The sequence below is a fragment of the Melozone crissalis genome, unplaced genomic scaffold (assembly GCF_028551555.1).
Source record: "Melozone crissalis strain CALT ecotype California unplaced genomic scaffold, PUWL_Pcris_2 ptg000205l_1, whole genome shotgun sequence".
In the NCBI taxonomy this organism is placed as follows: Eukaryota; Metazoa; Chordata; class Aves; order Passeriformes; family Passerellidae; genus Melozone; species Melozone crissalis.
In genome coordinates, this window is record NW_026535969.1 from 1696 (window position 1) to 145874 (window position 144179).

Sequence of the window (144179 nt, forward strand, 5' to 3'; positions counted from 1 at the left end):
TATACTGGTTTGTACCGGGAGGGACTGGGAATGGGGCTCATTTGCACTGGTTCATACTGGTTTGGACTGGGAGGGACTGGGTTATACTGGTTCGGACTGGAAATGCGGCTGGGGGGGACTGGGAGGGACTGGAGTACCTGTGAGTGATACTGGTTTGTACTGGTTATACTGGGAATGGGGCTGGGTTATACTGGTGTGGACTGGTTTGAACTGCGAGGGACGGGTCCATACTGGTTCCATACTGGTCTATACTGGTTTGTATGGATTTTTACAGGGTTTTTTGGATCCATACTGGTCCATACTGGTTTATACTGGTCCATACAGGTTTCTATGGATTTTAATGGATTTTATGGGGTTTTTTTGGTCCATACTGGTCCATACTGGTCCGTACTAGTCCGTACTGGTCCGTACTGGTTTATACTGGTCCATACTGCTTTCTATGGATTTTAATGGATCTTATGGTGTTTTTTGGTCCACACTGGTCGATAATGGTTTATACTGGACCACACTGGTCCCTACTGGTCCGTACTGGTCCCTACTGGTCCGTACTGGTCTGTACTGGTCCACACTGGTCCCTACTGGTCCACACTGGTCCGTACTGGTCCCTACTGGTCCGTACTGGTCCCTACTGGTCCTCACTCGTCCAAACTGGTCCGTACTGGTCTGTACTGGTCCCTACTGGTCCCTACTGGTCCGTACTGGTCCACACTGGTCCACAGTGGTCCACACTGGTCCGTACTGGTCCGTACTGGTCCCTACTGGTCCCCACTCGTCCAAACTGGTCCGTACTGGTCCGTACTGGTCCCTACTGGTCCGTACTGGTCCGTACTGGTCCGTACTGGTCTGTACTGGTCTGTACTGGTCCGTACTGGTCCGTACTGGTTCCAGGTTCATCGAGGATTCCCAGCTCGGTTTCGTCTCCCCGGGGTCTCTCCGGGGACTCCGGGGGCTCCAATTCCTGTGAGTGTCCCCACATGTCCCCAACGCTCTCACTGTCCCTAAATCCCCTCAATGTCCCCAAATGTCCCCTCACTGTCCCCAATGTCCCCTCACTGTCCCCAATGTCCCCAAATGTCCCCTCACTGTCCCCAATGTCCCCTCACTGTCCCCACTGTCCCCGTTTGTGTCCCCGCAAGAGTTTGGCCAACAACAACCTGGAGACTCTGCCCAGAGAGCTCCTGAGGGACATTGGGACACTGAGACACCTGTGGGTGACACCTGTGGGTGACACCTGTGGGTGACACCTGTGGGTGACACTGGGGACACTGAGACACCTGTGCGTGACACTGGGGACACTGGGGACACTGAGACACCTGTGGGTGACACCTGTGGGTGACACCTGTGGGTGACACCTGTGGGTGACACTGGGGACACTGAGACACCTGTGCGTGACACCTGTGGGTGACACCTGTGGGTGACACTGGGGACACTGAGACACCTGTGGGTGACACTGGGGACACTGGGGACACTGAGACACCTGTGGGTGACACCTGTGGGTGACATTGGGGACATTGGGGACATTGGGAGGATTTGGGGACACTTTGGGGACACTGGGGGGGGTTGTGGACACCTTGGGGACACTGGGGTGGATGGAGGGTCCGTGCCAGTGTTTTGTCCCTTTTTTGTCCCCTCGGTGCCACCTGGTGCCACTTTCCGTTCCTCGGGTGCCACCCCGGTGTCCCCAAGCGCCGCTCGATGGCCCCGGTGGCGCTCAGGCGCCATTTTGTGTCACTCGGTGCCACCTCGGTGCCACTTTGGGGCCTCTCGGTGTCACCTCTGGTGCCATTTTTGTCACTTTGGTGCCACTTTGGTGCCATTTAATGCCACTTTTTGCTAATTAAATGCCACTTTGGTGCCATTTGATGCCAGTTTTGTCACTTTAGTGCCACCTGGTGCCACTTAGTGCCACTTGGGTGCCACCTGGTGCTATTTAGTGCCTATTTTTGTCACTTTAGTGCCAGTGCAGTACCATTTTTGCCACTTCGGTGCCACTTTTGTCACTTTGGTGCCACTTTGGTGCCACTCGATGTCCCTTTGGTGCCACCTGGTGCCATTTTTTGCCACTTTTTGCCACTTTGGTGCCACTTAGCGCCACCTGGCACCGCCTGGTGACACTTTGGTGCCATCTGGTGCCACTTTTTACCACTTTAATGCCATTTAGTGCCACTCTGGTGCCATCTAGTACCACTTAGTGCCATGTAGTGCCACCTGGTGCCACTTGATGTCCCTTTAGTGCCACTTCGGTGCCATTTGGTGCCACCTGGTGCCACTTGGTGTCCCTTTAGTGCCATTTGATGTCACTCTGGAGCCATTTAGTGCCACTTTTTGCTAATTTAATGCCATTTAGTGCCACTTTGGTGCCACTCTAATGCCATGTAGTGCCACCTGGTGCCACCTGGCGCTGCTTAGTGCCACTTTGGTGCCACTTTTTACCCCTTTAATGCCATTTTTTGCCACTTTGGTGCCATTTAGTGCCACTCTGATGCCATGCAGTGACACCTGGCACCCCTGGCACCCCCTGGCACCCTTTGGTGCCACTTTGGTGCCATTTGATGCCACTTTTTACCACTCTAATGCCACTTAGTGCCACTCTGGAACCATCTGATGCCCCTTGGTGCCACTTGATGTCCCCGTAGTGCCAATTCAATGCCAATTAGTGCCAATGTAGTGCCACCGGATGCCACTTTTTGTCACTTTGGTGCCATCTGATGCCACCGGGTGCCACTCTAGTGCCATTTAGTGCCACTTAGTGCCACTCTAGTGCCATTTAGTGACACCTGGCACCCCTGGCACCGCCTGGCACACTTTGGTGGCACTTTGGTGCTATTTAGTGTCCCTTTGATGCCATTTTTTTAATTTAATGCCAGTTTTGCCACTTTGGTGCCACTTGGTGCCACTCTAATGCCATGTAGTGACACCTGGCACCCCCTGGTGACACTTTGGTGCCACCTGGTGCCACTCTAGTGCCACTGGATGCCATCTAGTGCCACCTGGTGCCATTGGATGTCCCTTCAGTGCCACTCTGGTGCCACTTAGCGCCACCTGGCACCCCCTGGTGCCACCTGGTGCCATTGTTTGTCACTTTGGTGCCATTTGGTGCCACTTAGGGCCCTTTAGTGCCACCTGGTGCCATTTTGTGTCACTTTAGTGCCCCTTTGGTGCCATTTAGTGCCACTTTTTGTCACTTTGGTGCCATTTGATGCCACTTAGTGCCACTCTAGTGCCATTTAGGGCCACCTGGTGCCACCTGGGTGACATTTGGTGCCATTTGGTGCCACTTTGGTGCCATTTTTTGTCACTTTGGTGCCACTTAGTGCCACTCTGGTGCCATTTGGTGCCACCTGCTGCCACCTGGGTGCCATTTGATGTCCCTTTAGTGCCATTTAGTGCCACTTTTTGTCACTTTGGTGCCATTTGGTGCCACTTAGGGCCACTCTGATGCCACTCTGATGCCACTGGTGACACTTGGATGCCACTTGATGTCCCTTTAGTGCCACTTTTTGCCGCTTTGCTGCCACTTAGTGCCGCCTGGCACCCCCTGGTGACACTTTGGTGCCCTTTGGTGCCACTTGATGTCCCTTTAGTGCCACTCTGGTGCCATTTAGTGCCACCTGGTGTCATTTGATGCCACTTTCTGTCACTCTAGTGCCACTTCGGGCCACTTTAATGCCACTTAGCGCCATCTTTTGCCCTTTAGTGCCACTCTAATGCCATGTGGTGCCACTTTGGTGCCACCTATTTGCATTTGGTGCCCTTTGGTGCCCCTTTGGTGCCACTTGGTGCCATTTTTTGTCACTTTGGTGCCACTTAGTGCCACTCTGGTGCCATTTAGTGCCACCTGGTGCCACCTGGGGGCCATTTGATGCCACTTTGGTGCCACTTTTTGCCATTTAGTGCCACTCTGATGCCATGCAGTGACACCTGGCACCCCTGGCACCCCCTGGCACCCTTTGGTGCCACTTTGGTGCCATTTGATGCCACTTTTTACCACTCTAATGCCACTTAGTGCCACTCTGGAACCATCTGATGCCCCTTGGTGCCACTTGATGTCCCCGTAGTGCCAATTCAATGCCAATTAGTGCCAATGTAGTGCCACCGGATGCCACTTTTTGTCACTTTGGTGCCATCTGATGCCACCGGGTGCCACTCTAGTGCCATTTAGTGCCACCTGGAGCCATTTTTTATCCCTTTAGTGCCACCGGGTGCCATTTGGTGCCACTTTTTGTCATTTTAGTGCCACTTGGTGCCACTTGATGTCCCTTTAGTGCCACTCTAGTGCCATTCGGTGCCACCTGGTGCCGCTTCGATGCCATTCAGTGCCATTTTTTGTCACTTTGGTGTCATTTGGTGCCCCCGGGTGCCATTTAATGCCACCTGGTGCCACTTTGGTGCCCTTTAGTGCCACTCTAATACCATGTGGTGACACCTGGGGCCACTTTGATGCCACCTGGCACCACCTGGTGACACTTAGTGCCACGTTAATGCCATTTTTTGCCACTTTGGTGACACCTGGTGCCACTCTAGTGCCACCTTTTGTCACTTTGATGCCATTTGATGCCATTTGGTGCCGCTTTTTGCCAATTCAATGTCACTTTGGTGCCACTTTGGTGCCATTTGGTGCCACTTTAACACCACTCAGTGCCACCTGGCACCCCCTGGCACCCTTTGGTGCCACTTTGGTGCCACTTTTTGCCACTTTAGTGCCACTCTAGTGTCATTTTTGCCACTTTAATGCCATTTAGAGCCACCTGGTGCCACTCAATGTCCCTTTAGTGCCATTTTTTGTCTCTGTGATGCCACTTTGGTGCCATTTAGTGCCACTTGGTGCCACTTTAATCCACTTTGGTGCCACCTGGCACCACCTGGCACCACCTGGCACCCCTTGGCACCCCTTTGATGCCACTTTAGTGCCACTTTTTACCACTTTAATGCCATTTAGTGCCACTTTGGTGCCACTTAGTGCCCCTCTGATGCCATTTAGTGACACCTGGCACACCTGGCGCCCCCTGGCGACACTTTGGTGCCACTTTGGTGACATTTGGTGCCTTTTAGTGCCACCTTTTGTCACTTTGATGCCACCTGGTGCAACTTCATGTCCCTCTAGTGCCACCTGGTGCCACTCAGGGCCACCTTTTGTCACTTTGGTGCCACCTGGCACCACCTGGTGACATTTTGGTGCCATTTAGGGTCACTTTGAGGCCAATTTTTGTCACTTAGTGCCACTCTGGTGCCATTTAGTGCCACTTTCGTGCCATTTTTTGTCACTTTTTTGCCACTTTGGTGCCATTTGGTGCCTCCTGGTGCCACTTAGGGCCCCTTTAGTGCCATTTTTTGCCACTTTAGTGTCACTTAGTGCCACCTGGCACCCCCTGGCACCCCTTGGCGACACTTTGGTGCCCTTTGGGGTCATTTGGTGCCATTTTTTGCCACTTAAATGCCATTTAGTGCCACTTTGGTGCCACTTAGTGCCACTCTAATGCCACGTAGTGCCACCTGGCACCCTTTGGTGACATTTAATGACACTTTGGTGCCACTTTGGTGCCATTTGATGCCACTTAGGGCCCCTTTAGTGCCGTTTTTTGCCACTTTGGTGCCACCTAGCGACACCTGGCACCCCTGGCACCCCTTTGGTGCCACTTTGGTGCCATTTGGTGCCATTTCTGTCGCAGTGACCTCCGGGGGAACGCCCTGCGCTGGCTCCTGGCCTGGGGCCGCGCCCGCCCCTCCCCCCCAGGGGGCCGCTGCCGAGCGCCCCTCCCCCACCTGGGCGTGGCCCTGGCGCAGCTCCGCCCCCAGCAGCTCCAGTGCCAGAGGCACGGTAACTGGGATGGACTGGGAGGGACTGGGGGGGAAAATCCGGGGGTTTTAGGGTTAAAAATGGGGATTTTAGGGGGGAAAATGGGGATTTAAGGGTTAAAAATGGGGATTTTTAGGGAGAAAATGGGACTGGGTTATACTGGGATGAACTGGGACAAACTGGGAGGGACTGAGAGGGACTGGGGGATGAAAATTTGGTGGTTTTAGGTAAAAATTTGGGGATTTAAGGGTTAAAAATTGGAATTTTAGGGGTGGAAATGGGACTGGGAGGGGACTGGGTTATACTGGGATGGACTGGGATGTACTGGGAGGGACTGGGAGGGACTAAAGGGAAAAAATCCGGGGATTTCTGGAAAAAAATGGGGATTTAAGGGTTAAAATGGGACTGGGTTATACTGGGATGGACTGGGAAGGAACTGGAAGGGACTGGGGGGAGAAAATCTGGAGGTTTTAGGTAAAAATTTGGGGATTTAGGGGTTAATAATGGGGATTTAAGGATTAAAAATCGGGGGTTTTAGAGGGGAAAATGGGACTGGGTTATACTGGGACGGACTGGGACGGACTGGGGGGGACTGAAGGGAAAATATCCGGGGGTTTTAGGGTTAAAAATGGGGATTTTAGGGGGGAAAATGGGGATTTAAGGGTTAAAAATGGGGATTTAGGGGTTAAAAATGGGACTGGGACAAACTGGGAGGGACTGGGAGGTGAAAATTTGGTGGTTTTAGGTCAAAAAGGGATTTAAGGGTTAAAAATGGGGACTTAAGGGTTAAAATGGGGGGATATGAGGGGTGGAAATGGGACTGGTTGCACTGGTTTGTACTGGGTTATACTGGGAGGGAACTGGGACAAACTGGGAGGGACTGGGAGGGAAAAAATCCGGGGACTTAAGGGTTGAAAATGGGAATTTCAGGGTTAAAAATGGGGATTTAGGGGTTAAAATGGGACTGGTTGGTACTGGGAGGGGCTGGGACAAACTGGGAGGCAACTGGGATGTACTGGTTTGTACTGGGGGGAGAAAATTTGGTGGTTTTAGGTCAAAAAAAGGGGATTTGAGGGGTGGAAATGGGGATTGAAGGGTTAAAAATGGGACTGGGTTGTGCTGGGAGTGTCCCCAAGCTGTCCCCGTGTCCCCAATGTCCCCAGCAATGTCCCCAGCCTGTCCCCAATGTCCCTGGGGCTCTCCCTGGGGCTGTCCCCGTGTCCCCGGCGATGTCCCCAAGCTGTCCCTGGCTGTGTCCCCAATGTCCCCAAGCTGTCCCCAATGTCCCCAGCAATGTCCCCAGCCTGTCCCCAGTGTCCCTGGGGCTCTCCCTGGGGCTGTCCCCGTGTCCCCGGCGATGTCCCCAAGCTGTCTCTGTGTCCCCGGGCTGTCCCTGGCTGTGTCCCCGTGTCCCTGGGGTGTCCCTGGCTGTGTCCCCAATGTCCCCAAGCTCTCCCTGGGTCTGTCCCCGTGTCTCTGGGACTGTCCCTGCATGTGTCCCCAATGTCCCCAAGGTGTCCCCAATGTCCCCAAGCTGTCCCTGGCTGTGTCCCCAATGTCCCCAAGCTGTCCCCAATGTCCCCAGCAATGTCCCCAGCCTGTCCCCAATGTCCCTGGGGCTCTCCCTGGGGCTGTCCCCGTGTCCCCGGCGATGTCCCCAAGCTGTCCCTGGCTGTGTCCCCGGGCTGTCCCTGGCTGTGTCCCCGTGTCCCTGGGGTGTCCCTGGCTGTGTCCCCAATGTCCCCAAGCTCTCCCTGGGTCTGTCCCCGTGTCTCTGGGACTGTCCCTGCATGTGTCCCCAATGTCCCCAAGGTGTCCCCAATGTCCCCAAGCTGTCCCTGGCTGTGTCCTCAATGTCCCCAAGCTGTCTCTGACTGTGTCCTTCTGTCCCTTGGGTGTCCCTGGATGTGTCCTCGTGTCCCTGGGTGTGTCCCCAACGTCCCCAAGGCTGTCCCCAATGTCCCCAAGGTGTCCCTGGGTCTGTCCCTACAACTGTCCCCAGTGTCCCTGGGGGTGTCCCTGTGTCTCTGGCAATGTCCCCAAGCTGTCCCTGGCTGTGCCCCCAATGTCTCTGGGGCTGTCCCCAAGCTGTCCCCGTGTCCCCAGTGATGTCCCCAAGCTGTCCCCAAGTTGTCCCTGGCTTTGTCCCCGTGTCCCTGGTGGTGTCGCTAAGCTGTCCCCAATGTCCCCAATGTCCCCAAGCTGTCCCTGTGTCCTTGGGTCCATCCCCCTGTCCCCAGTGTCCCCAAGCTGTCTCTGGCTGTGTCCCCGTGTCCCTGGGAGTGTCCCTGGCTGTGTCCCCAATGTCCCCAAGCTGTTCCTGGGTCTGTCCCTAGAACTGTCCCCAATGTCCCCAAGCTGTCCCTGGGTCTGTCCCCAGTGTGTCCCTGCATGTGTCCCCAATGTCCCCAAGGTGTCCTCAGTGTCCCCAAGCTGTCCCTGGGCTGTCCCCAAGCTGTCCCCAATGTCCCTGTGTCCATTCCCCTGTCCCCAGCAATGTCCCCAAGCTGTCCCTGTGTCTCTGGCTGTGTCCCCAGTGTCCCCAAGCTGTCCCTGGCTGTGTCCCCAATGTCCCCAAGGTGTCCCTGGGTCTGTCCCTAGAACTGTGCCCAGTGTCCCTGAGGGTGTCCCTGTGTCCCTGGCAATGTCTCCAATGTCCCCAATGTCCCTGTGTCCCTGGGGCTGTCCCTGGCAATGTCCCCAATGTCCCCAAACTGTCCCCATGTCCCCGGGTTGTCCCCAGCAATGTCCCCAAGCTGTCCCTGGCTGTGTCCTTGTGTCCCTGGGGCTGTCCCCAAGCTGTCCCCAATGTCCCCAAGCTGCACCTGTGTCCCTGTGTCCCTGGGGCTGTCCCCAATGTCCCCAAACTGTCCCTGTGTCCCTGGGGCTGTCCCCAAGCTGTCCCTGGCTGTGTCCCCTTGTCCCTGCGAGTGTCCCTAGGCTGTCCCCAATGTCCCCAGTGATGTCCCCGGTGTCCCCAAGCTGTCCCTGTGTCCCTGGCTGTGTCCCCAATGTCCCCAAGGTGTCCCCAATGTCCCCATTTTGTGTCCCCAGAGCTGCGGCCGTTCCAGTCTCTCAAGAATCCCAAATTTCCCCAGATTTCCCCATTTTTACCCAAATTTTGTGGTTTTTCCCCCAGAACTGCGTCCATTCCAGACTTTGCCGTTCTCGTCCCTCGGCGCTGCCTCCGTGTCCCCAATGTCCCCAATGTCCCCATTTTGTGTCCCCAGAGCTGCGACTGTTCCAGTCTCTCAAGAATCCCAAATTTCCCCAAATTTCCCCATTTTTACCCAAACTTTCCCATTTTTGACCAAATTTCCCGTTTTTTCCCCATTTTAAACCAAATTTTCTGATTTTTGTCCCCATTTTGTGTCCCCAGAGCAGCGACCGTTCCAGCCTCTCAAGAATCCCAAATTTCCCCAAATTTTCCCATTTTTAACCAGATTTTCCCATTTTTCTCCCCATTTTCTGTCCCCAGAGCTGTGACTGTTCCAGCTTCTCAAAAATCCAAAATTTCCCCAAATTTCCCCAAATTTTCCCATTTTTTTCCCCCATGTTGTGTCCCCAGAACTGCGGCCGTTCCAGTCTCTAAGGAATCCAAAATTTCCCCAAATTTTCCCATTTTTAACCATTTTTTGGTGTGAAAAACTCCAAATTTTCCAATTTTTGTTTCCCACTTTCTGTCCCCATTTTGTGTCCCCAGAGCTGCGGCCGTTCCAGCCTCTCAGGAATCCCAAATTTTCCCCTTTTTAACCAGATTTTGGTGTGAAAAACTCCAAATTTCCCCATTTTTAACCAAATTTCCCCATTTTTGTCCCCATTTTCTGCCCCCAGGGCTGCGGCCGTTCCGGTCTCCCAAGAATCCCAAATTTCCCCAAATTTCCCCATTTTTAACCAAATTTCCCCATTTTTGTCCCCATTTTCTGCCCCCAGGGCTGCGGCCGTTCCGGTCTCCCAAGAATCCCAAATTTCCCCAAATTTTCCCATTTTTACCCAAATTTCCCGTTTTTTCCCCCAGAGCTGCGTCCGTTCCAGACGCTGCCGTTCTCGTCCCTGGGCGCCGCCCCCGCGTCCCTCGGGGGCCACCCCTGGGTGTTCGTGGCGCAGCCGGAGCTCGGCGCCAGCTCGGGGGCAGTTCCGGGCACAGAGCGTCGTCAACGGTGAGAGAAATGGGGGGAAAAACCGGGAAATTGGGAAAAATGGGGAAAACGGGGAATTTGGGGAAAAAACGGGGAAAAAATCAACAAAAAAATGGGGAAAAAATGGAGAAATAATGGGGAGAACAAAGGAAAAATGAGGGGGAGGTTCCGGGCTCAGAGCGTGGTCAATGGTGGGAGAAATTGGGGAAAAAAATGGGGAAATTGGGAAAAACAGTTAAAAAATGAAAATTGGGGAAAAAATGGGGACAAAATGAGAAAAAATGGGAGGAAAACGGGGGAAAGCAAAGGGAAAATGAGGGAGAAATGAGGGGGAGGTTCTGGTCACAGAGCGTGGTGAACGGTGAGAGAAATTAGGGGGAAAAACGGGGAAATTGGGAAAAATGGGAAAAATGGTGAAGAAATGGCAAAAATTGGGAAAAAAACGGGGAAAAAATGGGGGGAAATCAGGGAGAATAGGGGGAAAATGAGGGGCAGGTTCCAGGCTCAGAGCGTCATCAATGGTGAGAGAAATTGGGGGGAAAAACGGGGAAATTGGGAAAAAATGGAAAAAATGGTGAAGAAATGGCAAAAATTGGGAAAAAAACGGGGAAAAAATGGGGTAAAGCAAAGGAAAAAATTGGGAAAAAATGGGGAAAAAATGGGAAAAAATGGGGTAAAATGGGGAAAAATAAAGAGAAAATGAAGGGGAAGTTCCGGGCACAGAGCGTGGTCAACGGTGAGAGAAATCGGGGAAAAAAATGGGGAAATTGGGAAAAAATGAAAAAAATTTAAAACTGGGGGAAAATGGGGAAAAAACCAGAGAAAAATTGGGAAAAACAAAGAAAAATGGGGGAGAATGAGGGAAAAATGAGGGGGAGGTTCTGGGTGCTCATCATTATAACAGTGAGAGAAATGGGGGAAAATGGGGAAAATGGGAAAAAATTGGGGGAAAAATGGGGAAAACCAGGGGGAAAATGGGAGAGAAATGGAAAAGAAAGGGGGAAATGGGAAAAAGACCAAAGGAAAATTGAAAAAATGGGGGGAAAGGGAGAGGAATGGAGAAAAATAATTTAAAAATGGGGGGAAATGGGGAAAAGTGCTGGGAAATGGGGAAAAGCAGCAGGGAAGGAATGGTGGGAACCGGGCTGAGGGACAGCAAGGGCCCCGAGGTCACCGGTGTCCCCAACATCTCCAATGTCCCCAGTGTCCCATCACCCCAACATCTCCAGGGTCCCCAACATCTCCAATGTCCCCAGTGTCCCATCACCCCAACATCTCCAGGGTCCCCAACATCTCCAATGTCCCCAAGGTCCCCATCACCCCAACATCTCCAATGTCCCCAAGGTCCCCATCACCCCAACATCTCCAGGGTCCCCAAGGTCCCCATCACCCCAACATCTCCAATGTCCAAACATCTCCAATGTCCCCAAGGTCCCCATCACCCCAACATCTCCAATGTCCCCAAGGTCCCCATCACCCCAACATCTCCAATGTCCAAACATCTCCAATGTCCAAACATCTCCAATGTCCCCAAGGTCGCCATCACCCCAACATCTCCAATGTCCCCAAGGTCCCCATCACCCCAACATCTCCAATGTCCCCAGTGTCCCATCACCCCAACATCTCCAATGTCCCCAAGGTCCCCATCACCCCAACATCTCCAATGTCCCCAGTGTCCCATCACCCCAACATCTCCGATCTCCCCAAGGTCCCCATCACCCCAACATCTCCAATGTCCCCAGTGTCCCATCACCCCAACATCTCCAATGTCCCCAAGGTCGCCATCACCCCAACATCTCCAATGTCCAAACATCTCCAATGTCCCCAAGGTCCCCATCACCCCAACATCTCCAGGGTCCCCAAGGTCCCCATCACCCCAACATCTCCAATGTCCAAACATCTCCAATGTCCCCAAGGTCGCCATCACCCCAACATCTCCGATGTCCCCAAGGTCGCCATCACCCCAACATCTCCAATGTCCCCAATGTGCCCAACAACCTCCATATTCCCAAAGTCCCCAAGGTCCCCAATGTCCCAAGGTCTCCAATGTCCCCAGTGTCCCCAAGGTCCTCAGTGCCCCCAATGTCCCCAAGGTCTCAAAGGTCCTCAACCTCTCCAGTGCCTCCAAGGTCCCCAAGTCCCCAAGGTCCCCAATGTCCCCAAGCTCTCCAAGGTCCCTACTGTCCCCAAGGTCCCCAAGGCCCCATCACCCCAACATCTCCAATGTCCCCAAGGTCCCAAAGGTCCCCAACGTCTCCAATGTCCCCAAGCTCCCCAATATCCCCAGTGCCCCCAGTGTCTCCAGGGTTCCAAAGGTCCCCAACGTCTCCAATGTCTCCAAGGTCCCAAGATCTCCAACATCTCCAATGTCCCCAATGTCCCCATCACCCCAACATGTCCAATATCCCCAAGGTCTCTAAGGTCCCCAACATCTCCAAGGTCCCCAAACTTCACAAGGTCCGCATCAGCCCAACATCTCCAATGTGCCCAACATCTCCAATGTCCCCAGGGTTCCAAGGTCTGCAACATCTCCAACATCTCCAACGTCCCCGCTGTCCCCTCCGGGCTCGTCCCCGGCGTCCTGCCACCCCGTGGTGGTGGCCGACACGCCGCTCCTGGTGGTGGCCCAGCCGCGCGGCGGCTCCTGGGTGCGGCGCCGCTCGGGCTCCTCCTTCGTGCGCCGCCAGTCCCTGGGCCAGGGCCGCCTGCGCCGTCCCCACGCCGTCACCTCCGCCCGCCTGGGCGGCTGCCTCTACCTGGGCGTGGCCGACGGCTCCAAGGGCGGCGTCTCCGCCGTGTTCCGCCGGGCTTCCGGAGCCTTCTACCCGGCGCAGGCGCCGCGGCCGTGGCGGCGCGACACGCGCCTGGAGTTCCTGGAGCTGGGCGGCCGCGCGGCGCGGGTGGCCCGCGGCGCCGCCAGGAGGCCCCGGGCGTTCCTGCGGGGCGCCGGCGGCTTCGCGCCGCACACGGACGTCCCGCACGCGCCCGACGTCTACGCGGCCGAGCGCTTCGGCGTGGAGGGCGGCGTGTTCCCGTGTCTCGCCCGGTTCCTGGGGGACGCCGAGGTGAGGAACGGGGTGGGTGGTGGAGGTGGTGGTTTGGGGGTTCATTGAGGTTGTGGGGGTCCATCAGGGTTATGGGGTTCCATCAGGGTCATGGGGTTATGGGGGTCCATCATGGTTATGGGGTTATGGAGTTCCATCAGGGTCATGGCGGTCCATCACGGTTATGAGGATATGGGGGTCCATCAAGGTCATGGAGTGATGTGGTTATGGGGGCTGATCAAGGTCATGGGGTTATGGGGGTCCATCAGGCTCATGGGGGTCCATCAGAGTCATGGGGGTCCATCAAGGTCATGGTGGGTCAGCAGGATCATGGGGTTATGGAGGTCCATCATGGTCATGTGGTTATGGGGGTCCATCAGGGTCATGGAGTGATGTGGTTATGGGGGCTGATCAAGGTCATGGGGTTATGGGGTTCCATCAGGGTCATGGGGTTATGTGGTGGTGGAGGTCGATCAAGGTAATGGAGTCATGGGGTTATGGGGTTCCATCAAGGCCATGGAGTTATGGGGTCCATCATGGTCATGTGGTTATGGGGCTCCATCAGGGTCGTGGGGATCCATCAAGGTCCTTGGGGTCCATCAAGGTCATGCTGTTATGGAGGTCCATCAAGGTCATGTTAGGTCAGCAGGGTCATGGAGTTATGGGGGTCCATCATCGTTATGGGGTTATGAGGGTCCATCATGGTTATGTGGTTATGGGGTTCCATCAGGGTCATGGGGTTATGGGGGTCCATCAGGGTCATGAGGTTATGGGCGTCCATCAGGGTCATGGGGTGATGTGGTTATGGAGGTCGATCAAGGTCATGGAGTCATGAGGGTATGGTATTCCATCAAGTTCATGAGGTCATGAGGTTATGGGGTTCCATCAGGGTTATGGGGTTATGGGGTTCCATCAAGGTTATGGGATTATGGGGTCCATCAGGATCATGGGATCATGGAGTTCCGTCACGGTCATGAGGCCATGTGGTTATGGAGGTCCATCAAGACCATGGGGGGTAACCACGGTCATGGGGTTATGGGTTCCATCAAGGCCATGTGGTTATGGGGGTCCATCAAGGTCATGGGGTTATGGGGGTCCATCAAGGCTATGGGGTTATGGGGTTCCATCAGGGTCATGGGGGTCCATCAAGGTCCTTGGGGTCCATCAAGGTCATGCTGTTATGGAGATCCATCAGGGTCATGGGGTTATGGAGGTCCATCAAGGTCATGTTGGGTCAGCAGGGTCATGGAGTTATGGAGTTCCATGAGGGTCATGGGGTTATGGAGGTCCATCATGGTTATGGTTATGGGGTTATGGGGGTCCATCAGGGTCATGGGGTCATGTGGTTATGGGGTCCATTATGGTCATGAGGTCATGTGGTTATGGGGTTCTATCAAGGTCATGGGTCCATGGAGATCCATCAAGGTCATGTGGTCATGGGGGGTAACCAGGGTCATGGAGTTACGGGGTCCATCAGGGTCATGTGGTTATGGGGGTCCATCAAGGTTATGGGATCATGGGGTTATGGAGGTCCATCACGGTCATGGGTTCGTGGGGTTCCATCAGGGTTATGGGGCCATGTGGTTATGGGGGTCCATCAGGGTCATGGAGGTCCATCAAGGTCATGTTAGGTCATCAGGGTCATGGGGTTATGGAGTTCCATCATGGTCATGGAGTTATGGGGTTCCATCAGGGTCATGGGGTTATGGAGTTCCATCATGGTCATGGAGTTATGGGGTTCCATCAGGGTCATGGGGTTATGGAGTTCCATCATGGTCATGGAGTTATGGGGTTCCATCAGGGTCATGGGGTTATGGAGTTCCATCATGGTCATGTGGTTATGGGGTTCCATCAGGGTCATGGGGGTCCATCAGAGTCATGGGGGTCCATCAGAGTCATGGGGGTCCATCAAGGTCATGGTGGGTCAGCAGGATCATGGGGTTATGGAGGTCCATCATGGTCATGTGGTTATGGGGGTCCATCAGGGTCATGGAGTGATGTGGTTATGGGGGCTGATCAAGGTCATGGGGTTATGGGGTTCCATCAGGGTCATGGGGTTATGTGGTGGTGGAGGTCGATCAAGGTAATGGAGTCATGGGGTTATGGGGTTCCATCAAGGCCATGGAGTTATGGGGTCCATCATGGTCATGTGGTTATGGGGCTCCATCAGGGTCGTGGGGATCCATCAAGGTCCTTGGGGTCCATCAAGGTCATGCTGTTATGGAGGTCCATCAAGGTCATGTTAGGTCAGCAGGGTCATGGAGTTATGGGGGTCCATCATCGTTATGGGGTTATGAGGGTCCATCATGGTTATGTGGTTATGGGGTTCCATCAGGGTCATGGGGTTATGGGGGTCCATCAGGGTCATGAGGTTATGGGCGTCCATCAGGGTCATGGGGTGATGTGGTTATGGAGGTCGATCAAGGTCATGGAGTCATGAGGGTATGGTATTCCATCAAGTTCATGAGGTCATGAGGTTATGGGGTTCCATCAGGGTCATGGGGTTATGGAGTTCCATCATGGTCATGTGGTTATGGGGTTCCATCAGGGTCATGGGGGTCCATCAGAGTCATGGGGGTCCATCAAGGTCATGGTGGGTCAGCAGGATCATGGGGTTATGGAGGTCCATCATGGTCATGTGGTTATGGGGGTCCATCAGGGTCATGGAGTGATGTGGTTATGGGGGCTGATCAAGGTCATGGGGTTATGGGGTTCCATCAGGGTCATGGGGTTATGTGGTGGTGGAGGTCGATCAAGGTAATGGAGTCATGGGGTTATGGGGTTCCATCAAGGCCATGGAGTTATGGGGTCCATCATGGTCATGTGGTTATGGGGCTCCATCAGGGTCGTGGGGATCCATCAAGGTCCTTGGGGTCCATCAAGGTCATGCTGTTATGGAGGTCCATCAAGGTCATGTTAGGTCAGCAGGGTCATGGAGTTATGGGGGTCCATCATCGTTATGGGGTTATGAGGGTCCATCATGGTTATGTGGTTATGGGGTTCCATCAGGGTCATGGGGTTATGGGGGTCCATCAGGGTCATGAGGTTATGGGCGTCCATCAGGGTCATGGGGTGATGTGGTTATGGAGGTCGATCAAGGTCATGGAGTCATGAGGGTATGGTATTCCATCAAGTTCATGAGGTCATGAGGTTATGGGGTTCCATCATGGTTATGGGGTTATGGGGTTCCATCAAGGTTATGGGATTATGGGGTCCATCAGGATCATGGGATCATGGAGTTCCGTCACGGTCATGAGGCCATGTGGTTATGGAGGTCCATCAAGACCATGGGGGGTAACCACGGTCATGGGGTTATGGGTTCCATCAAGGCCATGTGGTTATGGGGGTCCATCAAGGTCATGGGGTTATGGGGGTCCATCAAGGCTATGGGGTTATGGGGTTCCATCAGGGTCATGGGGGTCCATCAAGGTCCTTGGGGTCCATCAAGGTCATGCTGTTATGGAGATCCATCAGGGTCATGGGGTTATGGAGGTCCATCAAGGTCATGTTGGGTCAGCAGGGTCATGGAGTTATGGAGTTCCATGAGGGTCATGGGGTTATGGAGGTCCATCATGGTTATGGTTATGGGGTTATGGGGGTCCATCAGGGTCATGGGGTCATGTGGTTATGGGGTCCATTATGGTCATGAGGTCATGTGGTTATGGGGTTCTATCAAGGTCATGGGTCCATGGAGATCCATCAAGGTCATGTGGTCATGGGGGGTAACCAGGGTCATGGAGTTACGGGGTCCATCAGGGTCATGTGGTTATGGGGATCCATCAAGGTTATGGGATCATGGGGTTATGGAGGTCCATCACGGTCATGGGTTCGTGGGGTTCCATCAGGGTTATGGGGCCATGTGGTTATGGGGGTCCATCAGGGTCATGGAGGTCCATCAAGGTCATGTTAGGTCATCAGGGTCATGGGGTTATGGAGTTCCATCATGGTCATGGAGTTATGGGGTTCCATCAGGGTCATGGGGTTATGGAGTTCCATCATGGTCATGGAGTTATGGGGTTCCATCAGGGTCATGGGGTTATGGAGTTCCATCATGGTCATGGAGTTATGGGGTTCCATCAGGGTCATGGGGTTATGGAGTTCCATCATGGTCATGGAGTTATGGGGTTCCATCAGGGTCATGGGGTTATGGAGTTCCATCATGGTCATGTGGTTATGGGGTTCCATCAGGGTCATGGGGGTCCATCAGAGTCATGGGGGTCCATCAAGGTCATGGTGGGTCAGCAGGATCATGGGGTTATGGAGGTCCATCATGGTCATGTGGTTATGGGGGTCCATCAGGGTCATGGAGTGATGTGGTTATGGGGGCTGATCAAGGTCATGGAGTTATGGGGTTCCATCAGGGTCATGGGGTTATGGAGTTCCATCATGGTCATGGAGTTATGGGGTTCCATCAGGGTCATGGGGTTATGGAGTTCCATCATGGTCATGTGGTTATGGGGTTCCATCAGGGTCATGGGGGTCCATCAGAGTCATGGGGGTCCATCAAGGTCATGGTGGGTCAGCAGGATCATGGGGTTATGGAGGTCCATCATGGTCATGTGGTTATGGGGGTCCATCAGGGTCATGGAGTTATGTGGTTATGGGGGCTGATCAAGGTCATGGGGTTATGGGGTTCCATCAGGGTCATGGGGTTATGTGGTGGTGGAGGTCGATCAAGGTAATGGAGTCATGGGGTTATGGGGTTCCATCAAGGCCATGGAGTTATGGGGTCCATCATGGTCATGTGGTTATGGGGCTCCATCAGGGTCGTGGGGATCCATCAAGGTCCTTGGGGTCCATCAAGGTCATGCTGTTATGGAGGTCCATCAAGGTCATGTTAGGTCAGCAGGGTCATGGAGTTATGGGGGTCCATCATCGTTATGGGGTTATGAGGGTCCATCATGGTTATGTGGTTATGGGGTTCCATCAGGGTCATGGGGTTATGGGGGTCCATCAGGGTCATGAGGTTATGGGCGTCCATCAGGGTCATGGGGTGATGTGGTTATGGAGGTCGATCAAGGTCATGGAGTCATGAGGGTATGGTATTCCATCAAGTTCATGAGGTCATGAGGTTATGGGGTTCCATCATGGTTATGGGGTTATGGGGTTCCATCAAGGTTATGGGATTATGGGGTCCATCAGGATCATGGGATCATGGAGTTCCGTCACGGTCATGAGGCCATGTGGTTATGGAGGTCCATCAAGACCATGGGGGGTAACCACGGTCATGGGGTTATGGGTTCCATCAAGGCCATGTGGTTATGGGGGTCCATCAAGGTCATGGGGTTATGGGGGTCCATCAAGGCTATGGGGTTATGGGGTTCCATCAGGGTCATGGGGGTCCATCAAGGTCCTTGGGGTCCATCAAGGTCATGCTGTTATGGAGATCCATCAGGGTCATGGGGTTATGGAGGTCCATCAAGGTCATGTTGGGTCAGCAGGGTCATGGAGTTATGGAGTTCCATGAGGGTCATGGGGTTATGGAGGTCCATCATGGTTATGGTTATGGGGTTATGGGGGTCCATCAGGGTCATGGGGTCATGTGGTTATGGGGTCCATTATGGTCATGAGGTCATGTGGTTATGGGGTTCTATCAAGGTCATGGGTCCATGGAGATCCATCAAGGTCATGTGGTCATGGGGGGTAACCAGGGTCATGGAGTTACGGGGTCCATCAGGGACATGTGGTTATGGGGGTCCATCAAGGTTATGGGATCATGGGGTTATGGAGGTCCATCACGGTCATGGGTTCGTGGGGTTCCATCAGGGTTATGGGGCCATGTGGTTATGGGGGTCCATCAGGGTCATGGAGGTCCATCAAGGTCATGTTAGGTCATCAGGGTCATGGGGTTATGGAGTTCCATCATGGTCATGGAGTTATGGGGTTCCATCAGGGTCATGGGGTTATGGAGTTCCATCATGGTCATGGAGTTATGGGGTTCCATCAGGGTCATGGGGTTATGGAGTTCCATCATGGTCATGGAGTTATGGGGTTCCATCAGGGTCATGGGGTTATGGAGTTCCATCATGGTCATGGAGTTATGGGGTTCCATCAGGGTCATGGGGTTATGGAGTTCCATCATGGTCATGTGGTTATGGGGTTCCATCAGGGTCATGGGGGTCCATCAGAGTCATGGGGGTCCATCAAGGTCATGGTGGGTCAGCAGGATCATGGGGTTATGGAGGTCCATCATGGTCATGTGGTTATGGGGGTCCATCAGGGTCATGGAGTGATGTGGTTATGGGGGCTGATCAAGGTCATGGAGTTATGGGGTTCCATCAGGGTCATGGGGTTATGGAGTTCCATCATGGTCATGGAGTTATGGGGTTCCATCAGGGTCATGGGGTTATGGAGTTCCATCATGGTCATGTGGTTATGGGGTTCCATCAGGGTCATGGGGGTCCATCAGAGTCATGGGGGTCCATCAAGGTCATGGTGGGTCAGCAGGATCATGGGGTTATGGAGGTCCATCATGGTCATGTGGTTATGGGGGTCCATCAGGGTCATGGAGTGATGTGGTTATGGGGGCTGATCAAGGTCATGGGGTTATGGGGTTCCATCAGGGTCATGGGGTTATGTGGTGGTGGAGGTCGATCAAGGTAATGGAGTCATGGGGTTATGGGGTTCCATCAAGGCCATGGAGTTATGGGGTCCATCATGGTCATGTGGTTATGGGGCTCCATCAGGGTCGTGGGGATCCATCAAGGTCCTTGGGGTCCATCAAGGTCATGCTGTTATGGAGGTCCATCAAGGTCATGTTAGGTCAGCAGGGTCATGGAGTTATGGGGGTCCATCATCGTTATGGGGTTATGAGGGTCCATCATGGTTATGTGGTTATGGGGTTCCATCAGGGTCATGGGGTTATGGGGGTCCATCAGGGTCATGAGGTTATGGGCGTCCATCAGGGTCATGGGGTGATGTGGTTATGGAGGTCGATCAAGGTCATGGAGTCATGAGGGTATGGTATTCCATCAAGTTCATGAGGTCATGAGGTTATGGGGTTCCATCATGGTTATGGGGTTATGGGGTTCCATCAAGGTTATGGGATTATGGGGTCCATCAGGATCATGGGATCATGGAGTTCCGTCACGGTCATGAGGCCATGTGGTTATGGAGGTCCATCAAGACCATGGGGGGTAACCACGGTCATGGGGTTATGGGTTCCATCAAGGCCATGTGGTTATGGGGGTCCATCAAGGTCATGGGGTTATGGGGGTCCATCAAGGCTATGGGGTTATGGGGTTCCATCAGGGTCATGGGGGTCCATCAAGGTCCTTGGGGTCCATCAAGGTCATGCTGTTATGGAGATCCATCAGGGTCATGGGGTTATGGAGGTCCATCAAGGTCATGTTGGGTCAGCAGGGTCATGGAGTTATGGAGTTCCATGAGGGTCATGGGGTTATGGAGGTCCATCATGGTTATGGTTATGGGGTTATGGGGGTCCATCAGGGTCATGGGGTCATGTGGTTATGGGGTCCATTATGGTCATGAGGTCATGTGGTTATGGGGTTCTATCAAGGTCATGGGTCCATGGAGATCCATCAAGGTCATGTGGTCATGGGGGGTAACCAGGGTCATGGAGTTACGGGGTCCATCAGGGTCATGTGGTTATGGGGGTCCATCAAGGTTATGGGATCATGGGGTTATGGAGGTCCATCACGGTCATGGGTTCGTGGGGTTCCATCAGGGTTATGGGGCCATGTGGTTATGGGGGTCCATCAGGGTCATGGAGGTCCATCAAGGTCATGTTAGGTCATCAGGGTCATGGGGTTATGGAGTTCCATCATGGTCATGGAGTTATGGGGTTCCATCAGGGTCATGGGGTTATGGAGTTCCATCATGGTCATGGAGTTATGGGGTTCCATCAGGGTCATGGGGTTATGGAGTTCCATCATGGTCATGGAGTTATGGGGTTCCATCAGGGTCATGGGGTTATGGAGTTCCATCATGGTCATGTGGTTATGGGGTTCCATCAGGGTCATGGGGGTCCATCAGAGTCATGGGGGTCCATCAGAGTCATGGGGGTCCATCAAGGTCATGGTGGGTCAGCAGGATCATGGGGTTATGGAGGTCCATCATGGTCATGTGGTTATGGGGGTCCATCAGGGTCATGGAGTGATGTGGTTATGGGGGCTGATCAAGGTCATGGGGTTATGGGGTTCCATCAGGGTCATGGGGTTATGTGGTGGTGGAGGTCGATCAAGGTAATGGAGTCATGGGGTTATGGGGTTCCATCAAGGCCATGGAGTTATGGGGTCCATCATGGTCATGTGGTTATGGGGCTCCATCAGGGTCGTGGGGATCCATCAAGGTCCTTGGGGTCCATCAAGGTCATGCTGTTATGGAGGTCCATCAAGGTCATGTTAGGTCAGCAGGGTCATGGAGTTATGGGGGTCCATCATCGTTATGGGGTTATGAGGGTCCATCATGGTTATGTGGTTATGGGGTTCCATCAGGGTCATGGGGTTATGGGGGTCCATCAGGGTCATGAGGTTATGGGCGTCCATCAGGGTCATGGGGTGATGTGGTTATGGAGGTCGATCAAGGTCATGGAGTCATGAGGGTATGGTATTCCATCAAGTTCATGAGGTCATGAGGTTATGGGGTTCCATCATGGTTATGGGGTTATGGGGTTCCATCAAGGTTATGGGATTATGGGGTCCATCAGGATCATGGGATCATGGAGTTCCGTCACGGTCATGAGGCCATGTGGTTATGGAGGTCCATCAAGACCATGGGGGGTAACCACGGTCATGGGGTTATGGGTTCCATCAAGGCCATGTGGTTATGGGGGTCCATCAAGGTCATGGGGTTATGGGGGTCCATCAAGGCTATGGGGTTATGGGGTTCCATCAGGGTCATGGGGGTCCATCAAGGTCCTTGGGGTCCATCAAGGTCATGCTGTTATGGAGATCCATCAGGGTCATGGGGTTATGGAGGTCCATCAAGGTCATGTTGGGTCAGCAGGGTCATGGAGTTATGGAGTTCCATGAGGGTCATGGGGTTATGGAGGTCCATCATGGTTATGGTTATGGGGTTATGGGGGTCCATCAGGGTCATGGGGTCATGTGGTTATGGGGTCCATTATGGTCATGAGGTCATGTGGTTATGGGGTTCTATCAAGGTCATGGGTCCATGGAGATCCATCAAGGTCATGTGGTCATGGGGGGTAACCAGGGTCATGGAGTTACGGGGTCCATCAGGGTCATGTGGTTATGGGGATCCATCAAGGTTATGGGATCATGGGGTTATGGAGGTCCATCACGGTCATGGGTTCGTGGGGTTCCATCAGGGTTATGGGGCCATGTGGTTATGGGGGTCCATCAGGGTCATGGAGGTCCATCAAGGTCATGTTAGGTCATCAGGGTCATGGGGTTATGGAGTTCCATCATGGTTATGTGGTTATGGGGTTCCATCAGGGTCATGGGGTTATGGGGGTCCATCAGGGTCATGAGGTTATGGGCGTCCATCAGGGTCATGGGGTGATGTGGTTATGGAGGTCGATCAAGGTCATGGAGTCATGAGGGTATGGTATTCCATCAAGTTCATGAGGTCATGAGGTTATGGGGTTCCATCATGGTTATGGGGTTATGGGGTTCCATCAAGGTTATGGGATTATGGGGTCCATCAGGATCATGGGATCATGGAGTTCCGTCACGGTCATGAGGCCATGTGGTTATGGAGGTCCATCAAGACCATGGGGGGTAACCACGGTCATGGGGTTATGGGTTCCATCAAGGCCATGTGGTTATGGGGGTCCATCAAGGTCATGGGGTTATGGGGGTCCATCAAGGCTATGGGGTTATGGGGTTCCATCAGGGTCATGGGGGTCCATCAAGGTCCTTGGGGTCCATCAAGGTCATGCTGTTATGGAGATCCATCAGGGTCATGGGGTTATGGAGGTCCATCAAGGTCATGTTGGGTCAGCAGGGTCATGGAGTTATGGAGTTCCATGAGGGTCATGGGGTTATGGAGGTCCATCATGGTTATGGTTATGGGGTTATGGGGGTCCATCAGGGTCATGGGGTCATGTGGTTATGGGGTCCATTATGGTCATGAGGTCATGTGGTTATGGGGTTCTATCAAGGTCATGGGTCCATGGAGATCCATCAAGGTCATGTGGTCATGGGGGGTAACCAGGGTCATGGAGTTACGGGGTCCATCAGGGTCATGTGGTTATGGGGGTCCATCAAGGTTATGGGATCATGGGGTTATGGAGGTCCATCACGGTCATGGGTTCGTGGGGTTCCATCAGGGTTATGGGGCCATGTGGTTATGGGGGTCCATCAGGGTCATGGAGGTCCATCAAGGTCATGTTAGGTCATCAGGGTCATGGGGTTATGGAGTTCCATCATGGTCATGGAGTTATGGGGTTCCATCAGGGTCATGGGGTTATGGAGTTCCATCATGGTCATGGAGTTATGGGGTTCCATCAGGGTCATGGGGTTATGGAGTTCCATCATGGTCATGGAGTTATGGGGTTCCATCAGGGTCATGGGGTTATGGAGTTCCATCATGGTCATGTGGTTATGGGGTTCCATCAGGGTCATGGGGGTCCATCAGAGTCATGGGGGTCCATCAGAGTCATGGGGGTCCATCAAGGTCATGGTGGGTCAGCAGGATCATGGGGTTATGGAGGTCCATCATGGTCATGTGGTTATGGGGGTCCATCAGGGTCATGGAGTGATGTGGTTATGGGGGCTGATCAAGGTCATGGGGTTATGGGGTTCCATCAGGGTCATGGGGTTATGTGGTGGTGGAGGTCGATCAAGGTAATGGAGTCATGGGGTTATGGGGTTCCATCAAGGCCATGGAGTTATGGGGTCCATCATGGTCATGTGGTTATGGGGCTCCATCAGGGTCGTGGGGATCCATCAAGGTCCTTGGGGTCCATCAAGGTCATGCTGTTATGGAGGTCCATCAAGGTCATGTTAGGTCAGCAGGGTCATGGAGTTATGGGGGTCCATCATCGTTATGGGGTTATGAGGGTCCATCATGGTTATGTGGTTATGGGGTTCCATCAGGGTCATGGGGTTATGGGGGTCCATCAGGGTCATGAGGTTATGGGCGTCCATCAGGGTCATGGGGTGATGTGGTTATGGAGGTCGATCAAGGTCATGGAGTCATGAGGGTATGGTATTCCATCAAGTTCATGAGGTCATGAGGTTATGGGGTTCCATCATGGTTATGGGGTTATGGGGTTCCATCAAGGTTATGGGATTATGGGGTCCATCAGGATCATGGGATCATGGAGTTCCGTCACGGTCATGAGGCCATGTGGTTATGGAGGTCCATCAAGACCATGGGGGGTAACCACGGTCATGGGGTTATGGGTTCCATCAAGGCCATGTGGTTATGGGGGTCCATCAAGGTCATGGGGTTATGGGGGTCCATCAAGGCTATGGGGTTATGGGGTTCCATCAGGGTCATGGGGGTCCATCAAGGTCCTTGGGGTCCATCAAGGTCATGCTGTTATGGAGATCCATCAGGGTCATGGGGTTATGGAGGTCCATCAAGGTCATGTTGGGTCAGCAGGGTCATGGAGTTATGGAGTTCCATGAGGGTCATGGGGTTATGGAGGTCCATCATGGTTATGGTTATGGGGTTATGGGGGTCCATCAGGGTCATGGGGTCATGTGGTTATGGGGTCCATTATGGTCATGAGGTCATGTGGTTATGGGGTTCTATCAAGGTCATGGGTCCATGGAGATCCATCAAGGTCATGTGGTCATGGGGGGTAACCAGGGTCATGGAGTTACGGGGTCCATCAGGGTCATGTGGTTATGGGGGTCCATCAAGGTTATGGGATCATGGGGTTATGGAGGTCCATCACGGTCATGGGTTCGTGGGGTTCCATCAGGGTTATGGGGCCATGTGGTTATGGGGGTCCATCAGGGTCATGGAGGTCCATCAAGGTCATGTTAGGTCATCAGGGTCATGGGGTTATGGAGTTCCATCATGGTCATGGAGTTATGGGGTTCCATCAGGGTCATGGGGTTATGGAGTTCCATCATGGTCATGGAGTTATGGGGTTCCATCAGGGTCATGGGGTTATGGAGTTCCATCATGGTCATGGAGTTATGGGGTTCCATCAGGGTCATGGGGTTATGGAGTTCCATCATGGTCATGGAGTTATGGGGTTCCATCAGGGTCATGGGGTTATGGAGTTCCATCATGGTCATGGAGTTATGGGGTTCCATCAGGGTCATGGGGTTATGGAGTTCCATCATGGTCATGGAGTTATGGGGTTCCATCAGGGTCATGGGGTTATGGAGTTCCATCATGGTCATGTGGTTATGGGGTTCCATCAGGGTCATGGGGGTCCATCAGAGTCATGGGGGTCCATCAGAGTCATGGGGGTCCATCAAGATCATGGTGGGTCAGCAGGATCATGGGGTTATGGAGGTCCATCATGGTCATGTGGTTATGGGGGTCCATCAGGGTCATGGAGTGATGTGGTTATGGGGGCTGATCAAGGTCATGGGGTTATGGGGTTCCATCAGGGTCATGGGGTTATGTGGTGGTGGAGGTCGATCAAGGTAATGGAGTCATGGGGTTATGGGGTTCCATCAAGGCCATGGAGTTATGGGGTCCATCATGGTCATGTGGTTATGGGGCTCCATCAGGGTCGTGGGGATCCATCAAGGTCCTTGGGGTCCATCAAGGTCATGCTGTTATGGAGGTCCATCAAGGTCATGTTAGGTCAGCAGGGTCATGGAGTTATGGGGGTCCATCATCGTTATGGGGTTATGAGGGTCCATCATGGTTATGTGGTTATGGGGTTCCATCAGGGTCATGGGGTTATGGGGGTCCATCAGGGTCATGAGGTTATGGGCGTCCATCAGGGTCATGGGGTGATGTGGTTATGGAGGTCGATCAAGGTCATGGAGTCATGAGGGTATGGTATTCCATCAAGTTCATGAGGTCATGAGGTTATGGGGTTCCATCATGGTTATGGGGTTATGGGGTTCCATCAAGGTTATGGGATTATGGGGTCCATCAGGATCATGGGATCATGGAGTTCCGTCACGGTCATGAGGCCATGTGGTTATGGAGGTCCATCAAGACCATGGGGGGTAACCACGGTCATGGGGTTATGGGTTCCATCAAGGCCATGTGGTTATGGGGGTCCATCAAGGTCATGGGGTTATGGGGGTCCATCAAGGCTATGGGGTTATGGGGTTCCATCAGGGTCATGGGGGTCCATCAAGGTCCTTGGGGTCCATCAAGGTCATGCTGTTATGGAGATCCATCAGGGTCATGGGGTTATGGAGGTCCATCAAGGTCATGTTGGGTCAGCAGGGTCATGGAGTTATGGAGTTCCATGAGGGTCATGGGGTTATGGAGGTCCATCATGGTTATGGTTATGGGGTTATGGGGGTCCATCAGGGTCATGGGGTCATGTGGTTATGGGGTCCATTATGGTCATGAGGTCATGTGGTTATGGGGTTCTATCAAGGTCATGGGTCCATGGAGATCCATCAAGGTCATGTGGTCATGGGGGGTAACCAGGGTCATGGAGTTACGGGGTCCATCAGGGTCATGTGGTTATGGGGGTCCATCAAGGTTATGGGATCATGGGGTTATGGAGGTCCATCACGGTCATGGGTTCGTGGGGTTCCATCAGGGTTATGGGGCCATGTGGTTATGGGGGTCCATCAGGGTCATGGAGGTCCATCAAGGTCATGTTAGGTCATCAGGGTCATGGGGTTATGGAGTTCCATCATGGTCATGGAGTTATGGGGTTCCATCAGGGTCATGGGGTTATGGAGTTCCATCATGGTCATGGAGTTATGGGGTTCCATCAGGGTCATGGGGTTATGGAGTTCCATCATGGTCATGGAGTTATGGGGTTCCATCAGGGTCATGGGGTTATGGAGTTCCATCATGGTCATGTGGTTATGGGGTTCCATCAGGGTCATGGGGGTCCATCAGAGTCATGGGGGTCCATCAGAGTCATGGGGGTCCATCAAGGTCATGGTGGGTCAGCAGGATCATGGGGTTATGGAGGTCCATCATGGTCATGTGGTTATGGGGGTCCATCAGGGTCATGGAGTGATGTGGTTATGGGGGCTGATCAAGGTCATGGGGTTATGGGGTTCCATCAGGGTCATGGGGTTATGTGGTGGTGGAGGTCGATCAAGGTAATGGAGTCATGGGGTTATGGGGTTCCATCAAGGCCATGGAGTTATGGGGTCCATCATGGTCATGTGGTTATGGGGCTCCATCAGGGTCGTGGGGATCCATCAAGGTCCTTGGGGTCCATCAAGGTCATGCTGTTATGGAGGTCCATCAAGGTCATGTTAGGTCAGCAGGGTCATGGAGTTATGGGGGTCCATCATCGTTATGGGGTTATGAGGGTCCATCATGGTTATGTGGTTATGGGGTTCCATCAGGGTCATGGGGTTATGGGGGTCCATCAGGGTCATGAGGTTATGGGCGTCCATCAGGGTCATGGGGTGATGTGGTTATGGAGGTCGATCAAGGTCATGGAGTCATGAGGGTATGGTATTCCATCAAGTTCATGAGGTCATGAGGTTATGGGGTTCCATCATGGTTATGGGGTTATGGGGTTCCATCAAGGTTATGGGATTATGGGGTCCATCAGGATCATGGGATCATGGAGTTCCGTCACGGTCATGAGGCCATGTGGTTATGGAGGTCCATCAAGACCATGGGGGGTAACCACGGTCATGGGGTTATGGGTTCCATCAAGGCCATGTGGTTATGGGGGTCCATCAAGGTCATGGGGTTATGGGGGTCCATCAAGGCTATGGGGTTATGGGGTTCCATCAGGGTCATGGGGGTCCATCAAGGTCCTTGGGGTCCATCAAGGTCATGCTGTTATGGAGATCCATCAGGGTCATGGGGTTATGGAGGTCCATCAAGGTCATGTTGGGTCAGCAGGGTCATGGAGTTATGGAGTTCCATGAGGGTCATGGGGTTATGGAGGTCCATCATGGTTATGGTTATGGGGTTATGGGGGTCCATCAGGGTCATGGGGTCATGTGGTTATGGGGTCCATTATGGTCATGAGGTCATGTGGTTATGGGGTTCTATCAAGGTCATGGGTCCATGGAGATCCATCAAGGTCATGTGGTCATGGGGGGTAACCAGGGTCATGGAGTTACGGGGTCCATCAGGGTCATGTGGTTATGGGGGTCCATCAAGGTTATGGGATCATGGGGTTATGGAGGTCCATCACGGTCATGGGTTCGTGGGGTTCCATCAGGGTTATGGGGCCATGTGGTTATGGGGGTCCATCAGGGTCATGGAGGTCCATCAAGGTCATGTTAGGTCATCAGGGTCATGGGGTTATGGAGTTCCATCATGGTCATGGAGTTATGGGGTTCCATCAGGGTCATGGGGTTATGGAGTTCCATCATGGTCATGGAGTTATGGGGTTCCATCAGGGTCATGGGGTTATGGAGTTCCATCATGGTCATGGAGTTATGGGGTTCCATCAGGGTCATGGGGTTATGGAGTTCCATCATGGTCATGTGGTTATGGGGTTCCATCAGGGTCATGGGGGTCCATCAGAGTCATGGGGGTCCATCAGAGTCATGGGGGTCCATCAAGGTCATGGTGGGTCAGCAGGATCATGGGGTTATGGAGGTCCATCATGGTCATGTGGTTATGGGGGTCCATCAGGGTCATGGAGTGATGTGGTTATGGGGGCTGATCAAGGTCATGGGGTTATGGGGTTCCATCAGGGTCATGGGGTTATGTGGTGGTGGAGGTCGATCAAGGTAATGGAGTCATGGGGTTATGGGGTTCCATCAAGGCCATGGAGTTATGGGGTCCATCATGGTCATGTGGTTATGGGGCTCCATCAGGGTCGTGGGGATCCATCAAGGTCCTTGGGGTCCATCAAGGTCATGCTGTTATGGAGGTCCATCAAGGTCATGTTAGGTCAGCAGGGTCATGGAGTTATGGGGGTCCATCATCGTTATGGGGTTATGAGGGTCCATCATGGTTATGTGGTTATGGGGTTCCATCAGGGTCATGGGGTTATGGGGGTCCATCAGGGTCATGAGGTTATGGGCGTCCATCAGGGTCATGGGGTGATGTGGTTATGGAGGTCGATCAAGGTCATGGAGTCATGAGGGTATGGTATTCCATCAAGTTCATGAGGTCATGAGGTTATGGGGTTCCATCATGGTTATGGGGTTATGGGGTTCCATCAAGGTTATGGGATTATGGGGTCCATCAGGATCATGGGATCATGGAGTTCCGTCACGGTCATGAGGCCATGTGGTTATGGAGGTCCATCAAGACCATGGGGGGTAACCACGGTCATGGGGTTATGGGTTCCATCAAGGCCATGTGGTTATGGGGGTCCATCAAGGTCATGGGGTTATGGGGGTCCATCAAGGCTATGGGGTTATGGGGTTCCATCAGGGTCATGGGGGTCCATCAAGGTCCTTGGGGTCCATCAAGGTCATGCTGTTATGGAGATCCATCAGGGTCATGGGGTTATGGAGGTCCATCAAGGTCATGTTGGGTCAGCAGGGTCATGGAGTTATGGAGTTCCATGAGGGTCATGGGGTTATGGAGGTCCATCATGGTTATGGTTATGGGGTTATGGGGGTCCATCAGGGTCATGGGGTCATGTGGTTATGGGGTCCATTATGGTCATGAGGTCATGTGGTTATGGGGTTCTATCAAGGTCATGGGTCCATGGAGATCCATCAAGGTCATGTGGTCATGGGGGGTAACCAGGGTCATGGAGTTACGGGGTCCATCAGGGTCATGTGGTTATGGGGGTCCATCAAGGTTATGGGATCATGGGGTTATGGAGGTCCATCACGGTCATGGGTTCGTGGGGTTCCATCAGGGTTATGGGGCCATGTGGTTATGGGGGTCCATCAGGGTCATGGAGGTCCATCAAGGTCATGTTAGGTCATCAGGGTCATGGGGTTATGGAGTTCCATCATGGTCATGGAGTTATGGGGTTCCATCAGGGTCATGGGGTTATGGAGTTCCATCATGGTCATGGAGTTATGGGGTTCCATCAGGGTCATGGGGTTATGGAGTTCCATCATGGTCATGGAGTTATGGGGTTCCATCAGGGTCATGGGGTTATGGAGTTCCATCATGGTCATGTGGTTATGGGGTTCCATCAGGGTCATGGGGGTCCATCAGAGTCATGGGGGTCCATCAGAGTCATGGGGGTCCATCAAGGTCATGGTGGGTCAGCAGGATCATGGGGTTATGGAGGTCCATCATGGTCATGTGGTTATGGGGGTCCATCAGGGTCATGGAGTGATGTGGTTATGGGGGCTGATCAAGGTCATGGGGTTATGGGGTTCCATCAGGGTCATGGGGTTATGTGGTGGTGGAGGTCGATCAAGGTAATGGAGTCATGGGGTTATGGGGTTCCATCAAGGCCATGGAGTTATGGGGTCCATCATGGTCATGTGGTTATGGGGCTCCATCAGGGTCGTGGGGATCCATCAAGGTCCTTGGGGTCCATCAAGGTCATGCTGTTATGGAGGTCCATCAAGGTCATGTTAGGTCAGCAGGGTCATGGAGTTATGGGGGTCCATCATCGTTATGGGGTTATGAGGGTCCATCATGGTTATGTGGTTATGGGGTTCCATCAGGGTCATGGGGTTATGGGGGTCCATCAGGGTCATGAGGTTATGGGCGTCCATCAGGGTCATGGGGTGATGTGGTTATGGAGGTCGATCAAGGTCATGGAGTCATGAGGGTATGGTATTCCATCAAGTTCATGAGGTCATGAGGTTATGGGGTTCCATCATGGTTATGGGGTTATGGGGTTCCATCAAGGTTATGGGATTATGGGGTCCATCAGGATCATGGGATCATGGAGTTCCGTCACGGTCATGAGGCCATGTGGTTATGGAGGTCCATCAAGACCATGGGGGGTAACCACGGTCATGGGGTTATGGGTTCCATCAAGGCCATGTGGTTATGGGGGTCCATCAAGGTCATGGGGTTATGGGGGTCCATCAAGGCTATGGGGTTATGGGGTTCCATCAGGGTCATGGGGGTCCATCAAGGTCCTTGGGGTCCATCAAGGTCATGCTGTTATGGAGATCCATCAGGGTCATGGGGTTATGGAGGTCCATCAAGGTCATGTTGGGTCAGCAGGGTCATGGAGTTATGGAGTTCCATGAGGGTCATGGGGTTATGGAGGTCCATCATGGTTATGGTTATGGGGTTATGGGGGTCCATCAGGGTCATGGGGTCATGTGGTTATGGGGTCCATTATGGTCATGAGGTCATGTGGTTATGGGGTTCTATCAAGGTCATGGGTCCATGGAGATCCATCAAGGTCATGTGGTCATGGGGGGTAACCAGGGTCATGGAGTTACGGGGTCCATCAGGGTCATGTGGTTATGGGGGTCCATCAAGGTTATGGGATCATGGGGTTATGGAGGTCCATCACGGTCATGGGTTCGTGGGGTTCCATCAGGGTTATGGGGCCATGTGGTTATGGGGGTCCATCAGGGTCATGGAGGTCCATCAAGGTCATGTTAGGTCATCAGGGTCATGGGGTTATGGAGTTCCATCATGGTCATGGAGTTATGGGGTTCCATCAGGGTCATGGGGTTATGGAGTTCCATCATGGTCATGGAGTTATGGGGTTCCATCAGGGTCATGGGGTTATGGAGTTCCATCATGGTCATGGAGTTATGGGGTTCCATCAGGGTCATGGGGTTATGGAGTTCCATCATGGTCATGGAGTTATGGGGTTCCATCAGGGTCATGGGGTTATGGAGTTCCATCATGGTCATGGAGTTATGGGGTTCCATCAGGGTCATGGGGTTATGGAGTTCCATCATGGTCATGGAGTTATGGGGTTCCATCAGGGTCATGGGGTTATGGAGTTCCATCATGGTCATGGAGTTATGGGGTTCCATCAGGGTCATGGGGTTATGGAGTTCCATCATGGTCATGTGGTTATGGGGTTCCATCAGGGTCATGGGGGTCCATCAGAGTCATGGGGGTCCATCAGAGTCATGGGGGTCCATCAAGGTCATGGTGGGTCAGCAGGATCATGGGGTTATGGAGGTCCATCATGGTCATGTGGTTATGGGGGTCCATCAGGGTCATGGAGTGATGTGGTTATGGGGGCTGATCAAGGTCATGGGGTTATGGGGTTCCATCAGGGTCATGGGGTTATGTGGTGGTGGAGGTCGATCAAGGTAATGGAGTCATGGGGTTATGGGGTTCCATCAAGGCCATGGAGTTATGGGGTCCATCATGGTCATGTGGTTATGGGGCTCCATCAGGGTCGTGGGGATCCATCAAGGTCCTTGGGGTCCATCAAGGTCATGCTGTTATGGAGGTCCATCAAGGTCATGTTAGGTCAGCAGGGTCATGGAGTTATGGGGGTCCATCATCGTTATGGGGTTATGAGGGTCCATCATGGTTATGTGGTTATGGGGTTCCATCAGGGTCATGGGGTTATGGGGGTCCATCAGGGTCATGAGGTTATGGGCGTCCATCAGGGTCATGGGGTGATGTGGTTATGGAGGTCGATCAAGGTCATGGAGTCATGAGGGTATGGTATTCCATCAAGTTCATGAGGTCATGAGGTTATGGGGTTCCATCATGGTTATGGGGTTATGGGGTTCCATCAAGGTTATGGGATTATGGGGTCCATCAGGATCATGGGATCATGGAGTTCCGTCACGGTCATGAGGCCATGTGGTTATGGAGGTCCATCAAGACCATGGGGGGTAACCACGGTCATGGGGTTATGGGTTCCATCAAGGCCATGTGGTTATGGGGGTCCATCAAGGTCATGGGGTTATGGGGGTCCATCAAGGCTATGGGGTTATGGGGTTCCATCAGGGTCATGGGGGTCCATCAAGGTCCTTGGGGTCCATCAAGGTCATGCTGTTATGGAGATCCATCAGGGTCATGGGGTTATGGAGGTCCATCAAGGTCATGTTGGGTCAGCAGGGTCATGGAGTTATGGAGTTCCATGAGGGTCATGGGGTTATGGAGGTCCATCATGGTTATGGTTATGGGGTTATGGGGGTCCATCAGGGTCATGGGGTCATGTGGTTATGGGGTCCATTATGGTCATGAGGTCATGTGGTTATGGGGTTCTATCAAGGTCATGGGTCCATGGAGATCCATCAAGGTCATGTGGTCATGGGGGGTAACCAGGGTCATGGAGTTACGGGGTCCATCAGGGTCATGTGGTTATGGGGGTCCATCAAGGTTATGGGATCATGGGGTTATGGAGGTCCATCACGGTCATGGGTTCGTGGGGTTCCATCAGGGTTATGGGGCCATGTGGTTATGGGGGTCCATCAGGGTCATGGAGGTCCATCAAGGTCATGTTAGGTCATCAGGGTCATGGGGTTATGGAGTTCCATCATGGTCATGGAGTTATGGGGTTCCATCAGGGTCATGGGGTTATGGAGTTCCATCATGGTCATGGAGTTATGGGGTTCCATCAGGGTCATGGGGTTATGGAGTTCCATCATGGTCATGGAGTTATGGGGTTCCATCAGGGTCATGGGGTTATGGAGTTCCATCATGGTCATGTGGTTATGGGGTTCCATCAGGGTCATGGGGGTCCATCAGAGTCATGGGGGTCCATCAGAGTCATGGGGGTCCATCAAGGTCATGGTGGGTCAGCAGGATCATGGGGTTATGGAGGTCCATCATGGTCATGTGGTTATGGGGGTCCATCAGGGTCATGGAGTGATGTGGTTATGGGGGCTGATCAAGGTCATGGGGTTATGGGGTTCCATCAGGGTCATGGGGTTATGTGGTGGTGGAGGTCGATCAAGGTAATGGAGTCATGGGGTTATGGGGTTCCATCAAGGCCATGGAGTTATGGGGTCCATCATGGTCATGTGGTTATGGGGCTCCATCAGGGTCGTGGGGATCCATCAAGGTCCTTGGGGTCCATCAAGGTCATGCTGTTATGGAGGTCCATCAAGGTCATGTTAGGTCAGCAGGGTCATGGAGTTATGGGGGTCCATCATCGTTATGGGGTTATGAGGGTCCATCATGGTTATGTGGTTATGGGGTTCCATCAGGGTCATGGGGTTATGGGGGTCCATCAGGGTCATGAGGTTATGGGCGTCCATCAGGGTCATGGGGTGATGTGGTTATGGAGGTCGATCAAGGTCATGGAGTCATGAGGGTATGGTATTCCATCAAGTTCATGAGGTCATGAGGTTATGGGGTTCCATCATGGTTATGGGGTTATGGGGTTCCATCAAGGTTATGGGATTATGGGGTCCATCAGGATCATGGGATCATGGAGTTCCGTCACGGTCATGAGGCCATGTGGTTATGGAGGTCCATCAAGACCATGGGGGGTAACCACGGTCATGGGGTTATGGGTTCCATCAAGGCCATGTGGTTATGGGGGTCCATCAAGGTCATGGGGTTATGGGGGTCCATCAAGGCTATGGGGTTATGGGGTTCCATCAGGGTCATGGGGGTCCATCAAGGTCCTTGGGGTCCATCAAGGTCATGCTGTTATGGAGATCCATCAGGGTCATGGGGTTATGGAGGTCCATCAAGGTCATGTTGGGTCAGCAGGGTCATGGAGTTATGGAGTTCCATGAGGGTCATGGGGTTATGGAGGTCCATCATGGTTATGGTTATGGGGTTATGGGGGTCCATCAGGGTCATGGGGTCATGTGGTTATGGGGTCCATTATGGTCATGAGGTCATGTGGTTATGGGGTTCTATCAAGGTCATGGGTCCATGGAGATCCATCAAGGTCATGTGGTCATGGGGGGTAACCAGGGTCATGGAGTTACGGGGTCCATCAGGGTCATGTGGTTATGGGGGTCCATCAAGGTTATGGGATCATGGGGTTATGGAGGTCCATCACGGTCATGGGTTCGTGGGGTTCCATCAGGGTTATGGGGCCATGTGGTTATGGGGGTCCATCAGGGTCATGGAGGTCCATCAAGGTCATGTTAGGTCATCAGGGTCATGGGGTTATGGAGTTCCATCATGGTCATGGAGTTATGGGGGTCCATCAGGGTCATGGGGTTATGGAGTTCCATCATGGTCATGGAGTTATGGGGTTCCATCAGGGTCATGGGGTTATGGAGTTCCATCATGGTCATGGAGTTATGGGGTTCCATCAGGGTCATGGGGTTATGGAGTTCCATCATGGTCATGTGGTTATGGGGTTCCATCAGGGTCATGGGGGTCCATCAGAGTCATGGGGGTCCATCAGAGTCATGGGGGTCCATCAAGGTCATGGTGGGTCAGCAGGATCATGGGGTTATGGAGGTCCATCATGGTCATGTGGTTATGGGGGTCCATCAGGGTCATGGAGTGATGTGGTTATGGGGGCTGATCAAGGTCATGGGGTTATGGGGTTCCATCAGGGTCATGGGGTTATGTGGTGGTGGAGGTCGATCAAGGTAATGGAGTCATGGGGTTATGGGGTTCCATCAAGGCCATGGAGTTATGGGGTCCATCATGGTCATGTGGTTATGGGGCTCCATCAGGGTCGTGGGGATCCATCAAGGTCCTTGGGGTCCATCAAGGTCATGCTGTTATGGAGGTCCATCAAGGTCATGTTAGGTCAGCAGGGTCATGGAGTTATGGGGGTCCATCATCGTTATGGGGTTATGAGGGTCCATCATGGTTATGTGGTTATGGGGTTCCATCAGGGTCATGGGGTTATGGGGGTCCATCAGGGTCATGAGGTTATGGGCGTCCATCAGGGTCATGGGGTGATGTGGTTATGGAGGTCGATCAAGGTCATGGAGTCATGAGGGTATGGTATTCCATCAAGTTCATGAGGTCATGAGGTTATGGGGTTCCATCATGGTTATGGGGTTATGGGGTTCCATCAAGGTTATGGGATTATGGGGTCCATCAGGATCATGGGATCATGGAGTTCCGTCACGGTCATGAGGCCATGTGGTTATGGAGGTCCATCAAGACCATGGGGGGTAACCACGGTCATGGGGTTATGGGTTCCATCAAGGCCATGTGGTTATGGGGGTCCATCAAGGTCATGGGGTTATGGGGGTCCATCAAGGCTATGGGGTTATGGGGTTCCATCAGGGTCATGGGGGTCCATCAAGGTCCTTGGGGTCCATCAAGGTCATGCTGTTATGGAGATCCATCAGGGTCATGGGGTTATGGAGGTCCATCAAGGTCATGTTGGGTCAGCAGGGTCATGGAGTTATGGAGTTCCATGAGGGTCATGGGGTTATGGAGGTCCATCATGGTTATGGTTATGGGGTTATGGGGGTCCATCAGGGTCATGGGGTCATGTGGTTATGGGGTCCATTATGGTCATGAGGTCATGTGGTTATGGGGTTCTATCAAGGTCATGGGTCCATGGAGATCCATCAAGGTCATGTGGTCATGGGGGGTAACCAGGGTCATGGAGTTACGGGGTCCATCAGGGTCATGTGGTTATGGGGGTCCATCAAGGTTATGGGATCATGGGGTTATGGAGGTCCATCACGGCCATGGGTTCGTGGGGTTCCATCAGGGTTATGGGGCCATGTGGTTATGGGGGTCCATCAGGGTCATGGAGGTCCATCAAGGTCATGTTAGGTCATCAGGGTCATGGGGTTATGGAGTTCCATCATGGTCATGGAGTTATGGGGTTCCATCAGGGTCATGGGGTTATGGAGTTCCATCATGGTCATGGAGTTATGGGGTTCCATCAGGGTCATGGGGTTATGGAGTTCCATCATGGTCATGGAGTTATGGGGTTCCATCAGGGTCATGGGGTTATGGAGTTCCATCATGGTCATGGAGTTATGGGGTTCCATCAGGGTCATGGGGTTATGGAGTTCCATCATGGTCATGTGGTTATGGGGTTCCATCAGGGTCATGGGGGTCCATCAGAGTCATGGGGGTCCATCAAGGTCATGGTGGGTCAGCAGGATCATGGGGTTATGGAGGTCCATCATGGTCATGTGGTTATGGGGGTCCATCAGGGTCATGGAGTGATGTGGTTATGGGGGCTGATCAAGGTCATGGAGTTATGGGGTTCCATCAGGGTCATGGGGTTATGGAGTTCCATCATGGTCATGGAGTTATGGGGTTCCATCAGGGTCATGGGGTTATGGAGTTCCATCATGGTCATGTGGTTATGGGGTTCCATCAGGGTCATGGGGGTCCATCAGAGTCATGGGGGTCCATCAAGGTCATGGTGGGTCAGCAGGATCATGGGGTTATGGAGGTCCATCATGGTCATGTGGTTATGGGGGTCCATCAGGGTCATGGAGTGATGTGGTTATGGGGGCTGATCAAGGTCATGGGGTTATGGGGTTCCATCAGGGTCATGGGGTTATGTGGTGGTGGAGGTCGATCAAGGTAATGGAGTCATGGGGTTATGGGGTTCCATCAAGGCCATGGAGTTATGGGGTCCATCATGGTCATGTGGTTATGGGGCTCCATCAGGGTCGTGGGGATCCATCAAGGTCCTTGGGGTCCATCAAGGTCATGCTGTTATGGAGGTCCATCAAGGTCATGTTAGGTCAGCAGGGTCATGGAGTTATGGGGGTCCATCATCGTTATGGGGTTATGAGGGTCCATCATGGTTATGTGGTTATGGGGTTCCATCAGGGTCATGGGGTTATGGGGGTCCATCAGGGTCATGAGGTTATGGGCGTCCATCAGGGTCATGGGGTGATGTGGTTATGGAGGTCGATCAAGGTCATGGAGTCATGAGGGTATGGTATTCCATCAAGTTCATGAGGTCATGAGGTTATGGGGTTCCATCATGGTTATGGGGTTATGGGGTTCCATCAAGGTTATGGGATTATGGGGTCCATCAGGATCATGGGATCATGGAGTTCCGTCACGGTCATGAGGCCATGTGGTTATGGAGGTCCATCAAGACCATGGGGGGTAACCACGGTCATGGGGTTATGGGTTCCATCAAGGCCATGTGGTTATGGGGGTCCATCAAGGTCATGGGGTTATGGGGGTCCATCAAGGCTATGGGGTTATGGGGTTCCATCAGGGTCATGGGGGTCCATCAAGGTCCTTGGGGTCCATCAAGGTCATGCTGTTATGGAGATCCATCAGGGTCATGGGGTTATGGAGGTCCATCAAGGTCATGTTGGGTCAGCAGGGTCATGGAGTTATGGAGTTCCATGAGGGTCATGGGGTTATGGAGGTCCATCATGGTTATGGTTATGGGGTTATGGGGGTCCATCAGGGTCATGGGGTCATGTGGTTATGGGGTCCATTATGGTCATGAGGTCATGTGGTTATGGGGTTCTATCAAGGTCATGGGTCCATGGAGATCCATCAAGGTCATGTGGTCATGGGGGGTAACCAGGGTCATGGAGTTACGGGGTCCATCAGGGTCATGTGGTTATGGGGGTCCATCAAGGTTATGGGATCATGGGGTTATGGAGGACCATCACGGTCATGGGTTCGTGGGGTTCCATCAGGGTTATGGGGCCATGTGGTTATGGGGGTCCATCAGGGTCATGGAGGTCCATCAAGGTCATGTTAGGTCATCAGGGTCATGGGGTTATGGAGTTCCATCATGGTCATGGAGTTATGGGGTTCCATCAGGGTCATGGGGTTATGGAGTTCCATCATGGTCATGGAGTTATGGGGTTCCATCAGGGTCATGGGGTTATGGAGTTCCATCATGGTCATGGAGTTATGGGGTTCCATCAGGGTCATGGGGTTATGGAGTTCCATCATGGTCATGTGGTTATGGGGTTCCATCAGGGTCATGGGGGTCCATCAGAGTCATGGGGGTCCATCAGAGTCATGGGGGTCCATCAAGGTCATGGTGGGTCAGCAGGATCATGGGGTTATGGAGGTCCATCATGGTCATGTGGTTATGGGGGTCCATCAGGGTCATGGAGTGATGTGGTTATGGGGGCTGATCAAGGTCATGGGGTTATGGGGTTCCATCAGGGTCATGGGGTTATGTGGTGGTGGAGGTCGATCAAGGTAATGGAGTCATGGGGTTATGGGGTTCCATCAAGGCCATGGAGTTATGGGGTCCATCATGGTCATGTGGTTATGGGGCTCCATCAGGGTCGTGGGGATCCATCAAGGTCCTTGGGGTCCATCAAGGTCATGCTGTTATGGAGGTCCATCAAGGTCATGTTAGGTCAGCAGGGTCATGGAGTTATGGGGGTCCATCATCGTTATGGGGTTATGAGGGTCCATCATGGTTATGTGGTTATGGGGTTCCATCAGGGTCATGGGGTTATGGGGGTCCATCAGGGTCATGAGGTTATGGGCGTCCATCAGGGTCATGGGGTGATGTGGTTATGGAGGTCGATCAAGGTCATGGAGTCATGAGGGTATGGTATTCCATCAAGTTCATGAGGTCATGAGGTTATGGGGTTCCATCATGGTTATGGGGTTATGGGGTTCCATCAAGGTTATGGGATTATGGGGTCCATCAGGATCATGGGATCATGGAGTTCCGTCACGGTCATGAGGCCATGTGGTTATGGAGGTCCATCAAGACCATGGGGGGTAACCACGGTCATGGGGTTATGGGTTCCATCAAGGCCATGTGGTTATGGGGGTCCATCAAGGTCATGGGGTTATGGGGGTCCATCAAGGCTATGGGGTTATGGGGTTCCATCAGGGTCATGGGGGTCCATCAAGGTCCTTGGGGTCCATCAAGGTCATGCTGTTATGGAGATCCATCAGGGTCATGGGGTTATGGAGGTCCATCAAGGTCATGTTGGGTCAGCAGGGTCATGGAGTTATGGAGTTCCATGAGGGTCATGGGGTTATGGAGGTCCATCATGGTTATGGTTATGGGGTTATGGGGGTCCATCAGGGTCATGGGGTCATGTGGTTATGGGGTCCATTATGGTCATGAGGTCATGTGGTTATGGGGTTCTATCAAGGTCATGGGTCCATGGAGATCCATCAAGGTCATGTGGTCATGGGGGGTAACCAGGGTCATGGAGTTACGGGGTCCATCAGGGTCATGTGGTTATGGGGGTCCATCAAGGTTATGGGATCATGGGGTTATGGAGGTCCATCACGGTCATGGGTTCGTGGGGTTCCATCAGGGTTATGGGGCCATGTGGTTATGGGGGTCCATCAGGGTCATGGAGGTCCATCAAGGTCATGTTAGGTCATCAGGGTCATGGGGTTATGGAGTTCCATCATGGTCATGGAGTTATGGGGTTCCATCAGGGTCATGGGGTTATGGAGTTCCATCATGGTCATGGAGTTATGGGGTTCCATCAGGGTCATGGGGTTATGGAGTTCCATCATGGTCATGGAGTTATGGGGTTCCATCAGGGTCATGGGGTTATGGAGTTCCATCATGGTCATGGAGTTATGGGGTTCCATCAGGGTCATGGGGTTATGGAGTTCCATCATGGTCATGTGGTTATGGGGTTCCATCAGGGTCATGGGGGTCCATCAGAGTTATGGGGGTCCATCAAGGTCATGGTGGGTCAGCAGGATCATGGGGTTATGGAGGTCCATCATGGTCATGTGGTTATGGGGGTCCATCAGGGTCATGGAGTGATGTGGTTATGGGGGCTGATCAAGGTCATGGAGTTATGGGGTTCCATCAGGGTCATGGGGTTATGGAGTTCCATCATGGTCATGGAGTTATGGGGTTCCATCAGGGTCATGGGGTTATGGAGTTCCATCATGGTCATGTGGTTATGGGTTCCATCAGGGTCATGGGGGTCCATCAGAGTCATGGGGGTCCATCAAGGTCATGGTGGGTCAGCAGGATCATGGGGTTATGGAGGTCCATCATGGTCATGTGGTTATGGGGGTCCATCAGGGTCATGGAGTGATGTGGTTATGGGGGCTGATCAAGGTCATGGGGTTATGGGGTTCCATCAGGGTCATGGGGTTATGTGGTGGTGGAGGTCGATCAAGGTAATGGAGTCATGGGGTTATGGGGTTCCATCAAGGCCATGGAGTTATGGGGTCCATCATGGTCATGTGGTTATGGGGCTCCATCAGGGTCGTGGGGATCCATCAAGGTCCTTGGGGTCCATCAAGGTCATGCTGTTATGGAGGTCCATCAAGGTCATGTTAGGTCAGCAGGGTCATGGAGTTATGGGGGTCCATCATCGTTATGGGGTTATGAGGGTCCATCATGGTTATGTGGTTATGGGGTTCCATCAGGGTCATGGGGTTATGGGGGTCCATCAGGGTCATGAGGTTATGGGCGTCCATCAGGGTCATGGGGTGATGTGGTTATGGAGGTCGATCAAGGTCATGGAGTCATGAGGGTATGGTATTCCATCAAGTTCATGAGGTCATGAGGTTATGGGGTTCCATCATGGTTATGGGGTTATGGGGTTCCATCAAGGTTATGGGATTATGGGGTCCATCAGGATCATGGGATCATGGAGTTCCGTCACGGTCATGAGGCCATGTGGTTATGGAGGTCCATCAAGACCATGGGGGGTAACCACGGTCATGGGGTTATGGGTTCCATCAAGGCCATGTGGTTATGGGGGTCCATCAAGGTCATGGGGTTATGGGGGTCCATCAAGGCTATGGGGTTATGGGGTTCCATCAGGGTCATGGGGGTCCATCAAGGTCCTTGGGGTCCATCAAGGTCATGCTGTTATGGAGATCCATCAGGGTCATGGGGTTATGGAGGTCCATCAAGGTCATGTTGGGTCAGCAGGGTCATGGAGTTATGGAGTTCCATGAGGGTCATGGGGTTATGGAGGTCCATCATGGTTATGGTTATGGGGTTATGGGGGTCCATCAGGGTCATGGGGTCATGTGGTTATGGGGTCCATTATGGTCATGAGGTCATGTGGTTATGGGGTTCTATCAAGGTCATGGGTCCATGGAGATCCATCAAGGTCATGTGGTCATGGGGGGTAACCAGGGTCATGGAGTTACGGGGTCCATCAGGGTCATGTGGTTATGGGGGTCCATCAAGGTTATGGGATCATGGGGTTATGGAGGTCCATCACGGCCATGGGTTCGTGGGGTTCCATCAGGGTTATGGGGCCATGTGGTTATGGGGGTCCATCAGGGTCATGGAGGTCCATCAAGGTCATGTTAGGTCATCAGGGTCATGGGGTTATGGAGTTCCATCATGGTCATGGAGTTATGGGGTTCCATCAGGGTCATGGGGTTATGGAGTTCCATCATGGTCATGGAGTTATGGGGTTCCATCAGGGTCATGGGGTTATGGAGTTCCATCATGGTCATGGAGTTATGGGGTTCCATCAGGGTCATGGGGTTATGGAGTTCCATCATGGTCATGGAGTTATGGGGTTCCATCAGGGTCATGGGGTTATGGAGTTCCATCATGGTCATGTGGTTATGGGGTTCCATCAGGGTCATGGGGGTCCATCAGAGTCATGGGGGTCCATCAAGGTCATGGTGGGTCAGCAGGATCATGGGGTTATGGAGGTCCATCATGGTCATGTGGTTATGGGGGTCCATCAGGGTCATGGAGTGATGTGGTTATGGGGGCTGATCAAGGTCATGGAGTTATGGGGTTCCATCAGGGTCATGGGGTTATGGAGTTCCATCATGGTCATGGAGTTATGGGGTTCCATCAGGGTCATGGGGTTATGGAGTTCCATCATGGTCATGTGGTTATGGGGTTCCATCAGGGTCATGGGGGTCCATCAGAGTCATGGGGGTCCATCAAGGTCATGGTGGGTCAGCAGGATCATGGGGTTATGGAGGTCCATCATGGTCATGTGGTTATGGGGGTCCATCAGGGTCATGGAGTGATGTGGTTATGGGGGCTGATCAAGGTCATGGGGTTATGGGGTTCCATCAGGGTCATGGGGTTATGTGGTGGTGGAGGTCGATCAAGGTAATGGAGTCATGGGGTTATGGGGTTCCATCAAGGCCATGGAGTTATGGGGTCCATCATGGTCATGTGGTTATGGGGCTCCATCAGGGTCGTGGGGATCCATCAAGGTCCTTGGGGTCCATCAAGGTCATGCTGTTATGGAGGTCCATCAAGGTCATGTTAGGTCAGCAGGGTCATGGAGTTATGGGGGTCCATCATCGTTATGGGGTTATGAGGGTCCATCATGGTTATGTGGTTATGGGGTTCCATCAGGGTCATGGGGTTATGGGGGTCCATCAGGGTCATGAGGTTATGGGCGTCCATCAGGGTCATGGGGTGATGTGGTTATGGAGGTCGATCAAGGTCATGGAGTCATGAGGGTATGGTATTCCATCAAGTTCATGAGGTCATGAGGTTATGGGGTTCCATCATGGTTATGGGGTTATGGGGTTCCATCAAGGTTATGGGATTATGGGGTCCATCAGGATCATGGGATCATGGAGTTCCGTCACGGTCATGAGGCCATGTGGTTATGGAGGTCCATCAAGACCATGGGGGGTAACCACGGTCATGGGGTTATGGGTTCCATCAAGGCCATGTGGTTATGGGGGTCCATCAAGGTCATGGGGTTATGGGGGTCCATCAAGGCTATGGGGTTATGGGGTTCCATCAGGGTCATGGGGGTCCATCAAGGTCCTTGGGGTCCATCAAGGTCATGCTGTTATGGAGATCCATCAGGGTCATGGGGTTATGGAGGTCCATCAAGGTCATGTTGGGTCAGCAGGGTCATGGAGTTATGGAGTTCCATGAGGGTCATGGGGTTATGGAGGTCCATCATGGTTATGGTTATGGGGTTATGGGGGTCCATCAGGGTCATGGGGTCATGTGGTTATGGGGTCCATTATGGTCATGAGGTCATGTGGTTATGGGGTTCTATCAAGGTCATGGGTCCATGGAGATCCATCAAGGTCATGTGGTCATGGGGGGTAACCAGGGTCATGGAGTTACGGGGTCCATCAGGGTCATGTGGTTATGGGGGTCCATCAAGGTTATGGGATCATGGGGTTATGGAGGTCCATCACGGTCATGGGTTCGTGGGGTTCCATCAGGGTTATGGGGCCATGTGGTTATGGGGGTCCATCAGGGTCATGGAGGTCCATCAAGGTCATGTTAGGTCATCAGGGTCATGGGGTTATGGAGTTCCATCATGGTCATGGAGTTATGGGGTTCCATCAGGGTCATGGGGTTATGGAGATCCATCATGGTCATGGAGTTATGGGGTTCCATCAGGGTCATGGGGTTATGGAGTTCCATCATGGTCATGGAGTTATGGGGTTCCATCAGGGTCATGGGGTTATGGAGTTCCATCATGGTCATGTGGTTATGGGGTTCCATCAGGGTCATGGGGGTCCATCAGAGTCATGGGGGTCCATCAAGGTCATGGTGGGTCAGCAGGATCATGGGGTTATGGAGGTCCATCATGGTCATGTGGTTATGGGGGTCCATCAGGGTCATGGAGTGATGTGGTTATGGGGGCTGATCAAGGTCATGGGGTTATGGGGTTCCATCAGGGTCATGGGGTTATGTGGTGGTGGAGGTCGATCAAGGTAATGGAGTCATGGGGTTATGGGGTTCCATCAAGGCCATGGAGTTATGGGGTCCATCATGGTCATGTGGTTATGGGGCTCCATCAGGGTCGTGGGGATCCATCAAGGTCCTTGGGGTCCATCAAGGTCATGCTGTTATGGAGGTCCATCAAGGTCATGTTAGGTCAGCAGGGTCATGGAGTTATGGGGGTCCATCATCGTTATGGGGTTATGAGGGTCCATCATGGTTATGTGGTTATGGGGTTCCATCAGGGTCATGGGGTTATGGGGGTCCATCAGGGTCATGAGGTTATGGGCGTCCATCAGGGTCATGGGGTGATGTGGTTATGGAGGTCGATCAAGGTCATGGAGTCATGAGGGTATGGTATTCCATCAAGTTCATGAGGTCATGAGGTTATGGGGTTCCATCATGGTTATGGGGTTATGGGGTTCCATCAAGGTTATGGGATTATGGGGTCCATCAGGATCATGGGATCATGGAGTTCCGTCACGGTCATGAGGCCATGTGGTTATGGAGGTCCATCAAGACCATGGGGGGTAACCACGGTCATGGGGTTATGGGTTCCATCAAGGCCATGTGGTTATGGGGGTCCATCAAGGTCATGGGGTTATGGGGGTCCATCAAGGCTATGGGGTTATGGGGTTCCATCAGGGTCATGGGGGTCCATCAAGGTCCTTGGGGTCCATCAAGGTCATGCTGTTATGGAGATCCATCAGGGTCATGGGGTTATGGAGGTCCATCAAGGTCATGTTGGGTCAGCAGGGTCATGGAGTTATGGAGTTCCATGAGGGTCATGGGGTTATGGAGGTCCATCATGGTTATGGTTATGGGGTTATGGGGGTCCATCAGGGTCATGGGGTCATGTGGTTATGGGGTCCATTATGGTCATGAGGTCATGTGGTTATGGGGTTCTATCAAGGTCATGGGTCCATGGAGATCCATCAAGGTCATGTGGTCATGGGGGGTAACCAGGGTCATGGAGTTACGGGGTCCATCAGGGTCATGTGGTTATGGGGGTCCATCAAGGTTATGGGATCATGGGGTTATGGAGGTCCATCACGGTCATGGGTTCGTGGGGTTCCATCAGGGTTATGGGGCCATGTGGTTATGGGGGTCCATCAGGGTCATGGAGGTCCATCAAGGTCATGTTAGGTCATCAGGGTCATGGGGTTATGGAGTTCCATCATGGTCATGGAGTTATGGGGTTCCATCAGGGTCATGGGGTTATGGAGTTCCATCATGGTCATGGAGTTATGGGGTTCCATCAGGGTCATGGGGTTATGGAGTTCCATCATGGTCATGGAGTTATGGGGTTCCATCAGGGTCATGGGGTTATGGAGTTCCATCATGGTCATGGAGTTATGGGGTTCCATCAGGGTCATGGGGTTATGGAGTTCCATCATGGTCATGTGGTTATGGGGTTCCATCAGGGTCATGGGGGTCCATCAGAGTCATGGGGGTCCATCAAGGTCATGGTGGGTCAGCAGGATCATGGGGTTATGGAGGTCCATCATGGTCATGTGGTTATGGGGGTCCATCAGGGTCATGGAGTGATGTGGTTATGGGGGCTGATCAAGGTCATGGGGTTATGGGGTTCCATCAGGGTCATGGGGTTATGTGGTGGTGGAGGTCGATCAAGGTAATGGAGTCATGGGGTTATGGGGTTCCATCAAGGCCATGGAGTTATGGGGTCCATCATGGTCATGTGGTTATGGGGCTCCATCAGGGTCGTGGGGATCCATCAAGGTCCTTGGGGTCCATCAAGGTCATGCTGTTATGGAGGTCCATCAAGGTCATGTTAGGTCAGCAGGGTCATGGAGTTATGGGGGTCCATCATCGTTATGGGGTTATGAGGGTCCATCATGGTTATGTGGTTATGGGGTTCCATCAGGGTCATGGGGTTATGGGGGTCCATCAGGGTCATGAGGTTATGGGCGTCCATCAGGGTCATGGGGTGATGTGGTTATGGAGGTCGATCAAGGTCATGGAGTCATGAAGGTATGGTATTCCATCAAGTTCATGAGGTCATGAGGTTATGGGGTTCCATCATGGTTATGGGGTTATGGGGTTCCATCAAGGTTATGGGATTATGGGGTCCATCAGGATCATGGGATCATGGAGTTCCGTCACGGTCATGAGGCCATGTGGTTATGGAGGTCCATCAAGACCATGGGGGGTAACCACGGTCATGGGGTTATGGGTTCCATCAAGGCCATGTGGTTATGGGGGTCCATCAAGGTCATGGGGTTATGGGGGTCCATCAAGGCTATGGGGTTATGGGGTTCCATCAGGGTCATGGGGGTCCATCAAGGTCCTTGGGGTCCATCAAGGTCATGCTGTTATGGAGATCCATCAGGGTCATGGGGTTATGGAGGTCCATCAAGGTCATGTTGGGTCAGCAGGGTCATGGAGTTATGGAGTTCCATGAGGGTCATGGGGTTATGGAGGTCCATCATGGTTATGGTTATGGGGTTATGGGGGTCCATCAGGGTCATGGGGTCATGTGGTTATGGGGTCCATTATGGTCATGAGGTCATGTGGTTATGGGGTTCTATCAAGGTCATGGGTCCATGGAGATCCATCAAGGTCATGTGGTCATGGGGGGTAACCAGGGTCATGGAGTTACGGGGTCCATCAGGGTCATGTGGTTATGGGGGTCCATCAAGGTTATGGGATCATGGGGTTATGGAGGTCCATCACGGCCATGGGTTCGTGGGGTTCCATCAGGGTTATGGGGCCATGTGGTTATGGGGGTCCATCAGGGTCATGGAGGTCCATCAAGGTCATGTTAGGTCATCAGGGTCATGGGGTTATGGAGTTCCATCATGGTCATGGAGTTATGGGGTTCCATCAGGGTCATGGGGTTATGGAGTTCCATCATGGTCATGGAGTTATGGGGTTCCATCAGGGTCATGGGGTTATGGAGTTCCATCATGGTCATGTGGTTATGGGGTTCCATCAGGGTCATGGGGGTCCATCAGAGTCATGGGGGTCCATCAAGGTCATGGTGGGTCAGCAGGATCATGGGGTTATGGAGGTCCATCATGGTCATGTGGTTATGGGGGTCCATCAGGGTCATGGAGTGATGTGGTTATGGGGGCTGATCAAGGTCATGGGGTTATGGGGTTCCATCAGGGTCATGGGGTTATGTGGTGGTGGAGGTCGATCAAGGTAATGGAGTCATGGGGTTATGGGGTTCCATCAAGGCCATGGAGTTATGGGGTCCATCATGGTCATGTGGTTATGGGGCTCCATCAGGGTCGTGGGGATCCATCAAGGTCCTTGGGGTCCATCAAGGTCATGCTGTTATGGAGGTCCATCAAGGTCATGTTAGGTCAGCAGGGTCATGGAGTTATGGGGGTCCATCATCGTTATGGGGTTATGAGGGTCCATCATGGTTATGTGGTTATGGGGTTCCATCAGGGTCATGGGGTTATGGGGGTCCATCAGGGTCATGAGGTTATGGGCGTCCATCAGGGTCATGGGGTGATGTGGTTATGGAGGTCGATCAAGGTCATGGAGTCATGAGGGTATGGTATTCCATCAAGTTCATGAGGTCATGAGGTTATGGGGTTCCATCATGGTTATGGGGTTATGGGGTTCCATCAAGGTTATGGGATTATGGGGTCCATCAGGATCATGGGATCATGGAGTTCCGTCACGGTCATGAGGCCATGTGGTTATGGAGGTCCATCAAGACCATGGGGGGTAACCACGGTCATGGGGTTATGGGTTCCATCAAGGCCATGTGGTTATGGGGGTCCATCAAGGTCATGGGGTTATGGGGGTCCATCAAGGCTATGGGGTTATGGGGTTCCATCAGGGTCATGGGGGTCCATCAAGGTCCTTGGGGTCCATCAAGGTCATGCTGTTATGGAGATCCATCAGGGTCATGGGGTTATGGAGGTCCATCAAGGTCATGTTGGGTCAGCAGGGTCATGGAGTTATGGAGTTCCATGAGGGTCATGGGGTTATGGAGGTCCATCATGGTTATGGTTATGGGGTTATGGGGGTCCATCAGGGTCATGGGGTCATGTGGTTATGGGGTCCATTATGGTCATGAGGTCATGTGGTTATGGGGTTCTATCAAGGTCATGGGTCCATGGAGATCCATCAAGGTCATGTGGTCATGGGGGGTAACCAGGGTCATGGAGTTACGGGGTCCATCAGGGTCATGTGGTTATGGGGGTCCATCAAGGTTATGGGATCATGGGGTTATGGAGGTCCATCAGGGTCATGGAGGTCCATCAAGGTCATGTTAGGTCATCAGGGTCATGGGGTTATGGAGTTCCATCATGGTCATGGAGTTATGGGGTTCCATCAGGGTCATGGGGTTATGGAGTTCCATCATGGTCATGGAGTTATGGGGTTCCATCAGGGTCATGGGGTTATGGAGTTCCATCATGGTCATGGAGTTATGGGGTTCCATCAGGGTCATGGAGTTATGGGGTCCATCATGGTCTTGTGGTTATGGGGCTCCATCAGGGTCGTGGGGATCCATCAAGGTCCTTGGGGTCCATCAAGGTCATGCTGTTATGGAGGTCCATCAAGGTCATGTTAGGTCAGCAGGGTCATGGAGTTATGGGGGTCCATCATCGTTATGGGGTTATGAGGGTCCATCATGGTTATGTGGTTATGGGGTTCCATCAGGGTCATGGGGTTATGGGGGTCCATCAGGGTCATGGGGGTCCATCAGAGTCATGGGGGTCCATCAAGGTCATGGTGGGTCAGCAGGATCATGGGGTTATGGAGGTCCATCATGGTCATGTGGTTATGGGGGTCCATCAGGGTCATGGAGTGATGTGGTTATGGGGGCTGATCAAGGTCATGGGGTTATGGGGTTCCATCAGGGTCATGGGGTTATGTGGTGGTGGAGGTCGATCAAGGTAATGGAGTCATGGGGTTATGGGGTTCCATCAAGGCCATGGAGTTATGGGGTCCATCATGGTCATGTGGTTATGGGGCTCCATCAGGGTCGTGGGGATCCATCAAGGTCCTTGGGGTCCATCAAGGTCATGCTGTTATGGAGGTCCATCAAGGTCATGTTAGGTCAGCAGGGTCATGGAGTTATGGGGGTCCATCATCGTTATGGGGTTATGAGGGTCCATCATGGTTATGTGGTTATGGGGTTCCATCAGGGTCATGGGGTTATGGGGGTCCATCAGGGTCATGAGGTTATGGGCGTCCATCAGGGTCATGGGGTGATGTGGTTATGGAGGTCGATCAAGGTCATGGAGTCATGAGGGTATGGTATTCCATCAAGTTCATGAGGTCATGAGGTTATGGGGTTCCATCATGGTTATGGGGTTATGGGGTTCCATCAAGGTTATGGGATTATGGGGTCCATCAGGATCATGGGATCATGGAGTTCCGTCACGGTCATGAGGCCATGTGGTTATGGAGGTCCATCAAGACCATGGGGGGTAACCACGGTCATGGGGTTATGGGTTCCATCAAGGCCATGTGGTTATGGGGGTCCATCAAGGTCATGGGGTTATGGGGGTCCATCAAGGCTATGGGGTTATGGGGTTCCATCAGGGTCATGGGGGTCCATCAAGGTCCTTGGGGTCCATCAAGGTCATGCTGTTATGGAGATCCATCAGGGTCATGGGGTTATGGAGGTCCATCAAGGTCATGTTGGGTCAGCAGGGTCATGGAGTTATGGAGTTCCATGAGGGTCATGGGGTTATGGAGGTCCATCATGGTTATGGTTATGGGGTTATGGGGGTCCATCAGGGTCATGGGGTCATGTGGTTATGGGGTCCATTATGGTCATGAGGTCATGTGGTTATGGGGTTCTATCAAGGTCATGGGTCCATGGAGATCCATCAAGGTCATGTGGTCATGGGGGGTAACCAGGGTCATGGAGTTACGGGGTCCATCAGGGTCATGTGGTTATGGGGGTCCATCAAGGTTATGGGATCATGGGGTTATGGGGGTCCATCAGGGTCATGGAGGTCCATCAAGGTCATGTTAGGTCATCAGGGTCATGGGGTTATGGAGTTCCATCATGGTCATGGAGTTATGGGGTTCCATCAGGGTCATGGGGTTATGGAGTTCCATCATGGTCATGGAGTTATGGGGTTCCATCAGGGTCATGGGGTTATGGAGTTCCATCATGGTCATGGAGTTATGGGGTTCCATCAGGGTCATGGGGTTATGGAGTTCCATCATGGTCATGTGGTTATGGGGTTCCATCAGGGTCATGGGGGTCCATCAGAGTCATGGGGGTCCATCAGAGTCATGGGGGTCCATCAAGGTCATGGTGGGTCAGCAGGATCATGGGGTTATGGAGGTCCATCATGGTCATGTGGTTATGGGGGTCCATCAGGGTCATGGAGTGATGTGGTTATGGGGGCTGATCAAGGTCATGGGGTTATGGGGTTCCATCAGGGTCATGGGGTTATGTGGTGGTGGAGGTCGATCAAGGTAATGGAGTCATGGGGTTATGGGGTTCCATCAAGGCCATGGAGTTATGGGGTCCATCATGGTCATGTGGTTATGGGGCTCCATCAGGGTCGTGGGGATCCATCAAGGTCCTTGGGGTCCATCAAGGTCATGCTGTTATGGAGGTCCATCAAGGTCATGTTAGGTCAGCAGGGTCATGGAGTTATGGGGGTCCATCATCGTTATGGGGTTATGAGGGTCCATCATGGTTATGTGGTTATGGGGTTCCATCAGGGTCATGGGGTTATGGGGGTCCATCAGGGTCATGAGGTTATGGGCGTCCATCAGGGTCATGGGGTGATGTGGTTATGGAGGTCGATCAAGGTCATGGAGTCATGAGGGTATGGTATTCCATCAAGTTCATGAGGTCATGAGGTTATGGGGTTCCATCATGGTTATGGGGTTATGGGGTTCCATCAAGGTTATGGGATTATGGGGTCCATCAGGATCATGGGATCATGGAGTTCCGTCACGGTCATGAGGCCATGTGGTTATGGAGGTCCATCAAGACCATGGGGGGTAACCACGGTCATGGGGTTATGGGTTCCATCAAGGCCATGTGGTTATGGGGGTCCATCAAGGTCATGGGGTTATGGGGGTCCATCAAGGCTATGGGGTTATGGGGTTCCATCAGGGTCATGGGGGTCCATCAAGGTCCTTGGGGTCCATCAAGGTCATGCTGTTATGGAGATCCATCAGGGTCATGGGGTTATGGAGGTCCATCAAGGTCATGTTGGGTCAGCAGGGTCATGGAGTTATGGAGTTCCATGAGGGTCATGGGGTTATGGAGGTCCATCATGGTTATGGTTATGGGGTTATGGGGGTCCATCAGGGTCATGGGGTCATGTGGTTATGGGGTCCATTATGGTCATGAGGTCATGTGGTTATGGGGTTCTATCAAGGTCATGGGTCCATGGAGATCCATCAAGGTCATGTGGTCATGGGGGGTAACCAGGGTCATGGAGTTACGGGGTCCATCAGGGTCATGTGGTTATGGGGGTCCATCAAGGTTATGGGATCATGGGGTTATGGGGGTCCATCAGGGTCATGGAGGTCCATCAAGGTCATGTTAGGTCATCAGGGTCATGGGGTTATGGAGTTCCATCATGGTCATGGAGTTATGGGGTTCCATCAGGGTCATGGGGTTATGGAGTTCCATCATGGTCATGGAGTTATGGGGTTCCATCAGGGTCATGGGGTTATGGAGTTCCATCATGGTCATGTGGTTATGGGGTTCTATCAGGGTCATGGGGGTCCATCAGAGTCATGGGGGTCCATCAGAGTCATGGGGGTCCATCAAGGTCATGGTGGGTCAGCAGGATCATGGGGTTATGGAGGTCCATCATGGTCATGTGGTTATGGGGGTCCATCAGGGTCATGGAGTGATGTGGTTATGGGGGCTGATCAAGGTCATGGGGTTATGGGGTTCCATCAGGGTCATGGGGTTATGTGGTGGTGGAGGTCGATCAAGGTAATGGAGTCATGGGGTTATGGGGTTCCATCAAGGCCATGGAGTTATGGGGTCCATCATGGTCATGTGGTTATGGGGCTCCATCAGGGTCGTGGGGATCCATCAAGGTCCTTGGGGTCCATCAAGGTCATGCTGTTATGGAGGTCCATCAAGGTCATGTTAGGTCAGCAGGGTCATGGAGTTATGGGGGTCCATCATCGTTATGGGGTTATGAGGGTCCATCATGGTTATGTGGTTATGGGGTTCCATCAGGGTCATGGGGTTATGGGGGTCCATCAGGGTCATGAGGTTATGGGCGTCCATCAGGGTCATGGGGTGATGTGGTTATGGAGGTCGATCAAGGTCATGGAGTCATGAGGGTATGGTATTCCATCAAGTTCATGAGGTCATGAGGTTATGGGGTTCCATCATGGTTATGGGGTTATGGGGTTCCATCAAGGTTATGGGATTATGGGGTCCATCAGGATCATGGGATCATGGAGTTCCGTCACGGTCATGAGGCCATGTGGTTATGGAGGTCCATCAAGACCATGGGGGGTAACCACGGTCATGGGGTTATGGGTTCCATCAAGGCCATGTGGTTATGGGGGTCCATCAAGGTCATGGGGTTATGGGGGTCCATCAAGGCTATGGGGTTATGGGGTTCCATCAGGGTCATGGGGGTCCATCAAGGTCCTTGGGGTCCATCAAGGTCATGCTGTTATGGAGATCCATCAGGGTCATGGGGTTATGGAGGTCCATCAAGGTCATGTTGGGTCAGCAGGGTCATGGAGTTATGGAGTTCCATGAGGGTCATGGGGTTATGGAGGTCCATCATGGTTATGGTTATGGGGTTATGGGGGTCCATCAGGGTCATGGGGTCATGTGGTTATGGGGTCCATTATGGTCATGAGGTCATGTGGTTATGGGGTTCTATCAAGGTCATGGGTCCATGGAGATCCATCAAGGTCATGTGGTCATGGGGGGTAACCAGGGTCATGGAGTTACGGGGTCCATCAGGGTCATGTGGTTATGGGGGTCCATCAAGGTTATGGGATCATGGGGTTATGGGGGTCCATCAGGGTCATGGAGGTCCATCAAGGTCATGTTAGTTCATCAGGGTCATGGGGTTATGGAGTTCCATCATGGTCATGGAGTTATGGGGTTCCATCAGGGTCATGGGGTTATGGAGTTCCATCATGGTCATGGAGTTATGGGGTTCCATCAGGGTCATGGGGTTATGGAGTTCCATCATGGTCATGGAGTTATGGGGTTCCATCAGGGTCATGGGGTTATGGAGTTCCATCATGGTCATGTGGTTATGGGGTTCCATCAGGGTCATGGGGGTCCATCAGAGTCATGGGGGTCCATCAGAGTCATGGGGGTCCATCAAGGTCATGGTGGGTCAGCAGGATCATGGGGTTATGGAGGTCCATCATGGTCATGTGGTTATGGGGGTCCATCAGGGTCATGGAGTGATGTGGTTATGGGGGCTGATCAAGGTCATGGGGTTATGGGGTTCCATCAGGGTCATGGGGTTATGTGGTGGTGGAGGTCGATCAAGGTAATGGAGTCATGGGGTTATGGGGTTCCATCAAGGCCATGGAGTTATGGGGTCCATCATGGTCATGTGGTTATGGGGCTCCATCAGGGTCGTGGGGATCCATCAAGGTCCTTGGGGTCCATCAAGGTCATGCTGTTATGGAGGTCCATCAAGGTCATGTTAGGTCAGCAGGGTCATGGAGTTATGGGGGTCCATCATCGTTATGGGGTTATGAGGGTCCATCATGGTTATGTGGTTATGGGGTTCCATCAGGGTCATGGGGTTATGGGGGTCCATCAGGGTCATGAGGTTATGGGCGTCCATCAGGGTCATGGGGTGATGTGGTTATGGAGGTCGATCAAGGTCATGGAGTCATGAGGGTATGGTATTCCATCAAGTTCATGAGGTCATGAGGTTATGGGGTTCCATCATGGTTATGGGGTTATGGGGTTCCATCAAGGTTATGGGATTATGGGGTCCATCAGGATCATGGGATCATGGAGTTCCGTCACGGTCATGAGGCCATGTGGTTATGGAGGTCCATCAAGACCATGGGGGGTAACCACGGTCATGGGGTTATGGGTTCCATCAAGGCCATGTGGTTATGGGGGTCCATCAAGGTCATGGGGTTATGGGGGTCCATCAAGGCTATGGGGTTATGGGGTTCCATCAGGGTCATGGGGGTCCATCAAGGTCCTTGGGGTCCATCAAGGTCATGCTGTTATGGAGATCCATCAGGGTCATGGGGTTATGGAGGTCCATCAAGGTCATGTTGGGTCAGCAGGGTCATGGAGTTATGGAGTTCCATGAGGGTCATGGGGTTATGGAGGTCCATCATGGTTATGGTTATGGGGTTATGGGGGTCCATCAGGGTCATGGGGTCATGTGGTTATGGGGTCCATTATGGTCATGAGGTCATGTGGTTATGGGGTTCTATCAAGGTCATGGGTCCATGGAGATCCATCAAGGTCATGTGGTCATGGGGGGTAACCAGGGTCATGGAGTTACGGGGTCCATCAGGGTCATGTGGTTATGGGGGTCCATCAAGGTTATGGGATCATGGGGTTATGGAGGTCCATCACGGTCATGGGTTCGTGGGGTTCCATCAGGGTTATGGGGCCATGGAGTTATGGGGGTCCATCAGGGTCATGGAGGTCCATCAAGGTCATGTTAGGTCATCAGCGTCATGGGGTTATGGAGTTCCATCATGGTCATGGAGTTATGGGGTTCCATCAGGGTCATGGGGTTATGGAGTTCCATCATGGTCATGGAGTTATGGGGTTCCATCAGGGTCATGGGGTTATGGAGTTCCATCATGGTCATGTGGTTATGGGGTTCCATCAGGGTCATGGGGGTCCATCAGAGTCATGGGGGTCCATCAGAGTCATGGGGTTCCATCAAGGTCATGGTGGGTCAGCAGGATCATGGGGTTATGGAGGTCCATCATGGTCATGTGGTTATGGGGGTCCATCAGGGTCATGGAGTGATGTGGTTATGGGGGCTGATCAAGGTCATGGAGTTATGGGGTTCCATCAGGGTCATGGGGTTATGGAGTTCCATCATGGTCATGGAGTTATGGGGTTCCATCAGGGTCATGGGGTTATGGAGTTCCATCATGGTCATGTGGTTATGGGGTTCCATCAGGGTCATGGGGGTCCATCAGAGTCATGGGGGTCCATCAAGGTCATGGTGGGTCAGCAGGATCATGGGGTTATGGAGGTCCATCATGGTCATGTGGTTATGGGGGTCCATCAGGGTCATGGAGTGATGTGGTTATGGGGGCTGATCAAGGTCATGGGGTTATGGGGTTCCATCAGGGTCATGGGGTTATGTGGTGGTGGAGGTCGATCAAGGTAATGGAGTCATGGGGTTATGGGGTTCCATCAAGGCCATGGAGTTATGGGGTCCATCATGGTCATGTGGTTATGGGGCTCCATCAGGGTCGTGGGGATCCATCAAGGTCCTTGGGGTCCATCAAGGTCATGCTGTTATGGAGGTCCATCAAGGTCATGTTAGGTCAGCAGGGTCATGGAGTTATGGGGGTCCATCATCGTTATGGGGTTATGAGGGTCCATCATGGTTATGTGGTTATGGGGTTCCATCAGGGTCATGGGGTTATGGGGGTCCATCAGGGTCATGAGGTTATGGGCGTCCATCAGGGTCATGGGGTGATGTGGTTATGGAGGTCGATCAAGGTCATGGAGTCATGAGGGTATGGTATTCCATCAAGTTCATGAGGTCATGAGGTTATGGGGTTCCATCATGGTTATGGGGTTATGGGGTTCCATCAAGGTTATGGGATTATGGGGTCCATCAGGATCATGGGATCATGGAGTTCCGTCACGGTCATGAGGCCATGTGGTTATGGAGGTCCATCAAGACCATGGGGGGTAACCACGGTCATGGGGTTATGGGTTCCATCAAGGCCATGTGGTTATGGGGGTCCATCAAGGTCATGGGGTTATGGGGGTCCATCAAGGCTATGGGGTTATGGGGTTCCATCAGGGTCATGGGGGTCCATCAAGGTCCTTGGGGTCCATCAAGGTCATGCTGTTATGGAGATCCATCAGGGTCATGGGGTTATGGAGGTCCATCAAGGTCATGTTGGGTCAGCAGGGTCATGGAGTTATGGAGTTCCATGAGGGTCATGGGGTTATGGAGGTCCATCATGGTTATGGTTATGGGGTTATGGGGGTCCATCAGGGTCATGGGGTCATGTGGTTATGGGGTCCATTATGGTCATGAGGTCATGTGGTTATGGGGTTCTATCAAGGTCATGGGTCCATGGAGATCCATCAAGGTCATGTGGTCATGGGGGGTAACCAGGGTCATGGAGTTACGGGGTCCATCAGGGTCATGTGGTTATGGGGGTCCATCAAGGTTATGGGATCATGGGGTTATGGAGGTCCATCACGGTCATGGGTTCGTGGGGTTCCATCAGGGTTATGGGGCCATGTGGTTATGGGGGTCCATCAGGGTCATGGAGGTCCATCAAGGTCATGTTAGGTCATCAGGGTCATGGGGTTATGGAGTTCCATCATGGTCATGGAGTTATGGGGTTCCATCAGGGTCATGGGGTTATGGAGTTCCATCATGGTCATGGAGTTATGGGGTTCCATCAGGGTCATGGGGTTATGGAGTTCCATCATGGTCATGGAGTTATGGGGTTCCATCAGGGTCATGGGGGTCCATCAGAGTCATGGGGGTCCATCAGAGTCATGGGGGTCCATCAAGGTCATGGTGGGTCAGCAGGATCATGGGGTTATGGAGGTCCATCATGGTCATGTGGTTATGGGGGTCCATCAGGGTCATGGAGTGATGTGGTTATGGGGGCTGATCAAGGTCATGGAGTTATGGGGTTCCATCAGGGTCATGGGGTTATGGAGTTCCATCATGGTCATGGAGTTATGGGGTTCCATCAGGGTCATGGGGTTATGGAGTTCCATCATGGTCATGTGGTTATGGGGTTCCATCAGGGTCATGGGGGTCCATCAGAGTCATGGGGGTCCATCAAGGTCATGGTGGGTCAGCAGGATCATGGGGTTATGGAGGTCCATCATGGTCATGTGGTTATGAGGGTCCATCAGGGTCATGGAGTGATGTGGTTATGGGGGCTGATCAAGGTCATGGGGTTATGGGGTTCCATCAGGGTCATGGGGTTATGTGGTGGTGGAGGTCGATCAAGGTAATTGAGTCATGGGGTTATGGGGTTCCATCAAGGCCATGGAGTTATGGGGTCCATCATGGTCATGTGGTTATGGGGCTCCATCAGGGTCGTGGGGATCCATCAAGGTCCTTGGGGTCCATCAAGGTCATGCTGTTATGGAGGTCCATCAAGGTCATGTTAGGTCAGCAGGGTCATGGAGTTATGGGGGTCCATCATCGTTATGGGGTTATGAGGGTCCATCATGGTTATGTGGTTATGGGGTTCCATCAGGGTCATGGGGTTATGGGGGTCCATCAGGGTCATGAGGTTATGGGCGTCCATCAGGGTCATGGGGTGATGTGGTTATGGAGGTCGATCAAGGTCATGGAGTCATGAGGGTATGGTATTCCATCAAGTTCATGAGGTCATGAGGTTATGGGGTTCCATCATGGTTATGGGGTTATGGGGTTCCATCAAGGTTATGGGATTATGGGGTCCATCAGGATCATGGGATCATGGAGTTCCGTCACGGTCATGAGGCCATGTGGTTATGGAGGTCCATCAAGACCATGGGGGGTAACCACGGTCATGGGGTTATGGGTTCCATCAAGGCCATGTGGTTATGGGGGTCCATCAAGGTCATGGGGTTATGGGGGTCCATCAAGGCTATGGGGTTATGGGGTTCCATCAGGGTCATGGGGGTCCATCAAGGTCCTTGGGGTCCATCAAGGTCATGCTGTTATGGAGATCCATCAGGGTCATGGGGTTATGGAGGTCCATCAAGGTCATGTTGGGTCAGCAGGGTCATGGAGTTATGGAGTTCCATGAGGGTCATGGGGTTATGGAGGTCCATCATGGTTATGGTTATGGGGTTATGGGGGTCCATCAGGGTCATGGGGTCATGTGGTTATGGGGTCCATTATGGTCATGAGGTCATGTGGTTATGGGGTTCTATCAAGGTCATGGGTCCATGGAGATCCATCAAGGTCATGTGGTCATGGGGGGTAACCAGGGTCATGGAGTTACGGGGTCCATCAGGGTCATGTGGTTATGGGGGTCCATCAAGGTTATGGGATCATGGGGTTATGGAGGTCCATCACGGTCATGGGTTCGTGGGGTTCCATCAGGGTTATGGGGCCATGTGGTTATGGGGGTCCATCAGGGTCATGGAGGTCCATCAAGGTCATGTTAGGTCATCAGGGTCATGGGGTTATGGAGTTCCATCATGGTCATGGAGTTATGGGGTTCCATCAGGGTCATGGGGTTATGGAGTTCCATCATGGTCATGGAGTTATGGGGTTCCATCAGGGTCATGGGGTTATGGAGTTCCATCATGGTCATGGAGTTATGGGGTTCCATCAGGGTCATGGGGTTATGGAGTTCCATCATGGTCATGTGGTTATGGGGTTCCATCAGGGTCATGGGGGTCCATCAGAGTCATGGGGGTCCATCAGAGTCATGGGGGTCCATCAAGGTCATGGTGGGTCAGCAGGATCATGGGGTTATGGAGGTCCATCATGGTCATGTGGTTATGGGGGTCCATCAGGGTCATGGAGTGATGTGGTTATGGGGGCTGATCAAGGTCATGGGGTTATGGGGTTCCATCAGGGTCATGGGGTTATGTGGTGGTGGAGGTCGATCAAGGTAATGGAGTCATGGGGTTATGGGGTTCCATCAAGGCCATGGAGTTATGGGGTCCATCATGGTCATGTGGTTATGGGGCTCCATCAGGGTCGTGGGGATCCATCAAGGTCCTTGGGGTCCATCAAGGTCATGCTGTTATGGAGGTCCATCAAGGTCATGTTAGGTCAGCAGGGTCATGGAGTTATGGGGGTCCATCATCGTTATGGGGTTATGAGGGTCCATCATGGTTATGTGGTTATGGGGTTCCATCAGGGTCATGGGGTTATGGGGGTCCATCGGGGTCATGAGGTTATGGGCGTCCATCAGGGTCATGGGGTGATGTGGTTATGGAGGTCGATCAAGGTCATGGAGTCATGAGGGTATGGTATTCCATCAAGTTCATGAGGTCATGAGGTTATGGGGTTCCATCATGGTTATGGGGTTATGGGGTTCCATCAAGGTTATGGGATTATGGGGTCCATCAGGATCATGGGATCATGGAGTTCCGTCACGGTCATGAGGCCATGTGGTTATGGAGGTCCATCAAGACCATGGGGGGTAACCACGGTCATGGGGTTATGGGTTCCATCAAGGCCATGTGGTTATGGGGGTCCATCAAGGTCATGGGGTTATGGGGGTCCATCAAGGCTATGGGGTTATGGGGTTCCATCAGGGTCATGGGGGTCCATCAAGGTCCTTGGGGTCCATCAAGGTCATGCTGTTATGGAGATCCATCAGGGTCATGGGGTTATGGAGGTCCATCAAGGTCATGTTGGGTCAGCAGGGTCATGGAGTTATGGAGTTCCATGAGGGTCATGGGGTTATGGAGGTCCATCATGGTTATGGTTATGGGGTTATGGGGGTCCATCAGGGTCATGGGGTCATGTGGTTATGGGGTCCATTATGGTCATGAGGTCATGTGGTTATGGGGTTCTATCAAGGTCATGGGTCCATGGAGATCCATCAAGGTCATGTGGTCATGGGGGGTAACCAGGGTCATGGAGTTACGGGGTCCATCAGGGTCATGTGGTTATGGGGGTCCATCAAGGTTATGGGATCATGGGGTTATGGAGGTCCATCACGGTCATGGGTTCGTGGGGTTCCATCAGGGTTATGGGGCCATGTGGTTATGGGGGTCCATCAGGGTCATGGAGGTCCATCAAGGTCATGTTAGGTCATCAGGGTCATGGGGTTATGGAGTTCCATCATGGTCATGGAGTTATGGGGTTCCATCAGGGTCATGGGGTTATGGAGTTCCATCATGGTCATGGAGTTATGGGGTTCCATCAGGGTCATGGGGTTATGGAGTTCCATCATGGTCATGGAGTTATGGGGTTCCATCAGGGTCATGGGGTTATGGAGTTCCATCATGGTCATGTGGTTATGGGGTTCCATCAGGGTCATGGGGGTCCATCAGAGTCATGGGGTTCCATCAAGGTCATGGTGGGTCAGCAGGATCATGGGGTTATGGAGGTCCATCATGGTCATGTGGTTATGGGGGTCCATCAGGGTCATGGAGTGATGTGGTTATGGGGGCTGATCAAGGTCATGGAGTTATGGGGTTCCATCAGGGTCATGGGGTTATGGAGTTCCATCATGGTCATGGAGTTATGGGGTTCCATCAGGGTCATGGGGTTATGGAGTTCCATCATGGTCATGTGGTTATGGGGTTCCATCAGGGTCATGGGGGTCCATCAGAGTCATGGGGGTCCATCAAGGTCATGGTGGGTCAGCAGGATCATGGGGTTATGGAGGTCCATCATGGTCATGTGGTTATGGGGGTCAATCAGGGTCATGGAGTGATGTGGTTATGGGGGCTGATCAAGGTCATGGGGTTATGGGGTTCCATCAGGGTCATGGGGTTATGGGGGTCCATCGGGGTCATGAGGTTATGGGCGTCCATCAGGGTCATGGGGTGATGTGGTTATGGAGGTCGATCAAGGTCATGGAGTCATGAGGGTATGGTATTCCATCAAGTTCATGAGGTCATGAGGTTATGGGGTTCCATCATGGTTATGGGGTTATGGGGTTCCATCAAGGTTATGGGATTATGGGGTCCATCAGGATCATGGGATCATGGAGTTCCGTCACGGTCATGAGGCCATGTGGTTATGGAGGTCCATCAAGACCATGGGGGGTAACCACGGTCATGGGGTTATGGGTTCCATCAAGGCCATGTGGTTATGGGGGTCCATCAAGGTCATGGGGTTATGGGGGTCCATCAAGGCTATGGGGTTATGGGGTTCCATCAGGGTCATGGGGGTCCATCAAGGTCCTTGGGGTCCATCAAGGTCATGCTGTTATGGAGATCCATCAGGGTCATGGGGTTATGGAGGTCCATCAAGGTCATGTTGGGTCAGCAGGGTCATGGAGTTATGGAGTTCCATGAGGGTCATGGGGTTATGGAGGTCCATCATGGTTATGGTTATGGGGTTATGGGGGTCCATCAGGGTCATGGGGTCATGTGGTTATGGGGTCCATTATGGTCATGAGGTCATGTGGTTATGGGGTTCTATCAAGGTCATGGGTCCATGGAGATCCATCAAGGTCATGTGGTCATGGGGGGTAACCAGGGTCATGGAGTTACGGGGTCCATCAGGGTCATGTGGTTATGGGGGTCCATCAAGGTTATGGGATCATGGGGTTATGGAGGTCCATCACGGTCATGGGTTCGTGGGGTTCCATCAGGGTTATGGGGCCATGTGGTTATGGGGGTCCATCAGGGTCATGGAGGTCCATCAAGGTCATGTTAGGTCATCAGGGTCATGGGGTTATGGAGTTCCATCATGGTCATGGAGTTATGGGGTTCCATCAGGGTCATGGGGTTATGGAGTTCCATCATGGTCATGGAGTTATGGGGTTCCATCAGGGTCATGGGGTTATGGAGTTCCATCATGGTCATGGAGTTATGGGGTTCCATCAGGGTCATGGGGTTATGGAGTTCCATCATGGTCATGTGGTTATGGGGTTCCATCAGGGTCATGGGGGTCCATCAGAGTCATGGGGGTCCATCAGAGTCATGGGGGTCCATCAAGGTCATGGTGGGTCAGCAGGATCATGGGGTTATGGAGGTCCATCATGGTCATGTGGTTATGGGGGTCCATCAGGGTCATGGAGTGATGTGGTTATGGGGGCTGATCAAGGTCATGGGGTTATGGGGTTCCATCAGGGTCATGGGGTTATGTGGTGGTGGAGGTCGATCAAGGTAATGGAGTCATGGGGTTATGGGGTTCCATCAAGGCCATGGAGTTATGGGGTCCATCATGGTCATGTGGTTATGGGGCTCCATCAGGGTCGTGGGGATCCATCAAGGTCCTTGGGGTCCATCAAGGTCATGCTGTTATGGAGGTCCATCAAGGTCATGTTAGGTCAGCAGGGTCATGGAGTTATGGGGGTCCATCATCGTTATGGGGTTATGAGGGTCCATCATGGTTATGTGGTTATGGGGTTCCATCAGGGTCATGGGGTTATGGGGGTCCATCGGGGTCATGAGGTTATGGGCGTCCATCAGGGTCATGGGGTGATGTGGTTATGGAGGTCGATCAAGGTCATGGAGTCATGAGGGTATGGTATTCCATCAAGTTCATGAGGTCATGAGGTTATGGGGTTCCATCATGGTTATGGGGTTATGGGGTTCCATCAAGGTTATGGGATTATGGGGTCCATCAGGATCATGGGATCATGGAGTTCCGTCACGGTCATGAGGCCATGTGGTTATGGAGGTCCATCAAGACCATGGGGGGTAACCACGGTCATGGGGTTATGGGTTCCATCAAGGCCATGTGGTTATGGGGGTCCATCAAGGTCATGGGGTTATGGGGGTCCATCAAGGCTATGGGGTTATGGGGTTCCATCAGGGTCATGGGGGTCCATCAAGGTCCTTGGGGTCCATCAAGGTCATGCTGTTATGGAGATCCATCAGGGTCATGGGGTTATGGAGGTCCATCAAGGTCATGTTGGGTCAGCAGGGTCATGGAGTTATGGAGTTCCATGAGGGTCATGGGGTTATGGAGGTCCATCATGGTTATGGTTATGGGGTTATGGGGGTCCATCAGGGTCATGGGGTCATGTGGTTATGGGGTCCATTATGGTCATGAGGTCATGTGGTTATGGGGTTCTATCAAGGTCATGGGTCCATGGAGATCCATCAAGGTCATGTGGTCATGGGGGGTAACCAGGGTCATGGAGTTACGGGGTCCATCAGGGTCATGTGGTTATGGGGGTCCATCAAGGTTATGGGATCATGGGGTTATGGAGGTCCATCACGGTCATGGGTTCGTGGGGTTCCATCAGGGTTATGGGGCCATGTGGTTATGGGGGTCCATCAGGGTCATGGAGGTCCATCAAGGTCATGTTAGGTCATCAGGGTCATGGGGTTATGGAGTTCCATCATGGTCATGGAGTTATGGGGTTCCATCAGGGTCATGGGGTTATGGAGTTCCATCATGGTCATGGAGTTATGGGGTTCCATCAGGGTCATGGGGTTATGGAGTTCCATCATGGTCATGGAGTTATGGGGTTCCATCAGGGTCATGGGGTTATGGAGTTCCATCATGGTCATGTGGTTATGGGGTTCCATCAGGGTCATGGGGGTCCATCAGAGTCATGGGGTTCCATCAAGGTCATGGTGGGTCAGCAGGATCATGGGGTTATGGAGGTCCATCATGGTCATGTGGTTATGGGGGTCCATCAGGGTCATGGAGTGATGTGGTTATGGGGGCTGATCAAGGTCATGGAGTTATGGGGTTCCATCAGGGTCATGGGGTTATGGAGTTCCATCATGGTCATGGAGTTATGGGGTTCCATCAGGGTCATGGGGTTATGGAGTTCCATCATGGTCATGTGGTTATGGGGTTCCATCAGGGTCATGGGGGTCCATCAGAGTCATGGGGGTCCATCAAGGTCATGGTGGGTCAGCAGGATCATGGGGTTATGGAGGTCCATCATGGTCATGTGGTTATGGGGGTCAATCAGGGTCATGGAGTGATGTGGTTATGGGGGCTGATCAAGGTCATGGGGTTATGGGGTTCCATCAGGGTCATGGGGTTATGGGGGTCCATCGGGGTCATGAGGTTATGGGCGTCCATCAGGGTCATGGGGTGATGTGGTTATGGAGGTCGATCAAGGTCATGGAGTCATGAGGGTATGGTATTCCATCAAGTTCATGAGGTCATGAGGTTATGGGGTTCCATCATGGTTATGGGGTTATGGGGTTCCATCAAGGTTATGGGATTATGGGGTCCATCAGGATCATGGGATCATGGAGTTCCGTCACGGTCATGAGGCCATGTGGTTATGGAGGTCCATCAAGACCATGGGGGGTAACCACGGTCATGGGGTTATGGGTTCCATCAAGGCCATGTGGTTATGGGGGTCCATCAAGGTCATGGGGTTATGGGGGTCCATCAAGGCTATGGGGTTATGGGGTTCCATCAGGGTCATGGGGGTCCATCAAGGTCCTTGGGGTCCATCAAGGTCATGCTGTTATGGAGATCCATCAGGGTCATGGGGTTATGGAGGTCCATCAAGGTCATGTTGGGTCAGCAGGGTCATGGAGTTATGGAGTTCCATGAGGGTCATGGGGTTATGGAGGTCCATCATGGTTATGGTTATGGGGTTAGGGGGGTTCATCAGGGTCATGGGGTCATGTGGTTATGGGGTCCATTATGGTCATGAGGTCATGTGGTTATGGGGTTCTATCAAGGTCATGGGTCCATGGAGATCCATCAAGGTCATGTGGTCATGGGGGGTAACCAGGGTCATGGAGTTACGGGGTCCATCAGGGTCATGTGGTTATGGGGGTCCATCAAGGTTATGGGATCATGGGGTTATGGAGGTCCATCACGGTCATGGGTTCGTGGGGTTCCATCAGGGTTATGGGGCCATGTGGTTATGGGGGTCCATCAGGGTCATGGAGGTCCATCAAGGTCATGTTAGGTCATCAGGGTCATGGGGTTATGGAGTTCCATCATGGTCATGGAGTTATGGGGTTCCATCAGGGTCATGGGGTTATGGAGTTCCATCATGGTCATGGAGTTATGGGGTTCCATCAGGGTCATGGGGTTATGGAGTTCCATCATGGTCATGGAGTTATGGGGTTCCATCAGGGTCATGGGGTTATGGAGTTCCATCATGGTCATGTGGTTATGGGGTTCCATCAGGGTCATGGGGGTCCATCAGAGTCATGGGGTTCCATCAAGGTCATGGTGGGCCAGCAGGATCATGGGGTTATGGAGGTCCATCATGGTCATGTGGTTATGGGGGTCCATCAGGGTCATGGAGTGATGTGGTTATGGGGGCTGATCAAGGTCATGGAGTTATGGGGTTCCATCAGGGTCATGGGGTTATGGAGTTCCATCATGGTCATGGAGTTATGGGGTTCCATCAGGGTCATGGGGTTATGGAGTTCCATCATGGTCATGTGGTTATGGGGTTCCATCAGGGTCATGGGGGTCCATCAGAGTCATGGGGGTCCATCAAGGTCATGGTGGGTCAGCAGGATCATGGGGTTATGGAGGTCCATCATGGTCATGTGGTTATGGGGGTCCATCAGGGTCATGGAGTGATGTGGTTATGGGGGCTGATCAAGGTCATGGGGTCATGGGGTTATGTGGTGGTGGAGGTCGATCAAGGTAATGGAGTCATGGGGTTATGGGGTTCCATCAAGGCCATGGAGTTATGGGGTCCATCATGGTCATGTGGTTATGGGGCTCCATCAGGGTCGTGGGGATCCATCAAGGTCCTTGGGGTCCATCAAGGTCATGCTGTTATGGAGGTCCATCAAGGTCATGTTAGGTCAGCAGGGTCATGGAGTTATGGGGGTCCATCATCGTTATGGGGTTATGAGGGTCCATCATGGTTATGTGGTTATGGGGTTCCATCAGGGTCATGGGGTTATGGGGGTCCATCAGGGTCATGAGGTTATGGGCGTCCATCAGGGTCATGGGGTGATGTGGTTATGGAGGTCGATCAAGGTCATGGAGTCATGAGGGTATGGTATTCCATCAAGTTCATGAGGTCATGAGGTTATGGGGTTCCATCATGGTTATGGGGTTATGGGGTTCCATCAAGGTTATGGGATTATGGGGTCCATCAGGATCATGGGATCATGGAGTTCCGTCACGGTCATGAGGCCATGTGGTTATGGAGGTCCATCAAGACCATGGGGGGTAACCACGGTCATGGGGTTATGGGTTCCATCAAGGCCATGTGGTTATGGGGGTCCATCAAGGTCATGGGGTTATGGGGGTCCATCAAGGCTATGGGGTTATGGGGTTCCATCAGGGTCATGGGGGTCCATCAAGGTCCTTGGGTCCATCAAGGTCATGCTGTTATGGAGATCCATCAGGGTCATGGGGTTATGGAGGTCCATCAAGGTCATGTTGGGTCAGCAGGGTCATGGAGTTATGGAGTTCCATGAGGGTCATGGGGTTATGGAGGTCCATCATGGTTATGGTTATGGGGTTATGGGGGTCCATCAGGGTCATGGGGTCATGTGGTTATGGGGTCCATTATGGTCATGAGGTCATGTGGTTATGGGGTTCTATCAAGGTCATGGGTCCATGGAGATCCATCAAGGTCATGTGGTCATGGGGGGTAACCAGGGTCATGGAGTTACGGGGTCCATCAGGGTCATGTGGTTATGGGGGTCCATCAAGGTTATGGGATCATGGGGTTATGGAGGTCCATCACGGTCATGGGTTCGTGGGGTTCCATCAGGGTTATGGGGCCATGTGGTTATGGGGGTCCATCAGGGTCATGGAGGTCCATCAAGGTCATGTTAGGTCATCAGGGTCATGGGGTTATGGAGTTCCATCATGGTCATGGAGTTATGGGGGTCCATCAGGGTCATGGGGTTATGGAGTTCCATCATGGTCATGGAGTTATGGGGTTCCATCAGGGTCATGGGGTTATGGAGTTCCATCATGGTCATGGAGTTATGGGGTTCCATCAGGGTCATGGGGTTATGGAGTTCCATCATGGTCATGTGGTTATGGGGTTCCATCAGGGTCATGGGGGTCCATCAGAGTCATGGGGGTCCATCAGAGTCATGGGGGTCCATCAAGGTCATGGTGGGTCAGCAGGATCATGGGGTTATGGAGGTCCATCATGGTCATGTGGTTATGGGGGTCCATCAGGGTCATGGAGTGATGTGGTTATGGGGGCTGATCAAGGTCATGGGGTTATGGGGTTCCATCAGGGTCATGGGGTTATGTGGTGGTGGAGGTCGATCAAGGTAATGGAGTCATGGGGTTATGGGGTTCCATCAAGGCCATGGAGTTATGGGGTCCATCATGGTCATGTGGTTATGGGGCTCCATCAGGGTCGTGGGGATCCATCAAGGTCCTTGGGGTCCATCAAGGTCATGCTGTTATGGAGGTCCATCAAGGTCATGTTAGGTCAGCAGGGTCATGGAGTTATGGGGGTCCATCATTGTTATGGGGTTATGAGGGTCCATCATGGTTATGTGGTTATGGGGTTCCATCAGGGTCATGGGGTTATGGGGGTCCATCAGGGTCATGAGGTTATGGGCGTCCATCAGGGTCATGGGGTGATGTGGTTATGGAGGTCGATCAAGGTCATGGAGTCATGAGGGTATGGTATTCCATCAAGTTCATGAGGTCATGAGGTTATGGGGTTCCATCATGGTTATGGGGTTATGGGGTTCCATCAAGGTTATGGGATTATGGGGTCCATCAGGATCATGGGATCATGGAGTTCCGTCACGGTCATGAGGCCATGTGGTTATGGAGGTCCATCAAGACCATGGGGGGTAACCACGGTCATGGGGTTATGGGTTCCATCAAGGCCATGTGGTTATGCGGGTCCATCAAGGTCATGGGGTTATGGGGGTCCATCAAGGCTATGGGGTTATGGGGTTCCATCAGGGTCATGGGGGTCCATCAAGGTCCTTGGGGTCCATCAGGGTCATGCTGTTATGGAGATCCATCAGGGTCATGGGGTTATGGAGGTCCATCAAGGTCATGTTGGGTCAGCAGGGTCATGGAGTTATGGAGTTCCATGAGGGTCATGGGGTTATGGAGGTCCATCATGGTTATGGTTATGGGGTTATGGGGGTCCATCAGGGTCATGGGGTCATGTGGTTATGGGGTCCATTATGGTCATGAGGTCATGTGGTTATGGGGTTCTATCAAGGTCATGGGTCCATGGAGATCCATCAAGGTCATGTGGTCATGGGGGGTAACCAGGGTCATGGAGTTACGGGGTCCATCAGGGTCATGTGGTTATGGGGGTCCATCAAGGTTATGGGATCATGGGGTTATGGAGGTCCATCACGGTCATGGGTTCGTGGGGTTCCATCAGGGTTATGGGGCCATGTGGTTATGGGGGTCCATCAGGGTCATGGAGGTCCATCAAGGTCATGTTAGGTCATCAGGGTCATGGGGTTATGGAGTTCCATCATGGTCATGGAGTTATGGGGTTCCATCAGGGTCATGGGGTTATGGAGTTCCATCATGGTCATGGAGTTATGGGGTTCCATCAGGGTCATGGGGTTATGGAGTTCCATCATGGTCATGGAGTTATGGGGTTCCATCAGGGTCATGGGGTTATGGAGTTCCATCATGGTCATGGAGTTATGGGGTTCCATCAGGGTCATGGGGTTATGGAGTTCCATCATGGTCATGGAGTTATGGGGTTCCATCAGGGTCATGGGGTTATGCGGTTCCATCATGGTTATGTGGTTATGGGGGTCCATCAGGCTCAAGGGGTTATGGGATTCTATCAAAGTCATGGGGTCATGGGGTTCCATCAGGGTCATGGGGTTATGGGGGTCCATCATGGTCATGGGGTTATGGAGGTCTAACAGGGTCATGTGGTTATGGGGGTCCATCAGGGTTATGGGGTTATGGAGGTACAGCAAGGTTATGAGGTTATGGGGTTCCATCAAGGTCATGGAGTCATGAGGTTATGGGGTTCCATAAAGGCCATGTGGTTATGGGGTTCCATCAGGGTTATGGGGTCATGTGGTTATGGGGGTCCACCAGGGTCATGGGGTTATGGAGGTCCATCAGGGTCATGGTGGGTCAGCAGGGTCATGGAGTTATGGGGTTCATCAAGGTCATGTGGTTATGGGGGTCCATCAAGATCATTGTGGGTCAGCAGGATCATGTGGCTATGGGGGTCCATCAGGGTTATGTGGTTATGGGGGTCCATCAGGGTTATGTGGTTATGGGCGTCCATCAAGGCCATGTGGTCATGGAAGGTCAGCAGGGTCATGTGGTTATGGGAGTCCATCATGGTTATGGGATTTTGGGGTGCCATCATGGTCATGGAGTTCCATCAAGGTCATGCGGTCATGGGGTTCCATTAAGATCATGTGGTCAAGGGGGGTCACCAGGCTCATGTGGGACCACCATGGTCATGATGGTCACCACATGGCCACGGGGGCCAACTGGGGTCACATGAGCCACCTCTGACCCCCTGACCCCATGTGCAGGTGGGTGATGGTGCTGGGAGGGCTCCAACCCAACCCAAACACCCCATGGTCCCACTGCGAACCCCATGATCCCATCACCCATCCCATGGTCCCACCACCACCCCATGGTCCCACCACCCATCCCATGGTCCCATCATCACCCATCCCATGGTCCCACCACCACCCCATGGTCCCATCACCACCCCATGGTCCCACCACCCATCCCATGGTCCCACCACCCATCCCATGGTCCCAGCACCCATCCCATGGTCCCACCACCCATCCCATGGTCCCACTGCGGACCCCATGATCCCATCACCCATCCCATGGTCCCACCACCACCCCATGGTCCCACCACCCATCCCATGGTCCCATCATCACCCATCCCATGGTCCCACTGCGGACCCCATGGTCCCACCACCCATCCCGTGGTCCCATCAGACATCCCATGATCCCACCACCGCCCCATGGTCCCAGCACCCACCCCATGGTCCCACCACTGACCCCAAAACCCACCCCAAATCAACCCAACCAACCCAACCCATCCCAACCCACCCCATCCCATGCCAACCCAACCATGTCATGGTCCCAGCACCTACTCCATGGTCCAACTGCTGACCCAACCCCATGTCCAGGCGATGGCGCTGGGAAGGCTCCAACCCAAGACAACCCAACTCAACCCAACCATGGTCCTACCACCATCCCATGACCCCATCACTGACCCCACGGTCCCACCACTGACCCCATGGTCCCACCACCATCTCATGACCCCACACCCCCCTGGTGCCCAGGTGATGCGCTGGGAGGGCTCCAACCCGTCCCAACCCAACCCATGCCATGGTCCCACCACCATCCCATGACCCATCATCCACCCCATGGTCCCACCACTGATCTCATGACCCCATGATCCCACCATCCACCCCACGGTCCCATCACCATCTCATGGTCCCACCATCCACCCCATGGTCCCATCACCATCTCATGGTCCGTCCTCGTGCACAGGTGATGCGCTGGGAGGGCGCCAACCCAACCCAACCCAACGCAACCCAACCCAACTCATCCCATCCCATGGTCCCACCATCATCCCATGATTTCACCACCCATGCCATGGTCCCACCACCCATCCCCTGACCCCACCACTGATCCCCTGACCCCACCACTGATCCCCTGACCCCACCACCATCTCATGACCCCACCACCATCTCATGACCCCCCCACCACACCCAGGCGATGCGCTGGGAGGGCTCCAACCCAACCAAACCCAACCAACCCAACTCAACTCAACCCAACCTAACCCAACCCAACCATGCCATGGTCCCACCACCATCCCATGACCCATCATCCATCCCATGGTCCCACCACTGACTCTACCATGTCCAGGTGATGCCCTGGGGGCATTCCAACCCAACCTGACCCAACCCAACCCAACCCAATGAACCCACCCCATGGTCCCACCACTGGTCTCATGACCCCATTGTCCCACCACCCATCCCATCGTTCCACCAGCCATCCCATGGTCCCACCACCCATCCCATTGTTCCACCACCCACCCCATGACCCCACCACCATCTCATGGTCCCCCCTGGTGCCCAGGTGATGCGCTGGGAGGGCTCCAACCCAACCCAAACCAATCCAATCCAATCCAACCACCCCATGGTCCCACCAACCACCCCATGGTCCCACCACTGATCTCATGACCCCACCCACATCCAGGTGATGCATTGGGAGGGCTCCAACCCAACCTTTTTTTTCCTAATAGAGCCAAAAAGATTCCTCTGCTTCTAATACTCTTTGTGAATAAAAACAGCTATCTACCTCTGTCCCTATGTTTCAGATGAGCTAAGAAAAACCAAAAGCTCTTTTTCTGTTTCATCTTTACTGACAGAAAAAAACTATCTTTAACAAAAAAATTTTCATTATCTCACTCTGTCTGAAGTGCCAGGTAAGATACAGATGGGAATTCAATGTTCAGCTTGCTCACCAGTCAAGGGTCACAATTTATGGTTTTCTCCTTCTCTTTATGAGTGGTTCTAAAGCTGTTGAATGAAATTCCCCAGCTACATCAGCATTGGTATGAAAAAAAAATACCAAAAGAAAGTTTCCACAAAATAACAAACACATCTCTTTTCTCAAACCATACTTTCCTGACTATATGCAGCCAACACAGAAATAACATAAAAACTTATTTCAAGTTAATAAGAACTTTGACAATTTTATTGGCTTCCACATAGCAGCAAGTCTAAAGGATGTAACTGCAGAAAATCCCAAGACTTCTGTGAAAAAAGGGGGGGATGATTTTGTTAGAAGTGTTAATGCACACCTTACCTGCTTTCATGAGTGCTTGCATTCTTAAAAAACAAGATTACAAAGGCTAGATATGCCTAGATAAAAATCCCAGCTGGCAAAGTCTACACTTGCAGCCTCAAACCAACACACAGGAATCCAACTGAGCACTGCATTTGATTTACTGCACGAGATTGAGAACATATCTTAATACAAATCCCTGCCAATATTATATTCCTTGCAATAGCATATTTCATACTCTTTTTCCAAATCTAATTTTTAAAGACTTACATAATCCTTCAACTTCCTTTTGGATATTAGCCTCTGTTCTGCTGCTTTTATTGGCTATTCAGCCTACACTTAAATATCTCTGTGCCTTACATTAAATATTTTTATCCATCCTCACTGTTTGTACCCTGCAGACATCTGCAGCCTATTGCTTTCTGCTTTGGTCATCATTACTTACTGCATTCTTTAGCCTTTATTTTTTCATTTTTTTCCTCAGATGTTTCCTGACTATTCTGGTCTCTAAGCACTCTCCAAATATTTCTAATCTAGTAGTGAAGAACTGAGCACAATCTTGCTAGCAATCTCCTCAGTCAGTAAGATGAAGTACTTCACTACTGATGTAAAATATTTTTCATAGTCTGTTTGAACTTAAATTCAGCTTACATTACAAACTTAGATACATTTTAGTGTTCATCTTGTTTTAGGAGAGTCTCAGGATTACCATTTTCAACATTTCTGTTACCTTTAACAATGGCAGTGGGAAAGGACAAGGGATAAGAGGAACATCTTGCAGCATAAAATAACATTTTTTACAGAAATGCAGAATTGATTTTCAGCCTCCTTTTGAGTGCCATTAGCACTCTATTGAAGACAACTCAGAGGTATCTTTAGTCCAAGTCCACTTTAAAATGGAGAAGAGACACCTGGCTTATTCCTAGGATAGCTAACACTAAAAGGCAAATAACGGGAACTTCAGGAAGAGCTGTGGCTTATCAGTTCCACAAAAATGCAACCAGTATTTCTAAACCAAATCAAACCTGTCTCCTCTGGAGAGCCTTTGTCATGTGGATTTACTGACCTGTGTTGGAATGGATTTGAGGAGTATTCTTCTGCACAGTCACAGGCTTTTTTATTTCTCCTCACCACTGTTTCTATTTTCAAATGGATTGCAGTATAATTTCTGCAATATAAAGTGGTTTTAAATTTAATTTATTACTTATCTCAGATATGAAGCTACACTTTAAGGAGCAACAGTAATTCATCTCCAGAACTGCAAAGTGAAAGAAGGAATCTCCTAAAGAGTAACTACTTCTAAAAATTGGTCGTAAGGTTTTTATGGTCTGTGCACAGAAAATAAACTGGAATTGGAAATAGATAGGGAATTGTTATTCCATGAGGGGCTACACATAAACTGCCAACCAACTGCTTTTCCTTCACGTGGTTTTGTAAGCATGGTCACCTAGAATCAGTCATGTCATTGCACTGCCCTTCCAGGCTGAACAGGAGAAGCAAGGCCACTTCCCATGCTGCTGTACTGTGAAGGAAACAAATGAATTAGGAGTCCCACTGGATTAGGACTTCCACTCTCGTTTCTGTCTCCTCGCCAGACTGCGCCCCCTGATGTGACTGAAGAGCAGGAGGGAGGAAGGCTCACTTTTGCTATCATGTTTTACAGTTAATGGCTTTGATTTCTAGATCTGTCTGCAGTTTGGTTTTTATTTGTTGGCCGTGAAAGTTTTATTCTGTTCTGTTAGCAGCAGGAAGCGGATAGCTAACTTGTCACTGAAAAAGCCCAGAATAAATCTTGCAGCAGCCACTCGTACACTGCTGCTGAATCAGGGCAGCTCTGCAGGAAGCTGTAATGCATTATTATTGTTTGTATTATTGAGGTGCTCGCTGAACAAGAAGAGCCTCTGACCAACAGAACTCACAATCCAAGGAAAGAGAGGGACTGACAGGACAGCAGCTCGTGTTTCCATGGCCAGATGGATCAACCCAACCACTGCAGAGTTTACGTTATGCTGACAACACTCAAAGTCTGCAGAATCACCTGCATTTTTATATTTTTCACATGCCCATGAAAATACTCACCTGCATTCCTAAAGTGTGTATTTTTCAGTACACAGAGGAAGACAGACTTTGCTAACCGTGTGGCTGTGAAGCAAGAATTACCTCAGTGCAGGCTGGCACACTGGGTGGACAAAAGCTTTTCTTATGGATTTCTTTGCACAGGAAGCCTTATGCTCAAGAGTAAATATATCTCTACATAATATAGCAAGTCAAGGGAAAAACCAGAAACAGCATTACCAAGTATTCAGTTAGATCACTTGATCTCAGGTGAGTGTCATTCCTTAAGTTTCATTTAAAAGAGCTCTTGAATCTGAAAACTCCATTGAGAACAGGAAAACACCATTGTCACATTAAGCCTATGGATAGCAAAGTGCTCACCACCACAGAGAAATATGGGGAATTTAGAAATCAAAACAAATTACTCTGATTTTCTGGAAAGATGCAAATGACTGAACCCACACTGCACACCATCTTACTTGGTAAAGCACCAGCAGATCTACAGAAGCCACGATTTCCTTTGGTTCTATCCTGAAGAAACCAAGGAGTGTATAACTAATAGTCAGATCAGGTGCTGGGGTACAAGAGCTTGAAGCAAATCAGCCTCTTTGCCCTCAAAGACCTCATGGGATTTACTATGCCAAGAAACACTTTCTGCAGTCTCTCTGACAATAAAAAACTGCAACTCAAATTCATTTTTCTTCTCTTAGCTACCTGCCACTGAATTTATAACAGCAGGAGATGGTGCAATCCTTGACATATTGCTGTCTCAAGACTCAGGTCTGCATTAAACATTTTTAGGTTTTCATGTACAGCGTCAGAGCATTACAATTAAAAACCAAACCAAACAAAAAAACTCCATCAGATTCAGTTACTCCAGTACTGCAAAACTAAACAGAGGGGAAAAAATACAGAAATTCATTTTTCAAAGAAAACCAAACACAAAATACCTGATGAAACAAACAAGAATTTCATCAAAAGCAGAACTAATGGAAACCACCGAATTTACAGGAATGAGGGCTGCAATCCCAAAACTGCATGCATGATTTTTGTCATAATCCACCATGGGTAAACTGCTAAATTAAACTCAGCACCAAGCTTATTCCATGGATTTGGAGGTGTCCAGCTCACACAGGTGCAGAACAGGAGGAAGAGGTGCACGAGGAATTACCAGCATTGCTCTGGCAGCCGTAGAAGTGTCACAGTCAGAGCAGAACCAGCACACCTGCATCCCTGTGACCCCTCTGCAGTCCTCTTGCTTTGGGAGAGGATTTTTATCATGCTTTCAACTTCAAACATCAGTATGATTTTAACAGAAAGAGCTGGGCTCTATTGAGCAGCAGTTGTGTTCATCTTACTAGACTAAAATTCACAGAGGCTGGCACATAAACCAAACTGCTTTTAGAAGTTAGATGTTATGGAGACTGACTGGTAGAATGTACTATATGCTGGTAGCAGCCCATAAAATATGTAAGACAATTTTTAGAACTTTTTTTTTAATTCTATCTCTCTACTGTCTCACAGTGTGCAATATTCCACACTACTACAGCTGACACAATATGCTCAAGTAAACCAGTCTCGCTAGGGCATCAGACAGCCACAGAGATATCCCAGTCAGTCATTTTCCTTCTCCTTGGCACTTCTGAAGAACTGAATGCACTTTTTACCTGCTATTTCCAACAAGTGAGTAAGAAACAGCTTAGGAGCTTCAGGTCAAATTAAGGAAGAAGGTATGCACACACACAGCAGACACATTCCACAATGGTATACAGGTATTACAGCTAACCAACTGGGAACCCAGAATGATTTAGCACAACAGAAGTTCATCATCATTAATGTCTCATGTAATTTAAAGATGTGATTAAAAAGATTTTTTAACGTCCCCGAAGCAAAGATTTATGGCTCAGTGGTTCTGCAGCTGACACATGTGATGACACATCTGTCATTTCTTTCTGATAACCTTCTACGTGATCCTACAGATAAAGAAGCAATCAACTTAGAGAGTTAGACTTCCTCCTGTGACAGGGACCATCCTTTGTCTTGACAATTCAAGCTTTCTGCCTGAACCTTTTAGTCCTTCTGCCTTAACACAATATATAGAGAAAATTCTGTTCCAAGGAAAATATTTAGGTCATTCTTGTGCACAAAAAGCTGAACAGCCGAATGACTGCACTTTTAAAATTTACAGCCAAGTGGTCTGCTTTGCCTTGGGAAGTTCTGGTTCCTTTCCATGCATGCTGCAGAGGGTGAAAAGATACTTAATGGGTTTTAAAAAACTGCAATAATTTAAGCAGTGGTGAGTAATGTGGATGAATTTAATACAGGGAATATACAATTAGCTCTTAGTGGGGAAATCTGTTATTAAACAGAACTATATGAAACAAAAGGTTAGGCCACCAATGTGACTAAGAAAGCAACAAAGAAGCGACAGCACTGGCTATGGAAAATGGAAGAGGACTGATCCAACCAAATACAAATGTTTATATTTGATGGCAGGCACTCTGGAAACAATTTATGAACAAGGCCACATACTTTTAAGGTGCAATTCACTTAACCAGGGCCTCCCTGAAGATCAGCTGTTTTTCTGTGTTTATGTCTACTGTGGGAATTTACAGGAGTAGCTCCATTAGAGGAGTCTGCCTTATAAACCTCAACATGCAGGCGAGATGAGAGACTGGATGGAGACTGAAGGGCTAGGAACTGATTCCTTTTGGCTGCACCCTCTCCATTAGCAGAACAACGTTTATCACAGCTCTTTTCTCCAGTGCTAGTGCTGGGAGACTGCAGCCTGAGCCTTGTACTGCCCACTGCCATGCACACGTACACCAACAGATGCACCGCCCAGGCACTCCCAAACCAGAATGATACATAAGGATCTATCAGCCCCTTCCAACAATGGATATGGTTAATATGAAGATTTTTCCTTGGCAATTATAAAGAATAACTACAGGTAGAGAAAAAGGTTAGGCTTACCTGAAGAGATCCCCATCCTGACTTCAATTCAGTTTCTTTTGAAAAGCACACAAAGGACCAGGCAGTCAAGAGGAGCTCAAACAGCTAATTATTAGGACAAAATAATTTGGTAGTGTTCTAATTTTTCATTTGAAAAACGTGATTAACTTTCAAGGAACTCCAGCAAGTGCACATACTGGGGAACTGAAGGGAAAGGTGGAAAGGTGCATGGCCTAGATCACCAGCACAGATTAACTGTCATCAGGAGAAAAACCCACATTTAATTTCCCCTCTTTCATCATCTGCTTCTCCCTTGAAAAATCTCAATGCTTTACAGTAATAAAAATTTCACCAAGAGTAACTCTAACAAAAGAAGATATTAAATTAGTAGACTGTCAGCCAGGACAATCACGGTCTATTAAGATAAACTTATTCTGTGGATATCTAGATAGATTTCTCTCTGTATGTCCATTTAAATGAATTATTTGCATGGCACATGCTCTTAAGTCTTTCTAAAAGAAACAAGGAAAATAAAATACAACATTGTCACAGCCTAATGGTCCCTCCTGCCAGACAGACAATAGGAGAGAAAAAACCACTGAAAAATGAATGTTGAGTTGATTATTACCAAGCTTATTTTCAAAGTGGGAGGCAATTAGACCATGGAAACATTCTCTTCCATTATCTCTATTTTACCAGAGGAAGATAAAGTACATAAATATAAGGATGGATGGTAATTGTTGATGCACAGTGACAGCTACTCCTTATCTCACATCGAAGAACTGTGTTCCATCAGCCCAGCTGTTACACACAGACTGGCAAGTCTCTCACAGGTACTTATTCAAAGAATCTCAACCACTGTTTCAAGTTGTTGGGGTCCTCCTTGTTTTGTTTGTAATTGAAGAAGCTGTGGTGAAACTAGAATAAACTTAATCTGCTGTTTAACAAAACAAAGCATTTACAACAGAATTTAGGTGGATAAACGAAGTTTGTAAAACATTTTCAGAAGGACTCTTTACACTTGTGTTCCTGACACTACAGGTACTCCAGCTGAAGTAGCACCACTTTGCCTCCTCTTTAGAGGTACAGAAGACACTCATTTTGGAAAGCCTGCTTTTAATCTGACTTCTTATGAGCTCAATATATAACACTGCTAAAATATTACCACTAAACCTTATAATAGTAATTTTTTTATGTACTTAACTCCAATTCACATAGTTTAAAGGAGAGAGGAGTTAAGCTTTAATGGGTTAAGCCCTCACATATTAATTATCCTGGCCACTCTGGAAATCTATTTTAGTTATCTAAAGAAGAAATTCCTTTGAAACCATGATCTTACATGCAGTCAGGATCTCTCTCCTTGGAGAGAGATCTCACCTCTCTCCAGGTGCACTCAAAAGGCACCTGGCCATGGCCCAGCTTGAGCAGGGGGTTTAGAGCAGATGACCACCTGAGTTTTGCTACTGGTTCTGCATTAACCATCCAGTTTCTGAACTCCATCCTATCCACAGAGCAGCCAGAACCAACCCTAGAGGTCTTGTGGCTCTTGGGAGACTCCTGAAGTTTCAGATTGATTAGCATTAATAGAATACTGGTAGAAACACTCACCTGACTCTCCCCCAGCTCACAGCCCTAGCAGCTGTTGAGTATACCCAGAAAATATTATCAAGGAGATATGTCAAACAAAATTAAATCACAAAAGACAATCCTCCTTAATTCTGTAGTGCCAGTAGTTAAAATGTAAGCTTGGTGGAAATGAGCAAATCTCGAGTACTGAAAGGATACAAAGTCTACATTTAGAACCTCTTTTCACACTAGTAGCACCCAATTCTCCATCACAGTCACTGCAGCAAAACTCAGTAAAACTCCTGTTTAATGAGATGTCATTTATCTGCAAATACACTTTACAATCATGTATTTCCAACTACTGCAAATTGATTTTGTTTCATTCCTTCCACACGTCATTGTGCCACCAAGGATAACTCCTTTGATATTAATAGTAATGAAGATGCATTGCATCTGACAGCCCTAACAACATGTTTAATACAACATTTTAACTACAAGTAGATGAAGAATCCGAAGGGAACGCTTTTTTTAGGTTCCATTGTTTCAGAACACAGTCCTGTATAAAAGAAATTATCCTACTTAAAAGTTATTTCCACTTTGATATAACTTCTATTTAACTTGACAGTTTTATTTTGGCAAGATTGCTTTCTGACATACTGCAAATTATTTTCCCAAACAATATGGTTTATCCTTCTGTACCTGCTGTAATCAAATTTGTCTCAATAGTCTCCTGTTTCTGGTATATAACTCTGGCAATTTAATACCCTAACTTATTTTAAAATGACAACCCTAAGGTGTCACTTACAAAGAGAAACAATACAAAACATCCTGTCTCCGACTGCTGCTGCACAACACAGTGATGGATTTATTCAGGCTTTGTTTCACTCACTTTGTTACCAGAAAGTGGTGCTGCTGGAGAACAACACACGCTCTGCCAGAGATGTTTGTCAGATCTGACCCTTTTCCTGCAACCTGAGTTTGCATTTAGCAGACTCTCCAAGCATGCTCCCTTATCTAATTCAAACGCTGCCATTGTACTCTCCACAGGAAAACCATTTAGGAAGCTTCACCTTGATTTCTGTTCTCTCCCACCTGATTTGTTTGCCTAAGGAAAGCACCAACTCAACAAGGAGGCAAATCTCATTTACAATTGCATGTACAGAGGATGTTTCGGAAAAGAGCGTATGCCGCAATTTTAAAGCAAATTAAAAGTTGAACTGCAGGGTCGAGCCTTTTGTTTAAGGAAGCACTGTATGCAGAGCTGCTGTAGCTTGACATGTATAGTAACACTGAAAAAACCCAAAAACATGGTTAAAAATGAAACAAAAATAACCCACTGCACGCGGTGCTGTCCTCGTCTTTCCTTCTTGCAGTTCCTCATTCCACTAACCAAGTTCTAAGAAAACATTCTCCCTTATTTTTAGCACAAATAGGGCAACAATCACTATGATACAGATTATTGGCTTCTAGACCAAGTTAAGAAAGGCGACCACCTACTACCTGATTTGGGACAACACTCCCCCCAAAAAGCACAGCAGAAATACTTACAGGAAGAAATAATGTTAAGATGTTAGCGCTACTGACCAACAACTATCACCTCACTTGAACAGCACAAGAGAGTGGAAAAGGACCTTCAGGAATGCACAACTCTAAACATAAAAATGGAAATTGTCAAGTCATTTAGTGACAGAATGAGCATTTAAGACCATGAATAACACAAACCCTCCTTGCAAGCAAGTGCCATAAAACAGAGATGAAGAGGTGAAATGCTGCAAGCAACTCCTGACATCCCAAACTATTTCAAACAGCCAGTAACCCTGTCCACTCTTCAAAGTTTATGCTGACATTTATTGTTGCTGACTGCATTTACCTCCTGCTTGTAAAACTCTCAACACGTGCATTAAATATGAACAGCTCCAGGGTGGAGCCCTGAAGTTCCAAGTATGAACAACTACCCACTTTCAGATTAAAAAAATCACGTTGCTGTAATGACCATTATTTTGTGCACATACTTTACCTGCACATCGTTGGTGTTCATCCTTGTTCCATCCTTGCCAACGAAGATATCGTCTATGTCAACCAGAATGTACCTATCCAAGGACAGTGTGAGCTTCTTTCCAGAGAGGAAAGAGATGGCATCTATGAAAATCAGCTTGTGCAGCCAAAAATTCAAGTTATTGCCGAAAAGGACTCGTTGAATCCCATCGTGGAGCCCCAAGTCATGAATTACTGTGGCATAGAGAGCAGCAGGGAGAGAAAGGTTTTCTGGCGTCTTTACTTTTGCAAATATCACTGGTTGATAAGTTGTGTGATTAATCTGGAAAACAGCCCAGTCATTTCCAAGCAAGGGCCTCTTCTCAAGCTTAGAAGGTTTAGTCACATGGAGCAGTGGGGAATGAGGGTTAATGCAACAGTCCTTAATACCCAGATTGCTGTGGACATGGAAAGGAAAACCCTTCCACTGAAAGCTCTGCAAGCTGTTCTCACTGCCTTTGTGAAATGCGATCACACCCACACCATACTCTATGCAGTACTTATCTAGAAGGCCTCTGTTCCACGAGTCCATGTTCACGTACTTAAGGATATTCTCATACACTATGAGAGCGTACTTGCCTTTGTTCTTGTCTATAAGCACTGGGAGGTCACCTTTCCCAGATGCAACCTCAGTGTGAAACTGAAACCTGCTAGATTCCAGAATGGTTACGATATCTTGGCCTAATGCTGAGTACTGGCTTTCCACAAACACCAGCACTACAAGATCTGTCCTCAGGGGATCAACAGGCCTCGTGGTCTTCGCCTCCATCAGCTTGTAAGGCAACAGTTGAGCATCACCACATTCCACTTCTGAAGAGGTTTCAGGGAGTTCATTTTCCTGTTTGTAGCCATTATACGAGTAGTAGGCAGAAATAACTATGCTCACCATACAAAAAGTGGCCAGCAAAATTACTGTTCTTTGAAAATGTCTGTGAAGTTTCAGGATAAAACTCATGGTGTTTACTTGCCTTAGACAGCTCTCAACAGCAGCATGAAAAACAAACACAGATTCCCAACAACTTGTTCCAGTCCTCTGAAATATTTATGTCACCATTGCAGCACACACATCTATCTTCCACAGAGCTTTACTGAAGGTACAGTCTAGAAGAAAAGAAAATCAGAGATTTAAATGAGACACCACCTTGTGAAGAATCACCTGCTTAAACTAATGGGGAGCAAAGAAATCACTGCCAGCCAGAGGTTTGGAGACCAATGGCTCAACATTTTGCAATAACATTTTTTTCTGCTCCCACTACTTGCCATGTGCATTTGAAGGTCTCTAAATCTCACAGGTTCCTCAACTCAGAGGATCAAATAAAGCAGGCAGAGGCACTGAAAAGCAAGACATAAAAGGAAAGTATTTACAGTGTTTTAGAAATTCTTTTAACCTAAAGATAAAAGTTAACTCCAAGTAGACAACTGCTAACAACCAAAGTACTGAAGAAAATTTATAACCTGTAAAAAGCTGGGGCAACATGATTCAACAAATTCTATCTTGTATTAGTTTTTCAAAGAAGCAAGAACATGCACATCTTAACTGCTGTACAAACATGTACTGATACACTCTGTATTACATCTATTAGAGGAATTTTTTTAAGCAAAACTTGCTTCCTGCAACATTAGAGGAAAACAAAGCATTTTTCTGGACTGTGGATTTGTAAGCTGTTAGAAGCATTTCTTTGTATTAAAAAAACCCATAAAACAATCAAGCTCTTACATTTGAGAAGAGAAATTAATAAATCAAAAGTTGAACCTAACATGCAGATCACCTAAGGATATACTTATGTTCTATCTTGTACTTAAGGAAAGAGCAATTTTTCAAACCAGCAGTACAACTGCTGTCAAAACTCCCTAGTAAAACAACTGGCTGGTGTGACAAGCATAAAATAATGATCATAAGTCATAAACAAAGATTCAAAGCAGATTTTGAAAAATATTTAGTGTGTCAAGATCTGGAACATGCCACTGTAACTTCAGTGTAGTTTGCACCCAGGCCCGTTTGGAAATGGGATTAGGATAAAGTGTGGCATTGATGTGGTCATTTCCATACTGAGAGGTTAATCCTTCCATTCCTGGTTGGGTTTTTTTTTAATCCTACATTGTAAGCAAATTGGTCTTTCACTCCAGATTTTCAAAAAGGCTAAAAAAAGTTATATACTTAACAATACCCATGTAACGTCCAGAAATTTAATTAAACCCTGAAGACAGATCTTCCTAGTGTCATGATGAGCATAAAGTAATAATAAACGAGAAAAATCAGATGAAGGGAGAAAAACTCCAAGTCATTCTATTCATCAAAACTGCAAAATTCAGCATGACCAGCAAGTGCCGAGAGCTGTCTCATTCATAGTTAAGATTCAGAGCAAGATTCCTTCTGTCTGGATAGATTCTGCTTTAGATGGATTTTAGTCTCCTCACCTTCTACTCACAGATAACTGTTTATCAACCCCTCCTCTTCTGGGAAGCCTTAAATTCAGCCTTGAACCTTCCCTGCAGCAGCACAAAGTCCTGCTCAAAGCTTTTGGGCAGGAGACCTGCCTTTCACCCAGGCTCACTAATTAGTGTTAGACCAAAATAACATAACTCCAACTTCCTGGGTTTTATCTTATGTATAAAGAGCAAGTAACGATATGAAGGAACCTTCAGAAGAACTCAACATTCTTAATAACTGCAACGTCCAATCCTTGCCACACTAGCTTCACGAATATCAGTCTGGATGGCATAACAGAGCTATTTAACATGGTAACAAGTCAGGTGACAAAGAGAAGCTTTATCCTGAATGAGTTAACACCAGAGAGAGGTTTCCAGACAGATGATTTTTCATTACACACACGAAGGGTTCTCTTCATTTCGCATTTCCAATTCAGCTGCCTGAACGCCAAGAAACACATAATTTTAGTGCCTAAACTTAACACTGACTGCATTCTGTAGAAAAGCTGTACACACACCTATTTCTCTTTGATAACCACAGATCTGGCTGGTCTATGTACAGAAAAAATGAGAATTGACACTGACCTAAGCTCATAGCAAGGAAGGGCTGATGAGACAGAGCTGTTTGAACAGGATATTTCACAAGGGTTGCAACCCAAGAAACATTTGCAGCAAGGACACGGTTCCTAATGCCATTCCTTAGAGAGGAAAATCTGGAGCCAGCCCAGACACCCGTGTTTTCTTCAAGAAAAGCCCTGTCATTGTATCCTGGCTCCTAATTGCAGGTGCCCCCTGGGGCTACAGAGTGCAGCTGTAAGGAGGAGTGGCTGGACCTGCCAAGACAGATGTGAGGTTCGACTGTGAGGAGTGAGGAATTCTCTGAGGCACAGGACACAGCCAGACTTGGCACACTCCCTGCTGAAGGCAGGCAGCAATTGGGATGCAACAGAGCAAGGAACGAGGTTTAAATGCACACTCTCACACTCTCTAGTATCAGCTTGAGGCTTAGGTAATTTTCACTTGCTTAAGGACTGGTTTGCATGGCAGGAGTTCCAAAGAACACAGAAAGAAGAAAACAAAAATGTCAAAGAGAACATGCATTTTGCAATATCAACAGTCTCAAAGTCTTGACCAGGTACAGTTGCTTTCCTCGAGGGACAGCAGCATTTTCCCCTGAGCAATAATCCTTGCTGGATACTCTAGTGCTGTATTACAGCAGCATGCTAAAACAACTCACAACGCACCCCCTTGACAGTGACATCCTTGGGATTCACCACACCACACACTGGGGGACCTATGGAGATCATGACAGTGACCTTTACCACATCTCTAGAAGTGGCTTCAGGGAAGATGCTCCCTGCTTGCTCTCATTTCCTACAGTACAACCAGACAAAAAGTGCAATTCTCAATGCACCTACAGTGAGTAAGCTGTGAGAAGCAGCATTTCAGAAGAGGAGTGCTTGAGGAGTCTTCCTTTCATGACCAAAGAATGCAATATTTACCAAAGAAAGGAGAAGTCGTGATAACATCAACATCAATAAAAAATATCTAAGTATAAGAAAAAGGCTTAAATTAAAAAAAAAAAAAACAGAGTCTAGAAAGTCTTCACAAGAGTTCAAGCTTGTTAGCATTGTTTCAATGAAAAACACCCATAGATAGAGCTGACCATAGATAGAGCTGCCTGCATCAGCAGTCTCAGCTCTTTTTGATTTCTACAGTCATGTGGAATTCAGTGACAGAGGAATATGGTCCCACCTGTACCCCAAACCACTTCAAATCACCTGAAAACAGGAATCAGATTTAAATAAATCCAAAGTTCTGTAATGCTGATGTTGCAATAAATTTTACCTATAAAATAACTTGTGTGGTATTTTGCCATGGTTTGAAGCAATAAAATTTGCCTGTTTGTTTTTCTATCTAGAACTTTATTTCTTTAGAAGAACCTGCATTTCATCTCCTATTTTACATTTTCATGCCACTGTGTTAAAATTCAGACCAGGACCTTTTACCTCTACTGCTCAAAGCAGGAGGTATCAAAATGATCTCTTAAGGTGAAAATTAGCATCTTTGAATATTCAGAATTTGGTTTTTAACTTACAGACTCTCTATGGAGAAGATCTTGCTGAGAGAAAGCTGAGTCATGGAAGCAAGTTTTGCATTTTGTTATGAACACAGACAGAAAGGCTCAATGCTCTTGTCATCTGCTGCAGAAATGGTTTCTGCAGCCCAGAACCTGCTCATGTGAAAATCTCGCTGGTACAGGAAAGAAATATCACCTTGTTAAGCAGCAGATTTACCATTCCGAACATACTGCTGGGCAGTCACAATTACAGGCATCTGCAGGCAGCCAGCATGAAACAGATGCATTTGAATAGGGATCTTCAATTTGGATTGGTTTGGGGGGTTTATAACTTGTTCTGTTTGCGGTTTCAGGGTTTTTAAATTCACTACCAAAGTAGCACTGATGATAGAACAAATACTGTGAGGAACCCCAAAGACCCAAAGGACACCATAAGCGAGTTCCTACCACTTGCAGCTTTCTTTAGTTTGTTGTTTCACTGCTAAGCATAAATGACCAAACTCTTGGCTTCTGTAAATCATTTCCCCCTGATAACCCTCATGGAAACTCTTCCACAAGACAATGCAGGTTGGAAATGCAGCCTACTAAATTCTTCACAGAGGTTCTCAATCCAGAAACTGCACAGGCACATAAAACTGCACACAATCTTAAAAAATGTCTGATAAAGTTGAATCATGAGTATCAACACAATTTTTAAAATGACAAGCAACTTTTTTCTGCTGTCCTAATATCAAGATTAAAACAATGGGCTCAACTAAAATACCCATAAATAAGCAAGAAATTGTTCTCAATTTATCAGATCAAATTTATCAAAGCCCAGTAAGAAAACACTGGTTTAGTCTTACCTCAGGCCTGTGCTAGGGCAACTGTTTACTGCGACCCTTGATTAGAAACAATAAAGTTGGGTCATACTTAAAGGTAAAAAACATACTCTTAAAGGGTAACAAAAACCCTTTTCATCAAGAACTACTAAAAAGTTCTGGACTGAGTAGTCATCAGTATTATTGAGGTATACTACATTTATCTAGAGACATATTTTTAATAACTTTCTTCTAATAATCCCCATCACTATATTCCCATTCTGTTCTTTACCAGCCTGGACACTACCACAGTGCTGGTGACATGCTGGGGATGCATTACATGGAAAATGAGTTTTAAATGCTTTAAACAAAGAGCAGAAAAAAAGGAGGCATATTGTTTAGCATATTACTACAGACATTTAAATCTCTACTGATTAGAATGCTGCGTAACTGCTCTAAACATAAAGGTCTGCTCTGGCCACTCACTATGAAATACAACTTCACAGGAAATATTCTGAAATCATTTTAGTGTTACTAAATCGGAAATCTTTGGATATACAAAGGATATGGTAGGAAGCAGCAAAGCACAACCGAACACAACCAAACCTGGGGTAAAGAGCAAGGCTCAGACTTTTAAATCAGTTATGAAAACACCAAAATAACCTCTGAGTACCCCTACTTACAACATTACTCCACTGACTAAAATATTCAAGCATTAACAGCTCAAATGAGTAAATCCAGGCTGAGAATGAGACCTTACAACTGCATATCAAAAAGATTTTCAACTCGTAAAAAGGTGATATGAGACATGAGCTGTCAAGGGAAGCCTTTGAAACCCTTTAGTATCACATAACAAACCCTGGAATGTGTGATTATTGAAAGGTTTACACTCCCTCACAGCTGTTAGAAAAAAAGGGAACGGTTCAGGCAGCACAGCAATTCTGATGGATAGAAATTCTTTTTCAAGTCCTTCAGGTAAGCAGTTTGTAGTTTCTACTGTACCTGTGGTATCCTAAGCTCCATGCTGCATTGCTTAATGCAGTACTAGAGACCCTTACAGGATAGGGATTCAAGCATTACAGTTTGTCAAGGAAAAAAATTTATAAATATTAAATATACAACGTTTAAAATAGTTTAAAAGAAGGTTGTAAAGACTTCAACAGAACACAAAAGTTTAGTTTAGTCTTCAAATTACTCTGCCTTCATACAACACTTTGTATAGAAATATCTTAAAGCTCTTGACATCACACAATTTTTCTGAGATAAACGCTGTTACTTTTCAGCAATTGCAAAAACATCACTATCTAAAGAGTAAATGATTTGCTCAAGGTCTCTGAGATAAATGTCCAGCACACCGTCTGGTCCATGACCATACCATTACTTCCCCTCTCCCTTCTCCCACAACTGCCAAGTGTAAAGAGTTAATAATAAGGCAGAGTTCAGAACCATTTCTTCCATGACACCTGACTGGGGATGCTGACAGTGAGAGAAACCCTCTTTCTTTCACTTACCATTCCATTAGGAAGAGAAAACCCCACCACACCAAAACCTGAAGCAATTATCCAGCGTATCAGGCATCGAATTGAGTAATATACAAGTTTTCTGCCATTTCCCGAGGGCTGCACATGACAGCTGAACCGAGCAGCAGCACACATGAATTTCTGACAGGATTTGGGGAATCCAAGCAGCTACAACCACCCTAAGTTATGAATAATTACTGCACTAGGCTGACTAATTTTGTGCCCCAACAGAGCCATAACCAATTCCCGCAGACACTAGAGGGCAACAGCATCCCGCTGAACAGCTCCGCGAGGAGAGCGAACGGGAAAAGCCCAGCCCCTGAAGGGCTGCTGCGGGGACCGCGCCAGGCAGATGCTCAGTGCGCCGGGAAACAAGAAAAACAAACCCAAACCCCAAGAAAGCCCACAGAACAACCCCGCAAACGCCGCCTCGGCAGCGGGAGGCTGTGGCGGCAGCCGCCCCGTCCCGCCGCGCTCCCGGCCCGGGCGGTGCCTGCATTGGAGCGGGAGCCTGCGGGCGGCTCGGGCACAACTTTGCCGGGGGCACGGAGCCGGCGGGCGCGGAGCTGAGCGGCTTCGCCGCCGCGCCGCCTCCCACACCGACCGCCCTCCTCCGGGGCTCGGCCGGGCCGGGGGCGGCTGCGGCCCCGCGCCCTCAGGCTGCGCCCGCACGCAGCGGCCCAAGGCGCCCGCCCCTCACGGCACCTGCGGCGCCCCCCTCCCACACGGGGGCCGCCGCCGCCTCACTTGTGGGATTCTTAGTCCCTGTCTTAAATAAAGTATGAGTAAAAAAAAAAAAAAATTCTTTTTTCTCCTCCAAAACCAATTTAGGAAGCCCCTCCTGCAGTCGCGCTGAGGCGAAGTTTAACTTACACCCTCCCGCCAAATCTCTCGCTGTCGGTGCAGCTTCAGGTATGGCCGATTTCTGAGCCGCTCTAAAGGTAGCACACAGGGGTGGAAATTCCGTGAGGTCAATTACATTTTGTCAAGACAATGTAGGGTTAAAATCTTGAGAGAATGCCAGTTAATGTGTTTGCAGCCTCGCTGCTTTTCTTTATTGAATTTTCTAACCCTATGTTAAACACAGTTAGTCCCACTGACACCCTGCTTCCCTCGCTCTGAAGATGGAACTGCTCCCTTACTACAGGTGAAGGAGTTACGATTCCCTGTGTGAACTGCATTAGCTTTCACAAATGGGAAATAAAATGAATAAATTTTACAAGTGCCCTCTTGATCTAGCTAATTTACCTCACAATTGCCCAGTGATTGTTAGCTCACCTAATGGCTGACAGTTCAATACATCGGATTAACTCCATCACTGACGCTTGTCTGTCCAAACCTTCCTCTCTGTGACTAACTCAAGGCAAAAACTTAAAGGAAAAAAGCTACAGCCACCTGAATGTTGCTTTTCCAAACATCAGGAGAATTTACAGCTCTTAATTCAGGAATACTGTTATTTACTTTCTCCTCTTTTACTCCCTTTTATTCTCATGACACACTAAATACCCCAAATTTTACTGTCTTCTAGACTACAAAACAGTACAAGTTTTATTTATATAAATATATTTATTTATCCTCTTTTATTTATGTGCTTGCTGTCTTGTCACTTGTACTGTTGTTCATATATGCCAGTTCTCTCACTTGCCTTTTTCACAGTGTAAGGTTGTTGTCATATTCACTCCTGACTCATCACTTTCCACTTTAGCCCTGAGATCTTTCTCTGAATAATTACTGTGTAATTAATTGATCCCCTTCCATACTTGTGCAGTTGGGTATATCTGCCTGTGTGTAACACTTTCCCCTGTCCCTACTGCAAAGTCATTTTTCTTCCCCAGACCACCATTCAATCTATGTGAGACCTAACTGAATTTTAATCCCACTCCTCAAGATATTTACAGTCTCACCAAGTGTGTGACATCTGCCAATGTGATAATACACCTCCATTTTATTTTTGAACAGTGTTGGATTTATCAGAGAGAGAGTGAAATAAAGCAGACCAAACTGTAAGTTTTCCCTTTTTTAAAAACAGCAATCCATTTGCTCTTTTTCAGTCCTCCAGCATTTCATCTATCCTCCATAATTTTTCAAAGACCACTAAGCCCTCTGAGTCTATTTTAATCAGTTAAGTCCCCTAAGATGAATTAAGTTTATTAGCATGGATGATCTGAGAACATCTATGTTATTTCAGCACTATGTAACCTTTGCTATTCTTTTTACATAGCGAGACCTTATCCCTTTTTGCTGGTGTTAATTGTGTCTGCTTGCAGTTGATCTTTTCATGGAGGCTAATGCAAAAGAGGTATTAAATTGTTTTCACTATATCACAAATATATAGATTGTGATATTTCATTCAGCTCTTTGCTGAGCAGCAAATGAAAATTTTGCTTGGATTTGCTTTACATCAATGTAAATTCCTAGTAAAAGAATTTTACTGCCCTCTAAGGAGGGGCAGTAAAACTATACAGAAAACAGAGAACAGGAAGACATCTGTTCCAGGCCACCGCAGGCAGTGGTATCTTACAGTTGTTTTGTGTAGCCATCCCAGTAGTATCTGAATGTCATTAGATTGCTTGTTCCCATTCTTCTTGTTGAAAATTGTTTCAAAGCCTGATTGTGCTGATAGTCAGAACCTTCTTCTAAGTTTCAGCCAAAATTGAACCAATGGTGTCTCAAAACTGTCCTGTGCTTGATCCATTCATCCAAAACTTCCTCTTCTGAGACTGACAGATTAGGTTACTTGGGTTCTACCACCTAAGTAACCTTATCCCAGGACTTTTCTTTTAAAGGCACTCTTAGCTAAAGTACTGACAGTGAATTTTCACTAGCCATTGTGTGTAAAGTTTAACTTTTAACAATAAATGAATTATTAATGAATGCAATAGCATAACTTTTTAAACTAACGTGATTATTTTTCATGTGAATTTGGGAATTACAAATCTCCTTTATAAAGCCTTTTATGTGTCCAAGTCTTAGCTGGCTTTCATTAGTGATAAGCTTCTTAAAATCATAGTTTAACACTAAATTTTAATCTAACCCTAAGAGTATGTTGGCCAAAAAGTACAACTACTTCTAATGTAGAATGTTCAAGCTCAGTTCTTCACTGAGGACTTCATACTCTGAAGTGATTGGAAGATCAAGTTGGCCATCAAAAAGGAGCCTATACTACTAACAGCCTATACTAGACTAACAGGAGCTTTGCAATTTTATCAAGTGCTTCAAATTTCACTGATTGGTAGACTTGAGCATCTCAGTGAAGAACAGAACACTTTTACAAAAGCATTTCAAAAACTACACTTCAATCATGAAAATTAAGTTCAAGCTGACATACAGGGTTTCATAACAAAAAAAAATGGCTAAATCATACTATTACTTGCAGTGAAATTAAATTGACCTGTGTTACCAGTTTGTTCACTGCTGGGGTGAAACAGCATCATCTGTTCTACTATTTTCTTTTAACAGCTAAGAAGTCACTTGCAAAATAGTATTCTTTCCCAGGACATGAGTTGCTAGCAATTGGGGTGCAGGAATACATGTGCAAGGAAAAAGACAACAAGGCTCTCAAAGGATCTTTTTCTGAGATTTTGTGAGAACTGTGCAATTAAGCACATACTAAATGTTCATTTACTTCCACATCCTCAGCTCTTTCTGCCCTGTGACTCTGCTCTGAGTTGGGAAGGAGTCCCTGCCGCGTCCCTCCCCTGCTCTCTGCAGGCACCTAGACTGCAGTGGAGGGGCAGAATGTTGCCTTGAACTGGAGACAGATGCCTGCCATAGGGAGAGCAAAGAGCTTCCAGGCTTTGCAAGAGGCCCTGGGCAGCTCTGGCAGATGCTTTCAGTGACACTTTTTCCTTTTCCAGAGATGGCAAATTACGTTACCTTCTGAGGAGGGAGGACCAAAGACAGGCTTTTGTTTATTCTGTTTAGGCAGCAGAAAAAAAAAAAAGAAATGAAATTGCAGCTGACTCTTAAGATTACAGGGAAATCTTCTTTACTAGTAATTTCAGGTCGTTATATCTGCAAGTGGAATCATAAATCTAGCTGAAATAATTCCAGATAAAAGCAAAATTAATAGATTTATTTGAAAATCTAGGGACACTCCCTACTTTTCATTCTTTGAATCAGATCATCGAAGGTTCTATTCAGTTTCAGCTAATTGCGTGCGTACAGTACCGATAAAACTTCAAGTGATAATTTGTAAAAAGCACTTTCTATAAAAAAAATACTTGCTTGAAAAAATGATATTTATAAAACTCTAGTAACTCAGCCAAGTGGAAACAGATTAACAATACAAAAGGTAAGGAATTTTTCTAAATATGCATCAAATATGAAAACGTTTTTCTGCATTTTTCTAAAAATCCCTCTCTACTTCTACCAGCTGCAGGCATCATGTGGTTTAAGCGCCCCCTGTGAGACTTTCCCCAGTGTCTGTGAATGTGAGGCTTCTTCCAGTTGTTAGAGGAAGACCCCATCTACTTTTGTTTTCTGATCGTGGGTCTGTAGCAGATACCAACTAAAAGAGCAGACTGTATTGGTCTGCCCACTAATCTTCCCCCTTCATGTCTCTTGTGACTCCTGAGCCATCCCAAAGCAGAACTCCGTGCATTCCTGCTGCTCCCCATCACAAGGAGGGCAGCCCTGCCTCGTTGCCTTCCTGTACCACCCTTCCTACAGAGCTGCAGCACTCCAGTCCTGTCAGCCCTGCCACCATATCCTCTCAATCCCAGCAAGGTCACAGCCCTGCAGCTGCACACTGACTTCTGATTCTGGTTTGTTCCCCATGCTGCACACATCAGTGTACAAGCATTGCAGAGAAACATTACCCACACCCAAGGGTTCCAATTCCCCAGAGAAAGTTTGAGAGGTTTCCCCATTAGACTGTTGTGCAGGCATTTTGTTCTCTACTCATTGTTCATTGCTGGTTCAGATTTCCCAAGGTCTTTTATCATAGTAATTTTTCTTTAGATTGTCCGAGTGTAGGTCAAAAATCCTTTCACTTTGCCCACAGTGGCATACGTGCTGTACCTCTTTGTGCTTTTACAATGTTATGCAACTGCTTTTGCTGCTGCAAATGCCATGTAACACAGAGAAAAACATATTTTCTAATACAGAGCTTATATTAAAGCAATAGGACATAGTATGTCAGACTTCTTTGAAGTAAATTCTAATAATGGCCACAATTATGAAGGAAACATTGCTAAAATTCTGATACCTTAGGTTTTAAGATTTTTTGTTGTGTTTTGGTGTGCAGCTCTTAGCTTTATATTAAGTGTTACTGGGATCTTTTCTCAGGGTGGTGAAGACAAAACAATCCTGTTCTACCTGGAGACTCAAGGATAATCTCTTCAAACTTCAGCCCCAAAGCATAAACAATGTGAAAAGAGGAGAGCAGGCAAGCAAGCAAGGAGGATGAAACTTCATAATTTGAAGTTATTAATTGGGCTGTTAACTCCTATATGCAAATGGACTAAAACTTATAAAAATGTGAGATCTCGTGACTCTCTTTTGCTCCTATCTTGGGGCCATCTAGGCAGAGCCACAACTGTGGCTCCGGTACTGCCAGGGTGTGGCATTTGAAAGCACTTCAATAAAAATCAAATTTATTCCTTTTAATTCTGTCTGGGCTGTGTTCCAGCTCCTTAAGGCATCACAACAGTCCAGGAGCCGGAATGGGGAGGAGTGAGCGCAGTATCTGAAAACGAACTGCTGCTCTTCCTCCTCCCCTTCGCTCTCAGAACCGGCCTGAAAGGTGCAGAACTCATTTCTGGGCTAAACAGACCGATGGGGTACGAGCATCCTGAAGTCACACCAGGACACGCCCCTGTCAGGGTCAGGGGGTCCCGTCCCCGCCTCATCTCCGGGCTGCCGGGGGTCCCCCAGCTCCGGTATCGCCCCTTCCCCTCTCCCCGCCCCGGGGGTCCCCCGTTCCACTGCCCCGGCTCTCACGGGGATCCCCAAAACCAATGTCCCGCCCCGTCGGTACCGGGCCATCCCCACGTGGACCCCCGGGACCCTCCGAGGGGCGATCGCGGCTCCTCTCCCCCCGAAAAAGCTCCTCTTAGGGAGCCCGGCGATACCCGGGGCTCGAGTCCCGGATCTGCCGGCTCCGAACACTCTCCAAAAAATCCTCCCGGAGACCCCTGGCTGGAGCCGGGGCGAGCTCGGCCTCCGCCCTCCCCTGCGGCTCGGGGCTGGGGGCGCTGCTCCCGGGGCAGGGGGCGCTGCAGGCTCGGCGTGCGGGCGCTGCGAGCGCCGCGCTTCTCCCGCTCCCGCTCCCGCTCCTCCTCTCGCTCCTCTTCCTCCCGCATTCCCTCCCCTCCAGCCCGGACCCCCCTTTCCCACCGCTCGGCCCCGCAGCACCGGCTGCTGGGTGGGGGAGCCCCCGATCGGCCCCAGGGCTGGGCAGGGGGCTCGGGGACCCCCCCGGGGCGGATCCGTCCCCCGGCCCGAGCCCCAAATTCCGCTCCGGGGCCGCCGGGCTCTGCGGGTCCGCCTGGCAACCGGTGAGTCATCGAAGAGAAAAGCTCTGGTTGGCTGGAAATTGGTTAGCGCCTCCTCTGATTGGCTGGGATTGTAAAAGGCGCTGCGCCCTCGGGTGACCCTGGGAGCTGCGGAGTCCGGGCCGGAGCATTTGTTCCTTCTTTCTCTCCCTCTGAGACCATTTCAGATTTCTTTCTCTCCCTCTGAGACCTCGTCCCTATTCTTTTTCTCACCCACGAGACGTCTTTCCTATTTCTTTCTGTCCCTTTATTACCTCCTTTCCTATTTCTTTCTCTCTCTGAGACCTCTTCCAGATTTCTTTCTCCCCCTTTCTCCTCCCCATTTCTTGTTCAGTTTGTTATATTTGCCCAATTATCCCATCATCAAAAAACCAAACAATATTAGAGGTAGCAGGAATTTTAATTGAATAGCTTAAAATATATAAAATCGGACACACTTGAAATATTGACAATATAATTTGGTTTAAATATGGGATAATTTGGTTCCAATAATAGCACATAAGCAAAAAAATAACCACGCGGGGTACGGAGTGCAGGATCCTTGGACACCTGCCACCTCACACACGAGCTTGCCAAATGAAAATTCTGTTGCCTTCTGATGCAAGGCAGGCGACCTGGTTCAGAGGAACAGCACGGTGGCCCACTCACCAGGGCCACTCGGGCCAATGACACACGCAGACATCAATGTGATGGGCGGTCCAAAGGCGTTTATTATCTCGTCTCTTGGGTTTTTATAGTCTAAGGGGTCTCTACGTCAAAGTGGGTCTGTCTTTACCATCTATGGTTAGTAAGGAGTGGAAAGTTACTGAGTAGGGGATGGAAAGCTACTGGTATTCGGTTGAGGGAGGCTACATTCCTATGTTAATTTCTTATCTAAGGGGAACAGAGGGTCTTATCTTAGGGGAACAGAGGGTCCTGCCTTTCCGTGACATCGCGAGATCTTCCGCAGCGCCTTTCCCTGTCTACCACAGGGGAGTGGTGGTTTCGGTTTTTCTGGGTTACTGGGGTTTTTGTGGGTTTTTTTTTAATGCGTATGTAGGAAGAGGTATGAAAAAACAAAAGTAGAGGCTGGAAGAAAGCAAAGCCAATGCAATCATTACTGAAGAGACACCTGAAGAGTTTTTGAAGACAAAGTTGCTTTAGTTGAAATACATTGTTCTTTAATAACAAAGGCAAGTCATATCCTAGTGTATAGTCAAAAAAGTCTTTCAATTTTGGTAAGTAACAGAAACCCTGAATACCATTCAAATTCTTATAAAGAATCATTAACTAGAATATTGTTTCCTGGCTATCGCTTAAGAGTTTCTGGCTTCGGCAAGTTCTCCTGAAGTTTTGATCATTGCAGCCACTTCACAAAGAAACCCTAGGGCAGTGGGGGAGGAAGGCTAGCATATGAGAACAGACTTCATGCATTGCCAAAGGGCATCAAACACCCACACTTGTAGCTTAAGTGACAGGATGCAAAGGGCAGGGGGATCCAGGCACAATAACCACCCCTGACAAACCAGAGAGGCACCGCTGCACTAGAGGAGGCACAGCTGTACAAGATCCTCCATGAGCAGCAGCTGCATCCAAGAGTTTGCCGCAGGATATCCTGCAACAACCTCAGAGAGCAGTGTGACCCAGTTGGGCTGGTGCAGGTAGGTAACGCTCCCAGATCCCCTCACAAATTCACTTTAAAAGGATGCATGTGTCAACCGGAGCTGCATATCCTTTTTGACAAGGGCATGTTACCTGATGGGGCTGTGAACTGGACCATCTGCTGTAGGAAGGAGCACCAGAAGTCTTGTTGGCTGTAGGTCTCTGCAAAATAAAAGAAGGACATGTCAAGTATTCACCCCCACGTCTGTCGTACACACAGGCAACTTCACCAATCTCAACCATGTAAATAGCTATAATTAAAAAAAAAACCCAAACCCTAAGCAAGAGCCCCAGAAACCACAAATATGAGACAGTTGCACTAAAATCACATAGATGGAAGCTTGATGAATTTGCAACCAATGCTCTGTTCAGCCTCGAACCTCAGGACCTCAATATTCACTTCAATCTGTGCTTTGTCTCCTAGACTGCATATTTAAATGCTAAACCCCAACCTAAACCGGGGGTACAAAGCACTACCCATCAGGCAGACAATTCACTCAGATTAAGCAAACATGCTGTAAAGGAAGAGCAACTGACATCACCTCTCTGGGCTTGTGAAAAGCCTCTGACGCTGTCCCACACCAGAGCCTTGTCTCTCACAAATTGGAGAGACACAGATTTGACAGACAGATCAACCAGCAGATAAAGAACTGGCAGCAAGGTCACACTCGGCTGGGGTCAATGGCTCACTGTTCAAGTGGAGAACAGGGACACACGGTGTTTCTTATGGTTTGGAAGATTGAAAGGAGGCCGTCAAAACAAAATACTTGTTCTTTCAGAATCACTTCACCTTACCTAAGTTTCATTTTTGAATATTTTTGGAATACGCAGTGGATTATTTATATACCAACTTTCTTTTAAAGAAAAACAGCCTTTATGATTTATCTCTACATTTCTTTCACCCATTTCTCTATTTTTCTTCCCCCAAAGCCCTAAGAACGAAGGCCATACTTTCACATCCATATCATGAGTGTCACATACAGACTTTAAAATCAAACTGCCTTTGATACTGAAGAAAAATCAATGCATTATGGCATCTAATAGAACTACATCAATTATTTTGTTACACATTATCTCTGGTTTCAAAACTATTTTATATCATCAACTTCAACACCATCTACACCCAGTTTAAGCTAGAGTCTGGTGTAATAGAAGAGCTTCCAGTCCACTCCTTACTTATGTGAATGTGGTGCTTAAAAAAAAAAAAAAAAAGAAAGAAAGAAAAACAACCAAACAAACCCACTGGATACCACAGCAAATAACCAAGTTTCTTGCAAGCATATCACTACTATACTGTGTAAGCTCATGTATTACAAAGTCTGCATGCATAACAACAAGGCTACTTATATCAGGAAGACCAGGTGGGTTTAAGTTTCTTTTGCATGAGATCTGAATTCAAACAGGCTTTCCAGACATAAGATATTAATTTATCAGTACATTATGTGGCCAGCAGGATGCTAATAAGGGGGACAGATTCATATTTGAACCATATGGACATAAATTACTAAAAAAAAATGTAACTGTGACAACCATGTGAGATTTATACCACAATGTAGTACAGTCTTTGTAAGTATGAAAATAAATAGCTTATGGCTTTTAACACCCAAGGATATAGTACATTTCTATGCCAATTATAACCACCAGGGCTTATACATCATTACATATTCTAAAGCTGGCATGTCATTCTAACTAATGAAAAACAGCCACTGCTGGAATTGTATTTGTGTGTTAGTCTATCAAAAAGCAGTAATTTTACAAATTTAATTATTAGCATTACTGTATAGTGTATTTATCTTCTGCTAGACACCCTTAAAAGGATGGGCATTTTTAATGAACAGATCCACCATGTAACAGAACAACACTTTTTTTTGATAGATACTTCAGAAAAGACGAAGTGCACTCTATGCTGGTCTCAGCTTCGAGAAAAACTATCTCCATCTGCTTCAGAAGAATGACCAGCCAATCTCTGAACAACAAGTTGAATAATGGGATAGCTGGGGTTTTTTCTAGAAGCACCTGGAAACCGTTTTCCAGCAAGATCCCTTCCCACCAGCACCACACACCTTTCTTAATTAATATATATGTAATGATGTCTGCCTTTAGTATCATCCAATAAAGCTGCATCTTCCTCCTGTCTAAACTCATAAATACCAGTCTGGGGTTTCATTACTCACTCCAATACCTTTAGTAGGTACATTTCCTACACAGCAATCACTCTTTTGAACTTTTCTGTCTCAGTTTCAAGGACATCCGAAAGATAAATATCCCACAGAGAAACAGTACTGCAATATTACAGAGAAACAGGCAAACTCTTTCCAGGACAAACATCCAGCAAACAAATACTTTCCAAGACAAGGACAGAAGATAATTTCTCTTTTTTTAACATTACAAAAAAGAAAATACTAGCACTTCAGAAGTACTTATTAGATGACTTTCATCTTCCAATATGATTAAGATGGTATTTTTAAAAAACTGCAAATAGTAGTATAAAAGAGTTTTATTTTCCCTTCCCCCCGCCCTTCTCCATTCACAGACCAAGAAGCAGGCTCACTTGCATGTTGCAAGACAACCAGATTGCCGGATCATACAGCAAAGGCTTGCACTGCTCACACAGACTATTCAGAGTAGATTCTGAAATATCTGGAAAATACTTTCATCTAAGCTTCTGTCCCAGTTCTAAAGGGCAACAGGAAAAAATCTGAAGGCCAGATCACAAACCCTGCTCATCTCAATGGTTAAAATATTTAAAGCAAGTGAAAAAGCTATGGGTGAGCAAACTGCAAATGCACACACCTCCACCCCTATTTTGCTGCAACCAGTAGAAATTAGACACCCACCTACCTCTGTCTCTTGATATCTAACAGAATAGGCCATAAGCCAGACCATATTCACTGCTGGATAAGCAGCTTTTGCATGCAGCTTGCACCTCAAAGACCTCAAGGTGTTGCATTTTCCCAAGCTATTTTACCAGGGAGAACACAGGCTGCATTCAGCCCTTTAAACCATATCCCTTTCTTCAGTTAAAATCACCTCCCACATCACTCCTCCTTTTGAGAAAGAAGGAGCACAAACACAGGATATTTAAGAATGCTCCCTGTGGCACAATTAGCGCTTTAGCACAAGCCCTGGACATAAACTTCCTCCCTGGTCGTGCAGGGCTCCCTAACAGCATCACTGAAACAACCTAAACCAAACAGCCATCAACACCTCCAGAGCTTCCAGCAAGTCCCACTCTTAGCTACCTTTATTTCCATTCTGCTTCCCCAGCTCATTCCTGCTCCCTAAGCTGCCTCTCAGCCATATGCAGATACAAAAAGCTCCTCCCCAACTATTAAAAACTAATTAAGACTGACTGCCCTAATTACCTGCTGTCCAAGCTGTTCCTCATGTCCTGGCCCTTCCCTCATTCCCTCCACCTGTGAACAGAGGTCAAACTCACTGAGCTGCAGATGAGCACCTGTTGTTTTAAAAGACCACAAAGTTTTGCTGAAAATTTTAGAAAGGTCTAAGACTCACAGTAGACTGTACTTCCAAAGGCAGTAAGACTGGAAACTGGATGTGTGAGCTTTGTAACTGAGATGGAAGTTGTGGAAAAAATGGAGAGGGAAGCTGGTGGTCTGCACACTGCTGCCCAGGCAGCAGTCAGTGTGAGAGGAGAAAATCTGATGTAGATGCAGGTGCAATGCTTCAAGCACTTAGCCAAACCTGAGCCTGAATGAAACATCAGACTGCCTCCAAATCCTAGTGAGACCAAGAAAACAAAGTACTTCTCACTCTCCTGAAGTGGCACAGATAAAAGAAGAGCAAATGATGCAGTATATGTGCAAAGATGCTTTTTTTATATGCAGTTCACGAGAAAACTGTTTTCTTAGAAGATTCCTACCACTGAACACAGTATATAACATAGCAAGAAACCAGGAAAATAAAAACTTTTAAAAGAATACATGGAAGTCAATACAATGGAGCATGGCTCAACAGGAGGGTTCAGGGAAATACATGTTACTATTTCATTCTTGAGATAAGGCTGTACAAGCTCCTCCATGAGCTTATTGCATGCAGTGACTGCATGCAATACAAGCCAAGAGCATACACAGGCCCTAAACAGTTCCTCAGTCAGTCAAGGAGAGCTCCAAGATAAGGCCACACTTCAAATTTATGAAAAAAAGCAGAGCCCGGAATGACAAATGTCATTACTCTGACAATACCTCTAAAAGCAAAAAAAGGAGTATATATTCTGATAACAAAGGCAACGTTTATAACTTGTTCTACACCCAAATAAACTTATAAAGTCTTGTGATGAGCATGGCAATTCATCCCATTAGTCTGGAAAAGCATCCTGAAATGGGATGATTTACTGTCTGGAAGTACCTGTCTCTTTCCATCCACTCACTGGAGAGAAAGGCTAAGCAGGCACTTTAATTGAGACATCTAACTGGGGATGGCTAATGTTAGGTGAAATTAAATCTACCCACAGTCCCTGTTCTCCTTGCTACCAAGGGACCTAGGCAATTTGCCCTCTTCTACCTCTCAAAGGGTTATTATGGTAGCAAATTTGTTATGCACTCAGGGTACTTGTGAATTGCCTTGTGAACTCCCACAAACTGGGTTACTCTTCAAAATGCAGCTCATTGGTAAAGACATGAAACACTGTCTTGACTTGCAGGACTTAGAAATTTTTGGCTGGGCAAGAAGAGGAGAAAATTATTTTCTTTATAAATAGAGAAAATAAAATATGAAAAGAAATGGAATGTATACTAAATACTTAGACGTACCAAAACCATTTTTCTTCAAAGAAAATCCACTTACACATACACCTGTAGTACTCTGAGAATACAATTACAGTTACATGAAACACCTGATCTACCACCAATTCCTGGGCTCTTTGGCTTTCTGGCCTAAAACCTTGATGGCATTCAGCTGGTCTCTGATTTACAAAAGATGCTGCTTCTTTAAAGAATGTAGATTCCAGTTGTTTATGTATAGATGAATATGAAATTGAGGATATATTGTGCGCTGTCCAATATCTAGAATTCTTTTTTCCTTGTATTTGCTACAGAATTTTCCTGATTTTCTCTTAAATTAAAAAAAAGTAATTTCCTGAACAAAGTTACAAAGACAGCTAATAACTCTGTAAGATGTGAAGGCACTGAAGTTCTTTCTCTGAAGTTTGTTTTCTTTTTTTTTAATGGAGTTTTATATATATGTGACTTTTGCAAAGAGGAACCAGCAATGTTATGTTAAAAAGAAACAATATTCAGGGGGTGCTTCTTATGAGACACAGGCCTTTGGGTTAACTTGTTTTGGTTTTTTTTCACAGCAGGAATTTATGAAGAAAACATGAGTGAAAAATAAAGTTTTAACTTCTCATACTATAAAGGGCTATAATATCCTTTATGACTGTCCAGGAAGGAATAATGAGCAAAGTCCTTTTGACATTAACCACAGCAGACTGGAGCAGTGGGAGCTGGTTTTTGAAGTATTGAGTTTTATTTCTTTTCACTTCTTGAGCTTATCCCATCACAATGCAGTACAGAAAATTACACATTATTAATTCCTATATACATGGCAAATAGAAATGGTGACAGTTTATCTGATACTATCTGATCAAAAGTGGTGCTTAGAGGAATTACAGGGTCTGAAATTTGAACCAGTAATATCTCATGAAACAACACAGACTCCATGCCTACATATCAATCCATACTTGCCTCTGGTCTGGCTCCAGACACCCTTAGGCCATGGTGATTCTCTGTGTGAGGTGAGACCTCACAGACTTGATAATACTAAATCCTTTACAGCCTCTTCCTCACGAACATCATCTCAAGGGATCAGAGAAGTCAGCTCAGTGGAAAGGGTAGCTCTGTGCTTCCAATCTGGTGCCACACCTGGCTCCACAGGGAGGCAAACCCCAGTAAAGCCTGTTCATTACAAAAGTGCCGCTCACCCGTGAAGCCATTTTCACTTCTGTGCAATAAATACACACAATTCCTTGCTCCCTTCAAAACCTCTGCCCATTTTTCAACAATACCAATACCATGCTGGAAATTCATAGCTAGTGCTCTGAACATAGGACTAGACAAATTCCAAGTACTTTAAATATCCGTGGTTTCTTCAAAACCATACAAGTTAAAAATCCTCCAAAATTTCCTGGAAAACTGCCTGCTTCCTAGTGATGCTAGCTCTACAAAATTGCAGAGTGATGTTTTTTTTTTTTTTTTTTTTTGTTAGAAAAAAGGAAGACAGAAGACAGGAAAAGGTTATATAATCAGATTAATAACAGGAATGTAATTTCATTACAGCCATGCAGCATTTTTTACCCCTCAACAGCAAACATTGCTGATCATGGGGTTAGGACACGAAGCAAAGCACAGTGATATTGACAGCAGTGGAAGGATGGTAGGTGAGGTGACAATATGGTCTTCTCCTCCATGCAAAGGGTGCCTGATGCATCCCTTAGCTTACCTGGCAGCTGAGAGAATAGCATATGTCGGAGTGACATCATTGTTTTGCAGTGATGAGGTGATGCAGGGGAATCACCAAGTATGGTGCTCCATAAAAGTGTAAAATCAGGAAGAAAACATTAAGAAATCAGCCAATCTGGATAGAATGGCAGAACATAAAATGTACCAGAGTTGCAAGAGGTAAAGTTTGCAAGTAATGAAATGCATTTATAAGTTGTGCATGAAGAAGTGTGTAGTGGGAAAACAATCTTTCCTTAGCGCTGTTACACAATGTCATTAGGGATTACTTCCTCTAGCTCACAGAAATCAATGTTATGACAGGAAGAGACAGAGCAGGAGAGATATTGACTGAGCTGTCAACCATAGGAGTACATCTCTCTGAACCTGTGGGTTTGGGCTTTGATGAAGCAAATGCATTCCACAGACACTTTTATAGAAACTCAGGCACTCACTCAAAGTACTCACATTTCATATCCACTGTTTGGTCACAACCATCAACACAGTGACTCATAATTTTTGAGGTGAAATTGCCAAAAGTAGTAGATGTCCTTCACCCAGCCCCATCCATGGATTCTTGACACCTAACAATTTGACATGGGCTCTGAACCATGGTGCAGGGGTTTTCCTGACACTGTGATTCCCTCTCTTTTTTCTCTTTGTCCGCCCCTGTTTACTTATTTAATAAAGACATTAAAGAAGAAAAAGAGGGAACCTTCTAGACAAAGCCAGAGATAAAAATATCATGTCTTCACAAACTCTCTTTACACTTAACAACCAGGAGCTTTGTGCTAAAAAAACCCCAGACTTTCCCTACACGAACTCCCATATCCTATTTGATTGTTAAAAGTAATAATTAATGTATTTTAAGTTTCAAAGTATGTATTTCAATGGTAATGAACTCCACAGGCCTTTTATACCTCACAAATCAAATAAGAACTGATATTAAAAATTGTGTATTAGAAATCCATCTCAAACCACATCTACCTTAGCAGAACTGACTGGTCAAGCTCGAGCCAGCAATACTGTAACCACTAATTCCTTCTCCTTTCCTATTTGTATCAATCAAACAAAGTGCAGCATCCTTGAAATCATGAACAACCTGAACAACTGTTGCTGTTGATGAGAAGCAATAACATATTTCTTAGGAACTTTATCTGGAAAGAAATCTGTGGAGATGCTATAGACATCATGATTTCTCGTGCAGTCAGCACTTTTTTCCAAAGCCAGAGAGAGTTTGAAGATAAGCTGCAAAGAGATTTAGGAACAACCTTCAAGTCTTCCAGATGGAGTTGACATAAAGTTGGCATTCTTGCCCCATAAAATGTACAATTAAGAAATTGTAAGAAAGTTGCAAGACACAGAAACATGCAATTAGGTAAGGAGGAGAAATCAGCTGGAAAAAAAGAAAAAAAGAAAAAAAAATTGACACATTCAATTGTTTGACGTCAAGAACTCCCCCAAGTGCTACAGAGAAGGTAGGGGAGCACAACACAGCCATATGATAGAAAATTTAGTCATAAAGTGGCTTTCTAAAGCAGCTGCCTTTGTGGAACTAAGTGCAGTATTATGCCAAGCAATGTTCTATTATCATCAATCAGTAACTTAAACAAGGAGTCAGTGAATGCCACAGTCCTGGATATCACCAGGACACCCACTCCTGTTGAAAGAATGCTCAAGGAGGTATAAGATGTGTTATCAGAAGAACTTGGAACATTTGACATCTTTTCTATCCTATAGACTCTCACCATTTCCCTGAGTAAATGAATGCCCCGGCATTTCATTTACTCAGGAAAATTGAGATGTAGGGGAAGTCACAGGAGATGTAGGGGAAGTCACTGACAGAGTTCAAGAAGTGTTTGGACAGTGTTCTCAGGCACACGGTGGGACTCTTGGGGATGGTTCTGTGCAGAGCCAGGAGCTGGACTTGATGATCCTGATGGGATCCTTCCAACTCAGGATATTCTGTGGTTTTATGATTCTACGACACAGACAGTCTTGGCTATGGTAGAGAGCAACATGGGATTAGTTTTGTGGGACCAAAAGACCCAGCTTTCTTCAGAAGCCTGCATAGGCCTGTAAAAATGGAATTAACAGGTCTGTGTTGATTTGAGATAAAGGAATAACACCAAGAACGTAAAATAAATTGATTGTAATGAGAGCTGTTCTATTTGAGCAGCTAATCTGAGAAAGATTATCTGTTCCATTTTAATAGCAGACAAGAAATATGAAAAGTGACCCAGAATCTTTGAGTAATATTGGATCGGAGGTATTAAAATATAACAAAGTGACCACACTGAAAACTGGTACTGAGTAGGAAACCATCAGACATGCACTATAGAGAGTATCAAAAAACATTGGAAGAACAAATGCAAATATAAAGACAATGAATGCTCTCATAAAGGCATGGGGGGACTTTTTCTTTTTTTATTAATGCTTACATTGAAGATTATAATAAAGCTAGAACAGAGAATAGCCTTGATAAGAAAATGCAAAAGACAACAATGCAGAAATTAAAGTAAAATACGGCATACAGTAGATGTAATAATCAGAATATTTTACATGTGTTTCAGTACTGGGAGGCAAGGACATGAATCATGAAGGCTCAGTAAAATGCAAAGATAAAAATCTTTATTTGCAAACAATGCAATCATAGAAAGGTGGAGGAGGTACTATAATGATCCCTTTAATGGTGAGAGATAAAAGTGAAAAACAAATGGTTATTTTCCAGATTAAGGAGTCATTCCCAGAAGAATCAAATTTTTAAAGGCAATTAGACATTCAGGAAAAATGCTGGCAATTCCTACTAAATTATTAAGACTCGGATACAATAAGCTTAGTCAAATTTTTTACAACCTAATTTTGATAATATTTCCTAAGAGCAGAAAGAGAAAGTCACATTTCCAATTTCAAAACCAGGATGTATTGGAAACGTAGGAGTTGTTTTTATGTTTCTTCCTATTTCAACCTCAAAAATCCAGCTTTCATACCTTTTACAGACACATACTCTTTAAACACAGGAAACAGTGAGTGATGGTGAATATTGGTGTCTGACAAAGAGACAATATTTCCAAGATTAGTCACAAAAATGAAAACAAGCAATCACTTTTAGTTAGGTGTTGTCTCTAGGAAAAATGATGATATAAAGACAATGAAAGTGTAATTTCTTAGAGGATTTGGCAATCATCTAGTGGGTCCTTGGCCTGTAAGAAGAGCATCTGACATCTTGGAACATCACAGGACAAGTATGAGACTATTATGTAAGAAATATGACGCTTTTCAAGTAGAGATACAATGAAATTTCTGCTGTTTCATAGCAATCCAATGCTAAAATGGGAAGATGAAGAAGCCCCACACTTTTCAGATCAGTCCAGTCATTGCTCGGAAGGCACTGAAGCAATCTGCCTCAACTTCTGGCTAAGCGACTGCTGCAGGAAAGACAAGGTCAGAAAAAATGGTAGGTTTAGATCAGTGAATGGGAATGATATTCAAGGATTGCAAAAACAGGTAAATAGTCTTGTAATGATAAGATTTTGAGCAAGCTTTCTGTCAGGCAATGAGGTTGCAATGAGTTTGGTAGCCTAAACAGCTGATGGCTTTAAATAATAGTAGAAGTTCATGGGAGGAATAAATTCAATTGTTTGCTGCTTTGAACCTAATGACAAAAGGAAAAATTACTTTGGACAAAAGACCCTAAAAAGTCACCAAATTAAAAAAAGAGATCTCTTGCCTAGATTGGCAGTGGTATTAGCTAATCATGAGGTGAGAAAAGCTGAGAAACGGAAGGAGTGACAGTGTAGTGCAGTTTGACTGCAGTCAGTGCAGGCACAATCTAACTGGCATGGGCGACAGCTGCTGTGGCTGGGATGTGGCACAGAGTTTGCTGGCTGCCAACCGCCACAGCAAACTTACTGAGCTCCTGGGTACATGAAGTGATTTTGTTGTAGGTATTTCTAGAGAGAACTGCTTAGCTGACTGTTCTGCACAGGACTCACACCACCACTCTTACTGCCCAAGCAATGTGTTGAACACGGTTTTTATCGGGATTCTAATCAAGCAGGTGATACTCTTTTGCAAACAGGATGCTCGTTTATGTAAATGCTGTGAAATCCTACACCTATTGTCTCGACCTACCTTCCTCTTCTACCAGCAGCAGCTGCCGGGCGCTCCCTGTTCCAAACCCCTGTGCTCGCTCCCTGTGCTCAGGAGCATTCCTTCTCCCATTGTGCAATCTAAACCCCAACACCACAGAAGGTGAGACAGGATTTCAAACCTGGCTGCCACTGCAAGAGGAGAGATGCAACACAGTGGAGAGAGCAGCAGTAACTGCGAGAGTTTATCATCCCGGCTTCTTCAAATGCCCCTCCCTGCTCCGTGATCGAGGCACACCAGAGCAATAAATTCTTCTAAGAGCCCTTAAATCTATCACACTAATTGCTAAATGCAGAGTAGCCATTCATCTTTCCTGCTAACATGGCAATGCATGAATTTGCTGTAAGATTTTTTTTTTCTAATGTTTCCTTATCATTAAACTATAAAATAAAAGAAAATGTAACATCACTGTCTACTTTGAGGCTAATGCTTTTTTTGAAGCCTGGAGAGGAGTTCAGCATGAAAATCATGAAAGATTAGGAGGACTGTCAGCACAAAGGGACAGATATTTTCCTGTTCTATTCACATGCAGTCTTAGCATTTAAAAATGCATGTGAATAACACTTATTTTTAGACTTCAGAAAGAATAAACCACACCCATATTTCCAGAAATTTCCTAATAACATTCTCCTAAAATTTCTTTTCAGAAATATCACAGAAAGTCTTCCTTCATTTAGCATTGAGAGTAAGTGAAATTGGAATGTATTTTACCAGAGGGGTCAAATATTTAAAATAATACTATCCTTTGCAGTTGGTTGATAAATATACATGGAGAGAAACTTCAATGAAAACACAGGCACTAATAAGAGGCAAACTTCAGATTGCAAGCTTGTCCTTTGTCAATTTGTTCAGCATACGGTAACCTTGTCAAATTAAGAAAATTCCAAGTGTATTAGGAAAGGCTGCCCTCTTCAGACAAACTTAATAAAAGGTACAAAGAAGTTCTGAATGTCTTGAAGTTAAAATAAGAATGTGGTGAAATTAACTGTGCAGTGCAATATTAGCCTATTAACTTTATTCTGCTTAATAACAATTTGCTATCACATAAAGAAAAGCATTTTTTGTCATTAGCTACACATTAATGAGTGGATTTTTAGACTCACAACAGACCCATTTATACTGTTTCTGTAAGGGTGCTATACTTCAAGTCATATGCTGAAATATAGATACATAATTAATTAAGAAATTTATTGAGTCTGAATTTTCCCTATGTCATGTTTTGTGCTGTCATATGGAAAAATAACACATTTTGCAGCACTGAATTTCTGTCACAGGGAAATTTTCATTAAACATGATAAAATTGCCTTTTTTCCTCCAACAAAACTTGGGGTTTAGATAGGTTTTGATCTCCCTAATGATCTAAACTAGTGAGTGGAAAAAAGTCTTTGTCATCGTGATTGGTGCTTTCTACTTGATGGCTATTTTTAATTTCATTCATGAACAACTAGAAAACAGCCTACTTAGACAAAAAGTAATTTTTTCTTTTTCCTTGCTATTTGTCATCTGAGTGTCTTCACAGGTGAAATTTTGGATTTTAATCTTGCATCACACCAGGTGGCAAAACACAAGACCACCAGGTATTTTCCTGGTGCATATCATAGAATTTTCATAAGGAAGACCACCTGTATGAAGTAAGTAACTGTATTTGGGTTAATGACTGTAAATAACAGTTTCCAATTTACTGGGGAGGTGAGGTGGACATAAATATTTATTATTGGTGTTTTACTTGGAAAACTGAAAGCTGTATCATAGAATCTTGTGAGGAGACCTAGAAATACATATGCTCCACAAGACCAGATCTAATACTCATCTATCCACATTATTCAAGACCTTTACCAGGGCCTGGAACTGTACCAGACAAAACAGCCATTAACTCTCAATATAGCCCACTAAAGTTCTCCAGAGCAGGGAGCAGGGAGCAGAGACCGTTCTACCAAAAGATGGTCCTAAGACAGAAAGATAACAAGGGATTTAGTTGCCAGTTTGATAGAAGTCTCTCCATTCATTAGAAAAGCTCTTTTTTCTAGCTTTTCAGTAAAGCCTCCAACGTCATGATGTCTCAGGAGAACACACCTAAATGCCCAATAAGTTTGTCACTGCAAGATTGCTCTTTTCCTTGCAAAACAACTTTTTTTTTTTTTTTTTTTTTTTTAATCTTGACTCAAAGCATGGTAAGTCCAATTCATTCTATCTTCTGATCAAAATTTTGAATCATGTTTCGTTCCTCCTTCACCACATCATAAAGGCTTTCTGGACAACAGCTAATTTCATCTATCATGTCCCTTTGCACAGGCAGTCTCTTCAGTCTGTGAAACAGGCAGTATTTCTAAGTTCACTTTAAAAAACACCCCATGCTGTTAACTTTAACCATGTGAAGAAGTCTCTCTGAAGACTTGTGGGCCTTTTTTCCCCCTTTGTTAAATAGGATTTGGTTTAAGATGTACTTTAAGTTAAGAATTACTTAAATGCTTTGCTGAACTGAGGCCTGAAATGGGACTTTAATTTCCTTAACAACTCTCAGTGTACCATTACTAGAATAAATGCAGAAAAATCAGACTTTCTGAAAAAATGTGTCTCGAGGGTGCTAGTACAAGCAAATTACAGAGCAGTTAAATAATGTCAAACTATAAATCTCATATCTCCCAACACTTATCCATCTGTCTTACCACTATGCTAAGGAGTAGGTCTTTTTTAAATACTGAGATGTTAGAGCTGGAAATGAATACTTGCCTTTTAGTCCCCTCCTACGCTATGGTATTCAGTTTCATGTGTAACTGATGGGCTGAAATTTTAAGACAGACTGAGTAAATAAATTATGAGTATTCAAAATATCACTCTTTTGCCAGTAAACCCCTGTTATTCTTCACACTGATTCAGCCACCTCTCATGCTGCTATCTTTATTTATAGGAATGGTATTTTCTGTGATTTGGTAGTATACACTTACTAAATTATTTCAATGGAAATTTTTTCAATGTCAAATATAACCATGATTTTTTAATAATCAAAACACAGTACAGCTTTGTTTGGGTATTTTTCCTTCATTCAATTGAGACACAGTGTTAAAGAAAGGCATATTAGTTGAATACCAGCATTTTTTATACTATTGCTAGTTCTTGCACAATAGAATTCCTATGAACTGTGCTGTAATTCTTTCCTGCAGTGAAACACAGGGGTGTCCACATTGGCATTCTTGAATTTTCTTAGGCCATTAAATCATAAGGCTGCCTGTACTATGCAGAGAGATTGGGTTATGAATTTTCTGAAGTGACAGATCCCGTTATATAAGCCACTGGTGAGTCTGGGAATGCCATTCAACATTTTCAGCTTTGGAATTAATTTTATTCTACTTTTTCCCATGAGAAAAATGAAAATGTTCACAATTTTACTGGTAAGGAGTGCAGTTTCCCTGACAAAATCACATCCCTGGGAAAACCCCAAGTATTCCTTCCAGCTGTGGGTATACAGAGCTACAATTCTGCCCTCACAGCTGTGTACCTGATGTGACTTCTTGGAAAACTCAAACAAGGATCCTAAAATTAAAAGGCTGCTGGACAAGATAGCTCCAGCATCTTTCTTGTAACAGGCAAGGCTAATAGACTTGAAAAAAATGTAAGAAATCATTTTTGCAGAACGCATTATAAGCCTCCTTTATATAAAATTACTGGTCTTTTCACACATGCAAGTCTTTCCATTGCCTTCAGGTCCAGGCTAGTGAGAGGGCTTGTCAGGTAAGCCCACTGCCCTTCAATATTACAGAGGTGGCATCAAAAGTGAACTGTAACCCAACTGTCTGATACCACTTACAAAAGTTAACACCACATTCTTACACAATTCAGTGCATTCAGTGACAAGCTGTAATCACAGCTCACTGAGTCCTTCCAGGACTCATAAAATAAATAACTGGAGCAGTAAGAACTCTTCTATGGACAGCAACTTTGAGTATAAAGAATTTGAACTGGTAAATGAACACATGCAAGTTTATTAACAGAGAAAGAGCACAAGAAGTGAACATTGGCAGTGAGATAGACATTCATTTTGAAAAATTAGAGGAAGCCAGTGAAAATTCAGAGACAAGGCAAAGACTACTGATTTTCCTTAAATAAAAACAAGGAAGCAACCTAACTCTGTCCCAAATAACGGCTGACAAATTCACTCAATTTGGCCTGTGCCCCTTGTACACCTTGGAGCTGGGATTTTCAAATTTCAGGCATAGATGAATGTGAAATACCCCTTCATTCCTTTGAAGAAGCCAGTCTGAAGCTGCAATGAGCCTGCAAATAGTGATTAGCATTTAAAGTGGCACCCTGAATAATAAAATGTCTTTGAGCTGGATTGTAATTTTCTGGAAGTGAAAGATATTCTTTACATTTACCTCACAGGAGACTAATTTTGGTCTTGTCCTGCTAAATGAGAGGTCACAAGGTATCAGCTCCAATGAATCTCTCCTAGGCTCTTCAGGTAATATTAAATTCTTGACATTTCATTTGCAAGTTTTCTGGAGGCTGTAGTGTGTGGCTCCCTGCCCCGTTCCCTTCCAGCCTGAAGAGCAGCACCCGTGGTGAGCCAGGCTGCAGGAGGCTGCAGTGCCACCTTCCTGCTCCAAAGAGCTGCGCCTCCTCCCAGGCACCCCTGAATAACCAGCTCTGAAGCCTGACTTTCTCACAACACTCCAAAATCCTGCTCCACACATCTGATCGGGATATGGGGCTGTGAAGGTTTTTGTGGTATCGTCTGCACCTCTCCCAGCTGCTGAGACAAAGTTCATGGCAACCACTTACAGTGTTCAGCACAGTCCTCGGCCAAGTATTTAATCAGTAAATGTTGTACCAGGCTAGTTAAAAGCACACAGGAAGGATTTATCGTGACATCAAACTGAAGCCTAGTAAAACCAAAATAACAAATGAAGAAACCCACAGCTAGGTAAAAATATCCGAATCCACAAGTGGTGAAGCGTTCAAACAGCAGTAAACTCTCATTCCTATCTGCTTCTGTGCAAGTAGTGTTAAGCAGAAATGCCTAATGGAAACAAACCTAACCTGGGCAGGCTCTTTCAGGAGAGCAAATAGACAGAGAAGTCTCTTGATGCCCATGCAAACGTCATTACCTCTCTTTGTACCTCCTGCAGCAGCCCACACAAGGACTGGCCAAACAGTTCACAGAAAAGGGCAAGCGCAGCTTCGGAGCTGCACGCTCCCCGGAGAAGAACTCCTCTGCCCTGCTTTTTAAAAGGCACAGCCTCCTGCTTTTCTACAGTAATCTTGAAATCTGCTCCATTTTCCATGCTTGACTATAGAAATCCTCTCTGGATTCCCTGAAAGAAAAATATTAAGCAGAACACACAAAGTTTTTTAAAATAGTGTCGCACTTGAGTCTCTGCCTGCCACTCAGTGAAACACAGCAATTTAAAATTACTGAAGCTCTTAAATTAAGTGCTTAAATTTGAAGGTGATCACCACTCTGAACATGTGAATTGTACAGCTATCTGAACTATCAAAACTCTTCAATTTACTCCAAGCAAGTCATTTTTGGAAGTGACAAGGGAGTCTGTGATTGCCCAGACTGTACTGATTTAAAGCTTCTGCTCAGTTTTCTACTCCTTTTTAAAAGTATTTGAGTAATTCTGCTAGCTTATAGAAAGACTGTGCTGAACACATTTGAGCAGTTTGGGGGAATGTGTGTGAATTTTTTTTGCTTGTAAGTAACCATTTTGGATCAGTACTTTCCTTCCGGAGTCATGTCCAAGCAAGTGGTTTTACCTAACTCTTCAACAGTTGTGTGGAGATAAAAATTGAACACCCATATCGATTTTCAAAGTCTTCAATTGACTAAATAGACAATGTACAATTTTCTGAGTGCACTGAAAGTGTCATTGCTTTGTAGCTACAAATTGAAACCTATAATGCTCATCTCCAGGAAGCAATTATTAATATTTTTTTTTACAATACAATATATTTATTCTTGCAATTTTGGCACACAGTGCCTTTTGAAAATATTTTCTTAAATGAACTAGTAACAGCTAGTTACCCTCTGTAATATATTATTCAGTGATGAAATACTTCCATTCCATACACAAACCTCTTACAGCTGCGAGAACTGTAGAAACACAAGAGATTCTAAAACTCCTGCATTATTCTTTCCTGTACCATCCAAAGTAGCTTCAGGCCAGAACGAGGCCTTGACAGGTTTTTGGGTTTTTTTAATTTGGACAGCTTTCTACATATTCCCAGAATTGTTAAATATTGCACTATTTCCCACACTGCATAAAGTTCAATTAGAAACATTCTTTCTGTGGGCCTTTTTCTTGTGCTCCTCCAACTGCCCCATGGCAGAGCTGTCACAGCTGATGCTCTGCTTTGATTCACAACTCCCAGCAAATATTTCCCATTTTCCTTGCTGAATAGCATTAATGATAAAGCACAATTATCTGAAAACTCTGATGAATTCTACTATTTGCTATAAATTAATTCCACTTAATGCCTCATATTTTTAAGGCACTCTATCTATCAGAAGTAACTTCTGAGCTGAAGATTTGTCAGTTAGCCTTCCACTTGTAGACCCTTGAAACTCAATTGCCTTTCAAGTGGAGGCACATTCTGGCTATTTGACAGCAGATCCTTTTATACATCTGTACTGATCCATAATCTATTGCAAAGGATGTGCATTAGGATTTGTAAGCTCTGCCTCCTAAGATAACATGTGAGCTGGGACCTGGGGGGTTCTTGCTGCAATATCTGTTGGTTACTCACACCTGTTGGATAACCAGCTCATATTTACAATGCTAAGATGTCTTGAATGTGTGTGGGGATGTTGGGGCTTTTTTTGCCGTTTCAAGGACTTCTGCAACCAGCAAAATCTGATTCCAGTGAGTTTCTGAGTCATATGGTGCTTGGGCTGTGTCCATCTACTTTTTCTTTTAATGGCCAGTCAAATGCCAGAGGTGAGATCATGCCACAATGCTTGACATTTATCTATTATCAAATCATTTGCTCAAGATTACACTGATTTAGCACCTCAATATTTTTACAGGTACACTGTTGTTACAGCGCCTGAGTGGGTCGCTGCTGGTGAGAGAGAGACGATGAATCTTGTTTCTTGATCAGAAGGCTGTATTTATTGATATATGATATAAAATACATTATGACTATACTAAATAGAATAAAAAGAGAAGTTTGCAGATGCTGCTAAGCTAAGAATAGAAAGAAAGAATCCAAAACAAAGTTGTGCCCAGGGACTCGGTCCCCTGGCTTGCTCTTGTGATTGGCCCTCAATTATAAACATACAAACATGAGCCAATCAAGGTGTCCCTGTTACATTCCACAGCAGCTGATAACAATTGTTTACATTCTTCTTCTGGGGCCCTCAGCTTCCCAGAAAATGCAGAAATCTGAAAGAAAGGATTTCTGTGAAAAAATGTCTGCGACATCTCACCTTTCTAAATTGTATAAAATAAAAGAAAAATGCTGATGTGGAATGAACAGGAAATTTCTTCACCTGTAAAATATACAATACTAACAAATCACTAAAAACAATCCTACAATCTAAGAAAATGCAAAAAACAATGCAAAGAGAATTCAAGTCCATGCAGCTGAGTTTCAGGAACAGTCCATCAGCTGAAGTTGTTTCTTTTGGACATCTGAGAGTCCTTTTCGGTCCTGAAAACAAACTTGCTGCAAAAGGAATCCTATCAATAGTTATCAAAAAACCATTGACAGTCATAACACAATTTTAAACAGTTTGTGGAATGTCCTTTCTGGCCCTTCAATGCTTCAGAGCTGCTGCCCGCTATTTTCAATCTTTTTTATTTAATTTAAATTTTTTTTTTTTTTTTTTTTTTTTTTTTTTTTTTTTTTTTTTGATTGAAGAGCAAAAGAGCAGAAGCCGAGCAGAGCAGTGCCAGAGAAGGAAAGGCCCTGGGGGCCCTGGCCCATGCTGGACCAGGAACCCCAAAACTGGCTCACAAAGGGGGACCAGGGCCTGTCGGATAGACCACAACCCCCAGAAACATCAGGAGGCCAAATGCTGGCCCTGGCCCAGAAACTTTCTCAGCCCAATGGCCCAGGCCAAACCCATGACAGAGGCTCTGCATTCCCGCAGGCCTGAACCCTGCTGCCAGCACAATGGCAGCACGGGTAGTGAGACGCTTCCTTTCCCCAAAACCACTGAGGCATGCCAGCAGTGAGGAAATAGAAGCCTTCCCCAGCAATCCCATCTGGGGTCTGGAGATGTTTGTTTCCCACAGCAAACCAGCTATGGTCTCCTCCAGCTGTGCCATCTTCCCCTGCACTGCATCGGGTTTGTCTCTCATCTGCCCCGTGGCATCACCATCCCCATCCCCTTCGGGCTGGGGATCAGAGGCAGGGCTCTCGGGATGCACCTGCCCCCCCATGCCACTAGGACGCAGGAGAGGCGGCAGCCTCCATGGGATAGCAACCGAAACACCACCCCCCAAACCACCGAGCTTGAAAGCCGGCAGCCGGGCTGCCGCAAGAGTCAGCTGGCGGGCAGCCCCCGCTCCACCGAAGGAGAGACCCCCGGCCGGGGCAGCTGCTGGGGCAGCCGGTCCGGGACGGTCCGGGCTCGAACCAGCCGCCGGTGCCATGGCAGTCTCTGACGCCGACACGGAGGACAGAGCCTCCGACAACGCCAGAGCCGCTGGAGCGGCCAGTCCGAGCGGCGAGGGGGGGGCCGGAACTGGGGAGGGAACCGCGCTGAGAGTGGGATCAGCCGCGGGCTGCTCGGAGGGTCCCGCAGGTTCAGCGCCGTTTTCAGCCCCATCCTGAACAGGAACTGTCTCGCCTTGAGGCGGCGGGGATGCGCGGGAACACGCTGTTGCTGCGTCCCTTGGCTCTGAAAGCGGCGGCAGGCACGGCACAGGCAGCAGCGGAACCGGGAGAAGCGGCGGAGCATCGCTGTTGCTTAGCAACAACTCAAGCACAGGAAGTGCTGTCTCTTCTGCCTTCTCCGACGCTGAGCCGGAAGCTGGAGACGCATCCTCGTCGTTGCCTAGCAACAGCTCAGGGGGCGGGGAGGCCGGTGAAACCGCGGGCGGGACAGCCTGGAGAGGCGGAGACGGGATCTCCTGGAGTGACGGCTCTGGCAGGACCGGAGAAACATCAGAGACCGGTGCCGCCCCCATGTCTGAAGGCGGAGTCTGAGAGGCCGGCGCTGGCTTGAGCGGCCACTCCCATCCCCCCGGAGAGAGAGAAGGGGGGGAAGGAGAAAACTCCATCTGAGCATGCTCCGGAGCAAGAGTGAAAAAAACTTCTTCGCCCAGCGAAGTTTCAGCCCCCCCCGCCGCGAAGCAGGGCGGGGGGAAAAGCCCAAATTCATCACCCACCGGGTCTTCTGCCAAGGAGGGGGGAAACGGTGCCTGGCCATAACAATTAGAAATCCATTGGAAACAAGCTGCTCTGCGTTTCAGAAGTGGGAAAAGCTGTATAAATGCTGGGTAGATAGAAGGCAGGACACGTCCCTGGCTCCAGACGAACTGGAAAATGGAGTCCATGCACTCCCAGACAAAAGCATCTAAAGCGTACAGGACATCAGTAAAGAACCCAAAAAGCTTTGCCCATCTAAAGAATTTATAGAGATCTGTTTCTGACAAAAAGCAACCATCTTCTCTAGACCAATGGTTCCAGAGGGCTATAAGTTTCTCCTCTGAAGGGGAGAATTGAATCTCTTCTGGCAAGGCATGTGTCTGCCATACAAACAGCCACAGACTACGAAGGGCTGGTTCATCAGGGATAGAAAAGCCCACAGTACCTTTTGAAAGAGTCCAGCTTGCTCTGGCCAGCTCCACAGGTCTGCTGCTCTTTTCCATCATCTTTCCTGAAGGTTTTCCAGAAGAAGGTTCTCTTTGTGGTCACTTCAAAGCAACCATCAAATGCTACACATACAGGATTTTTACCCAGTGCAGCAATTTTGCTCCTCTGGTCTTATCAAATTAATTTTTGCTCTGACGCGAGGGGTCACCAGATGTTACAGCGCCTGAGTGGGTCGCTGCTGGTGAGAGAGAGACGATGAATCTTGTTTCTTGATCAGAAGGCTGTATTTATTGATATATGATATAAAATACATTATGACTATACTAAATAGAATAAAAAGAGAAGTTTGCAGATGCTGCTAAGCTAAGAATAGAAAGAAAGAATCCAAAACAAAGTTGTGCCCAGGGACTCGGTCCCCTGGCTTGCTCTTGTGATTGGCCCTCAATTATAAACATACAAACATGAGCCAATCAAGGTGTCCCTGTTACATTCCACAGCAGCTGATAACAATTGTTTACATTCTTCTTCTGGGGCCCTCAGCTTCCCAGAAAATGCAGAAATCTGAAAGAAAGGATTTCTGTGAAAAAATGTCTGCGACACACTGTGACACATCAAGATGTTTCAGAGTTATTTGTAAAGAGATCTGTCACGTGATTTCAGAAAAAGTGTGAAGGTTTTTTTGAAGCTGTTGGATGTTCTCTTGATGATTAAACCTTGTGTGAAAAATTATCTGCCTGGTTAATTTTCCATATCAAAATCCAGGCTGCAGCACTGCCATTTCTTTCATTTTGGTTCATATATCAATGTGGAAGAGTTTGCCTGTCAACAGAAGTGTAACATAGTTGCTTACTTTGTTAAGTGCTATCACTTTTTACATCTCTATTCTTTGATATTTTGGCTATCATGCTGCATTCCCCATTATTCTCTGGGATTTTTTCCTATTTCCCTGCTTTGCAGAAGAGTTCCATAATTTATCAGCCATCTTGTTCCCACAAGCATTTCCCTAGTGATATGAGCTTCATCTGAAGTTTTCTCAAGTTTCTGAATGTTTGTCATATTTTTTGTACTGTACATGTAAAGCAAGAGCAGTAATAGTAATTTCTGAGCAGTCAAAGTCTTAAAGCATTAATAGCTGAGCTGGTAGAATCCTTTACTGCAGCTTAACCAACAGTTTGGCCTTCTTGATTAAATTATCCATGCTGTTCCCTTCATTTCTACTCAGGTTGCCTTGTACTATGCTGTCCTTAAAACTTTTTGCTGTCCCTTTTCTCAAAGGTATTTCTGAACAGTTAATATTTTTCTTGTCTTGTTTCTTTGCTGTTCCTCAGTTATGCACACTTCAGAGACACTTTTCTGAAAATCAGTAACAGCTGTTGCAGCATCTATGATATGGTCATTCAAAAAATACAATGGCGCATCAGGGCTGACTTGTGCAGGGCCTGAGCCTCAACACACCTGGACTCCTTTCATTGGTACAACCTGATATGTGGGGTTTGTGTCTTGAAAAGCCTTTTCCTTATGCTTTCTAAGATTGTAAAAAAAAAAAGACTTGGAAAAGAATTCCAAGGAAATTTTGGCCCCATTCTTTGGATTATGAGCTGGGATCAAGCCCTTCCAGTCTAGCCCTGGCAAAGCTTCCTTTAACCACTTTTTTAAAAATCTTTAATAAGGAGCCCTGAATGAGTGTCCCAGTGCCACAATTGCTCACTGTTCCTTCCCATCATTCATATATGTTTTGGAAGATGAATTTTCCCCTCAGGCCTCTTTTTGCTAAATTAGACAAATCAGTTCCTTTACCTGATTTCCATAAGCAGGTTTTCTAATCCTCTTTTCCTGTTACTCTTCTCTGGGGTCTATCCAGGCTGTCTACTCTTAAGCCCGTTTACCAAAAACCATATTTCAGCTGCAGTTACACCAGTTTCAGGAGGAGCAGAGCACATTTTCTGCCACTGAGAAAAAAAAAGTTTAAACATCTCACAGCTTCATTCTCATATTTTTGCATCATCATAATAAAAGAGCGTGCTTTTTTTATGAATTTGTTCTTACCAAAATAAAAAACTTCTAGCATCAACTCAACTACACCAGCTCACATCTTCAAGAGTTTTGACCCAAATTTCCTTTCAGTAGAAGTTAAAACAATCAAAGCAGTCCTTGGTGACTCTATTTGGATGACTCCTATGACTTCTAGACAGCCAGATTTAACAATGATTTCCACCCACTCTGAACTCTGACATTGGGCACTGATTATTATTTTTTTTCCTCATGTTGATCTAAAACACAGGGATGGTGTTTGCTGATTGCATTTCTCAATATATTTTGACTGCCTCAACTTTTGTTATTGCCATTATTGCAGAGATCCTGGCCTAGCAATGTTGTCAGTCGGAGCACGCTGATGAGTAACTCCACAGTCATAACTGGCTCTTAGCCTACGAGTGATGGTGCTGTTTCTGCATTAATGTGATGCTCACTGAATAGTAACTATCTTGCACCCTTGGATATATTGCAGATTTCCTCAGTTTTAAAATGCTTTTTGTCAGCAGTGATGCTCGCACGCTACAAGGATTTAGGGCTTGCATTTGTCCATTTCTTTCATTGCCGCTATCAACTTTCATTATTGCAACTATAGCTCCAAATGTTCTAGAAATTCTCATACATACTTACCTTCAGTAAAGTCTGCTGTGGAGACCTGGCTTTCCCAACAATTCGTGGAAAAATTGCCGAGTGCATTACCTTTCTTGTGTGACTACCTTAGCATGCTTTTGATGCTTGACTTTATTTGCTAATGAGTTATAGAACTATCAATCACCTGCCAGTCTAGCAAAACAGTGAAATTCATTTCATCTGGCCTCTTTGACCTGTTAGACTTAAGTGGCCATACCAGGAGTTAAAACTCCAGCCAGCAGAGATGATAGGATTATTGAAACACAGGCTCTTTCATTACCACAAGGGGTAGCCCTCAAAGACCGAAATCTCAGTGGTGGCACTTGCAAAGATTAACGTTCCCGCCAGAAACCACTGCCCAGCTTATCAAAACACTTCTACCTGAAGGAAATGCCTGAATGCAAACTTAGGCAATGAAACTGAAGTAGCCCAGTTTGGGAAGGTGCTGAGTACTCACAGCTTTCAGCAATTTTATGGAATTAAATGAAAACAGTACATGAAATAATAGACCTAAGAGAGACAAACACAGTGGCACATGGCTATAATCTTTTCAAAACAGAGATAGATCTTTGTGTGAACTTCAATAAAAATTCTTAAAAGGTAAAGTGACTAATTGCTTCTTTTTATATAGCTTAATTGATAGTCTTAAGCCAGGAACAGATTTAAAATTCATCAAAGTTTCCTAAATAATTGTGACTTCATGGTGATAGAATCCTGAATAATGGACTGAATAATAGGTTAATCAATTGACTGATTCTTTCGCTGAACAGAATATCAAATGAAAATATTCACCTATTATTTGTATGCATTTGTATTTAGAGGTACGCACATAGAGATTTGACTTCCTGCCATACTGAAAAAGGATGGAGTATTGCAGCATGAAGTGTTCGGAGAGAATTTGTCAACCACACAACTGAACTGTGGGCAGGGGTGACTGTAATACTGCCTCATAGAACTCACAGCCCAGCACGTGCTGTGTTTGATGTGCCAAGGAAAAGGTTACTGACACTTGTCCGGCCCATCCATCAACAGCAGTTCTTGGGGAAACTCCCTCTCTGTTCTCTGCAGAAGATGCAGGGCCATGCAAGCAGGGCACTGAATCTGGATGATACAGGTCGTCAACCCAGGATGAACAGGGCACACACTGTCTGACACCCGACTGCAGATTTGGGGTGCAGAAGAGACAACAAATGCAGTCAAGAACCTCTGCCAAACAGAGGAGTCTTGACCTCTAAAAGACTGACACAACTGCCTCCCAGATAACTTCATACAATTAGGTTTTGACCGCACTCTTTGTGAAAGATTCAAGCCACCATATAGTATGCAAGAGCACAGTTAGGAGTTGTCTACAAAAGGAACAAAATGTGAAGGAAGACATGGAGATAGTCATGTTATAAATAAATCCATGAGTCTGCATTTAAAAAAAATAAATATTTTAAATGTAGGGCGTCTTTGAGTCAGGTGCTAAGCTAAGAGGTTGGCAGGCCAACGCTTTTTCTTTTACTCCTTTTGCTAGTTCTAGGTTACATTTTCAAGTGTCAAGTTACTTTTCAGAGCAGTACTGCAAATATTTTTTTACCTAAGCAAAGCAATACAGATCTTCTGAAATAAAGGTGCATATTTATTTGACAACACCCTGCATTAAAATAACCAAATTAAAAGACATTTGCCATTTTCTGTGCTGGCTTTCTATTATTTATCAAATGTTTCCATTTATACATATATTTAAATTTTTGTATTATATAAATATAAATACATAAGTGTACACATATATATGTATGGGGACATATGAGTGGGTATATTAATATATTATTATTATATTTATATTGTAAACATATAGATAATATGTATTAAAATATATTATGTTTATAATCATATATTATGAATATATATTATACATTTAAACTTTAATGTTTATATAAATATAAATACATAAGTGTACACATATGTATGGGTATACATGTGTGGGTATATAAATATATATATATTTAACTAAATATGAGCATCTTTGAAAATTCATTATAATTTCTCAGAACCGTCCAACAAGGGCTTTATTGTTCAAAGCTGTTGTAAAGAGAGCTGCATCGAGGGAAGCCATTTGAACTGCACAACAATGAACTTTATTGATCCTGCATAAGTCATAAGCACAGTTACATTTTTCTGAGTGCCTTCTATGGGCACATTTTCCTAATGACAGTGTATGTGTGCCTATATATTAATGTTAAAGACAACACAACACCACTGTACATCACAGCACTCAACCAGCACATGGTCTAAAATTTCCAGTTTTGGAATCTCTGCAACATTTCTGCATTCTCACTGCCATTATATAAGTTTATTTGGAGGCAACCCTGGACCCACACTAAAATACAAGACTGCAAAGATTTCCTGGCTTTTTATTTACACTTGATTAAATTGTTCCAGTTTTGGCTTTGACAACTACACCAGTATGCTGGCCCATTCACTCACACTAAGAAAAATAAAAGTGGCATGTGCATGGAAATGAAACAACTGCCCCCGAGTAAGTGTTCTCACAAATAATCTGGCAGGTTACTCAGTAAGTTAAGTAAGTTCCCATATTTGGACAAATTCTTTGTGTGTCCAGACTGTGAAGCACAGAAAGGAGAGCTCTTGCAGACTGGTACCATAAACATAGCCAATGTCAACAGGTTTTATTTTACAGCAAACATTAAAGAGGAGATTTTCAAAGAAACATAAGAAAATTATGAGCAACAAGGGATCCAACAACTTTAGGCTCCTCTGAACATCAAAAGGTCAAACAAAACCACCAGTACACCAGCCCATACCAATTGCCACACTGTAATGCTCCCTGAGGCTTCAGTCCAAGAAATCAGGACTTTGTTTATGGAAACATAATAAAGGCACTTTTTTTGCTTTCCTGTAATAGACACTTTAGCACCTGGTAATTAAAGGGGAATACCTGAAAAATCTGCTATTGAATCTCACTAAGGCCATGCATTAGATGCCTATTTGCATTCCTGTGGCAAATTTGGTCACAAATTCACATACCAGGGCTTCTTTGACTCACTGGTACAAACCAGAGTGCACATCCCCAAATCCTCTGCTGCTTGGTGAGCACACCTGCAGAAACTTCCTTCCCCTTCTCACTTTGAGGAATCTAATTATCCAGCATGCATTTTTAATAAGCTCAAGTCACTTCTACTGTTTAAATGCTTGGACCCTAATACCTGCTACAATGCTGAGAACATTGAATGGGAATCCTGCCCTTAACATCCACAAGTGGTTCACATATTTGCTTCCCTTGGCTCAGACTGTGCCCAGGCCCATCTGTTTGAAGGCACCGATCCTGCTTTGCTGATCCAATGCTCAGGCAGCGATGCCAAGGGACAGGAACAGTGAGCAGGTCATTGCTTGCTCACATGAGGCTACAAGAGCCCTTTCCATTGCTCCCAGCCCTGCACTCACACCAGGTCACTTCTGCTGCCAGTGTCTCTGGAAAAGGCCTCACATCGGCCCGCTCAGAGTGCAGGGCCACGGAAGTGGGACAGGGTCCAAGGGAGCTTTGGCTACACATGGTGGCTGCTGTGGGTGAAGCCTGTCTTCATGGGCTTGCCCAAGAGCCCATGCCCATAGCAGAAATCTGTAGCTCAGGAAACAAAAAAAGTGATTCTGCTATGGACAAATCTCCTTGCTTGAGGGATCAATACAGCAAAGGTGCCACAGGGACCCAGAGCTCCCCACACACACACTCAAGTACTAAAAAACTAATGAAAGACACAAGTCAGAAACAAAGGACTCTGAGTAATGAAATGATTAAAGAGAAAATACAGTTGAAAACTCCTGGAACACATTATAATTTAATATCTCATTATTTACTAGGCACATTGAACATAACATGAATTTCCCTCTGCTCCACCAAGCCCGCTTCATATTCCACAGAGCCTACACTTCTGTATCTCATCCAAGCTGAGATGAAATTGTCTTGTATATCAGACAAATGTACTAGAGAGTAGCCTACACTCTGGTAATGTACAAGCTGAATGTTCCCAACAGTCCAACTTCCACATCGTTTAGAGAATTTGCACTCACACATTTTCAATGCATAATGAAGGGTTTTAGCAGTTCATAATTATTAAGTAGTTATTTTACATGCCCTTGTGTGTGGTAAATAATACCATAGAGAAAAAAAGTAACCAAGGGTTTGTATAAATGATTCCGCATAAACCTACAAGCTCAGGTTTTAAATCTGCATTATCATGTCGGTCCAGATCTTTAGGCTTAGGTCTGAACAAACATGAACTTCAGGGACATTTGAAATTCAGCTCTGTATCCTGACCTGGATTTTCTAAATGACCTTTGAAATTTGGAACTAAATCCAAGTGTTGCAGAGTCTCTATCTGGAAGCTTTTTGCTGATGGATTTTCATTCAGTCTAATGTAGGTGGCAAATTATGCTGAGAATAAGTCATTTTCAAGAGATCCAAGGTCTGGCATACAGACTACTGCTTCCAGCCGTTTTAAATGGAAAACAAAGGTTCTTCATTTACCTCTGAGGCTTCTGTCTGATTTATTTTGCTTCTCTGGTTTGCATTTATTTGATTGTTTGTGCCAGGTGTAATGGAGAAAATGCAGGCATCACTAGAAAATCTGCAATCTGCAGTCCCTCAGCCACATTGACCTCTTGCAGACACGTCTGAATCACAGCAGAAACGAGAGATGGCAACTCCCAGCTGGACAGGCCTTTGTAGCTTGCCCAGATGTCAGAAAATTAGTCTTCACTGGCCAAGATTGAGACAGCCATAACTTTTTATAAAGCAGTGAAGCACATACTTAACTTTACTCACATATTTTAATTTAGGAATGCGCTTAACTGCTTTCCTGAACATGAGCAGGCACAAACACGTGCCATGCCGCACTGGCAACGCACGGTCAGTCACTCTTAAAGCAACAAAATATTCCTCCAAAATCCTGAAAATGGGAAATACAAGAAATCCTATTTATCAGGTAACTACTCCAGTGTCGTAAGATCATAGCTTTGTAGCATGGTTTGAGTTTGAAGGGACCTTAAATATCACCTGGTTCAACCCTCCTGTCAGGGACACTGTCCACTAGCCCAGGTTGTTCAAAGCCCTGTCCAACCTGACCTTGAGCACTTCCATGGATGGGACATCCACAGCTTCTCTGGGCAGCCTGTTTCAAGCCTCACCACCTTCACAGTAAAGAATTTCTTCCTAATATCTAATCTAAACCTACCCTTTTTCAGTTTAAAGCCATTTCCCCTCAGCCTATAAATGCATGCCCTTGTAAAAAGTCTCTCTCCAGGCCCCTTAAGGTGCAGAAAGGTTTTCTAAGGTGTCTCCAAAGCTTCCTCTTCTCCAGGCTGGACAACCTCATCTCTATCCTCTTAGGAGAGATGCTCCAGCCCTCTGATCACCTTGGCAGGCCTCCTCTGACTTGCCTCAGCAGGTCCACATTCTTCTCATGCTGGGAGCCCCAGAGCTGGATGCAGTGCTCCAGGTGGAGTCTCAGGAGAGTGGAGTAGAGGGGCAGAATCCCCTCCCTTGCCCTCTTGGCCACACTGCTTTGGCCATTCTCTTCTGTCCATAGATGGGAATTAGGAAAATGTCCCTTCATCTGACTGCATCTGCTACTGCAATCCAACAACCCCAAAGGTCTTCTGGCCCTTTCTGGGAAGGCAGACATTCAACTTATACTGGTAAGCCAGCAGATCTAACCCAAACAGAAACCAAAGAGAAACATCATCCCAGCAGTCCTCTTCTGAACTGTACTGTAACTAAAGTGAATATATAAACATAATTCTGAAAAACTGACTTGTATTCCATAAGTCTTGGTTATCTAGAATCATGCACAACAAAAATTAATTTAAAAAGAAGTTATTTTTGAAATGCACAGAAATTCAGAGGCAGAAGTCAGTCATATTTTCAGGCATCAATTAGTTCCTTTCTTGACGTGTTGAAGAAATTAAAGGAATAATTAAGTTATTACCTGCAGGAACTGATTGTCCCTTAAAACAACTTCAGTTTCATAAAAATGTAAAACCCAAAAGCTTCCATCCAGTTTGAGAAAAAAACATCCCAGTTCCAGGGACAGTAAGAAAGCTACTGAAGCAAGTCTTTTGTTTGTCTTTTGACCATTTCTGCATGCAGAACTGCCTGCAGTGCTGTCCAGCTCTGCCTCCCAAGTGCTTAGAAATAAGCAATCTACCTTTGACCATGCCTTAATCTACATTTTTCAGGACAAAAAATTCTTGGCTGCTATGCTGATCACCCAACTAGAATTTTTAAGTACCTTCCAAAAATCTCACATCAAAATAGTGCTTTGTCCTCTGCCCATTTTGCTGTATCACTTTTCATTCTCTTTTCTTAAAGGGAATGATGGACACATTTTATTTCTGCTGCACTGGCAGAATATTTATGTCTCTACAGATTCTTCAGCATAATTGTCTCTGCATTTTGTGTGAACAGTTGTAATTTTTTAAATTGCATTGTTTTAATTCATATTTTAAATAGGAATTACACGTAGATAAAGAGAATTAAGTTCCTGCTGAGATGAAGACCACTGGAGTCAGGATTATCATATTGTTTTTTGACTAGTATTATGTGTGGTTGAAAGATGACCTGAACTTTCTTCCCTCATCATAAAAAAAAGAAACATGAATCAAAAGTCAGCCTTCCATTTTAATCAAATTGCCCTGATTATCTGGTATGGATCTAAAGAAAGAAGGTTTAAATACCTCCTACAATGGAAATATTTCTGAATTAATCTGACAGTACAAGCAAAAAAGATGTAACTGATAGAAGCAAATGAACTTACATTATAGTGATCAGGGAACGACTGGGGAAAGGGCACAAAAATTGCAAGAATCAAATTATTACTATGGATTGTTTCTATATTAAAAAATTAATTAATCTATACTCTTAAGGCTACTTAAAAGGAAGTAAGAAAAAGGAGAACATAAATTTGTCTGTCTATAGAAGTACATTACTGGATCACAGTTTTTGCTGAACTTTACAAAATGACAGTAGTTTCATATTAATGAAAAAAACTGATCTGATGATATCGTTTTCTTTCTGGAGAATCAAGGATAGTTTTCTGAATGGGGTTAACATAGGTGTTAACTAAGAGACAAATCCAGAGTCGGACCTCCTGCTGAATGCTTAGGAAGGAAAATCAAAATCCTTCACCGAGAACAGCACTGCTATTTCTTGCTTTTCCTATCCGAGCTCTTGGGGATAATAAAGTTTGATACTGCCCAAAGAGCCTCTTACCTGGAGCCTCTTACCTGGAGCCTCTTACCTGGAGGCATACCATCCCTCTAAGGGATGGTAGCAATGACAAATTAAAGTGTTAATTTGTTAAACTGAAATAGCGCTGTCAAATTAGCCTGGCTGAAAGTTAAAAATAAATCCATTCGCTACTACACAACCAGAAGAAGTATCAACTACAGAGCCAAAACAAGCATCGTACCCTTTGATAGTAAAATTCGGCGTGCACAGCAGTCTTACAAGTCCAAGGGAAAAAGAAAACCAAACCGGGAAAACAGGTAGGCAGCTCAGAATATTTGGTTCATACAAATGCAGCAAGTCCGACAAGGACGCTGCCTCTGAAGAGGCTTCAGAGAGCGAGCATATGCATCTGCTGAACAGCCCTGAGGTTCACCAAAGTGACTTGAACCCTCTCTTCTCTGACTGCAGCTCTGGTAGTTATCAAAGGCTGATCACTTGTGACAAAACCAACAAGTACCAAGTAGTGAATTGCCTCCTTACAGATAAAGAAAAAACCACACTGTTACAATTTTTTTTTTGTGGATGGAGGCCAAGCTGCATCTGTTCCAAGCACCAGGGCCAAAATATCGTCTACAATTAAAGCATTGCTGACAATGTTGTTGAGGCTACATGAGACAGAGCAGATTACAGGTCATCCTGCAGCTTGGAGGTATATTGGCACTGTGACTGTAGTGGTAATAAACAATGTGTTTGTGTCAGTAAAGTAAGCAAATATGACTCAAAGCACACAGGCAACCGACAGGCTGAATAAGAATTCACTTTTCTAAACATAACCACAATTTAAAGCGCCAAGGCATGGTGGCCTACAGAGCCTCACTGCTGGACAGCTGTTGTGGAAACCTAACAGAACATAATTGAAATTAATGAGAGAAGAAGGCAACATTCACCAGCCTACCACAATAACTGTTTTGCAAAAGCTGACATTCTTTTCTGTCACTGATATATTCAGGAGGACACTAGATAGAGTGAATTATGAGATTTGATTAAATACCACATCATAGGGGTCATTAAAAAGGGGGGTAGGTAAATGCAGGCACTGCAGAGGCCCTGCCATATTCTCACAACTGGAGAGTTGTGGAGATGGGAAAAAAATGCCAAACAAACAAGTACAACTGAAGCAGTCAGTACAGCCTTCACCATCTGGGAACTTACACCCCTTTGTCTGGGAATGATCACTAAGCCCATGCTAAAAGATTGATGAACGGCAAAAGATGTCTCAGTCTGCCTGGGAATCTGAAGAATGAGTGGAATCTGGTTTTGCTTTGATTTCAATTTACCCAGCCCACATTACAATTCTGCAACATACTGTCAACCCAAAAATATTTGTTCTATTGCCAGTGTCCTATCACTACTGAAAGGGAAACAGTGATATTTTGATCATGATGGGTAAATGGCAAAAACACATGAAATAATGGGGGTGCAGTGGCAGTGGGAGAGAGGAATAGCTGGGGGGAGACTCATTCCCTAAATAACTCAGTAAGCCAATACTTTAATACTCATTGTGAAGCGTGATCATGCTGCTAATGAAGCAATAAATCCTCCCTTGCATTGGTGCTGGAGGGAGGGGGGTCAGAAGGTGGAGAGAGCTCCCTTTCCTTTCTCACTATAAGCAGCAATGCAAAATGCTTTAATAAAGCTCAGCAATGTCCTAGAAGGAATAATCAGCTAATGCTTCTCCTCAGGAAGCCGTGCTGCAAAATGGCACGTCTCCTTGGCTCTTGTGGCTCCCCTCCTGGGACTCCTGTGCTGAAGTCAGCACCAAGCCTGGCCCTGCCCTCCCCATCCTCCCCACCAGCCTTCATCCACTTTGGGACTTTGACAGCTGACTCCCAGACCTGGACCAGCCAATTTAAGCATCACTGAGTAATGCCTAATCCCCCTCCCCCTCCACATATACTCTAAAATGCCTTTATTTTAAATTGCAAAGGAGAGAAATGTTTTCTTTCCCAAAAAACTGAAACTGGCAAGGAAAAATGAGCAAAGCCTATCTCTAATTAACGCTAATCTGTCTGCCTTGTGTATGCACCAGCGAGGGAGCCACAGTGCGCTGCAGATCAGAAGAGAAAAACACACTCAGGAGTTCAACTGCTTTAGAAGCACAACATCTGTTAGCCATGTTATTCTGCAGCTATCCAACAAGCAGAGCACTCTTCACAGCACTTAACAGCTTATGCATTATGGATGCTGCCGTGGGTACAGAGGTACTTGGGCTCAGGCTTTCCTTCTGCGCAAGTCTCAAATTAAAAAACTACGGGCAAATCTGGGGAGGGTCTCTCCCCTCTCCTTCCTCGCATGGGAATTGAGAGTTCAGGGCCAAATTCTGCTACCAATTACACTAATATGGCTCCACTCAAAATCAGTTGGGTGTAACACAGAACAATATCTAACTGACTCCATCCTTAATTCACTCAGTATGGGGAATTAGAATAAAATTGCAAAAAAATCTCTTTAGAAGAGAACATTTTAAGTCAGCTATTGTAATATCTTTGACTGATTTAGCCACTACATTATTATTACAAATTAATAAAGGAAGGGCGCACATTAATGGAGTTTATAGGTTTTTCAATTACTGTTTTCCTATTATTCTTCCTATTATTCAATTTACCAGCTTCTTCATATAGTTTATCTATAACACCAATGCATTATGGCGCTTCAGAATTTATGAAGGATATACAAAGCATATAAATCCTATTAACTAGCCCATCATACTTATAATTGATTCAATTAAAATGTTGTATGTGTCTACAGTACATAAAGGGGAGGGAAAATAAAACTGAGACCAAGGGGTTAATAAATTCTTGATTATCTATATTTTTTTAAACTTCTCTGCCACAGTGGAGACAAGACACAGCATGAATCTGTTGCATTCTGTTCCTTAAACCCTATAGGCCAGCATGTAACATAAGGAGTATAAGGGACCCGAGAGGAACTTAAAATTATTTTTGTATTCATTTTAAGGCCAAAGGGAACATTTTGTCCTTCTAATACGACTCTAATATTCACAAGGCATGAGCCATACATAGTATTTAACACAAGGATTCTTTCATAAAGCTAATGGTTTCTGGAAGAGTTGGGTTTTTTTCAAGTATCCAACCTTCATTTAGGGATTTCCATCTATTTCTTCCAATTTTGTAACATAGCCTTGCAGGTAAAAGTATACATTCTGGCAGGTTTTCTCATCATATATGCATGCCCATGTTAGGTATCTAGCTTAGGAATGATTCAAGAGATCAAAGTGAAGGACTGGAGTTCCCTGCCTAGTCAATGAAAGGAGGCAGTCAGTCAGCTTCAGCACACTGAGTCAGAGACAGCTGAAGGAGCTAAAAGCAGACTAGGAGAATAAATACCTACAGTGACTTCTGTTCTGAATTGCTCAAGATCCTCCTCCTACTGATAGCTGCTCCTTCCAACTATTGTCTTTGGCAATACACTTCATTTCCCAGACTCAATAGGCAGCTACTTTCTCTATAGCCATACATGCAATTCTGTAATAACAAAACCACATGGAATTTGCAATGTGACAGTGAGACAGATTTTCCAGAGTACAGATCATTCAGAGAGGTCTTTCTCTCTTCTTTTTCTTTTTCTGCTATCTTTATTTCAGCGCCAACTCAAGACAGGGTTTAGGCAACAGAATCCTAAGTGTCACTGAATTGAATTTGTGCTACAAAGTCATTTAAGTGCTTTTGTAAATCACACCCTTGAACTCTGGATAAGACTGCAGCATTACCCTTAGCCACAGAATCTGACTGCAACATCAATGTGTTAGTTCCTGTTTCTAAAGCACTTTGAAGATGCACATACTACTGCATTGCACCCTGCAGACTTTCACTGGTGCTAGCATGGTACAACTCTGTTTTCTCCTTCCCTCCAGCCTGAGAATAACAAGACCAAAAAATGTGTTTTTCCTGTGCATTTGAGAAGAAAAATTTTGATGTCCCAGCATGAATTATTCTGCACCACACAAAAATGCTAATTAAGCCTTTATTCTATAACCTGACAGATGTTTCTGATGCACTGTTCATCCATTTCCTACTGTAAAAAAGCTAAAGTTTTAAACTTTTTGTATTATGATGCAATTAGCATTATTCATGAAGACAGCCACCAAAAGTCTGCTTGAAGCACTGTCCCATTCCTCAGAGAGAAGAATTTTGAAAGACAGGGCTGGAGATTGCCCTCCCTGTGCGCTGGGTAGATACAAAGCATACACACACACATATGCAGGGAGCCCACAGGCCCCCATTCCTCCTCCCCACACATCCTCACTTGTCTTCCCTGCTAGGACCATCTCCTGTTGCACATAAATTCCAGCCCTGGTGGCTCACACTCACTGCTCAGGGCCAGCCCACGCAGCCTAGTGCTGTGCATACAGAGAAGCACTTCAAGCAAAAGAAATGGGCTTTTGTGACAGCAACATCATAGAGAACCAAAGCTGAACCAAAAATCTTGGTAGCTGACCACCCCATCCCTCTATGGCATGGAAGTTTGTCTCAGTGCCCTTCTGCCCCAGCAGTGGCCAATCAATACTGGCTCCCACTGTCAACTTCCCTGAAGTGTCACAGCAATTTCATCCCTGTTCCTTTTGTCTTACCTTCTACACATCCACACAATATCCTTCTGGTCTTTTGGGGTGTTTTTTTTATTCCTTTTACCTCTCACTATTCCCTTTTCTCCGCTGTTCCCCTAAAAGAACACATAAATACTCTAACCTCCTCCGTCTCCTGCCCTTGTCACCAAATCAACATCTGAGAAAACACTGGTCCTTTTCTCTTTCTTGTTCTTTTCTCTCCAGTTACTCTGGAGTAACTGTCAGGAAAAGAAAGATTTCTTTAAAAATACAGATTCAGCAACTACACTCTCTTAGTTGGAAGGAAGCTTGTCCCTGAGGTAGTGATTATACATATAAAGACAATAATAAGACTGGGGGCTGCAAAGCTGTGTAGCAAAGGTAGAAATCTTGAAGTCTGTCTTTACAATTCTCCAGAGGTTTAATCTATAGCAAAAAAACAAATCTTATTTTACACATGTAAGTGCTGTGAAAACAATGCATTTGCCTGTTCATCACAAATTACACAGAAATGCATCAGTAAGAGGATAAGCAGAAACAAATACGTATATAAAATGTTTATGAAAGGGATGCACAGAAATGAACATCCCTAATAAAGAATCAACCCATTTTTTTCTATTTGCATTTTTTAAGCTGTATTTTTTAACAATATACACCAGAGCTATTATCTGTTACTGTAAAGCTGAAGATGTAAGCTATGTGATCTGTGACCTAACAAAGCAAAGCTAAATAGTCACTCTACCATTGTTTTACATACTTCACATCGCACATCAGCAAATAGGCAGGATAAAGATTTCTAAAAGCAGAATTTAATTGAGTCAAATTGGGTTATATCAAATTCCTTGCTGTTCAGAAAAGACAGAGTTAGGTAAGTGAAACCTGGAAATGTGGCACAGATAATTTAGCTATAAGTTTATCAAGAATCATGATGGAGTGTTAAACTGAGGATGAGGCCAAAAAAAAAACCCAGAGACATGAAGACTTCCTATGAGGATCTTCCAAACCTAAACCTGATGTCCCTTCCTTTTGCCAGGCTGAATCCAAACACCAGATTTATGTATGGAATCTTTCTTCATGTGAAGAAATACACACATGTAATGATTTAGGAATGGTGCTCTCCAGTTTAGTCTCCAAACCATTTGCTGCTTACTCCCTCTCCTCTCCCTCAGCAGGATGGACAGGAGAACTGGAGGCACAAAAGTTGAGGATCACAGGCTGAGATAAGAACAATTTACTGGAAACAGCAGTGACATAAGACAAACAGTTGCAGCAAGAATACTAATGAAGAGGGTGAAATAAAGAGGCCAAATACCCAACCCCTTCCTCTGCCATGCTACAGTGACCCAGAAGAAGGCCCTTCCCCCATCCCCAGCAATGACATGAGGTGATATAGAATAATCTCCAGGTCCCAGCCATGCCCCCTCCTTGTAAAAATCAACCCTGTCCTGGCTGACACCAGGACAACCCTTCAAAGAGGCAATCCAAAATAATCCATACCCTTATCATACTTTTAGAGCAAGCAACTGGGCAGCATTGTGAAAAAGGATGTGACACTGACACTGTCCTTCCTATGAACTCATGAGAAAGGTGAGAACCAGAGAGAGGTTTCCCTGCTGAGCTGGAGGGATGGCAGGGGAAACACTAAGGGTACCTTTCCTCTCTCACACAAACACAACTACTGTGTGCTTCAGGATTTGTAACAGTAGAGAATAAGAAAATCAGGGATGAATTTTCACCTACAGCAGCCTCAATTTAAGTCTTTTTATATGCAGGGCACTGAGGTTTGAATGAACCCAGACTGGGACAGCAGGTGACTTTGTTTTTCCTACTGAAAAAAAAGTACTAAATTGCTCCTGATCATTATATATTTGTATGGAAAATAGCTCCCTTTCTCCCTCCAGTGAGTTAAAAAGATAATGGCCATTTCTGCCTCTGGGTGGACTCGATACAGGGAAGAATTTTCCCAGAGGTATAGTGGATGCCTCATCCCTGGAAACATTCAAGGTCAGGCTGGGCAGGATTCTGAACAACCCGAAGTAGTTGAAGATGTCCCTAGCCATTGCAGGTGATTTGGATGAGTTGAAAAGTCCCTTCCAACCCAAACTATTGTGTCATTCTGTGAAGGACCTGGGTGTACCAGCCTGTGTCAGGGGGAAGTCAGCAAACCTACAGTGTGGGTACCAACAAGAGGTTTAGGAGCACAGGGTTTAGGTATAAAGTAAAAGCCAAGGAGCTGCCTCTTACCCGAAGAAATGTGAGCCATATAATCCCAAGCAGAGGAGCTACCAGCATGCACTCCCACATCACCAAGTCCTCCATCAAAGGACCTGCAGCAGCAGGCATGGCACCTGCACAGTCAGGGGGCTTTCCTTCACCGAATGTTTCCACTGTGTCAGTATGAAAATGTTTGGTCAGACAAAAGCAGCCCTGGCCACTTACACTAGAGAGAACAGCAGCACGGGGAGTTCTCAGGGACAAAATACTCTGTATGTAACTTCAGGCACCTTCAGGCTATGGCAGTGGCTTGAAGGCTCACTCCTTATTTCCTTATTTGTGAGATATATGACACACAGTAGGATTAATCTATTCTATGGCTTGCTATCCACCATATTGACCTAGTCATTCTCAATCCTCTTTTTAGTCTATGGCTCTTTTTAGCTTAGGTATCTTTAGAACACAGTCAATTTAAATTGGTTTGGATATCTTACTTAAGAGGTGAAAGTCACATCCTCCCTCTTGACAGAAGAATGGGTCTAGATGACCAGGAAGCAGCAGATATCTGCTGCGTGCACACTGATGCACCATCAGAGGCTGCATCTGGTTTCTTTAATGTCACTGTGTCCTGTGGAGCTAGCCCTAAAGATCACAATGACTCCTTTAGTCCTTAAAATCTATTAATGTTCTAATTAGAGCTAATTAAAATGAAATGCACTTTTACTTTTTTTTTTAGACAACTTTCTCTTTCATCATTAAGACACTGACATTTTTTAAATGAGCTCCCCTAATAACAGGAGAACATTAATATACTTGATTAGTATTCTTTTCTAATAGTTAAGACCTTGGCTTGTCCAATTACACATTTTTATACCATTAGAAAACAAAGCGAGAAGCTACATGTAACAGCACACCCTGGTTAGCACAAAGAACCCAGTGTAAACAGAAAACAACTAATTAAGTGGTTCTTCTGGGTATCAGGGATGAGGAAAAATACTTCACTGTAGTTTGTGAATTGTGTTTGAAGTACACATAATAATTTTGTATTAAATATTTGGGATAAAGTTGAGTGATATAGAAGTGGGAGAAGAACAGCAAGAAAGCAAGGGGGTGCATAAGTAGGACATGTCTCCTCTCAAGCTTCCATCTTTCTCTCTATAGCTCTTGTGAGAAGCTTACAGCAGCAGAAGACAACAGGAGATGTGTCATTTAAACAGAGGTAAGCCATTAATATATTGTTTAGAGTAATTGAAATGCATTGCACAGGATTAATTGCCTGACAATCATCCCAATTAAGCAGGCGTGTCATTGATCAGCATAGCAATTAAGAGGATTCGAGGGTATCAGCAATTTATTCCTAGCAGTCTCAATACTAATTGCTTTCAAGCACAGAACCAGGTTCAACATTCTTTAAAAGAGAAATGAGAGAATCATTGGAAAATTTCTTGTTCTTTTCCCATGAACGAACTATGGGCTAAACTAGATTAGGAGAATTCTCAATACTGCAGAGTTCGAACACAGTAACAAATTATTCCATCATTATCTACTGCTCGCAACAGGAAATGACAAGATCAAACGGAGCAACACTTGGTGTTTGTTTTAATCTGGATTTTGCTATATCCCTGTAAGTCAACAAACAATTCAAACTCCAAAGGCAGCACACAGTAAGGCAAAGGCTCTGTGGTAGCAGAGCAGACAGACTGTACTTTCCTGCAGGTTTTTTGCCAATGAAGAAATGCAGCCCTGCAAACCAAACTTTTGGCATCCATTTAAGTCCAGTTTCAAACTGGTGTGACTCCCCACACTAGCACTCCCCAGCTGGTGTCCTTGTGCTCCACCAACGTACACCTAGGTCCAGCCCCTGAGCAAACTGATTAGTTTGACACCAGCCTGTCTTTTACAAGTGTGTTGGGGTGTCTGGTGGTGTCTGCTGTGTCAGCCACGCTCAGGAGACCCCCTGTGCAGGTGAGACTGAAAGAACAAGGCATTGTAGCCCAGGTAGATCAGAGGCTCCCAGGAGCCAGGTTGCCACCTGAGAATGAGTAGGACAGAAAAAAATGGATAACTACACAGGCAGAGTGAGGCACTGCTGGGCCACAGGAACAGCAAGGAGTCAGGGTTGGTCATAACCTGAGCTTTGGCACAAATCAGAAACCAATAAACCTCATTAAAGTTCCAATGGAAACCTTGTGTGTGCTGCAGAATATTGTTCTATGTTTTCAGGCTTTTTTTTTTTTTCCTTATTTTGTTAATATAGTTTTTATTCATGTGCATCAGTGAGGAAAAAAATAACCGATACCTAAATTGGAATATTTACATTTTTGCTTTTCTTATTGTTTTCTTTCAACACCAAAACTACTGTGAACAGAGTGAAGAAATTAACATACATAACATCTATAAAAGCACACTGATTATACTTGAATGCTTATGAACAGCAGCATCTATGAATATTATTTTGATGTAATAAAATCTTAGCCCAGGATTTCATCTTTCTGAAAACTCAAATGTTTGATACTATAGAAATAGATACCTGATTTTAAAATATTTATTATGCAGAAAGTATAATGTTCACTGTTAATCATAGAATGCAATGATTACATCTATATGAATATGCTATTTTACAAGCTACTCTTTACCTAAGATTCATTTTACTTTAAGTGGATCATTTCCCTCACCAGGATCCGCAGCTCCTAAGGGGAGATAAAGCAAGGCAGACCAGCACACTGGAGACAGTGAGAGGAGGAGGGAACCTTCTTCTCAGTCTCTGGAAAATCGCAGAATCATTAAGTTCGGAACAGACCTCTGAGACCATCTAGTCCAACCTTTGATCAATCACCACCATGCCAACCAGACCATGGCACACAACCAGACCAAGTGCCACATCCAGTCTTTTCTTGAACAGCTCCAGGGGTGGTGGGTGTCTACCATGTCCCTGAGCACATCATGCCATTGTCTAACAACCCTTCCCATCAAGAAATTCCTTCTGATGTCTACCTGAACCTCCCCTGGTACAACTTGAGGCTATGTCCTCTCATCCTGAAAATTCCAGATCTCTGTCCAGTTCATTTTAAAACTTCCAAGCTTTATGCAGAAAGTAGACTGCATTTCAGCATGGAGAAGAGAATGTTCCAAGGGAGCACCTTCCAGTACCTACAGAAGGCCTACAAGAGATCTGGAGAGGGACTTTTTACAAGGACATGTAGCAGTCAGACAAGCAGTGATGGCTTTAAATTGAGCATAAATTTAGACTGAAAAGCAATCGTTCATCATGAGGGTGAGACAATGAAAGAGAATGCCTAGCAGTGCACTGAAACCATGCCTAGAGAAGTTATGGATGCTCCATCCCTGGAAGTGTTCAAGATCAGGTTTGCTGGGGTTTTGAGCAACCTGATTTAGCTGGAGATGTCCCTGCCCACAGCAAAGGGGTTGAAATAAGATGATATTTAAAGCACCTTCTTACCCAAATAATTATGTGATTCTGTGTTTTTTCTAGTGCAAACACGCCACCAAACCCGTATTCTAGCCTCATGTCCATAACAAGATGTAGACACCTCCTCTCTTTTCCTACCTGAATTTAACCACTCAGACCTCTAGACTAGGACATGGCTAATATCCTCATTTTAGAGGTGTGAGACTCAGAATGACTTACTCACACAAATAGCCCAGACAGATCCCCAAATGGGATTTGGAATTTCAGAGAGCAAAGAGTCTACTGCCCTAGCACCCGAACATGCAAACCAGGAGTGTCTTTTAAGGAGCATCTCTTCTTTTTTAATGAGCCTGGGACTTGCCACTCACAATTCTTCTTCAGGCCTTGTTTTGCAGTTTTGAACAAACAGTGATGTCTTTCCCTCCCTGTAAAACTAATGTTGGCATTATTTTAAAAGGCTTTGATATCCTGGCCTGACAGATGCAGTTCCTATTTATCCATTAAATACTACTTGGCATATTGGACCCTTGCACCAAAAGACAAGAAGAACACCCTATTCACATGCTCCTAGCTTAAAGAGTGATAACTGCAATTAAATTGTACATTTCTTTTTGCAGAGGTCAGTGAGGCTGCTATGGGTAATGGGACAGAGAGTGGAAAACTAGCAATTAAAATAGCCTCAATCTCCCCTAAGAAAAGATGCAAAAGCATGCAGTAGATAGACACACTATGCATGCAAACATCTGTTGTAAATGCATTTTTGGCAACTCAGCAGATAAACAAATGGGTCAGTGAGTTAGGAAAAATGGTTTCTTTTCAGGAGGGTAAAGCCTGCAACAGCCTGCATTTTAAGTAAATCAGACTCTTTCTACTTGCAACAGTGGAACTCTTGATTTGCACAGCCTCACGACTATGCATTTACTTCGAAAAAGGGAGTGCAGCCCTTGTCCCCAAACCAGCTTTTTCCTATTAATTTCACTATGCTTGCTCTGTGTGTAATGGAGCCATCTGAAACCCTTCCATCTTGTTTGCAACTTGAATCATGTCTCTATTTTTAGCAGACTTGGAGCTACTCTATGACTTTACCAAATGGAAAATGTAATCATGTCTGTGTTATGCAAAACAAAGTGTGTGTTTGCCCTGAGCCAAATGAACTGCATCATCAGGATTTTGGATGGAGTCAGAATTTGGGGACAGTAACAACCCTAGGAACTAGCCCTGACAGTAACTTTGCTTTCCTAACTTGCATTAGCTGGAGTTTTGTGACAGCTCCCCAGAGAAAGGCGCTGAGGCAGCACAGCAAGAAGACAGCGTCTCAAGAATGCAAGAAACCAAATTACTCAATTTGTCCGGATAGTGGAATGGGATTTGGTCTATTCAGTGGGAAAGGACACAGTAATCTTGGGGTAAAAAAACCCAAAACATTTCTTTAGGACGAGCATGTATGCAACAAGCTTATAACTGACTCTCAGTTTAACCAGTGTTGGCAGAGATTCAAGGGTGTGAAACACTCCTCCCAAACTCCATGGGGGCTGATTTGTGCCACTGGGCAGCCTTTTCACATAATGAGTTTCCCTCCCAGAGGGTCACATTTACTACTTCTGTCCTGCTCCAGAGGCAAATCACATCTAGCTTCCAGGCTCTGCATTTAACAGGAACAAGAAGAGCAAAGCTGACAGAGAAACTGAAGAAACATATGGCAGCTCTGTGCATATGGAAAGGAGAGGTGTGACTGGGAGCATACTGCATGTTGTTGCTATTGGAGCCCCTCAGAAGACCTATATACATGCAGTAGAGAGCAGAAACCCTAAGCTGTTTGTTCATACGCTGGTTTTCAGAGATTCTTAAACTAGCACTTGCTAGATGTGTTATTCAAAGCATTCCGTACGAAGAAAAGCAGCCATTCTTTTTCAAATACTTAAAACTATTAAATATATTAATTATTGTGCCTTTGCTGATGACAATAGAGAGGCATACTGTGAAAATAACTTCATGCATCTAATCTGGTTTTCCTCTTACAGCAGTTTTGTACCAGTGTAATGCCATTGATCCCACAGAAATTGCTACAGATTCACTGCAAGAGAATCCTGAGACAGAAGAACTATCCAGTGAATGTCACTGTCTTAAGACATGATTTTAAAATGCTGTAATAAATGCCCACAGAAGCCACAAAATCTCTTGCAAAAGGAATTCTGAATCATCCACATGTGGGACAATTGTTCCTCAGTCAAGTGGTCTTCCCTCAGTGGAGGAACTGTCAGCATACAATTATAGATCTCTGAAAATCATTAAATCTCCATGTTTACTGGAAATACATTAGTGAGAAAACAACATTCTATTTCTCCAAATGTCTTTTGAACATAATAGCTTTTTTTTTTCTGAAAATGAAATTCCCAAATCTGCTAAGAAATTACCACAAAATGTCACAGTTCTGTAATTAATAATTCAAGTCTTTTCTCTACCCCAACCATAAAGAAATCAAAAATACAATTGAAATGTTGTTTGCCTGGCAATATGTATTCTACTTCACAGCAGCAGTTGTCAGAAAAGTACTTTTCGTGTTAAGAAAGACACTTTGGGCCTGGTTTATAAACAATTTTTTGCTGGTACAAATTACATAAATCAAGCTAACTACATGATTTACATCAATTGCATTATATCAAATTAACTGCTAAAATTGAGCAAAACCATTCTGTTCTCCTAAAAAAAATTGCTAAATGAAGAAAAGCAATTCACATCAGGCAATTTGTAGGCATTTCCTAGTTGTTTGCAAAGTTATGCTCCCACTTTTAGAAAGGCTGCAAAAATATTTGGCATAACATCACTCCACCATATGGCAACTTTGTTCTGTATCAATTATAATCTTGCCTTAGCACTTTGCTCTTCAGCAATTCTCATGCTCTGCAATTTAATTTTGTCTCTGCTTCCACGTGGGGGAGTAAAGGAACAGAAGGAGCGGGTTGAGCCATGGACCCTTCCATTTTCCCACTTTCTAAATAAAAACCAGTGCCAACAAGTACAGCTGTGGCAATGAAAGGACAGAAGAAATTGTACAGGTAAAGGAGTACAACAAATGCTAGGAACCAGGGATCCATCAAAAACATGAGTGTCAAAACAACCTTCTGTAGAAAAGCAGATCAACTTTTAAAAAAAGTTATTCACATCTTCATGTGCTGTCTGGGTTTGGATGAGTATCTGATGCTATGATGTTGGCCCTCCATCTCTGAACACTAGTCCAGTCACAGACAGACACATTGTAAAAAGCTGCCTGCAACTGAAAACCTCCTCTCTTTGGAGACTACATCAATTCACTTCTGAAGTTCCCAGCATAATTTTGTCGGATCTCACAAAGCACCATCACTAGGCAACCACGTTTTGGTGGGCTCCAACTTATTGCTTAAGACAAGTTTCTTTCTGTTCTATCCATCGTCTACCACTCCTTCCCTAGGGGTGTTGAAATCTGTCAACATTTCTTAAGACAGAGGCAAACAGTTTTATTTCTACATGACCCCATGGCAGCATGGTATTGCTTTCCTTCACTGCCTCTAAATGTCTCAGCATCCATTTGCTTTGTATTGAAACCGAATTGGTAATTGCCTGGAGTCTTGTCTATTGAAATGGATTGAAATTCTAATCCATGACTGTACCAGACTTTTTTGTACAGTATTTGAGTTGCATTTTAAAGGCATCTAAAGCCTTTGATACTCGTTCCATGTACGACAGCAGCAATAAAAACTGTGTGGGAAAAGAACAAGTCCTTTAAAAGTTTGCAGCCAGTGGAGACGGCTGGAGCCCTGAGTCCCCCAGTGCCCTCCAGCTCCCTACCAGCACAAGCCCTGGGCCTGGAGCATGGGCCAGCTCTTCAGGGGAAGGTGTGCAAGCCAGAGAGGTGCAGAGATCACTCAGCCCCTTAGATCCTATAGGCTGCAGCCTGTGTGTAAGGGGGAAGCCACTGCTTCCTTTTTTAGGAAGTCTTCTCTGCTTCAGAGTCCATCTAGTGCAAACAAGATCGGGAAAAGGGATGTGTGCGTGCCCTGCAAAGTGAAATGTGAGATGTTTCAAAGACAATCTCTCAGTCTCCTTCTTTCCTCCTCTCTTTTTCTGTCATTTTACTCTTAGCCACGTCTCCCCACTTTCTGACAATCTCTCACCATCAGAAAAATATGTTTTAGAAACATATTTCATTTCTCCAGTCCTACTGTCGGATTTGCTGAATCTGTCTTGACTTCTAGAGAGTTCCATGTGCTGTTGCTTCTTTTTAAGCTGCTTACATTTTACAGTTGGAATAAGACAATGGGAAATATTCTTTTATCATATATGATTAACCTGTGGCAATTCAGATCTTTGAATTATGAAGTTTTCTGAAATAGCCATGCCCCTATTTCACCCACTCAATAAAAAAAATATTATACTTTGTACAACAGATTCTTATGGAAAAAGCATGAAAATTCCTGCATGAAGGAATTTTCTCCATGTAGAAAGTTTATACCAGGCAGGAATTTGCTGAATCTTGCCTTATGCTGGATGAGCTGTATTCCTGTTTTGAAAAGAGTATGCTTTTGGCAACTCAGCATTTACCTTACTACAAGGACTATATAAACCCCACAGAGGAAATCACTACCACTGGAATGCATCCAGAAAAAACTGAAATCCCACACCACTCTACTGAGTGGAAGGCTAAAGCCCTGATTGGTAAATGCTAAAGTATTCATCTTGCAGATTTTTGAGTTGTCTGCGAAAATCATTTAAAACAGCTATCAGAAGGTGTGTTTGCGAAAACCATTACATAGTATTACATCAGTGCCAGCAAAGAGGTGCTGCTGCCAGTTTTACACTATTCTAAACAAATCCTGTCCATGCTTTGTGTGAGGTATTTCTTATATGCACAGAAATACCACACAGAAGCTCTAATCAAGGACGTGGACTCCATGGTACCTGCCATTAAATGGATACAGGCACAAAATTACTTCTTTCCTACAGAATGCGATGAAGGGATCCAAAGCAGACTGACCCAAGGGAGACAGAAGTGTTTTAGAAATCTGGCTAAACTCAATTGCCATTCTTTCATTCTCTTTACTATGTCTGGGATGCTTAAATTCCTCAAGTTCAGAAATCATCTGATACACCTTTTTGTTTCACACAACTCATCTGGAGTTTGATACACCTAATTATGTTCATATGATACTCTTACTTATGGCAATATTAGCTAAACTCTGGGTCTAGGAAAGTCTGAAAGCTATTCAGAGCAACATCACTCAAATCAAGCTATTCAGTATGAAACAGAGGTCATGTGGACAGCCGTAATTCTTGAACAACATTTTGCAACTTTATCAAAACATTGGGAAACCAGGAACCATATCAAATTAAGAGGACAGATTGTTTTATATACAATATATATACAATATATATACAATATATATACAATTTATATACAATACAAACTCCTGAATAGAAGGAATGAATTTTAAAAAAATAGTTGTGGTTGTAAAGCGATCGTGGTATAATATTATTAACCTATGGGGCTAACATTTATGGTTACCATTACACCATAGGAAATAGTTTCAGTGCCAGAATACTTAAAATCAGCATTCAGATCTGCTCATCAGTAAATCTCAATCAAACAATCTCATTTGAATTAGGTGAGACTGAGCTGCCCACACATAATGTTTACAAAAGACTAATAAATATTGAACTAGCAAAATAAAGGTCAGTTTTAGTTTTAACTTTTCAAACTAGTTAACAGAGTGATCTTCCCTTCCTTCTCACCTTCTTTGAACAGTAGCTCAATGAATATTCCATTTGTTTAAGAAAACAGTGTTAGTAACCACAGATCAGAATCAGGCCCTAAATAGATAAAAACAAGTAGCATAACTAGTAGCTGGGAAGCAGGACTGACTGAAACTATTAAGAAATAAACCCCTATCACTTCTTGGAGCTCTAGGTCAATATGGAAGACTGTGTATCTAAGCCATCAGAACTGCAAGTTTATTTTTGTTAGAGAAGTGAGAAACCTCTTGTGCACAGTGACAACTCTAAATGTCCCTTCTTGCTTAACAAAAGAGATTACCTCAGGCAAGGTAAGAATCTTGCAATGAAAAATCCCAATATCCATCAGAATTTGTGTGCAGGACCCAGAGGTGCTAGGCAGTCTGCAAGCACGCAGGGTGGATCACTTCTGCCCAGAAGGGCTAATATGAAATGCATCACCAGCTTTTGGTTAGGAGCAATTGGAGCTGGCTTATTATTTTAGTCAGAAAAAAAGCCTGAAAAATCCTGTCTTGCTGTGTGTTTTATCTTCCATTGCGGAAAACTAAAACAGCAGCAGCAAATAAACCTTGTACCAATTCAATTTGGAAATCACAAGTTCAGCAAAAACAGAGACACAACAAATTATTGAAGTTACCAGTTTTGAAAAGACCTGTATAGGAAGACAAGGTGAACTAGAGGTGTAAATAAGATTTTAAAATTGAATGAGTTTTCTAAGAAAGCTTTAAAACAGACAACTTACAAGGTGAAGATATAACAGAGATTTAGAATGTCATTTAACCATGGGAATTCAAACCAGGGAACAAGGCTGCTCACCTCTGGGACAAATCCTCCAGCTCCCCAGTGTCGCAGACATTTTTTCACAGAAATCCTTTCTTTCAGATTTCTGCATTTTCTGGGAGGCCAGAGGCCTCAGAAGACAAGGTAAACAATTATTATCAGAGGCTGTGGAATGTAACAGGGGTTTCTTGATTGGCTCATTTTCTATGTTTATAATTAAGGGCCAATCACCAGTGCAAGCTAGGGGACTGAGTCCCTGGACACAACTTTGTTTTAGATTCTTTCTTTTCTATTCTTGGCTAGATGGGATTTCCAGGATTTTAGTCAGGATTCCATGGAATTCACACAGATTTCCAGAATTTTAGCAGGGGCTCCATAGAATTCCATGATTCTATCCACAATTCCCTTGGGAATTCCAGGATTTTACCCACAATTTCCCCAGAATTCCAGGATTTCAGTTGGGAATCCCAAGGAATTCCAGGATTTTAGCTGGGATTTCCTTCGAATTCCATGATTTTAATTGGAATCCCACAGAATTCCATTATTTTAGCTGGTAATCCCAGGAAATTCCAAGATCTTAGATTCCACAGAATTCCATGATTTCATCTGGGAATCCCACATCATTCCAGGATTTTAGAAAGAATTCCAGGATTTTAGTCAGGATTCCTTGGAATTCCAGGATTTTATCAGGGAATCCCAGGATTTTAGAGAGATTTCCAGGGAATTGCAGGATTCCAGTTGGAATTCCAGGGTTAATTTAGAGGGGATTCTTTGGAACTCCGTTATTTTAATTGGAATCCAGAGGAATTCCAGGATTTTACCCACAATTTCCCCAGAATTCCAGGATTTTAGTTGGAAATCCCAAGGAATTCCAGGATCTTGGAGAGATTCCAAGATTTTAGTCAGGATTCCTTGGAATTCCATTATTTCAGTTGGATTCCTTGGAATTCTGTGATTTTAGCTGGGAATCCCACAGAATTCCAGGATTTTAGAAGGGATCCCTTGGCAATTCCATTATTTTATCCTCAATCCCCTTGGCAATTCCACGGTTTTATCCCAAATTTCCCAAGAATTCCAGGATTTTACTTGGGATTCAATGAAATTCCAGGATTTCAGCCAGGAATCCCAGGGAATTCCAGGGTTTCAGAAAGATTTCCACAGAATTCCAGGATTTCAGCTGGGAATCCCAAGGAATTCCAGGATTTTGGTCAGGATTCCATGGAATTCCCACAGAATTCCAGGATTTTAGAAGGAGCTCCATGGAATTCCAGGATTTTAGTGGAGATTCCCACAGAATTCCAGGTTTTTAGTCAGACCCCACAACATTCCACGATTTTACCCAGGATTCCTTGGAATTCCATTATTTTAGTAAGGATTCCCACAGAATTCCAGGATTTCAGCTGGGAATCCCAAAATTTTACTAGGGACTCCACAGAACTCCACGATTTTATCCACAATTCCCTTGGCAATTCCACAATTCCAACCCAAATTTCCCCAGAATTCCCCCCTTTCCCCTCCCCATCCCCTCCAAAAAAATCCCATTCCCAACCCCCAAAAATTCCCATAAATCCCCATAAATCCCCATAAATTCCCGAATCAGCGCCTCCCAGCCCTTTCCCAGCAGGAAAACCCCCAGAATTCCCAGAATTCCAGAGGATTTTCCCATGGGTTCCTGACCTCCCTGTCGGCCCCGGGCGCTGTCCAGGAGCTCCTGGAGCTGCTCCCGCACCGGCCCCGCCCGCGGACACAGAGACAG

The 144179-nt window shown here is 46.9% G+C and overlaps 1 protein-coding gene across 1 annotated transcript; it reads left to right on the top strand.

Annotated features, from left to right (window-relative positions):
• Positions 1–5669: 5669 nt before the first annotated feature.
• LOC128949213 (leucine-rich repeat LGI family member 4-like) lies at positions 5670–87992 on the top strand (the record flags this gene model as incomplete). The annotated part of the gene is made up of 5 exons (XM_054294067.1): positions 5670–5818; positions 9816–9931; positions 10079–10126; positions 12501–13013; positions 87645–87992. Coding segments are annotated over 5 exons (1174 nt in total), but the record flags the coding sequence as incomplete, so codon positions are not given.
• Positions 87993–144179: the final 56187 nt, after the last annotated feature.